Raw genomic sequence first — 132,066 nt, 5'->3', positions numbered from 1 at the left:
CTCTTTTGGGTATAGCGGGGACGCGTCCCCCTGTCCCCCCTGGGATTTCAGCCCATGAAAACAATTTAGGTTTAGAAGATATTGCGCTAAAATATTACTTATTCGGTGCTCGAGTGGTGTCAGATGGCCCCCTCCCTCTTTCGACAAGGGCTAGTCAACTCGAATAATTCAAATTAATTCAGGTTTTTAAGTAAACCGAGTTTGCGTGATACCGCAGCGTGCACTCATTTCTGCCGAACTTCTCGTCGGGGAGAGTTCGCTGTCCGCGCCTGACTTCGAACTCTATTCCCGGTCGATTTGTATGCAAATGAGCAGTGTTACTACAAACCGTGATGTTTCCATATCATCCTCACTCTCGTGTTACACATTCTGAGACTTAATCATGACAAATTCTACTTCTCTATCACTTGCAGATTACTTACCGTTTTTTTTCATCCTATCCCCATTTTTTCACTCCAGTGAGTGCTAGAGGACGGCCTGACTTTCTATGCACTTATATGACATAACAGATAACTATATCAGTTTAAATATGAAATAATTTTGATAATAGTGATATTCTACATGTGCATGAATTATTATTCAAAGGCAATTTTGGGTATCAAAAAGAAGAAGAAAAAACTTTTAAGAAGGGGGGGGGGGGCTGGTGCGTGCAACAGTGTGCATTGGTGGTGGAAAAGACGATATTTCTTCCTTATTAATCCTAATTTTACGGGTAATTAAAAAAAATCTGTCAAAACATGTTAAATCTTCAAAAGAAAGAATAAATGCAGATTGTTTCAAATTCCAAATGTTCGGACCGCGCTGTATAACGATTTAAGATGTTGCGTTTTACTTCCTCTAATGGCAAGCAATGATTCCCCAACATATTAAAACAATGGAAACTATAGTTTATTGATTTTACTTATTTTCTAGTCGGCCTGACGAAAATCATTTCCATTCTTCTTTGAAGCTTGTCACCCTTTCAATTAAAGTGCCCTTTAGATTTGCCAGGAGTATTCTTAAATTTTTACACTGTTAAAAATAATTTAAACAACGCTGTTTACTATGTGAATCGCACAGTAGTTTAAACAATTCAAACAATTGTTTAAAATCTAAACAACCATGTTTAAATTATTGATAATTAAATATTTGAATTTAAACTTTGTTGTTTAAGATTTTAAACACTTGTTTATAATGTTTAAACAACTACTGTGCGATTCACATCGTAAACAGTGTATAATTCACGTGCCGTGCGTCGTCGACACAGAATGTCTCATTAATGCAAATAGAATAGAACATTTTTAAAATAGGCGTTTATGAGGAAATACAATAAGAATGGCTGACAACAAAACTTATGTAACATAGGGGTGGTCTCACATACATAACTTACATTGAACGGATATAGTGTACCAGGAAATACGATTAACATAAAAGGAAAGTAATTCGAATATAGTTACATGGGACTATATAAACGTTACTTAACTTTAGTCTTTGGTCGATGAACTAAGAACATTTACATAATTTGATCCAAGATGAATATGTATAGGGTTTATTCCCATGAATAATATATAATAATCACATGCAGATTTTCGGTTAGATGAAAGATTTTTCTTATAATTTCGAATTTCACTTGCATAATCAAATGAGACTGCAGTGTAGTTATTTCAGTATTCTTGCGTTATACAGGAAAGTGGTGTCATCAGATACGTGAGTATGATTGTGCGTGCGTGTGGGTTTGTGTGATGTGAAGGCGGGGGTGGACATTTAATTTAGAAACCAAGCTAACATTAAATAAATATCATATAATTTAGATCATAAAGGTTTAAGCATTCTTCTTATCAGGATCCAGGGTTTAAGCAAATTTCTAAAATCGATCCAAAAAAGTAAAATGAAGAAAAAGTATCCGAAAAGGGTAAAATAAGTGAAAATGTAGTAGGCGTGCGTTCCTTCATTTTTGTCTACAGTCTCAGTTTTCGAATTCTAATTGCAACCAAATGTGTATTTTCATTCCGTCTAAAGTCCTATAATCTTGCTCCCCAAGGTAATAAAAGTAATTTGACGATTTAAAGCAATGGCTTAAGCCACCTTTATAGCCCAGTCACTCAAAACGAAACCGACTCCAAACCGACCGATGATATGTCAGTGAAAATAAAGCGGCTTTGCTCGGTCTTGAGTCGGTTTCGTTGGTGTGACTGTAACCGAAACCGACTCCAAACCGACCGATGATATGTCAGTGAAAATAGGCGACACGACATTTGGTCCGGTCAGACGGCATGGGGTTAGAGTCAGGATTGTAATTAAGTTTTTGGGTTCAGAATAATGTAAAGATACGGATTAGGGTTTATTTAGCTTTTGGCCTTCAGATTTTTATGTTGGCTTAACGTACAGACTTTCCATCGGGGCATTTTTCGAGGAGCAAATGTCATTGGAAATAATGTAATAGATTTGATGGGGGTGGGGCCTGATGCAGAAAGATTTTTAATCAAACGCAACTCTAAAAACCATACGCAACTTGGTTTTCAACCAATCAAAATGGTGCATGGCCGTACCATAATCATACCCTATCATCATTATTCTTTATCACGTTTTATTCTGGAAGGAAAGAAGGTAGGATCAAACAGCTAATAAAATAATCTCGCATAGCCATGTGATTATCCTTGGAAATTAGCCATTATGAGATTTTGGAATATTCAGAGGGGTATTTAAAAGTAAATTATGTCTGTGACGCCCCGGCAACAAGCGCTGAACGTCGGGTTGGATCGAACTTCCAAGGTAGTTCTTTCTTTCTTTCTTCCTTCCTTCCATCCTTCTTTCTTTCTTTCTTCCTTCCTTCCATCCTTCTTTCTTTCTTTCTTCCTTCCTTCCATCATTCTTTCTTTCTTTCTTTCTTTATTTCTTTCTTTCTTTCTTTCTTTCTTTCTTCCTTCCTTCCTTCCTTCCTTCCTTCCTTCCATCCTTCTTTCTTTCTTCGTTTCTTTCTTTCCTGTTTCCTTTGTTTGTCTTCCAATCTCCTCTTGTTCTCTGTCTCTACCGCTCTCTCTTTTGACGAGCTGGAGCTGCTAGACACTACTCCATATTTACCTTTATTAGCACATTCGGTCCAGGGTATCAACAAAAATGCAACCAATTATACAATTAAGTGTCTAGTGGCAAACCAAAGTGTAAAGTGTTACAATAACATGTACAATAAACTGTGAATATCAATTGTATCTTATTATGTTACACCCGAGGGTGGTATCGGTTATATTAAATAAGATAGGAACGTGCCTTGAAATACATACAGTAGAGTAGAACGTACAATATTTTCTTACACTGGAATTATACTTTTCAAGACTTTTGGGCGCTATTTAGTCGTGTCAATTTCACACACGTGACATGCGTGAGCACCATTCTAAAGCGCCGTATACGCAGACCTAACGTTTTGTGAAATTAATGGAAATATCACGATTTTATTTTACATCCAATTAAGATGCATTTTTTCTCCATTTTATTCGGATTCTTTTTTATTCGCAATTGTCCTCCAAAAAGTATATTTTAACGAAGAATTTCCTCTCCTTTTTTACCTTCCCTTGTTTTGATATTTCTCGTTCTGTTTTGTTGTTCGTTGTCAGTATTTTACAGGTGCTTCCATTTTTAACTTCCTTTGTTTATTCTTGTTTGTGTATTGGTTCATGTACCACTGTAACAGATCAGATGTTGTTATTTGCTTGGGACTTAACTTGTTGTTCTTGTTGATATTCTTGCTCCTTTTTTATCATTCTTCAAATTATTTTTCTTCTCGTTGTTGTAATTGTCACAATGTTCTAGTTCCTCTTCTGTTTGTTCTTGTTCCTCTTCTGTTTGTTCTTGCTCTTATTATACAAGTGTTACTCTTCTTCATTTCTTTTTAAATTATAGTTCTTTTCTTATCTTTTGGTCTTGTTATTAGTTTCCAATTGTTGTTTCTTGTCGTCCTCAATCCTAGCTCCTACCTCACAGTCTCATATCATTTTCGACCTCCTAATTCTAATTTCAAATCCTGCCCCATCTGACCAGCAGTCTAAAAAGAACATAACACATAATAAAATAAACAAACCCCACGTGAACAAAGGAATAAACAAAATGTAAACATAGCAACAAAAAGCATCGCCGAATAGAAACACCTTTGCGAGTACAAAACACCATAATGGACATATGCTTTGGGGGATTTATCCGTGAATTTTCTCTTTTCTTCTCACCAACCCAAGGTTAGTGTACTCGATAATTATTGTGTTCGATTCCAACCCATCTATACCACCTCGATTTTAAATACTCTTTAATAGTTTCATGATCCTGCTTAGAAAAACAAATATTTTCTTGAGTATATAGTAACACTATTTCACCTTCTGAAATAATCTTTCCACAGTTCGTTCCCCTTCATAATTATCCTAGATTACGATTGTAATTATCAGGATTATTATCCATCATTATCATCATTATCATTGGTAATATTGCTTTTCATTATGACTATTTTAATCACTATTGCAATTACTAATACTGCTACTATGTTTTTGTTGCTTTGTTGCTGAACAAAGATGTCGTTGCATTGTTCAATGGGAGTTTTTTTTTTCTCATTTAATGTGCCTCTCAATGTATTTCTCCCTTTTCTTTCCTATCCTGTTTCTTCTTATATCCTTCTTCTTCTTCTTCTTCACCATCATCATATTTCCTTCTTCTCCAGCTTCCCCTCCTCTTTCTTCTCTTCCTTTTTTCTTCTTCTTCTCTTTTTTCCTCTCCTCCCCCTCATTGGTCCAATTCTCTTTCTCTTCATTTTCTTCTCTTTCTTCTTCTTTTCCTCATTCTTCATCTCTCTTACAATGTCTTAGGAAGACTTTTTACACACTGCCATTGTGGTCTTGCCTATAAACAGACGTTTGAGGGTATATTCTACATTTTATCCTTCTTTTATTTTTTCTTCTCCTCATTGTCCTCTCTTTCTTCAGTTCCCTTAAGTCATTTCATAGAACTGGCCAATTCAGCATTAAACAAAACAAAACACAATAAACCTAACGTACCAACGTACAAAAAGGAGAATTAAATAATATCAGGAAAAACGAAATCAATCAAAATTGAAATAGTACAGTCTGGAACACCATATACACAATATATTTGAGAGAATTACAGGTGGAAATATATTCCATTGTTCAAATGTGCTTAATAAAAAAAATGGAGCTCTTATTCACTAAAATAGTCTTTATGTTATTCGTACATAGCACCCGGCGGTCAACGCCCTCTCTTAGAGCAACATGAGAAAATTTCTCGTCTTTTTTTCGCGCCTTTTGAGCACTAAACCCACCCCGAGGATAAGGGGAGCCAATTTGTAGCAATTTGACATACCTACAAATGACTTGTGAAAAAAAACCCGTCTTTTCTAAGCTGTAATCCCTTCTATTCATGCTTCTTTTCATCGCAAAGTCTTGATATCGTTTTATGCTCTGGGAAATATTCAGGGAACTGCAACTACATTGCAGAGTAGACGTTCACTCTAATATTATTCACGCTCTTGCTCTCTTTACCCCCCCCCCCGTTTTATATTCTTTTCTTACGTATATCACGGAGCTCCATGCGTGTATATATATATAGCCTATATACCAAGGCAGGGGCTGCGGAACGGTTTTCAAAGTGGGGGGGGGGGGGGGGCTGAGCCAAAAGTGGGGGGGGGGCTGACCATGCAAAAAATCACAATCTTATATGGTAATTTTTACGTTTTTGTACACGGTTTTGGAAAAAAGTAGGGGGGGGGGGCTGAAGCCCCCAGCCCCCCCCCCCCACTTCCGCGGCCCCTGCAAGGGGCATCAGAATGTATATCCTTTTCGTTCACAGTACGCTGCAAAAACGCCAGTGTTAATTTAACACCAGCCTGGTATCTATATCGGAAATCACCAGAAAGGTGTTGAAACAAATGACTGGTTTGGCGTAAGGCTAACACCAGATATTAAAGCAACACCAATTAGTGTTAAAACAATATCGATAAGATTCTAACCTGGTGTTGTTTCAACACTGTCTTCTCTGGTGTTTTCCGATAAAGATACCGGGCAGGTGTTAAATAAAAAAAAACGGTGTTTTTTGCAGTGCACTCTCTCTTTGGTCGCATCTCATTTGTCAGACTTGTGCTCCACAACTTGCGGGACACGTTCTTAAAGGTCAAGTCCACCCCAGAAAAATGTTGCTTTGAATAAATAGAGAAGATCAAACTAGCATAACGCTGAAAATTTCATCAAAAACGGATGTAAAATAAGAAAGTTATGACATTTTAAAGTTTCGCCTAATTTTCACAAAACAGTGAGATACACAAATCAGTGACATGCAAATGAGACGCTCGATGATGTCCCTTAATCACTATTTCTTTTGTTTTTTATTGTTTGAATTATACAATATTTCATTTTTTTTACAGATTTGACAATAAGGACCAACTTGACTGAACTATATACTATCAAACAATGCTAATGCCACATGTTCAGGAGAATTAGAATATTTCATATAATAAAATACAGAAGAAACAGTGAGTGGATGATGTCATCAGTCTCCTCATTTGCATAATGACAAGGATGTGCATTATTATAACTGTTTTGTGAAATTAAGCGAAACTTCAAAATGTCATTACTTTCTTATTTTACATCCGAATTTGATGAAATCTTCAGTGCTATGCTTGTTGGATTGTTCTCTTTTTATTCAAATCAACTTTTTGTTTGGGTGAACTTGTCCTTTAAGGAGGTAAAGAGAGAGGAGAGAGAGAGAGGGGGGGGGGGGGTCTGTGAGATAGTAGAGGGGGAGGCTGTGATGAACGGGGGAGGGGTGCAATTCATTGAAACGAGAAATATAAGTTCGAGTGCATGAAATCTTTATGACAACAGAGTGGGCAGATATACAACACAGCTGTGAAATGTGGCATATTCACTTGTCGCGATGGATACAATTTCAGCTGGAACATTAAACTGTTTAATTTTTAAAGCGATTTCGTTGGCTCCTCCATGTCCATACGATGCAACCAAATGCGCCGAACAACATCGAAATTGAGAAAAAGATCCCGTCTTACTCAACATCGGATACTGCGTTGCCATGGAAACGGGATAGAAAATCCAAACGCTACTTGTAACAGTGTACGGTTGACATTGAACATAGATTGAAGTCACTTGTCCCGCGGAAACTGTTCGGAAAATAATAATATTGAAAGAGAGTTGGGGATTGCGCTGTCCGCCAACACATGCACGGAAGGATTTACGTGAGAGGATATAGGCGAGGAGAATCAGGGGAGCGTTTCATCAATATTTTCATCCGACAAGTTGTCAGATCTGACATCTTTCCATGATTTTGATTGGCTGAGAGGCACTGTTCCTATGGTAACTGTCGGATAAAATGGGACTTGTCGGATAAAACGTCCGACAATTCCTTTCATGAAATGCCCCCCAGGTGTCACGCGCGTAAAACATTCCCCATAGACTTGTGTGTTAAAATGGCACTTAAGAAAAATTCATAAAAAATAAATGTGAAATTAGAGGGTCGAATGTTTACTACCTTTGGATAGGATATATATCTGACATTCCTTATCTGACCAGAGAATGGTATCGTAGCCAGCTCATTTTAAAAATAAATCGCCATTTATGAAGATAACTATGATGGGATCAAATTCATCAACTGAAACAGTAAACTAGCCCCAATTCTTCCGCCAGTCAAAAAATAGTTCCAAATCATTGATATATCTTCCCAATTTGGGAAAAGGAAGTTCAGTAGTTACCATTTCTAGAATCAGTGTTAGATTTTGAATCATATTCATACACTTTTGTCAATCAGCAATATCAAATTGAAAAAAATCGAATGGGTTGGGTCGAACGAATATCTTTAGCCCTCCTGATGTAATTCATGGCACCATCATGTCTACTTCTGGAAGTGAGGAAGGTAAGGCAGGTCCCATGACATTTGATCCGGCGACAATATTATTGGTACTGTAATAATCGAAAATGAATTCAGAAGTGAATTTTCTGGATGGAGAATATAAGCAAGCTATGCATGGGATAACAAGTTCCCTTTCGTGCGCCAATGAACAGAAAACACAAACTGCAACAAAACAGAACACAGTACCATAACCACACAGTCAATAATAGACAACACACACTGTTGGTCAGGTCGCTCTGCCTTAAAAAAAGACCATACCGTATAAGTGTATGTTCCACGAATATACATAATTGACACAATTTTACAACAAAGATATGAAATAACTGCTTCCTTATGTTTTCTTTTCCTTTTATTTTTAATAAAGGGATACCATAGGAGGCGTCTATCTAACTCCTCGATTTTCTATCATCTATTGACAAAAATAAAGATGTAATTTCGGGTGCTTCATCATTTTATTCAGAGCAGATGCAAAGACTCGCCGCCTCCAACATGCCTGGAAGCTTTTGAATTGCGATACAGTTATGATTTTAATAAAAGGCCCCTGATGGGGGAAACATGTCGTAAAATAAATGGCCCGGATCGCTGAGTTCTTTTCAAATTGGGGGTGTTATCAAGATACTAGACGCTTAGCTTGGGACGCCTATTGAATGTGCAAATCGCGGAGCTAAAGACCATCATTGTCATTGGAATTGATGGAATAACATCGCTTAATTCTCATAATGTTCGGAAAGCACATGGTATTATTCTTCTTTAGACTTTATGGTGTTTATGCATAAATTGTAATTATAATGCTTTGGCAACAGTTTATGTAGTTCTACAATCTTTGATGCTATGTACACAGGGTTGCCTATAATGTCTCGCAGTTTTCTGTTCTTTCATGAAATATTATAGAAAAATAAATAAATAAATAAATAAATAGATACATAAATAAATAAATAATCGCAACAGAATGGTCTAAAATACTATTACAAATTTTACATTGTATGTCTTTACTTCGATTCCAACAGAATTATGACCACTGATCTGCATACAAATATTTGATTATGACCTATACGAGCTGGATCATGGGAAATAGTTACGACATGAATCATAAAGCGAGCGACATTCGTAGTTTTTTTGGGGAAATGGAAGAGTTACGTATTAGTGACTGTTTGGCGAAAAAAAAAATCATCGACCCCTCCCCCAAAATAAAGAATAAAATTGGTTAAGTCTCATGCTTTGAGTAACAGAGGATGATGGGTACTTTCTCCTATCGATCATTTTACATTTTCTTTTTCATTTCAAGTGATGGACACATACACGGACAGGGAAGCAGATGTCGAAAAGAGAGGAAGAAGAAATAAAGAACTTAAACCAATAACTGGTAAACTCTTACCCCCCCCCCCAACCAATATCATACTCCGACGTCGTCTCTTATAACATGGATAACAGATGTGCAGTTTAACCATTGTCATGATTGTGATGTGCGGTTGTAAAAACGAGAAATTTGCTTTTGTTTAACTTGTCAAAATCAATGCAGTCTACAAGAATAACCTTGATGTGCGTTGAAAGTGTCAGTCTAGATTTCTGTTAGTGCGAAAGAACAACTTCACATAGCTGTAGCCATTTGAGTCAGATGACAAAATGAGAAGGTTCATGTTGATTTTATCGATGGAGAAATATTCATGTAGGCGACCAGTCATGCCAGTAGAAGATGCATAACCCGGATACACTCTTAATAAAATATTGGGTAAAAGTGCTCTATTATGGTAATTATGTGTCCAACCGACATTGGGCATTTCTTTTGGGCATATTTATTTATCCAGTGTGATGAAAATCTTGCCTATTCTAAAGGAAAATTGCTGCTTACTTTTTAACCTTATTGGACAATATACTTCCCGCATTGGGTAAAATGCTGCTCAAAATTGGTTGGACCATGTAATAGGTCCATGGTTGGACACATAATTAAAGGCCTCATGGTGGTAAAAATTGTATCCAATATTTTTTTTACAGTGTACTTCTCTATATGACAATCATGAGCTTTTCAATCAACATCAACATCAACAGAACAATAAAAACACGGGTCAGATACACTGTCGGGGCGATTAGAACATTCTCTCGACATGAACATTGTTTCATCATTGCACTAAATATGTTTTCATACTGATTACTATCATGAATGTGTTCGGTTGTCATTGCCGTACTGCTGCAGGGGCAATTTGAAAATGTGTTCGTTGATTTAAAAAAAACACACACACCGAATGCTGTTTGTGTTTACATTTTGTGTTAAATTTCTACCTCGGCTTTTAGGTAAAATTTTATCCTATACCATGAAAAGTTTCCCATTTTCAAAACTAAATATTGGCTAAATTTTTACTCGACTTTTAACTATAGACGGCATTGGACCCTAAATTTCCTCTTTCAATCCCTAGTATTTTTATATTATTATTATTATTATCGTTGTTGTTGTTGTTATTTATTTATTCATTATTGATTATTATTATCATCATCGTCGTCGTTATTATTACCATTATCATTACTATTATTATCATCATCATCATTACTACCATTACTATTTTTATTACTATCTCTAACAGCAACAGAGTAGAAGATGTAATTGTAATTTCATAGATCCCAATATCAGCAGAAAGAATACACGTGCAATATTTAACATAATACTATACAATAGCAGTATTTTCTATGCGACCTCATTAAACTTAATAATGCTGTCGTTCTCGTATTGTATCGGTAGAATATTCTGTCTTTATTATGAACCATAAAGATATCATAGTTGCAATATGCACCCATAAACGATCCTATCAATTTTTTCATCCTACAGTTCGTACCTTACCTTATACACAATCATGTTAACACTTGAAAACAAATTTGTTCGATTGTGATAGCTCATAAGAGCATCGTTTATGTCATTGATTTGTAATAAGGACAATTGCGGTTGTGGTTCAGACTCGCGTGCAACTGTTAAAACCCCAGTTTATTATCTCTTCATGTTGTGTCCTTTCTGCGCTTTACTTTCTTAAAAAGACACAATTTTATGGATTTTATTGAGCATATCCAGTAATAGTTTTTAATTCCTGGTGGAGCCATATAGACTCTGCAGTCTACTGCACACGCCATCGTGAGAAGGGGAATAGCGCAGTGAAAAAAATAATTGATTTCGATTCCCAGTTGACTTGAAATATCAACATTGATATGTTTTTTTTTTTATTATAATACTAATAATCCGCTTTATATAGCGCTTAATACATCGGAACGACGTTTCTAAATGGTCATGCAAATATTTGAATTTTTTGACGACGCTATAGGCCTACAGGTACTGGATTTTTTTCTTTTCAGGCACGAACCACTATTTTTTAGAATGTGAATATTGCAATGAAAATATATGTTCCGATTCCTAATCAACACAAGTCACTTGAAATATCAGCATAAATATATGTTATTGGTGGATTCAAAATGATCAAGCTAACACTTGATTTGTTTTCAACGCTGTACATCTTTCCATATTTATGCACAAACCATTTTTATGAGGAGAGCATCGCAGTGAAAATTATATTTTTGAATTCCCAGATGAAGCGTACAGGTTTAATAACGCAAATATTTACATCTTCCGATGCCATAATTATGTAGACATGTGTATTAGGCCAATATTTTATGAGAAGTGGAATATTGTAATAAAGAATTAAAGACGAAACTAGTTAAAGTGGAATATTTGAGCATTCTTTGACTATTCTTCATTTAGTTTGATTATTATACACACACACATATATATATATATATATATATATATATATATATATATATATATATATACACATAAAGATGCAAAGGGGTAATGCTTGTTATAGTTCCAACAAAATTTATTTCCAAGTCCAAATTTTTGACGTAAACCCACGTCTTCTTCAGGGATATGCAGGAAGGACCAATGGATAATAATTGATATTTTTCTTTTAGATTACAGACATAATTCAAGCACTTGAAATGTCCAACGGTGTACAGGCAGACAGGGTTTTGCCGTTTTCATACACAGACCATTATTTAACAAAAGAAGGGGAATATCGCATAAACACATATTTCATTCCCAGTTGACTTATAAAGTAACAGCATCGATATTTTTCTTGTAATTTTTAAAAGGTAAAGCAACGCTTGAATTTTCGACTTATGTTTCCAATAATCCACATACCCTTATCAGAATGGGAATATTTCATTGAAATATATATTCCTTGTGAACTGTATAAATATATAAACTCGATATCTTTATCTTGCAGATTATGGGTTTTACCGACATTATTTACAGGGTGTTTTTTTCTTTAAAGGCTACACCTTTTTGCAACACCCCTAGTGTTTTTTATTAAAAGTTTTTATATCTTTTAACCATTTTCAAATTTTATTCATGTGTATTTCGGACTTTATATTTGCGTAGCCATTTACGCGTTATCATCGACCCGCCTGAGTATGTGTAAGACCAATTATTTATTTCAGCCACTTCTTGGCGCATTTGAATATTGACTTGACACGTTTGCGATCCATGCTTTTTTTTCAGAAATGTAAATTTGGCCTCTTCAGTATTTCATACTCTATCAACAAATCAACAGGATATCTTTGAAGACGGAAAGAAAATGATGAGAGTGAAGAGGAGCTAGAAGGATGAAGAAGAAGAAAAATAGGAGGAGGAAGAGAAGGAGGAGGAGAAGAAGAAGAATAAGACGAAGAAGAAGAAGAACACTCTAAAAAACATAGGGTAAAAATGCTCCATGAGGGTAATTATGTGTCCAACCAACATTGGGCGTTTCTTTTTGCCATTTTTATTTATCCAGTGTGATGAAAATTTTGCCCATTCTAAAGTAATTGCTGCTTATTCTTTTAATCTTACCGGACAATATGCTTCACGCATTGGGTAAAATACTGCCCCAAATTGGTTGGACCCATAATTACCCTCGTGCTGGTTGAAATTATACCAAATATTTTTTACAGTGAAGAAGAAGAAGAAGAAAGAGAAGAGGAAGGAGAAGAAGAAGAATTAGAAAAAGAAGAAAGGGGAGAAGAAGAAGAAGAGGAAGAAGGAGAAGAAGAAGAGGAAGAAGGAGAAGAAGAAGAGAAAGAAGGAGAAGAAGAAGAAGAGACGGAGGAAAAGAACAACAAAAACAAGAAGAAAAAGAAGAAAAGAAGCATAATACAAAAAAGTCACAAATAACAAACGAATCCAGCATCACCTGATTTTACAAAATTGTTTATACTCTCAGAAGTCAAGGAAACTATGTCTTTTGATCCACTTCATATTTCTTTGATAAAAAGTCCAGAATTTCACCTTGATTTTTTAAAACAAAAATGTATATAGGCTGTTGTCATTATGCTGTTCTTTTATGGCTAAAGATTTATGGAAAATTTGCCTCAGATTTTTCACATCGAAAATCCAGGCACGGAACCAGGGAGGGTCGAGCACACCTTGCACCCCACCCTTATATTCTGTTGCTTATCAAAATTCGTTAACAGGAAAGTGCTCTTCTTGGGAGGTGATAGCCTCTTCCAGGCTGAAAATAATATGGATGGAGCAGATAAAAAAAAAAAAAAACAGACAAACACAAAACTGAAAATTTGATCAAAATCGGACAAGGAATAAGGAAGTTAAAGAAATTTCAAAGATTTGAATTATTTCGGTGAAACAGTGTATGCATGTCTTTATGAAAATTCAACGAGCAAACTAATGATGCCATATCCCTACTTGTTCTTTTAATAGGATTTTATTACATAATTTTTTTTTTCTTCAAATTTTGTCCTCCAATGTCCAAGATCTAAACAAATTGGATTGAAAAAGAATTAAATGCATGAGATATTCATTGCTGCAACTTATTTTATCATACACGTACTGGGGACATGTCATAATTATACACAATTACGAAAATATGAAATATGATTTCATCTAATAACATAAGAATAAGGGCAGTGGGGATGTGACATCATCGGCCCGCCTAAATAATATTCATGACGATGTGCATAAAACCGTTTTCATAAAATTTTGCTGAACTTTAACGTTCAATAACTTTATTTGTTATCAGATTTTGATGAAACTTTTCAGCATTTTGCTCGGTGAACTCCTTGTGGATTGTCAATACGTAGCAAACATGTTTTATATATATATGATTTATATATATATATATATATATATATATATATATATATATATATAAACAAAAGAAGACTAAATTTATTTTGATTTATATATATATATATATATATATATATGCATGTATTTACATCTATAAAGTTTCACGTATTGGCTTCCGTAAGGTAACAAAATAATGCTGAAGATAATGCTTTGATTGCAAATAAATTATCAATAAAACATTTATAAAACAATACAAACAAACAATAAAACATTTATTGGCAATCAAAGCATTATCTTCAGTATTATATGTATTTACAAATATATATGTATATATATATATATAAAGGCCACATATAAATTTATAACTAGTTCATTGTTACGTTAACATGAAAATCATGCAGCCGAGAATACCCGCAAATATTTATTTTTTTGAAAAAAATATTTCAAAAATTGCAAGGGTTGATATTATGAATCGTATACAATTCAACGCTCTTATTTGATTATACTCCATCCACTGGATACACGCGAATTTCCAGACAAAACCAGCTAAAATTATGCGAGTGAAAATGTAACATTGAATTTGTGAGAAAAAAAACTATTTTGTTGTAAACCTTTTCCTCTTCAGTCTAGAGCCTAAATCTAATTCTATATCAATTTTTATTTTGGTTGTATATCGCAGTTGATATCGTATTCATTTTTAGAATGATTTCTACTGAACAGGCCATCGGTATCCCATAGTTGCCTCCCATTGAACTGGACATAGCCATGCTAAAAAATGTAAGTAATTACATTTTGCATGTAGGCCGAACAGAACCATTCATTTTCGTCGCCATAATTACCCCGATAGACACTCGACAAAAGCAAAATGATGGCGTTACGCGTAAAGGCATGGGAAACGAGTAGGCCTATATATATAATTATGTAGGCAGACATGAGATATGCGTTTCTATCTGTTTAAATGATCTTATCTCGTTAAGATTTAAAATAAGAGGTTGAAATATTCAAGGTGTTCAAAGTAAAGGTAATATAATTGGAAATAAAAATTTCAATTTTTCCCCGTTTTTCACTCTAAAAACACTGAGTAAAATTTTACCCAATATTGGGTAGAAAGGGAACGTGTATGTTTGCTTGTATTTTTGTTACCCCATATTGCGCTATTTCAACGCAGCATTGCATAAAATTTACAAAATATTGGTTATCTTTTTACCTAACCAACATGCATGTTCCCATCTTGCCCAGTATTGTGTAAACCATTTTAGGGTGTAAGTTTCAATGTTACAGATGAAAAATATGATAGTCATAATGATGAGGGAAATAAAATATACAATACCAACATGACCAATGAAATAAATGAAACTTAATATGTCAGTTATATTTTTTTGTTTACTCTTCAAGGGGTGGCGTGACTTTGTTGATATACTGCAATTTCGATGATACAGCCTATATAATAAAAGTAAAGATTAAAATGACAACTTTCACTGTTTCTTTTCTATTATGTTTGTATCTTTGTTGCAAATTCAGTTATATTTGATATCTTTTTATGTTCTTAGTTATTATGTTATTCATGTACAGAGATTCAATAAACTATCTTGTATCTTGTATAAGCTTTCTTAAATTGTCACGTTATATGCATCTAATAAGAACATAATTATGAAGATATAAACATTTATATTTTTTTCAAATCGTTGGAGCCAAAGTCAAATCTCATTATATATTTTCAAGATTTTTTCATCACATTTCTTTGCATTGGCAGTCTTTACGGCAAGTGAATAAAACATGGCGCATAACATAATAGGATAATAATAAACACCTGCGAAAAAGGCCGCCTATATGGAGGCTAATATAGGTCTATGGGCCCGAGGAGATATATCAAATAGAAAATACATGTTTCATTTAATTATATAGTGAGAGGCCATTTGGAAATCTTTAAAAAAAAAAACAAGAACAAAAGGAGATGAACTGTAAATACGTCACAACTTACCAAATATGTAAAGGCAGCGAATGTTCTGTCCAAACAAGTCAATCTGGGAGAAATTTCAGCTCTTTCCTTCGTGAAAATAAAAGGAAATTAAAAAAGAATAGAGCAAACTTCAATCCAGTATATCCTTCATTATGTTTTAATGTTACAATGATGATACGAAGAACGATAAATTAAAGAAATATCTTGTAATATCAAATCCGCTCAAATCAAACTCAACATAATTATAACTGGTCCTCACACTGAGTGTAGGTCTTTGGATTTACAGACAGCCCCGGCGTGGCGTAATTCGTCCACTGCCGAAGAGCGATCGCCGTAAACTGATCCCTTTCGAGAGTTGCTCGCAGCCGCACTCAGCCTTTCGTCTGCGCTCTCAACACAAGCCCCACGCCTAGACTTTTGCGTCTGGTAAATACTAAGCTCGGAAACTCGGGATGCTTGAGGAAAAGTGAGGTTAAGTAAATCGGAGCGTATTGATTGGATTGGCGGATTTAGGGTGGGGAAAAACAAGACCGGACGAAACCGTCAATAGCCACGGTTATCGATCCAAATCTGGAATATGGTAAACAACTTTCCATAACTATTTGCTTGAAGACCAGTGGTGATATTTATTTCCTCTACTATCTAGAGACTACTTGGAAAAGTACAGACTAAACACTGGATCACCTAAATTTTATCCGGGTCCTTTTTAGTGTTTCTAACTCTTGTTTAAACCTTTCTCGTACACTTCTGATGTTTTCTTTTAATTTAAAAGAACCATCCGTGTTTAGGCCTTTACTGTTCATTTTTGCATTGCAATGATTTGAACAATACCTATCGTACATATTAGTATGCAAACAGGCTCTTGTTAGTACATGAATCTTGTAAATTAATTAATTTTACGAAGATAAAAGATGCTATAATAATTGTAGTCCTAATCCATAGTCCCATTGCAAATCGTTCCTAAATGTTGGGAAATAAAAATGGATGGTCAAAGTGATACTGAGAAGGAGAATGGCACGGCTGGTCCAGAGGAGTAGGGCATACTGGGAGGGACCCTATACATTGCCGTTGAAACAACAAGCGTGTATGAAACAAAAAGGGGAAAATAGGTATTTTTTGTCATTATGGATGCAGTAGAATATTCTTCAAAAATATATAGAGCAAACAAAAAACTACGTCGATGACATTTGCGAGTTTCACTTATTTAAAGTTTATATTAAGTGAAAATAAATATCTTGTTCCACTCAATATGAAGGCGTTATCGAGTAATCACATATGAAATTGACATGACTCTGCATATAATGGTAACAAAACAGTAAAACTGACGAGTTGCCTAATGCGGGCACACTGTCAATTTTGATAGTAAAAGGCCTTGAAAATGGGCGTATTTACCTTTATTTGAAAGAAGACTCGAAATAAATAGGCCTACAAAAAAACCCATCTGACATGGCTTTGATCACTTCACGAGTCCCTTCATTAGATCGGGATTTCTCGTTTAAAATGTCATTTTTCCCCCATGATATTATGTAGACTTGTCAATCAGCAGGGATTACGAAACGCTTTAATTTTATTAATCCGTCTTAATCTGAAGAGATTAACTAAGTCAAAAGAGAGTAATCATTAGACCATGTACACGTCTCATCCATCATTCAATCAGGATAACCATGACACCCATGACATGACACTATACAAAGTACAAATGTTTTGAATGCGTATATCGATTTTTAAAGTCGCCATGAATTTCTAATGCTATGATAAAAATGTAAAAAATCGGAGACTTGGTCTAATTGATTCTTCTGGTGCTATACGAATAGACCACCCCCTAAAGATGAATCCTGATGAAAACACCCTGTTTGATTTGGTGTTAAGTTTTACTCAAGATTGCAAGAAGCTTGAGAAATATGCAATATAATTATGATCCCAATACCAAATCGATGACGATTTTCTGTAAATTATTCAGCTTTTGGAAGAATTCATTTCACCTACACCAAGAAATTCAGATTTTCGGAAATTTAAGTTTTTGTGTAATATAAACTACTATATATGATGAATGGCTGAAAGTATGTTCAACTCTTTATGTCGATAAATATTGACTGAAAATCATTCTGATGATATCTACTGTAATCTTATTTGTGTAAAATATTTGTTTAGAGACGCTGTTCCAATGTGGTTATTGCTCTATAAAAGCAGAATTTTATTATTGTTATTGACATGAAAGTCCCTTGTGTAACTCTTCAAATCGTTCCTCAAAACTGACTCATTTCAGCAGATGTGTAGTAATTAGCTTAATTTGATGAGACTGCGCATTAAGTATGAATGTTTTTATAACAGAAATATGGCGCAATATAAATGTTGTGGATCATTCTCCTCCTCCTCCTCCCAGGGTCCTGAGAACGATTTTTTAACTGGGGGGGGGGGGGTGCTGAAGTAAATTTGAAAATTTGCTTAAGAAAAAAAAAAGGTTTTCGGTGTTCACTACAAAATAGAGCCTATTTCTGTCTGAAGAAATCTGACAAGCACAAAGAAGAAAATGAAAAAAAAGTTTTGCTTTCATTTATCAATTTTTTAACACCTAGCACCCCGCTTCCTAGGACCATGCATCCTCCTCATCATCATCATCACAATGCTGTATACCTTTCTGTCAACAGGGTTAAAGTGACCCCTTTTGGGGGTATATCTGAAAATGATTCATTTTCAAGGTTTGAATACCATAAGGTATAACACTGCCGCGGGGGTGGGGGGGGGGGGGCTTACGGGACAAGGCCTCCAAAAGATCCACGACCAAGAAATAAAAAGGTGTGATATTATTTTTACGTCAAAATCTGTTACAAAAAAAGATTTCCATTTTGTAAAGGTTATTTTTTTTTCCTTGATAGTCCACTATGTCTAATTTTCATTACTGATCATTTCCTGAATCCTTTTAGACGAGTTTAAACTCCTTTTTACCCCGAATAGTTAAAAAAAATTAGTTACGAATCTACAGAGTAAGCGCGCTTTATACAACCAGGCCTATAGACATGGAAAATCAAATCAAATTGTAAACATTAAAGGTTTTGTAATTTAAACATCCACTTTCAGTTTGTAATATTCATGGTTTTATAAGTTGCTTCGATTAAAAAAAAAATATATGTAATATCTATTTAATTCTTAATAATAATAATACGCTTTTATATATCGCTTAATACATCGGAACGACGTGTCCAAGCGCTTTACAGATATATTATCATGATTATTATTATTAATGAACCAGCGTAATGTTCATAATTATTATTAACCAGGTTGTATAGGTTTTAAACAATGGTTGTTTTATTTGTCTTATACTGTGTATTCTTTCAGAGAGTTTGCTTTTCTGTCAGGTATGTGAAACGGTGGTACGTACATTTAACTTCATCTGCTCATAACAACCAAAATTTGAGTTTAGAAAGACCAGGGTCCAAATCAAAATAAAGAACAAATTAAAGATGGTGCGAGCTTGTGATTCCACATTGAGTGTTGGTGCATGATCTACTCGTGTTTATTCAGCCATTAATATAATAATAGTCAGTTCTTGTATAGCGCACAATACCTTGGTCACATTTGCTCTACGGCGGCCGTACGGCGAGTCGAAAACAGCCGTTTTATTAATTTTAATTCAAACCACCTATATGTAGTTGGTACATTATAAATAACGTCTCTATGCGCTTCCAAAGGACTTGGATATTATTACCCTGGCTTTAGCCCCGCAGCCTTTTACAGCGCTGTCGCATTTCAAGGAATAAATTCCTGCCAGGTACCCATTCACCTCACCTGGGTTGAGTGCAGCACAATGTGGATAAATTTATTGCTGAAGGAAACTACGCCATGGCTGGGATTTGAACCCACGACCCCTCTGTTTCAAAGTCCGGAGACTAATCCACTGGGCCACAACGCTCCACGTTGGCCATTGCGTTGGGGAACATAATGTTCCTCAGTCCTCTATTTTCTTCCTACTACTATACCTCGTCTTTTCGTGGATGTGTGGGCCTGTAATCTTGGTCCTTTCAGTTCCTGGGCCAGGAAACCATAAGTTTACAATAAGAAAGATCAATAGCCCATCATCGGCTTTCCATTGACAGGTCTCGTTGACAAAAGGTCTCGGGCGAGAGCTCATCCCATTGTGAGCATTGTCCGGTATCTTGTAATCAGTCTGCTAAACAAATCGCCTTACAACGTGGACAGGATTGCTATCAAAAGCGGTAACAAAAACCGCTGGCGCGTCAATGGGAGGTATTCATTGCTGTGAAGAGGGTTGCAATTATAATGTTAGGATGCATAGGGCCTTGAGGCGGATCAGGAGGTGAGGGAGGGGGAGGCGAAGGGGCCAAACCCATCCACCCCCCTTAGCGGAAAATGGGAAAAGAATAACAAAACAGGGGCCGCGGAACGGGGGGGGGGGGGGGGCTCTGCTTCAAATTTTTTAGAAGAAAAGGTATAAAAACATAATGATTATGATTTTGCATAGTCACCTCCCTAAACACACTGTCGGTTCAGCCCCTCCCCCTTCAAAACCTGGAGAAGGAAACAGGAAGGAGAGGAGCAAAAGTAAAACAAAACAGAAGAAAACAATAATGGGGAGGGGAAAAGATGAAAATATAAAAAAGCAAGACCTTTATTGCCTGTTTGATTATGCAATCCTGTTCATGAGGACTATGCTTCGAATATGTATACCACGTTTTCAAGTAATTGATATACCATCATAATTACAAACATTACAAATGTACCTCTTAGTCGAAATATCTTACAAATTTTTAGTTCAAATTTCTTGGTGGAATTATTTGATTATAGTGAGAAGTGTGTCCTTTTTATGAATTCCTAAAGACAGTCCTTAAAATTTCAACAATAGTTAAGCCTGCGCTTCGCGTTCGTATATTGTTTAGAAAAATATGTATCTTTTAAGGATAACAGAAATTGATGCATTTTGGGGTATAAATTTGACAAACATGTGCGTTTCGTGCTCATATCATTTATTTAATAAGATACTTCATAATTTCCTACTTGCTAAAGTAGTAGTTGGATATGGTGGCACTCTTCAGCTAAAAAGTGTTTGACCGCAAGAGGGCGGGGTCCAAGGCATGTAAGATGTTCCTTAAAAATGTTGACGGTATATTACTTTATCAATTCCATCAAGAAAAAAAATAGTTTTCTTCAAATCCACTACTGGTTTGCCAATTTGCAATTGATGTAATGAAATACAGCTTGGAAAAATCATTGGGAAAACCCGTACCTTCAATTAAAAGCCACTTATTGATAAAATTCAAAATGATAAATCGGGAAAGCAGTTTGGTGTTGAACAGCAGAGGGAGATCCAGGGTTCAATCAGTGGGGGGAGGGGGAGGGGGGGGGGTGGCAACGTTGTACGACAAATTTCTGCCAGGCAAAAAAATATATATAAATAAATAAAGGCCTGTTGTCCCCTACAAAATAACGGCCAACTAAAAAGAAACAAATGGATCTAGGGGCGGGATGTAAGTTCATGCTTCGATTACACTGAACTCATCACTGAGCAAGCTGAGTACAACGTAAACACCTGAACAACCTCATAACTCGTGTATAAACTTATCCGGTAAACAAAATGTGAACCTTTCAAACACCAGTGTGTAATTTCAAATATTTGTTGCATATCAGTTGAATATGTATTTTTTGTCTTCAATTTTAACACATTTTATTTAACTCTCAAACACCGTGCTAAGTTCATGAAATAAACAAGATTGGATTTTACTTTGTAATATTCCTGTATTTGTATATATTTGCAATATATGTCTTGTGTACCACTGTACATACTTCTTTTTTTTATTGTTTAGAACCTCAGTGAAAACTTAAGAGGTTTAGATAGAATAATTGTAAATGAATGCATATTATAATAATACACATAGATAATTTCATCATGATAGCATGTTGATTTACATCAAAGCGGAACATTGTGAATACAAACATGATGACAATTTGAAGAATATTAAGCAAAGAAAGTTAGAGTTATGATTAAAAGTTTTCAATTTGTGACGTCATATGCGAGGAACTGCCCCATATTGCATTCAATTTGATTTCCATAAAATAATTTGGAATGGTTCTGAAACTGGGGGCGGGGGCTGACCATGCAAAAAAAAAAAATAACGTTTTTGTACACGGTTTTGGAAAAAAAGTGTGGGGGTATATATATATATATATATACCATCAAAGCATGATTGAAATTGGGTAAAAATTATATAGAACGCAGTAATTACATTTCATTGAGAAAAATTGCTTTTTGTAGAATATGTTTCTCTCATACTTTTGCTTTTATCTTTTATCACATTTAATCTCTGCATTCAGTAATTTATTCAAGTTTAACATAAGTGGATAATAATAATCATATTTACAATGATTGTAACAATAATAATGATAACGATAATGATGATGTTGATGATGATAATAATAATGATAATAGTAATAACACTAATAATAATAGTGAAAATAATGATAATGATAGTAATAAGGATAATAATAATTATAGTAATAAAACTGGTGTTGCACACAATCAATTAAAACTTCTCTACAAAAATATATACGTCTCCATGGTTCTCCATGTGCTTGCAATTAATCCACAATTTGGGACCACGAAAATCAAAGGTAGCGGTTCACCTTTACAAGATGTACGGCTATCGACCAGTGAGCGTAGGTTGCGCGAAAGTGAACGGTGATGGGGTGTTCATGATTATTGAACCAAACACATTAATGGAAAGTCTCTGAAAATATGATCGAGGGCTCGAGGCCCAATGCACTGGTCACAAATACAAACGTAACATGCGTAATGCAAAGCAGCTCAACGATATTTACTGGATTCCTCGCAGATGGGTGCTGATTTATAGTAAAAAGTCAGGAATAAAATGAAGTAATTTTTTACAGTTTGCAACAAGGGTTTAAATATAATGATTCAACAGACTACAGTCCATTTAAACTGGGTCCCGTTTCATAAAGACATGTTATAAATACAAATGCACAATTTCTATAGCAAGTCTACTATCAGCCAATCAGATTGAAGGATTTCAGTAGCTTTAAACTATTATTGTAAATTTGTTATCATGACAAGTTTTATGATCCCTGGACCCTGGTCTGTGCACACGAGGTAAGGGCTCCTAAAGCTGTCATGAAGAGGTTTACGGCTTATGGATGATAGGGCAAACCTTTTTGAATATGGTTCAAGGATTAGAGAAATGCTTTCATTAGCCTGCGATGTGGCTAAGGGACACTTGGAAGTGTCTTAGGGAAAAATGACAACTCAAGAAGACGAAAATGCAAAAGAGCAAAACTTGAAGCCTGGATACAAAATGTTAGTTGTGCATGCCTTTGATAAGAGCCACTGAAGTGTATCATTGATTCCACAATCTCACCCTAATATTGTGTTGTAGTTCATTTAACAAAATCATGCGAAGTGTTCAGTTGTTTTATTGATACAGCTCACCGTTGCTGGTGCCCGACACGTAATGCGCTGAAATTTCCACTTGCTTCACCAAAGTTCGTTGCCTCCAGGAAGACACAACGGCGCGCCGTTGTGTCTTTATTTTTAAGGCGCCGCGGCGCCTTAAAAATACCAAGCTTGGGTAATGCGCCATTGAGTGCGAAATAAGTAAGGCGCAAATGGTTCTTCATAATTGTTCTTTTCGAATGAAACAATAGTTACAAGACATTAATCCCTTTACACAACAAAGACATGAAATAAAAACTATATATTGTTTCTTTCCAAAAATTCTTCATTTGATAGAAGTCTAGAAGGATTGTATCATTGCTTCTTTTACTGAACTTGCAGCTAAACAATGTTTTTTTTTTTTCAAGTGTATTAGTCTGGTAGGGAGGTAGGGTTCCCATGCACCCGAATGATATATTTTTTAACCTACATTTTTGTAATCCTTAAGATGTTTATTAAATGAATTTTGATGTTCCCAAAACGAAATATTGTCCCATGGGATTCAAATTCAAGATGGCGTCCAAAATGGCCGCCATATTCATGGGATTTGGATTTTCGTACATAGATTCCGACACAAACATTCATTTGCCACAAAATTAGTGTCATATGAAATGATAAATAAATTTTCTACAAGTTGATACTATTCAGGGGTGATGAAATGGTAATTCGGCTGAGATTTTAATGAGAAAAGTACAATTTTGATAATTTTTTCCCCAAAATTGAAAATTTGTGAAATACATGACTTACCATAAATCTGAAGGAAAATAAAGGAATCGCCTCGAAAATTTCTAGAAAACTTTCCTAATATACAAATATTAAGTGGACGAAATTCCAAATTGATATCAATATTGGTCACAAACTTATTATGTCTCAAACTTGAAAATTCAATTTTCAGAAATTTAGCTTTTTTTACTGCATATCGGAGATTTGGATATATTAATGTATATTGTCACATTTTCAACCCAGAAAATGTAAAAAGGCCTTCATGAAATGCGAAATTATCTATTATTTTGTTGGTAGAATTTACTACAATCCCTTTATTTATTCTATTTCAAGTCGGTTGATATAGTTTTTAAAAGAATTAAGACTTTTGGCCAAAATATGTATGTTTTTGGTAAAAAATTGCACATGCACTGTTATTGATCAGATTTATTATGAATATCAGTAATAAATGCACAATCTCAACATTCGATATGAAAGAAGATGTATCAACGAGAATATTGGCAGGCTTCATGCCACCATTTCATTTCATCTTCATTTGCTTCAGATGGTAGGAAAATATGCTGAATGTATTAAGCGATTTTGCGCTAAAGTGAGGCCAAAAAGCAACCTCGGTGTGGCAGTCACACCTATGAAAACGATTGCAAAGTGATGAATGGTATGCCATTCAAATAATACAATAGCTCTGATCAGCCTTTTGCATCGATTGTGTTGGTATGACTAACACACCGTAATGTACAGTATAGAATGTGCATGGTAATAGAAATGTATCTGATTCAACAGGATGTAAAGGGAAAAAAGGTGTTTCTGTTACATCATAAAGAAATTTATTTATTGAAGTCTTTTGGAAACATTTATAAGATACACTAGCACTGCAGGTAATAGAGATGAAGTTCTGACATATCAATACATAACTGAAAGGAACATGTCATAGCTACCCCCACCTTATTTGTATTTTGAATCTATGGCCTGTATTCCAAAATCAGGTTTATTTTCCAACACGTTCTAACTCTTTTCTAAATTTATGAAGAGCCAATATTCTGTTTATTGTATATCTCTTATGTTTACAACTCTGTTCCGTTTGCTTTCATAATGAAGGAAAAAAACCTCAATTTCATTCTCAGACAACTATGAACCATTTGGGGGTCAATATTAATGGAATTTGCTCTCCACAGTAAAAATCATTTGGGGTAATTCTGTCGTCAGTCAAAAAGTGATCATAGTTGAAAACCATAACGTAGTTCAGATGACCGAAGATCTGACATGGTATGTGATGGTCGTTTACCAAAACAAAAGAAATCACGATCAAAATCAAAACGTCGAAAGAACTAACCAATCAGCGAAATGGACACAGCACATGATACTATCACAGATCCTGATCATTATCGGTCTAAAGGCAGTCTATCCAACTTTGCATAATTTGACATAATACATACCAATGGACCACACACAATCGTAAATTCAGAAGGCACAGTAGCATTTGCTAACATTTACATATGCACACAGAGCCGGTCAACATAAGCTCTACCTAAGAGTTGACTCAAGTGCAAGTACTAACACTATCATAGTCCGTACGCCAAGGAAATATAAAGTTCAAAGTGGGAATCATTAGTGAAACAAACACCAGTAAAACTTGGAGCTTATGGTGAGATTCCAATTAAATGTAAAGGTACACTAATTTGACATAAAATGGTACAGTCCAAAATGGTCAACATAGACATTCTATGTACCAGATGTCAAGGTTTCAGCTATCCTTGGGTTGTTAGGTTGCACTGACCTTGGAATTATCACAATTTACTCAATGTACAATTATGACACACCAACACCTAACCCTAAACCTAAACAAATACTTATCACAAGTGATGAGGATCTCGTACAAGCATTTCCAGAGCAGTTCGATGCTATTGGTAGTTTCAAAGGAAAAAACTATGCTTCATGTCAAGGACTTCGCTAAACCTACCATAGACGCACCACGCAAGTGCAGCACATTAATTGAAGGACAAGATCAACGTGGAGGAACACGACAAGAATCGGTACTTGTTCATTAAGACGGCAAAGCAAGAAGGGTCAGTGTTCAACAGCTCCAAGTGCACAATCAAGAAAGAAGCTATCAACTTATTTGGCTCCAAGTGCACTAGATCCGATATCTACTCAGATCCTAGCAAGGTAGAAGCCAACACATTACCGAAGTACTATTACCCAAGGACGAAGAGGATGATATTCAGAAATGCCTAATATTGTTCAAATACCTAGCAGCATATATTCCTAATTTGTGGGAAAAGTCAGCACCACTTCGATAACTTCTCCACAAGGAAGTACCGTTCACTTGGGACGATGATCATGAACATTCCTTGAACAGCCTGAAATGTGCAGTATCATCAGGTGCATGCCTACAGTTCTATGACCCAGAGAGAGAGGCCTGTCGAGATGGATACATCAATGAAAGATCTAGGAGCATGCCTTGCTTCAGGATGGTAACCTGCTGCGTTTGCATCCAAAGACTTTCCACTGCACAGTCCAACTACTCAAACATAGAGGGAAATCTTAGTCCTAATGTTTGGTATCAAACGCTTCTATAATATCAGTTCGAGAAGGAATTCACAGTCATAATCAATCACAGACCACTGGAAATTATATGGAAAAAACTCTTACAAGTGCACTGCCGCATCTACAGCGATCGCTTATAATCAAAGTCCAAGGAAACAGGTTTCAAGTCAATTACCGACCTGGAAACAACATGATTCTTTCCAATTCATTGAGTTGACTTTGTAATCCCAAGGAAGCATGCGATGTACCGTTAGGAAAAAAGATTCGCATATGCGATCGACTTATTACTCTTCGGAAAACACAAGAGGACAGAACTTCAGAGAGAAACAGCTAATGATCCAATACCTAGATCATTATGGCAGATAGTTACTAAGAGTTGGCCTGAAACAATCCAAGAGTTATTGAAATCCCTTATGCAGTATTGGTCGTATAGAGATAACATCGGATTATCACATGGAATACTCTTCACGGGAAGTCAAGTCATCGTACCGAAGTCACTGAGGAATGATATCCTTGGACAGCTTCACCTAGGACACATGGGAATCGAAAGTACCAGCTGACTTGCTCGTGAGACAGTGTTCTTGTCAAACATCAACGAGGACATCGACCAGTTGATAAAGCAGAGTGAAACATGCCAGAAACATCAAGCAAGGCAGCAGAAAAAAAAGAAGTGGAATATCAAGCACATTACTTCTTCTCCACACTATCCAAGATCAAACGGATTAGCTCAGAGGATGGTTCGTACAGTCAATAATCTGTTGACAAAATGTTCTCAGACTGGCCAAGACAGTCAACTAGCAATGATGAACCTGAGAGCAACACCAGTCGAAAGTTTTTTTTTTTTTTTTTTTTTTTTGTATGTTCTCATTTACATCGTCACTGTATATTGAACAAAAATAAAAAACAACAGCATGATATACATTAGAATTCAACATAAAAATTGACAACATTATACAAATATAGCAAGAAAAATGTTTAGATACATGTTCAATAGTAAGCAAACATAATGCCTAAATTGACTTTTCAATCTTTGTTTTACAATTTTTCCAAAAAATACTTTTTTTTATATTTGCTCTCCATTTTATTTCTTCTAAGAAAATTTCAAATATTTCTTTAAAATTTGATTTTCTTTTTTGTTGAAAAATTGTATAAGAAGCTAAATTGATTAATACATTAAAGAAAGATATAACGTTGTGTCCATTACCACCGTGTCTACCAATCACAATGTCTTTATAACTAATATCCACATTTTTAATATTCAGATTAATGGTAACACAAAAGTTACTGAATTTTAACCAAAAGAGTCTAGAATAATGGCAATCATAAAATAAGTGATAATAGTTTTCAATAGTTTTACATTTAAAACAGAGTGGAGATTCTGCCAATTTAAATCGAAACAAATATTCATTTGACATCAAAAGTTTATACAAAAATTTAAAGTTGAATTCAGCTAAACGAAATTCTTCAATGAAAGTAACTTTTTCTTTCCAGATATTGTTCCAAATCAAATTTTCTTTGAAATAAAGTGACCAATATTGTTCAACATTTGGGGTTATAAACTTTTTATCCACAAGAAAATTGTATAATCTTTTAGAAAGTTTAACAGATAAATGTTTACTTTGTTTTATATGTAAAACAGGATCATGGTCCTTCAATTGAAAGTAGCTAACAATTGAATGATTTGAGCAATGTTTATCATTAACCAAAATGTTTTTCCATTTTTCTGGTATACAACTCCAAATTAATTTCGATTCACATAAATAATTTCCTTTTTTCTTTAATTTTGCATGAATACACAGTATATCCGATAGTCCATCGTTGTTAACAATATCTCCAATAACAAGAATGTCTGAGCATACCCAATGCTTCCAAAACAAACACTTATTCTTATACAAAATGTTTTTATTACCCCATAATAACTGTTGCCTAATATCTTCACCTGTATTCTCAAAAGAGGGTTTGTTATTACACATTTTCCAAGCAATTATACATTGACGATAAAATAATGGAAGTTGTTTCATTTCAGGCATTTGACATTCTTTTTCAAAAGACATTTTAAGAACAAGTGAATTCGGTCCAAAGTAATTGAGGTGTAGTTCAGGAAGGAACTTCCATCTAAAATTGTGATCCTTGGTTTCAAATAGATTTTTTAGCCAAACTGTTTTTAGGGCATTACATTGTAAAACAAAATCAGACATGTTTATTCCTCCTTTTTCAGTTCTACCAATCATTGTTTTTCTTTTTATTTTATCACGCCCTTTCCATATAAATTTAAATATGATTTGTTCAACTTTTTTATTAATGTGATCAAGCATGGGAAATACAGTCATTAAATAAGTTATATTTGAAAGAATTAAAGATTTTAGTACAGTAACTTTTCCGAAAAATGTTAAATATCGGCATTTCCACAATAATACTTGGTTTTCAATTTTTGTTACTTTTTCTTTCCAAGTTTTTTCATAAGCATCAAACATATTTTTACTGAAATACACCCCTAGAGTTTTTATAAACACACTTTTCCAATCAACCTTTTGAAAAAGATTGCTGTTAAAATTTCCAAAGCTAAAACCCGAGCTTTTCGAAACATTTAACGATGGTCCAGCAACTTTGCAAAACCTTTGGACTCTTTCCATTACAGTTTTTAAAGACAGTTCATCCGCTACAAATACTGTGGTGTCATCAGCGAATTGACTTATCTTGATCTCAACTGAATTGTTTACATTATTCGTCAAAATAATACCTTTAATGTTATCATTCTTGTTCAAATCAACTGATAAAAATTCTACAACTACTAAAAATAACAGGGCAGACACTGGACAACCTTGTCTTACCCCTCTAGTTAGAGGGAAATAAACTGACTGCCAATTTAAATTCATTATACAACTCTCTGCATCAGCATATAAGGCTTTTATATAACTTATGAAATTATTACCAAAATTAAATTTCTCAAGGGCTCTATAAAGAAAATTCCTATTAACTTTATCAAAGGCCTTTTCTAGGTCCAAAAATAAAATAGCCCCTGATTTTTCATGTTTTGTCATATAATTTATCACATCATCAATAAGTCTTATATTGTTTCCAATAAAACGGCCTTTTAAGTAGGCATTTTGATCAAGCGAAATACATGAACTTAATACTAGTTTCAATCTATCTGCCAAAACTGATGCCAGTATTTTGTAATCAGTGTTTAAAAGACTGATAGGCCTCCAGTTGGATAGTATATCTTTTCGTCCCTTTTTATGCAAAAGTGTAATAACAGCTCTATTTTGGCTAACTGATAAATTCCCAACTGATAACGAATGGTTAAATAAATTTAATAATATAGTTTTTAAATGATCCCAAAAACATTTGAAAAATTCAAACGTTAAACCATCTGGACCTGGACTTTTACCAAGTTTTGAATTTTGGATAGCTTTATTACATTCATGAATTGTAAGTGTGCTATCACACATTAATTTCTGTTTTTCGTTTAATGAATTTTCTATGTGAATATTTTCAAAATAATCATTTATATCCTTACTTTCTATATTTTCCGATTTTGAAAAAAGTTCTGAGAAGTAATCCACCTCGGCAGTCAAGATATCGTTTTGACTTATACAAACTTTACCATTGTGTTCCACTTTAAACAAATTCTTCTGTTGATAATTTCTTTTTTCAAGACCTAGAAAAAATTTGTTATTACGTTCCCCCTCTTCGTACCACTTTATTTTGGATCTCACCAAAGCTCCATGAACTTTATAATCATAGAGATTATTTAGTTCCCTTCGTATTTCTTTAATTTCTTGATTCTGTTTAGTAGATATAAATTTCTGCTTGGTAAGATTTATCTATACAAAAATATATTGATTTTTGTTTAACCTCTTTTTTAAATAAATCCCAAAGTAATCTTATATCAGCTACTTGATTATTAATATTTTCCCCAAGGTCTTTTATTAGAGCAATAATGATTTTTTTGTATTCAGAGTCTTGTAACAAAGAGTTATTAAGTTTCCATAGACCTTTGCCCTTTCTGAATTTATTGAATTCAATTTTTATAAGAACTGGATTATGATCAGATAAAAATCTTCCTATTATATTGCAATTGATAATATTATTCTTAAGTCTATCAGAAACTAAGAAAAAATCTATTCTTGTCTCAATAGGAGACTGTCGTATTAGTTGATGAGTAAACACCAGTCGAAAGTTACTTTAGATCACCAGCAGAAATGTTATTTGGTAGACCCATCAGAACCACATTATCAAGTCACTATTTCTCGAGAGATTCTACTGCCACTGATTTTCTCTTGAATAGGCAAGGCAAGGTGAATAAAGTGCATTATCGACATGCAAGTTCTGATCTACCACTTCTGCATGGAGGACAGCCAGTGAGAGTTATACATCCAAGATAACACACTTGGATACCAGCTAAAGCATCCAAAGTCTGTGAGGAACCCAGGTCTTACGAAGTATCAAAAACCAAACGGAGGAATCTTAAAAGGAACAGATCACACGTGAGGGAAATTCCATCCACCATCCCCACTCCAAAGCAGGAATCGAAATTAGCGGTCGCCCGGGTGACGTTGGCAACCAAAACTGCCATCATGGTTGCCTGGATGGCAACCAAGAAAATTCCATGTTTTTTTTTATCAAAGAGAATAAAATTCTCTTGAATTTTGCAGCAAGCAAAATTGCTTTTCCAGTCCAAAGTTTACAACTTCTGGATCAGGAATATATCTTTCAAAATCACATTGGCAAAAAGTTTTAGCTAAAAAAGATCGCCCAAATGTAGCACATGAGCCTGCCAATGACTTCTAAGATTGACTGCCTGTTTGTCAAAGTCCTCCCTAAGAACCATAAAGCTTGCATTTTGACATGATATAAGTTAATTGTTGGAAGTTGTAAAATGCAATTTACAGGAGGCGTTTTCCGTGGTACTGATTCGTCACCACATTTTCTACTTTTGAAAATATTAAATAGATTAATAACACAGCCATACACATCTCAATGTTCCAAAAATGCCTTCCCCTTCTTTACATTGGTCAACAGAAAGAGGTTTTTGTCATTTTTGGCACTTTAATGTATCAGAATTGTTTGATTTAAATTGTAAAGAATAAAGATAACCCACTCAATTAATTTCTCATACTCAGAATACCCTCAAAATAGAGTTCTTTTGTCAGAATCCAAGATGGCCGTCAAAGTGGCGGCCAAGGGACAATATTCAAGTTTTCAGAACATCAAAATAAATTCATTCAGTGTACGACTCCAGGATTGAAAAGATGTAGGTTAGAAAAACTTATCAAAATGGTGAAAAAGGGTGGTAAGGATTATGACAATATAGTACATTTAAGTCTGTAAAATGCAGTAAAAAAAACTAAATTCCTTAATAATTTAATATGAGGAAAGTTTTCTAGAAAGTTTCAGGGCAATTCCTTTATTTTCCTTAGATATATGGTAAATCAAGTATTTTGCAAATTTTCATCTTTGGGGGAAACATTTTCAAAAATGCACTTTTCTTATTAAGATCTCAGCCGAAATACCTTTTCATCACCTATGAATAATATCAACTTGTAGAAAATTTATTCACCTTTCATATGACACTAATTTTGTGTTCGAAGATAAACCTGATTTAGGAATACAGGCCATAGATTAAAAATACAGATAAAGTGGGGGTAGCTTCGACATATTCCTTTGAGTTGTGTATTGATGTGTCAGAACTTCATCTCTATTACCTGCAGTGCAAGTGTATCTTATAACTGTTTCCAAGAGACTTCATTAAATAAATTTCTTTATAATATAACAGAAACACCTTGTTGTCTTTGCATCCTTCTGAATCAGATACATTTCTATTACCATGCACATTACATACTGTACATTAGGGTGTGTTAGTCATAACCAATACAATCGATGCGAGAGGCTGATCTAAGCTATTGTATTATTTGAATGACATACCATTCATCACTTTGCAATCGTTTTCATGGGCGTGACTGCCACACTGAGGTTGCTTTTTGGCCTCACTTTAACGCAAAATCGCTTAATACATTCAGCATATTTTCCTTCTATCTGAAGCAAATGAAGATACTTATGGTGGCATGAAGCCTGCCAATATTCTCGTTGATACATCTTCTTTCATATCAAATGTTGAGATTGTGCATTTATTACTGATATTCATAATAAATCTGATCAATAACAGTGCATGTGCAATTTTTTTACCAAAAACATTCTTTCAAAAACTATATCAACCGACTTTAAATCTAAGAATAAAGGGATTGTAGTAAATTTTACCAACAAAATAATAGATAATTTTGCATTTTATTAAGGCCTATTTCCATTTTCTGGGTTGAAAATGTGACAATATACTTTAGTATATCCAAGTCTCCGATATGAGTAAAAAAGCTAAATTTCTGAAAATTGAATTTTCAAGTTTGAGACATTATAAGTTTGTGACTAAAAACGACGTCGATTTGGAATTTCGTCCACTTAATATTTGTGTATGAGGAAAGTTTTCTAGAAATTTTTGAGGCGATTCCGCTATTTTCTTTAGATTTATGGTAAATCATGTATTTCGCAATTTTTCAATTTTTTTTTGGAAACAAATATCAAAATTGCACTTTTCTTATTAAAATCTCAGCCGAATTACCATTTCATCACCCCTGAAAAGTATCAACTTGTAGAAAATTTATTTATCTTTCATATGACACTAATTTTGTGGCAAATGAATGTTTGTGTCGGAATCTATGTACGAAAATCCAAATCCCATAAATATGGCGGCCATTTTGGACGCCATCTTGACTTTGAACCCCATGGGACAATATTTCGTTTTGGGAACATCAAAATTCATTCACTACACATCTTACGGATTACAAAAATGTAGGTTAAAAAAATATATCATTCGGGTGCATGGGAACCCTATCTCTCTCCCCTACTATATACATCGCTGTATTATTTACAATATGAAAATTATCATTCACCGATGGCAGTGTAGGATGAACATGTTAAATACATGAGATTCTTCAAAGAAAAGTGCCACATTTTCCATGTTTTCTGTTTTCCAAATATACTAGTGCTCATCAGACAACCAACACCCTTATGACTTGAGCAATAGCATGTGTAGCGTACACCTTTACACACCAAGACATATATACATACGTTGTGTCTTCTTACCAGTATCATCCTATTACCTTGATGGCAGCAGCTGTTATATTCACATACTGTAGGCTTATAAAAAAGTGTTACAAAAGGGTTCTTTTATGGCGCAGTCACATTTCCCCTACGGCGGCCGTGCGGCGAGTCGAAAACAGCCGTTTTAAAATGTTTGTACCGGCTGCATATAGGTGGTTTGAATAAAAATAAATGAAACGGCTGTTTTCGACTCGCCGTAAGGCCGCCCTAGGGGAAATGTGACTGCAGCAAGAAGAGGTAATGTCATTCCGAGTTCCTGTCATTGCTAGGCATGAAGCTTTCTTTACATTTTATGTTGCAAAATTTCACCATTTACTTTATAATGTGTTTGATGCATGAAATAATGAAATTCATGAATGCAATACGACCCACAAGAAAATTAATGATTTTCAGTTACCTAAAACTGAGGTTGTCATCTTTTAAAATCTCATCTGAAATCAAATTTCTTTGGATATCAAGCGGTTTCGTAACATGTTTTAAATCTAATAACTCGGTCACATTTGCTCTACGGCGGCCATACTGCGAGTCGAAAACAGCCGTTTTAACATTTTTTTTTGTATCAGCTACATATAGGTGGTTTGAATAAAATTTAATAAAATGGCTATTTGCGACTCGCCGTACGGCCGCCTTAGAGCAAATGTGACCGTGGTATTAAACATTTTTAGTACCAATTAAGTCCAGTCTGTACTTTGGTTCTGTTTTAGCTGGATTAGTGACTCAATATGTTGTGTATTTTATGGGTTTTATTATGAGTAAACTAATTTAAGTTGAAAATTGAAGTGCCAAACTATTATGGAGTTTACGACTATCTGTTTACCTGATTGCTAAGAAAGAATCAACGGAGGGGGGGGGGGGTACTTCCATTGACGAGCGGATACCATGCGCGACCATGGGATCTTGAAAATCACCCTAGACATGCTAAACAAGTATTTTCCATATTCTGAAAATGCACCCCTTAACAAGTATTGGCGTATGAAACCCTACCTTTAACAAGTATTGGAAACAAACGATACCCTTGGCAAGTATTCCCTGAATTGAACCCCTAAACAAGTACAGCGATATTTTAATTTTATACCATGGGATCTTGAAAAGCACCCTAAACATGCTAAACAATATTTTCCATATTCTGAAAATGCACCCCTTAACAAGTATTGGCGCGTGAAACCCTACCTTTAACAAGTATTGGAAACAAAACGATACCCTTGGCAAGTATTCCCTGAATTGAACCCCTAAACAAGTACAGCGATATTTTAATTTGTATATATCACGGACGTCGATTTTACCTTTACATACATCATGGACCCTACCTCATTGGGTTTCGTACGGCCCCACCTCCCAAACCTCGTGCAAATCGGACTCTGAACACGTAGTGTTGACCTTTGGGGCAAAAAGTTAATCCTTTATAAAACATTTAGTCTTTTGTTATACCCTCGCAAATCCGACCCTAAACACGTAGCTTTCCTAGTGAAATAGATATCCGGAATAGACCCCCTTTTTCATTATTTTAGAGTTTTTGACACACTTATTACGTTACGTATGTAACGTGCCCTGTCTTGAAAAAGACATCCTTTTTACGTGTTTTTTGGGGTCGCGCATGGTATCCACTCGTCAATGTAAGTGGCCCCCGGGGCTTGTAAGCTAGTAGCAAGAGGACCAACGGCCCAACACACGGCTTAGGGTCCTTTCTGAGTGACCCAGTAATGAGTATAAATACATGTACCATACCAAAGGGCAATACCACACCAAGTGGAATCGAGCCTCGGTGACCAGATTGCGAGACCACTATCATTTTCATTTGAAGTCGATGCACTGAAGCTACAATGCCATGTAATGGCGGCGGCATGGTCACGACGACGTCGATTTCTCCCCAAACGACGTGTTCTGCCGTGATAGTGGACAGGCCCTTTGCGCTTGCATGCATGTGCATAGTTGAGCTTCATAGAGCCACCACCTCCGCACCTCGTCGCTTCAATCATTTGACTTTGCATTACAGGAGCACAAAAACAGGCTATAATGACCTACAGTGCGTCCCAAAAAAAACTATACACTTTTGAAATGGCTGCCAATTAAAAAATATATCACTTTGGGGGAAAACACTTACATACATGGAAGCCAATAAAGTCAACTTTCAAATGACACCAAAAAGTTGGAAAACTATTCATGCTTGAGCGAGCACTGCCCACTAAAACAAAGGGTATGAAAATTAGGGTGGGCAGGAATTAGCCTTCCAATTTCTTTAAGTTTTTGAGATGCGAGTCCCTTGGAACTTGCAAAGTTGAGGATGTTTTGATAAATCAATGATCAAGCATTATCAATTTAGGTTTTTAGAGCAAATTTTAAGAATTATTAAATTGAAATTTAATGTATGAGTGAACATGAAATACAATTTTTCACTTTTTAAGTGGATCTCAGCAATGTGTTCATGGAAGTCAGAATAGGGATAGGACTTAGGTGGGGGAAGTAGGTTGACGGGATATGGGTCAACAGAGCACTTAACCCCCCCCCCTCTCTCTCTCTACCCCTTTCACCTCTCCTGAGAGACTAGCCTTTGCTAGGGTGAGCAGGAATTAGCCTTAATTCCATTTTTTTTTAGAGGTGAGTCCTTTGGAACTTGCAAAGTTAAGAGTGTTATGCTAAATTACTGATAAATGGAGATCAGTTTTGGTTTCTTAAGCAAATTTCACGAGTTGCTAAATTGAAATGTAATGCATGAGTAAACAGGAATTGTAATTTTAGTGTAGCATTTTTCGTTTATTATGTGGATCTTAGCAAGTGTGCTTGTGAGAGTCAGCGTAATGTGATGGTACCTGTTACATGCAAGGGGATGAGATAGGGTAAGACTGGGTTAAAGGGGCATTCTTCTTTGTGTTCTCTTACAAATTACATGTCATGTACTCACCCCCGCCCTCCACCCCTTTCTTTCTCTTGGTTGGTATTTAAAACTTAAAATGCCAAGTGACTGATGGTTGATGGGTCTTTATTTTCCATTGAATGATTTATTAAGAACTTGACTAATTATGATAATTTATGAAATCATTTATTGAAAAAGCTGAATGCTTGATTGATAATTTATTGAAAAAGGTGAATATTTGATTGATGACATTGATTGAGTTTATTTACTAACAGATTGTTGATTGAATGATTGATAGATAAAAGTTGATGATCTAATTTTCAGAATTTATTATCAAATTGACAGTCCGCTTTGCACTTAATGCGTACATGTAATAGCAATCAGTCTCAATCTCAACAGGAGGGGGGAGGGACGGACCTGTAGGAGGGAGGCTAAACGTTCTGTTGACCCCTGAAGCTTACTTCACCCACTGAAGTAATTTCTTACCCCTATTCTCCTGACTCCAATGAACACACTGCTGAGACCCACATTGTAAAGTTAAAATGCTTCACTAAATATTGCACTTCATGCTCACTCATGCACGGAATTTCAATTTGATAATTCATGAAATTTGCTCTAACAATTTAAATTGATAATGAATGACCATCAATTCATCAGAACACCCTCAAGTTTGCAAGTTCCAAGGGACTCGCCTCTCAAAAACTGAAAGAAACCGAAAGGCTAATTCCTGCCCACCCTAATTTTCATACCCTTTGTTTAAGCGGGTAGTGCTCACTCAAGCATGAATAGTTTTCCAACATTTTGGTGTCATTTGAAAGATGACTTTATCGGCTTTCCATATATATAAGTCTTTCCCCCCAAAGTGATATATTTTTTATTTGGCAGCCATTTCAAAAGTGTATAGTTTTTTTGGGACGCACTGTAGTGACGCAAATCGGAATGTTCCCTAAAATAGGCAGATTTCTCAATCTTTTGATGCAGACTTTGAACCCTCATTGAAAATAAATATTTTTGTGATTATTTGAAAAGGATAAGAGTAAGGCATGTCGTCATATAAAATCGATATGCTTTCAAAGATTCATAGTGAATCAAAATCTGTCGAAGCAATGTTCTGAAAGCGCAAGAAAGTGAATGTTAGTGGTATTATGTGATCGCTTTTTTCTTCAATATGGAAGGGATGCATCAAAAGCTACATGATGAGGTATCTGGTGGTAATTTAAAACGAGTAAAACAGTTGATCAAACAAGGTGCTGGAATAAACCAAACAGATCAAGACGGATACACAAGTTTACATGTCGCTGTGCAGAGCAACCAGGTTAACATCATTGAATACCTCATTAAACGCGGCGCTGACTTGGAAAAGGTGACCACGAATGGACAAACACCCTTACATCTTGCTGCATCGCTCGGACGTCTACAAGCAACACAAGTTATAATCAGTCGTGGAGCGAGCATTAACCAAAAAAATAAAGATGGAAAATCTGCATGTCACATTGCTGTAATTAAGGGTCACCTAGATGTTGCGCGATACTTAATCAGCCAGGGGGGAAAGGCCTACCATGAGGTCAATGTTGCAAAAAACTCACTCCTACACATTGCAGCAAAATACGGCTCAACGGATATAGTGGAATACCTAATTGGTCAAGGAATTCAGGTGAACCAGGAGAATGATGAAGGTTCGACTGCATTGCACATTGCTGCAAAAAATGGTCATATCGATGTCACCAAGTATCTGGTTAGTCAAGGAACGGAAGTGGAGAAAGAAGATAATAGAGGAAGAACATCTTTACATTGGGCGGTTAAGTTTGGCCATCTAAAAGTGGTAAAATATCTGATATCTCAAGGAGCTAATGTGAATAATGGTGATAAACAAAGTTGGGCCGCATTGCACCTTGCTGCTGGGGCGGGTCATCTTGAGGTTGCAAAGCATCTTATTCTTCATAGAGCTGATGTGAATAAAAGGAGTGAGAGCGGCATGACTGCTTTACTCAGTGCTGTTTATGGGGGTCACGTTGACGTCAGCAAATATCTGATTAGTCAAGGAGCTGAGATGAATGTAAAAACTAATGGAGGTTTCACAGCATTTCACATTGCGTTGGAAAGGGGTCAGTTTGGTGTCATTGAGTATCTGATAAGTCAAGGAGTTAGAGTAGATGAGTATGATGGTTCTGGTAACACACCATTGCACCATGCTTGTCGACGAGGTGATATTGGTCTTACAGAGCACCTAATCAGTCTTGGGGCTGATGTGAATACGCGTAAAAGCAATGGTTCGACAGCATTGCATTTTGCTGTTGAGATGGGTAACCTCGACATAACCAAATATCTAATTAGTCAAGGAGCTGAAGTCAATAACACAGACAGTAGAGGTTGGACGGTATTGCACAGCGCTGCTGATGGTGGTTATCTTCATTTTGCAGAATATCTGATCGCCCAAGGAGCGGATGTCCATAAGGGAAACAATGCTGGCGAGACTGCATTACACGTTGCTAGTAAGAATAGTCATTTCGATGTCATCAAATACATGATAGAGCAAGGAGCCGATGTGAATAAGGGAGATAATAACGGTCGCACTGTAATACACTTTACTGCTGAGAATGGTTTTCTTGGTTATATGAAAACTCTGATACGATATAGAGCTGACGTCAATATTAGCGACAATGAGGGTTGGACGGCATTACACATTGCTGCTGGATGTGGCTGGTCTTATGTTACAGAATGTCTGATCGTCAATGGAGCTGATGTGCATAAGAAAAACAATGCTGGTGAGAATGCATTACACATTGCTGCTAAGAATGGCAATCGAGCTGTCATCAAATACCTGATCGCCCAAGGAGCGGATGTCCATAAGGGAAACAATGCTGGCGAGACTGCATTACACGTTGCTAGTAAGAATAGTCATTTCGATGTCATCAAATACATGATAGAGCAAGGAGCCGATGTGAATAAGGGAGATAATAACGGTCGCACTGTAATACACTTTACTGCTGAGAATGGTTTTCTTGGTTATATGAAAACTCTGATACGATATAGAGCTGACGTCAATATTAGCGACAATGAGGGTTGGACGGCATTACACATTGCTGCTGGATGTGGCTGGTCTTATGTTACAGAATGTCTGATCGTCAATGGAGCTGATGTGCATAAGAAAAACAATGCTGGTGAGAATGCATTACACATTGCTGCTAAGAATGGCAATCGAGCTGTCATCAAATACCTGATAGGCCAAGGAGCCGATGTAAATCACAGAGATAACGACAATCACACTGCATTGCAGTCTGCTAAGATGAATGGTTTTCATGATATCGTTGAATATCTGATCACCAAAGGAACTGATGTGAATAAGGGAAATAATGACGGCCATACTGCATTGCAAAATACTGCCGCTAAGAATGGTCATCTTGATGTCACCAAAACTCTCACAAGTCACGAAGCTCAAGTAAATGGAGACAATAATGGCTGGAGTGCCTTACACGCTGCTGCTGAGAGTAGTCATCTAGATGTCACCGAACATGTCATAAGTGAAGGAGCTCAAGTCAACAAAAAAGACAATAAAGGTTCGACTGCATTACACGATGCTTCTCTTCAAGGTCATTTAGATGTCGTTCATTGTCTGATTTGGCAAGGAGCTGACGTAAATACGGGAGACATCGATGGCAATAGAGCTTTACACTTCGCTGCTTTCAGTGGCCATCTTGATGTCATCGTGTATCTTCTTAACCAAGGCGCTAAAGTAAATGAAGAAGCTGAGAATGGGAATACTGCATTACACTATGCTGCTTGGAGAGGTCATCTAGCTGTCACGAAATGTCTTATTAAATATGCTAATCAAGAGGTTGCTGTATATGAAAACATAAAACCTCACGACCTGCCTTCGTATCAAGAAAGTCATGCTGGCGTCACCGAGCATGTTTTGTGCAGTGCAGACGTGAATAAAGCAAACAATGAAGGCAGAACTGCCTTACACTTTGCCACAGAAAAAGGCCATACTGTTGTTGCGGAATACCTACTTTCTGAAGGAGCTATCGCGAATAAAGAAGATAATGGTGGCTGTACAGCATTACATTTTGCTGTTCAGAATAGGCAATTTGGTCAGGTTAAAGTTCTGTTAGAGGGAGGGGCACGTCCTGACGCCGAAGACATTCACGGACAGACACCTCTACAGCTGTCTCAGTTACTTGGGTACAAAGACATCACTGATCTTCTCACCAATGGTCGCAATTCAGAGGTAAACTGAAACCACTTTGTCTCCTTTCTATCTGCCTAACCCCTCTATCTACATTACCTCTCTTTCTATCTCTCTCACTCAGTTCAACATAGATGTTCATTTATGATAACCTTCATTCACCAGAGACCCTGGCCCTAACAAGTTTATTTCACTATAATGGTTAGTTTTGGTCATTTTCGCTCATTTGGTTTCCGCAGCAGACGATGCTAGACTGCTAATTTATACTATAAGTACGTAAGACCCTATTGCAAATCAAAATCGATGCCGGAATCGATAATACTAAATATTTGGTTTCTCAAACTGTAGCTATATTATAAATATCAGTAGGCAAAGCTTTATAGTACAAGAAAATTGTTACTTTCAACATTGAATGAGTTAATTAATTTTGTTTGGACTGTAGCCTAGCTTAGCCGGGTAATAATAGCAGAGCCCGCTGGGACAACAGTTTTCGGAACTGAAGTGGCTACCCTGGGAAAATATACCTTTATTATTATTATTATTATTATTATTATTAATTGTTTCATATGAAAAGGGTCTAGGAATAGAAACTATCATACGTAAGTCACGTGAGGTTGTACAACAAAATATGCCATGCTCTGCCTGCTCGATCTCAAAGTTCTGGAGAAAAATGAGATGTAACCATCATACCAGTCACATAGTATTACATCAGCATGTAGGTAATCTGTTTAGCATTGAGATGACGATCAATCTCGACCTAATTTATCCTTAAGGATATTTCAGTGGGAAAACAAATGAGCCAGTGTCTCGAAATATGGGTGGTTTCGGACCGTTTGCCATAGCAAGAGTTGTGAACATGGACAATATCAAATGAACGGCGAGACGTAAATAGTGAATCAATTGTAATAATATTTACATCAAATTGATGGAAAAGAATAAAATTTCCTTAATCCTATCAATCTGGTGTGATATTATTAATAATTATAAAGATATACCCGGATTTTGGCAATATCATGTTCGTGAAAACGACTGTTCCCTGTATTGAAACTGTGTGTGTGGACTTTCGGACACTCAAATGCACGCGACTAACCATTTTGAACCTCTTTTCAAACACAATTTGAAATTTTCCATTCATCCTCAACAGATGTTACACCCAAGTTAATTATGCAAATCTTCCACACAAATTTGGATTGCATGACTCACGTGCCATCTGACCAATCGACGCTATATATCCATGATATCTTCTACAACAATGAATGAATATTGCTTAAATGATTCTTGCATTGAACAATTACATGAGCAAAATCCTTTGGTTTATGATGTATCGGAATGTAATGGCATTTCACCTGTTACCTTTCTTCTTCCGTTGTAGGTGAGCCAGGTTGAAGTACTGGACATACAACATGCCATAGAACACGGTCACTCACCCTCCATTGAGAAGATAGTTTCAAGTGGAGCTGATCTCAATGCCCAGTCTACTGACGGTCAGACGTGTCTTCACAACGCCATCAAACTCTGTTACAAGACTGGGGTAACTGTGGAAGGAAGAGCCGCACTAAAAAGGGTGAGACACAACATATAATGTTACAGACCTTAGACGTGTGACGTCATAATCTTATAGCGCCCTCCCTGAGAGGATATAGGCACATCCGAAAACGGAGTTGTCAGAGATGCGCCAGCTGCAGATCACCAACGTACGCCAAGCAAGATAGCGGTACTAAGACGTCATTGCATAACGTCTATATTCCGAACCACCAACATAGGAAATATTGGTGTTTTTAGATCGCGAACATAGTTAAAAGATCAGCAAAAATTAAAGTGCATTCTTCCTCGGGCATGTTTAGTGGCGGATCCGGGGGCACATCTGGAATCCCCTTTTTTCAGAGCCATGACAAATATAAGTGAAGACCTCCTGTTTTGCTTGTGAGATTTTCCATGTCATAAATTGTCTTCATCCTGGAGTGAACATTGTTGATCTTTTCTTTTCCTTTTTGCTTGTCTGAACCCCCCCCCTTGAAAATCATAGACCCGCCCATGGGCATGCTGTATTGAAAAGGGGCTACTGTCCTCTTAGTTGGCATACATTATTAGCCACATAAACTTGTGTTTTTCAGATTTCGGACGAGTTTTACGATGGGAAACTATCTCCTGAGATGGCCCTCGTGTTTCATCTCCTGGAGAACGGAGCTAGGATAGATGTGGAGGATGCAGATGGCAACTTACCGATCCAGTATGCCAAGGATGAGGTGGTCAGACAGATGATTTTATCGAGGTGATTCTTAAAGCCACCGCACACCTTACGATTGGTCGGGGAACCGGTTTGGAATAAAACATATTAACATTTGATAGAATATTGAGACATGGAACATATCGCTTTTTAAAGTTTTAAGTCATCGTACGAATACTTCCGTTCAAATATGTGACTACGATACCATCCTTATTAGAATTTAAGCGAACTGAATATCTCGTCGTAATGATGTTATAGCAATTGTATGATTTGGTACGATTTGACCTGTACTCTTAAATAAAGGCTTGCAAACATCCCAAAATTGTTATATCAGTATTCTTACAGTTAATTTGAACCTCCATATCTTCAGAAAATTAGCAAATGTGCTCTATTACAAATCCGGATAGTTGACCAGTCGTAAGGTGTGTGAAAGCCTTTTGCGAGTATTACTGAAATTTCTTACTGAGCCATAGAAGTCCATGAACAGCTTTGGTGGAGGCTCGATATTGAGATTTAAATTTATGTATCACGTAATATTCCAATCTTGTAATCGTGTAGCGGATTTTTTGCTTCAGCACTTGAATAATTTTGAAAATTTGAAGAAAAAAAATTGTTTGTACCTTTCTCTTTCATACGCTGATATTTTCATTATAGTTCGCCTCGGTAGAATCGTAATATATATATATATATAAATATATAATTGTGATGAGCAAGGACCTAAACATTGCGTGGGTGCTTCAGTGAGTAATATATTGGCGAAGATGCTCAAAAAGCATTGAAGCTGGAGACGTAGCCTGGATTTCTTCAACTTTTATTAGTACAAGCTTTCGGTCATTAAGTTCGGCCTTCTTCAGGTATCTGAAGATGTAAAAGACTTAATGGCGTTACATGTAACCTGCATATATTTGGATTAATTTACTAAATATAGGTATATCTTAAAAGAATATGTTTTACATCGGTAATGTTTAATTAGGATTATCCAATAGCTATTAAAATCAATTAAGTTTACGCAGATTTTTATTACAAACATTTCTGAAAGTATGTAGACATATTGGGTTATGTATGCTGTATAATACATATATCTCAAAATGTTGGGGCAATGGATGCATTTCACGGTCCGGCGGTTCTTTGTTCCTTCTTTTGTGACGGCATGTACTGATTAGTTCGGACCTTCGGTTGAGTGACTTTTTCTTGTGATTTGCGATAATGAGTTTTTAGTCTAAGCATAGGTTGCAGATTCCACTTCCCCGCATTGCCAAGTTGGATTTTTCATTATTGCCCATTTTAAATTATATCGTTCCCCTTTCTTTTGTAGATCCCATATGTATTTAGATAGTTCTGTTTCGTTTTGATATTTCTCGTTTCGGAAAGATTTTGTGTGGTTTCTGAATCTTTCTTTAAAAGTTCCCCCTGCTAGGCCAAAATACACTTTGGTGATTGTATCTCTTTGGCCGTGTGTGACAGATGCTTTGTATATTATCGACTTGGCCAGGCAATTTCTCCGTAGAGGGCAGTCTTCCTTCACTCGGCAGTTGCATGTTTTTCCGGAGAGTTCTCTTTTTCTTTCGATTTTCTGAATCTCATCCCTATCTTCAAATGAAGAAAAATTTAAGATCGCAGCACCGATGTACAAGGAAGCCCTGAACAACAGCGGTTAATACCGTGGTGACATCGAATTCGCCAGAAACCAAAAGCCCAACAAAACCAGGAAAAAACGCCAAAGAAACGTCACGTGGTTCAACCCACCCTACAGCAGTAATGTCAAAACCAACATCGGAGGGAAATTCATCAACCTTGTCGAAAAACATTTCCCCAAGGGACACAAACTGCACAAGATTTTTAACAAAAATACTGTAAAAATTAGCTACAGCTGCATGAAAAACGTAAATGCGATCATCAAATCACACAACGAAAAAGTCATCAGAAAATCAAAAGAAAAAGAGAACTCTCCGGAAAAACATGCAACTGCCGAGTGAAGGAAGACTGCCCTCTACGGAGAAATTGCCTGGCCAAGTCGATAATATACAAAGCATCTGTCACACACGGCCAAAGAGATACACCAAAGTGTATTTTGGCCTAGCAGGGGGAACTTTAAAAAAAAGATTCAGAAACCACACAAAATCTTTCCGAAACGAGAAATATCAAAACGAAACAGAACTATCTAAATACACATGGGATCTACAAAAGAAAGGGGAACGATACAATTTAAAATGGGCAATAATGAAAAATCCAACTTGGCAATGCGGGGAAGTGGAATCTGCAACCTATGCTTAGACTAAAAACTCATTATCGCAACTCACAAGAAAAAGTCACTCAACCGAAGGTCCGAACTAATCAGTACATGCCGTCACAAAAAAAGGAACAAAGAACCGCCGGACCGTGAAATACACCCATTGCCCCAACCGAGGGCCCCCACCAAATCCAACTAGCTTCAGTGTCCTGATGAGCCGCCCGTGATCGAGGCGCAAAACCATTGGTAGACCAGAGGTGAGGAAAATTTCTACAACGCTCTGCTTCAGTTGAAACATCGAGCACTTTCCCTGAACTTGATACATTTCAATTTAATTTGTATATATATATATATATATATATATATATATATATATTTATATATATATATATACATAAATTTATATATATATTCATATATATATGTGTGTGTGTTGGTGCGTGTGAGGATGGGTGTGGGTATGTGTGTGTGAGGGTGTGTACAGCACTACAGACAATCCAACCATTTTTCGTTATTACTTTCAGATTGACTTCATTGGAGGACATCAAATCATACCGAGGTAAGGGGTCTATAACAAGTGTGCCCCACCCCCTCCACCGAGAAGACGCTAACATTAATTGTTGTATCAAAAATCACCTTTTCATTTTATTCGATTAAATTTTTTTTTCGATAATGCATGGAAGTCCGGATTGCTCACTCATGATAATAATACGAGAGTGCACAAAGATAAAAATTCAAATGGAATTTGTATATTGCATTTTTTTTTAAAGCAGGAGAAAATGCAGAACAACATGTATTTTGATGAAAAACAAATCATGTTATTTATTCTATTCTATTCATTCTCCACATATGGACCGGATAGCCCCCTTCAATCAAAACAGGGGCCCAGACGTTGAAGATATTTAGAGTAAAAAGGGATGTGAAAAAACGGAATATAAGACCGAAATAATTTCAGTATTATCAATATTGCACGTGAATTAAAACTTTATGGATATTCATGGAATGAATTGTATGATACATGAATAGTGATATGCATTCAAAACAGTGGGGCCCCGTGTCTCGCAACTAGTATTTAAAGCGTATACTGTAGACATTGATGCTTGAAAAGTGCGCATTTGACCGCCATTTTTAATGCAAATATCCTGGTCAAAACATGGAAAATCGTTTTAGGAACAGATATAATCAGCCGAATGATTTTAAATTTGACCTTTTCCTTATCATGGTTCTAGAATATAAACATAGGAAGGATTAATAACGAAGATACACAGCTGTCTCGACGTATATGATACGCTATTGTCCCTCGTCAGCTTCTGACGAAAAAAAGGAGGGGGAAACAAGGAAGAAAAGAAATAACTACATTGAAATCAGATGGCTTGCTTGTACAGGCCGCATACTAATATCGATTACCATCACACACACACACACACACACACCCACACACACACTCTCTCACACACCCACAACACCAACCCTCCCCCACACACACCCACACATCAAACACCATGAAGCCACCCTGGCTCTTCTCAAGATTGTTACAATGTGTATAATCAGTCAAACCTTTCTTGTCTATTCATTATCTTGCTTATATTTTACATCAGAAATTGGACCTGCACCGTCAGTAAAGTCCATTGAGTTCGGAGCTGATGACACTTTGGAAACAGCATTAGGCGATCATGGCGTATCAGTGATCATTCCGTCAGATGCCATTCGTCCGGATCACTCATGTCGGATCACCGTAACCCTTTTAGAACACCCTTCATGTCTAGATGTTCAGGAAGATGAATCATTGGCATGCCGTGGTATTAAGTGTGATCCTGGAGATATGATCTTCAATAAACCCGTGATGATCAGAATTCCACATTGTTTCTCCGTCACCAACCCAGATCAAGTACGACCAGATATCGTCAGCTATGAATGGGATTCAGTGAACGGTAAGTTTTTCTGATCAAAATAATGTTTTAAAAATCTATCTCATATACCAAGGTAGTAGGCCAACGCAAAAAGAAGCGTAGAGTATTGGGGAGAGTATCATAAGATGTGCCAAGAATCCGTTTAAGAGTAATCAATTGCCAAAAACGACGCTGCAGAACGGCTTTATCAAATCCATGCAACTGTCGCGTCGCTTTGGTGTACCAGACCCCGTTGTGAGGGATGCGGTCCTATTAGTCCTAACCTGCCTAAATTCGAGTCACTCAAAGTAATGTGGTGTACAGTTTGTTCGGTGTTCTTCCATACTCATTGTCTGACAGGCTGCTGATGGCTTAAGTCTTCAGCTTGAAACGACTGAAGCCTCTGCGACAAGGGAGTTCGACACCTGAATGAAACTTTGTACCAGGGGCGATGGTTATAGACTTATAGTTGAACAGGTTTAGCCATCTTTTACCAAACATGCTTCCAATTTTCCTTGAAGTTGGAGTGAGGAGTCTCTGTGACGGCTGAACGGTCGACGAGGATGCGTTAGTAGCCGGGGTTTCGTTGTGTTGCAACACAACAACACACCGGCTACCGAAGTTTTCACCCTCGTGGGATTCTTGACATTTTGTTGAGCCTTCTTAATTAGCCTGAATGTGTAATGTTCACTGCGGAAGGGGGAGGGGCAAGTATGCCCGAGAGGAATAGGATGCTTACTGGGATCGGTCTAAGACGTCCAAGAACTCTCCTCGTAGCGTCATTTAGGGAAACATCGGGCTTTTGGAATAAGTTTCTACACCAGACTTGATCAGCATATTCTGCATCACAGTTGACAAGAACAGGGGTATCTGTTCGAATCGCATGTCAACATGGGCTCCCAAATAAGAGCCAGGAAGATGATGCAGAAGGTTGTTCCTTGATGAAAGTTTAATTTGTCTGATGCCATTATGTCAACAGATCCCTAATACATGTAATATACAATGCAGTATGTATTCCCATGAAATTTTTCTATTCTTCTCGATAAATAATGCTTTTTTGGTTAAGAAGCATGCATAAAATACTTTATCTGATGGTGAATTGAATGTACTTGAAACATCCTGTCTCACTTAATGTTTATGGATATCTCGATAAGAAGTCAAACATAACTGGTAAGATTGTAAAAATCATTCTTAACCGATTCTTTTTAATGATCAGATCTACCAATTACGTCAAGGAGGAGATCATCCACCTCACCAGACAAACCACCATACTGTAGAGTGTACGGTAGACATCTTGAGCTTTACATTGACTACTGTGCCGAGTGGTGGGTTCTTATTCCCCTTGAACAACAGCTGGTCCGACAGAAGCTTATTTGTACGCCATACATCCCGGACAAGATAGATAAAGGCAAGAAGATCGATTTTCATCTCCATCTTCATGCGAATCTTCCAGGAATGGATGCGGTAAGTCGAGGCTTCGATCACCTTTATCAGATCTTTATCAATCTTTGGAGGTGAAAATTGCTGCCTTTAGGTTTCATGTGTCATAGGACATTTGCACCACTTCAACCTTTACCAGAAAAACGTAATAAAAATTTATACAATTAGTAGGGTCACATTGATGTCTCATGATCAGTTACATGCATGCACACTACGTTACATACACTGTATCTTACTATTCATGAGATACGAATCACTGATGTTGAGCATTGCTAGTAGGTCTATGATAGCACACATGGTATTGCAGTTACGCATCATTCTAGATCACACTTAACAATTTCGTGTCGTTAAAGGAACCCAGATTTACTGTTCATCTGTTAAGAACCACACAAAAACAACTTGCGTTGAATGCAATGGGTCTATGAGGGTTCATCTCCAACCCCCTCCCCCATGAACCGATTCCCACAAAATTTGTAAGATATATGTACTCGAATGATAGCTAGTACAGTGTTTCTAAACAATATGGGCCCAGGGCAGAATCTTGTGGGCGGAAATACCATATTGAGGGTCGAGGTACCACAATAACAGAATAAGGAACAATATCCTGGTGGAAAATTTACTGCACCTGTTTATATTTTATTTTTATTATTATCGTCGTTACTTTATTCTAGGATGCAGAAGAGGAGGAAAGGAAGCAATCATATCACAAGGCCCATCCATCTGTCCCTATCAACGTAGCAACCAAGTCTGGAGACCTTGATGTCGTTTGCCACCGTGAGGGCCATCGTCCCCATCGTGATGTAAAGGAGGTAAATTCCTGTCCAGACTTTGTGATGTAAACGTTTCTACAGGAGATCAGTCTTGTAAATTGTCTTACATTCATCACAAAGTATGACATCCTGCCAATATTTGACCCGCAATAATTTTAATGTTAGACATTATGCAGTCAAGATGCCATCAGAGAGCGAAGTTGGGTCAGTCGGTAAAGTGTCTGCCCGTCGAACCAAAGATCTAGGGTACGAGTCCACCCCGGGCGGGTGACTGCAGCCATTGCGTTGTGTGTAAACTTGTCTCCTCTGTTCCATAGATGCAGGCTGTGTTACATTGGAAAACGCTCCGTCCCTCGGATAGGACGTTAAATGGAGGCCCCTTGTAGAGGAGAGTCACCACCTTTACTCGTTAAGAACCCAGTTCACTAAAGGGGGAAACCCCGGGGTACTGGTCCACCTGCACTCTCCCAATTGGTTATATCGGGAGGAGAGCCCTGCGGGTCAGTGATTTCAGTTTGCTTTTCACCTGCCAGGCACAGGTGACGCCAAACAAATAGTAAGAGTATAAATTAAAGTCAAAGGACGAGGACATCTTCGTACTTTCAATTGGAGCCTGAACAAGTACCCTCCTTCCATTTCAAAAACGTCCAGTGTACCCAAAGCAGGTGTTGTTTTTTTCTATCATAAATAATGCACCAACTATTCTATTTGCTTGATAGGGTGAAATATATGCCCTTTTCACGTATCCAGAATTGAAAAGTATAGCCCTTTTCTTCTTTTTTTTTACTAAACGGAATAATATTTCGATAATGTATTGTGGATTATGTTCAAAGTTATTCAACGCGTTGAATTGGATGCAAGTTTAGCATCTGGTACGATTGGAGTTTTGGTGAATACAGTATGGTAGGGGGTCCTAAAGCTGCGCGGGTCCTAAAGCTACGCGCCACTCATCGCGCATGCAGTTATTATGGCAAATGCGCACTCTGTGACTGCAGAGTGACGAACGATTCCTATTCAATTTTTTCTACAGAGGCTGCAGTAAATCTCTAAATGCAGAGAAAACCAACAACTGTTTGGAATTTTGGAGTTATATTCGCTTTAATTTCATTTTATCCTATAATGATTTGAATATATTTTAGAAATTGAGGCACAGGAAATACTATTTTTTGCATGATAAATTGAGTGCGTAGCTTTAGGACCCCTTCTACATCGGGCGGCGAAATTAAGAGGTGTTCGGAAAACACGGCGGGATTTTCGTATTAGTGAGTTTTGTGATATTTTCTTCTTGGTTAAGGATATTTAGAATATTTATTACAAATTAGTGAAAAATAATTGTTCAAATATTACAATTGGCATAGTTTTTATCATTTGGAAACAAAGTGCGTAGCTTTAGGTCCCCCCATCATACACACTCCTCTTTGTCATGTTTGTACTAAACCCTTTTATTAGCGAGAAATCACTCGAAGTAAACATGGTTAAAGCCCATAACTATAAAACAATAAACAAGTCTAGCTCTAAAAAATCGTATCATGTGGAATATATTTACTTTGCTTTTTTGTATTATGATCTTAGGTTCTTCCTCTAAAAGATGTTCATAGCAATATGAGAAACCGTATTCTACTACCAGTGACTGTGCATGAAGAGGACGTTGACTTTCCAGTTACTATCACAATTGCACAGACGGGAAAGCTTGACGTTGCAATATACTTCGCCTTTGTCTTCAATAGTTCAGCAGGTAATTTCCCTAGGAATAATATTCATATTCTTATGGAGATTGCGTAATATGCATTGAATTTAATGAAACACTTCGTGAACTTGATACAGGTGATATTCGATTGAAAAGGGGGATTTAACTACCTTTATATAAGACGGGATTTTTTTACATGTTGATATGACTACGTCTTGACATTTATTTATTTTTTGTACCACTAGCCCTATAAGATTTAGCCATATTATTTCATTCTTACCGTCTTGGTTTATCAATGCATGAGAACCCTTGGGGCCCTCTAAGCATGCTAACCCCCTCCCCCAAACAATGATTTAAGAGTCATACCAAACGTTAGAAATCACTGAGTCAGTGATTCACTATACATACCATAGTTTATATCGACCGATTTCTTTACATTTCTTACCATATTTGCAATCCAGATGATGAAGAACAAGACACTTCTGTAGAAATCGCTTCTTCTGTACGGTAAGCGTTCACCAACGAACGTAGAGGGCAGCAACACACGACAGTGTTGCTTTTAGGAAGGTCCACTCCGCTCAGATTTTGTGACCACTTAAGCCCCGCCCCTCACTCAGCGCACTTTTTTGGTAGATTGTAGAGTTGATTTTTTTTCGTTTGTTCAATTTTACTATTTTTTATGGATACTGAAAACTCCACGAAATAATGTAAATATTCTTTAATAACTGTTCATTTATTTTTTGAAAAAAGTAAGACAAAACGTAATCATGATTCTTGTAGTTTGCACATCAATAAACATACATAGTCTGATGACATTGAATTACCTCTTTTCTGCTTAATTTCGCTGCCCCTACAAAGCTACACCAGCCAACACGAGAGCCAATACCTTGATCTTCTGGCAAAGCCGCGCCGAAACTTCCGGGACACATCGGTGCGCGTACTGCGCAAATGCAATGCTGGCCGCACTAGCAGGACTGGCAGGATATCTAGACACTACTCGACTTAGCCAGATATGGACTTGAAGGATACGGACTTAATCTGTCATTGATGTGGCACTAACTGCCAGTTGCGACGATAAATGTTCAAGGTTAGGATCCGAATTTCCCCTACAGTGAAGATCGGAGTCTGAAAGTATAAAAGAAATAATCGATATCCACGAATCCGACCCAACTTTTTTGCAAGACATCAGGCAGAGCTAGAATACGGCCACCAGTCAAGCTCAAGCCCAGGTAAGTCCTAGTCTAAAGTTAGACCTAATTAACAGACCAAGATTATCTGGTCCAGTATCGAGCCATATATGTTTTGACGGGCCTTGACTTGTGAACTATCAAGAGACGAAGATATATGTCACAGCTACTTTTTTCATTCCATAATTTCATCCTAATTTGTGCAATTAGCATGCACAAATACCAGCCAACCGTATCCTACCTCCGCATCGACCGGCCGGCCGGGGCGCTGGCGTGGTCAGCCATGGCGCATGAACTCAAGCGATGGCACTGTTGCTGGCAAATTGCTGGATTGTGTAGGCGCATTAATGTGGTGCAGCGAAACATAGATGAAGAATGTTCAACCTCACGTATATTTGTTATCATGTTGATATGCGAAAGTCATGAAATTGTTTTCACCACCACGTAATATTTTAGGAAAAATACAGAAATAAATATTGAATATTTTTATGCATGATATTTGCTGTAAAAGTCTATCAAGTAAAAATGTTGAAAATGAGGAAATAAAAAAAAATCAACTCTACAATTTACTAAAAAAGTGCGCTGAGTGAGGGGCGGAGCTTAATAGCGGTCACAAAATGAGCTTGACTAAATCGGGGTGAAATTAGCAGATTGGTTTATTTGATGGCATAATCAATCCTGTTTACTGAAGAATTAAAAAAACAAAAGACAATAATCTGGTAATATTTTAAATTTTGAAATGTGGTACATTTTTTTTCAATTGTTTTTATATTTTTCTATTTCTATTTTTGGGATTTAGTCTTGTCATAATCTGTTATTTTACCTCTTTTTTGTTATTAATCTCTGAATGTATCGCGTCGGTTCATGGTTTCGTTGGCATGCCTACCAAATTGTGCGCGCACTTCATTTTTATGCGCGTATCGAGTGGACCTTCCTAAAAGCAACACTGTCGTGTGTTGCTGCCCTCTACGTTCGTTGGCGTTCACTTTTAATTTTGTAATATATTTAGTATGATACTAATTTGAAAAGATGCACCTACAACAGTATACAAATAGCGAATAGGCATGAGTGCGATGGTGCGAGATTTCGCATGAGGTGAAAGAAAGATGCTCTATTCAACGAGGCGTTAGCCGAGTTGAATAGAGTGTTTCTTTCTTTCACCGAATGCGAAATTTCGCACCATTGCACGAATAAGAATATTCGCTATTTGTGTTGTACAACGCCTCGGAAGTTAGCGAAAATATGTTTTTAAAAAAAGAGTTTTTCCTGCAGTAATCTATGAAAAGGGAGCAAAAATATGGAAAGTGAAAAGCAAAATCCCACAAGCGAACACCTCGGGCAGCATTGCGCATTTAGCCAGCAGGCTATACGCGTATTGCACCTGCATTTTTACTGAGCGCAATGAATTGAATCGTATTGTGACGTCACCTCCTAAGCCGTGCAACGGTACATTTTGGATGGTATGGTAAGACCACCACATATCGACCACCTCTTTTGAAATCGACCACCTTGCGCGCGTTAAAATTATTGCGTATTACAAACGATACGCGCGGGAGAGTAGGCGCAGTGTCCATAGAAACGGTAAGAATCGATTTTACGAGAAAAAAAGAAGCAACAAAAAGTAAAAATTTAGTAGAATTAATCAAAATTGTATTGACCAAACCCTAAACCCGCTGAAAAACCAAGAAATCCGATAGGAAACGGCTTTAGAACAAATATCCGTCGTCGATCGTCGAATCATGCGTCGGAGCTCGCAGTGGAAGTAGTGAGGCGATCATTTAGCATGTTGACGTCATAGAACTGATTTGAAAGAGTAAAAATATTTCACCACCGCGACAAGAATCGGCCGTAAACTTAGTGTTCCGCGGGTGGTCGGTTTCAACGGGTGCAAATGAGCAAATGGAAAATCGTCGCATTCGTTGATCGTCGATATATACGCAGATTGAATCGGAGTCGCCGAGCGAAACACGAGAATCTGATCAGCTCAATTTTCTGCACAAATGAGACGAAAACTGGGTAAAATTGATGAATATTTTCGCAGATATGATGCTTAGAAGATTAGGTGGTCGATAAGGGGTAGTTCCGACCATACGTCTTTTGTGCAACGGTACGAATGTTTGACATTCAGCCTCCCATTTGCTCGCGTACAACAAGCTAAGTAGGCGTTGTACAATATTTTTTAAAGTTAAAACTACTAGATCAATAGAATCTTCTGTAAGCAATGCCCTGAATATGCTTTCCAAGTTTGACGAAAGGGTGTTCCTACAGCATGGCTAACTCATTAAACTAATAAATTAATTTTATGATTATATAGCGCTTTATCAATCTACGACTGCTCAACGTGCTTCACAATTATTATTACCCAGTTTGGCGTTTACCATGCAAAAGACCAGCTGTGGGCGGGGGGGGGGGGGGGGCTGACAATGTATTTATTTTAGATATATTTACCATTTCTTACCAGCGTGGTTAGAGGCATTTCAGGAACTGACATCCAGGATGTCGAGCTGCACAGCATTGCTGAGAAGATGTCAGTGAACCATTTCTATGATTTGGGGATCGCACTTGGCTTTCGAATCCCCAAGTTGGATGCCATAGAATACATGCAATTAGGAGACAGGCAGCAGGCTATGTACCAATTGCTGGTGAAATGGAAGCAGGCACAGCCATCTGGTCTTGCAGCGAAGGATGCGCTGCTGTCAGTGATGGAGTCGTTAGATCTGCCAAGCATACCAAGTGAGGACATGCAAATAACAGGTTAGTTGATGACTTGATTTTTTTTGTAATCTGAAAATCTGATGCTTCTTTCAATAGCGGTGTTTCTAATCATCTTCTTCCTAATCATTTTAGGCAATTTGTATGTGTGTGAATGTAGAAAATGCAACATTTCGTAGATGATACGCATGCCTTTTGATTAATTGCAAATAATGATGATTATCGTTGACAACCATTGCAAGACCCTGACGGAATGGAACTACGGGAAGATTCCGGCAACGTATCAGAGATAGTATCCATGATGAAGGTACAATATATTCAAACTGAATCAATTGATGAAAAAAAAAATCGTTTAAAAAAATTTTAAGTGTGAAGTCAAAGTGATGGGTGACCCAACCCAAATTCTACACAACATTGAAGCATTTGTATAACAAGAAAACAGTAATGGATATACAAGTTAATAGCATTACAAACCTAATCGTAATAAATCACTTCTTTCGTTAGTACACAGTTATTTTGGATTCGACTATTTTCTTTATTATAGTTCCAACAGCTTTTGAATTTGATGTAACACATTTTTATGGGGAAAAATTAAAGAACGAGATGAGATAACGAGGGTGATGGAGTATGATGAAGCACGAATGAAAAGTGGAGATAATTATGAAGAAACACAAAGCAAACTAGATTTTAATTCGTCATGCGGACGAATTAGGTGGTCTGTCATGATTTTTCATTCATTGTCGGCTAATGTTGTATAAAATGAATCCCGGGAATGAATCATTCAGATATGATTGATAATCTTGATCATAGACATCAAAGGAATAAATTTTGACCATTGCTAAATGTGATTATAAATGTAGTGATGACAATCGTGATGATTATAATGATGGTGGTGATAATGCAATATGTTAAATACGAAATAAAGTTAGGAGCACGTAAAATGCCGGCTTAAAAACTCTCCAAAAATCTCAGACGATTTTACCGAAATTGGCTTTCCAAAATTGCGCAATGAAAGGCGCCTTAATTTTCACAGCAGCTAATTTTTAATCGACAGTTTGATGTTTTTTATGCAAATTCTTGTTAAAAATTCTTTGTACTTTGAGCATTTTTTTTTTAATTTCACCCACTGACATTTCACAATGTCAGTGGGTATTAATTTCACAGAATACTTGAAAATTCATAGGTGATACTTTTTAAAAGCTAAAATATCTTAAATATTTTTGTTCAAATTTTCTGCTACATTTCAATAGATTTTAATGAGAAGTTTCATAATGCTATAATTTCACAGCATTCACCTCAAAACTCATGAGTGATGTATTTGATAAAAGAACCAGATTTTTTTGTAAATGTTTGCCAAATTTCTGAAAATTTTTAAACATTTCAAATAATATTTTCCGTCAAAAATTTTCAATATCCATTTATTAATTGTGTATGACTTTGACATTTACTTGAAAATTCTTTCTTGATGATTTTTACTGAAAAAAAGTCAGGTAAAAGATTCAAATACTGGCAATTTTCCCGCAAAATTTCGGGAACATGTGTAATTAACTAAATTGCACAATTTTTTCATTTCACAGAAGGTACCTGAAAATTTGTTATATGTTATATTAAGTAAAAATGAACAAACAGAAAAAAATCCAGGAATTTCCGCAAAATGTCCGGAATGAAAATTTTCAACCCAATAGCGTTTAAATATTGCAGCGTTTACTAAAAAATACATAAATGATGTTTTACAATGTTAAAATTGCCCCTTAAAAAGTTCCGGCAAAATTACAAAAATTGTCCTACATAAAAAAATGCAAGGCAAGTGGGCTTGAAATTTTCAGGAAGACTGTACAATTGGTTAATAAAACATTTCTCTAAAGAATTTCTCAAAAATTACGTCCAGAAAAAATTTGCAAAAATTTAAACACATCATAACACATTGATGCTGTGGTCAAAAGTCAAAATTATTCACACGTTATTTGTAGAGAATTGTCTTCACTATACGATATCAAAATTTGGAAGAAAACTGACCAGTAAAAACGAAGATACGGTCAAGTCATTGACGTTTGTTGCGGAAATATGTAATTTTCACTAATAACTTAAAATTGACGTAATTACAAAATCTCCAAATGAAATATTGAATATATAAAAGAGTGAGAAAAAATTTGGGGTCAACGGACTCCCTGAAGAGCTACAGTGAATTTTATATAGGCATATTTTAGCCCATTTACGCGCGCGTAATGCAAATTTGAATGGACGCGCATTCCCGTATTATTGGTCGTAAGAGGCTGAATGAGGTATCAAATTAATCAGAAGATAATGAACAATGGAAAGACATGAAAGAAATGATGACTCGAAGATGCATAACGATGGTAGGTGCAAGAACGCGCACGCATACCTGTGCGCGCGCAAATTCTTGACATGCTCAAAATGACCAGAAACGTACCCAAACTTGACCACGGTCGATTTGGGGAAATTTAAAATTTTGACGCGCGCGTACATGCGCGTCGTGACCTTTGCATGACCTCTGATGATATGTCCTGATGACCTGTCACCTGAACTTGATATGATGCAAATATGGATGATTTTTGATGATTAGTTGCGATGATATGATCAATCATTTAATTTTACAAAATGGCGCCTAGATGACGTCATCATGATTTGATAACCTTGAAAAGTTTCCATTCCCATGTCCATAATGATGCCCATACATGACATGAAAATCAAGGAAATTGACATGCCCGATTTTGAGATAGAGGTGGACAAAGATTTGGCAATAAAAATAAATAAAGTAAATTCTGACGAATATAATAGGTGATCTGTCATCTTAATGACAAACCACCTAAAAAGGACCAAAAAAAAAAAAAAAAAAAAAAGGGGGTCCAGCGAGGTTTGAACCACCGAACCCTGGTATACCAGTCAGGTGTGTTATCCAGTCGGCCACAGTGTGTTCGACAAGCACAGAGAGCAAAATAGGAAACATATTGTCAACTTGACATTGAATGTACATTCTTGCAATTCCAAATTGGCATGATGACAAAACTCTACAAATTCTAGTTTTGAGAATAGTACAAGCTTTAAAATGAAACAGTGGAGATATTGTCTAAAGGATACATTCTAAGCTAAAACATATTGAAAATTTGGCGAGAACAGACCAAGATTTACGGAATTAAAATCAATTTAAATGACTGTGGTGACATCATGAAACAGAAAACACTTGTTCTTAGTTCCGACGCCATTTTGATGACGTCACGATGTAATTAAGAGTCAAATGTGGCATGAAATCATATCTCCTATTCATACTCTATTCGAATATGAAAAGAAAAATTGGGGTCAACGGACTCCCTGAAGAGCTACAGTGAATTTTATATAGGCATATTTTAGCCCATTTACGCGCGCGTAATGCAAATTTGAATGGACGCGCATTCCCGTATTATTGGTCGTAAGAGGCTGAATGAGGTATCAAATTAATCAGAAGATAATGAACAATGGAAAGACATGAAAGAAATGATGACTCGAAGATGCATAACGATGGTAGGTGCAAGAACGCGCACGCATACCTGTGCGCGCGCAAATTCTTGACATGCTCAAAATGACCAGAAACGTACCCAAACTTGACCACGGTCGATTTGGGGAAATTTAAAATTTTGACGCGCGCGTACATGCGCGTCGTGACCTTTGCATGACCTCTGATGATATGTCCTGATGACCTGTCACCTGAACTTGATATGATGCAAATATGGATGATTTTTGATGATTAGTTGCGATGATATGATCAATCATTTAATTTTACAAAATGGCGCCTAGATGACGTCATCATGATTTGATAACCTTGAAAAGTTTCCATTCCCATGTCCATAATGATGCCCATACATGACATGAAAATCAAGGAAATTGACATGCCCGATTTTGAGATAGAGGTGGACAAAGATTTGGCAATAAAAATAAATAAAGTAAATTCTGACGAATATAATAGGTGATCTGTCATCTTAATGACAGACCACCTAAAAAGGACCAAAAAAAAAAAAAAAAAAAAAAGGGGGTCCAGCGAGGTTTGAACCACCGAACCCTGGTATACCAGTCAGGTGTGTTATCCAGTCGGCCACAGTGTGTTCGACAAGCACAGAGAGCAAAATAGGAAACATATTGTCAACTTGACATTGAATGTACATTCTTGCAATTCCAAATTGGCATGATGACAAAACTCTACAAATTCTAGTTTTGAGAATAGTACAAGCTTTAAAATGAAACAGTGGAGATATTGTCTAAAGGATACATTCTAAGCTAAAACATATTGAAAATTTGGCGAGAACAGACCAAGATTTACGGAATTAAAATCAATTTAAATGACTGTGGTGACATCATGAAACAGAAAACACTTGTTCTTAGTTCCGACGCCATTTTGATGACGTCACGATGTAATTAAGAGTCAAATGTGGCATGAAATCATATCTCCTATTCATACTCTATTCGAATATGAAAAGAAAAATTGGGGTCAACGGACTCCCTGAAGAGCTACAGTGAATTTTATATAGGCATATTTTAGCCCATTTACGCGCGCGTAATGCAAATTTGAATGGACGCGCATTCCCGTATTATTGGTCGTAAGAGGCTGAATGAGGTATCAAATTAATCAGAAGATAATGAACAATGGAAAGACATGAAAGAAATGATGACTCGAAGATGCATAACGATGGTAGGTGCAAGAACGCGCACGCATACCTGTGCGCGCGCAAATTCTTGACATGCTCAAAATGACCAGAAACGTACCCAAACTTGACCACGGTCGATTTGGGGAAATTTAAAATTTTGACGCGCGCGTACATGCGCGTCGTGACCTTTGCATGACCTCTGATGATATGTCCTGATGACCTGTCACCTGAACTTGATATGATGCAAATATGGATGATTTTTGATGATTAGTTGCGATGATATGATCAATCATTTAATTTTACAAAATGGCGCCTAGATGACGTCATCATGATTTGATAACCTTGAAAAGTTTCCATTCCCATGTCCATAATGATGCCCATACATGACATGAAAATCAAGGAAATTGACATGCCCGATTTTGAGATAGAGGTGGACAAAGATTTGGCAATAAAAATAAATAAAGTAAATTCTGACGAATATAATAGGTGATCTGTCATCTTAATGACAGACCACCTAAAAAGGACCAAAAAAAAAAAAAAAAAAAAAAGGGGGTCCAGCGAGGTTTGAACCACCGAACCCTGGTATACCAGTCAGGTGTGTTATCCAGTCGGCCACAGTGTGTTCGACAAGCACAGAGAGCAAAATAGGAAACATATTGTCAACTTGACATTGAATGTACATTCTTGCAATTCCAAATTGGCATGATGACAAAACTCTACAAATTCTAGTTTTGAGAATAGTACAAGCTTTAAAATGAAACAGTGGAGATATTGTCTAAAGGATACATTCTAAGCTAAAACATATTGAAAATTTGGCGAGAACAGACCAAGATTTACGGAATTAAAATCAATTTAAATGACTGTGGTGACATCATGAAACAGAAAACACTTGTTCTTAGTTCCGACGCCATTTTGATGACGTCACGATGTAATTAAGAGTCAAATGTGGCATGAAATCATATCTCCTATTCATACTCTATTCGAATATGAAAAGAAAAATTGGGGTCAACGGACTCCCTGAAGAGCTACAGTGAATTTTATATAGGCATATTTTAGCCCATTTACGCGCGCGTAATGCAAATTTGAATGGACGCGCATTCCCGTATTATTGGTCGTAAGAGGCTGAATGAGGTATCAAATTAATCAGAAGATAATGAACAATGGAAAGACATGAAAGAAATGATGACTCGAAGATGCATAACGATGGTAGGTGCAAGAACGCGCACGCATACCTGTGCGCGCGCAAATTCTTGACATGCTCAAAATGACCAGAAACGTACCCAAACTTGACCACGGTCGATTTGGGGAAATTTAAAATTTTGACGCGCGCGTACATGCGCGTCGTGACCTTTGCATGACCTCTGATGATATGTCCTGATGACCTGTCACCTGAACTTGATATGATGCAAATATGGATGATTTTTGATGATTAGTTGCGATGATATGATCAATCATTTAATTTTACAAAATGGCGCCTAGATGACGTCATCATGATTTGATAACCTTGAAAAGTTTCCATTCCCATGTCCATAATGATGCCCATACATGACATGAAAATCAAGGAAATTGACATGCCCGATTTTGAGATAGAGGTGGACAAAGATTTGGCAATAAAAATAAATAAAGTAAATTCTGACGAATATAATAGGTGATCTGTCATCTTAATGACAGACCACCTAATAAATGACAGTGAAGTGAGATAGGGTGATAGAGGGAGACAAAATTGTACTTTAATACACCAATATGCTTTTCACACTGCACTTTTTTCCTTAACCCCGGCAAATTGGTGGGGCTAAGGGGGGGGGGGGGGTCTTAGCCCCACCAATTTCCCGGGGTTAAGCTTAGCCCACTTCGTTTTCACACTACGTTTTAGCAAAGTGGGCTAGCACGGTAAATAGTACGGTACTATCTGGCCCTGCAAAAAAGCAGGGTTAGCCGGCTTATTGTGGTGCTAGCACCACAATTGCTATGCTAAGAGATGCAGTGTGAAAACGAAACAGGGCTAAGGAAAGTGGGGCTAAGCATTAGCCAATCACAGAAGTTGAATTGCACGTTAATCACGCTCTGTATGGTAAAATCATCAATATTCATGAGCTGAGGGATAGTCTGGGGTTAAGGCATTAACCACAGCTGAGCAGATAGTATGGGGTTAAGAAATACAGTGTGAATCGAAAAAAAGATAGTATGGGGTTAAGGATAGTCCGGGATTAAGGATAGTACAGGGTTAAGGAAATGCAGTTTGAAAAGCATACAAGTTGAAATAAAATTTTCCTCATTTCTTTCGTTCCTCATATCGCCTTACTTCAATTGACCTGCGTATATCAGACCTCGGTTCTGTCAGGTAAGTCCCTATCCAGTCTGTCCTTTGACCCCCTAAATACAATGTTTGTTTTTGTAATTGATATGCATATATTTGTGTGTTTTTATATACAAACTTTGCGTCTTCAAAGGAAATTTATGGGTTCTTTACCCCCCCCCCCCCAAAAAAAAAAGATAATAAGAAAGGTAACGCCTCCATCTTGAACAAAAAGATTGAACGAAGATTGTAGATGTACACACGATAGCATTAACCGTCATAGACATGTGAGATGGGCATTGGCTCTTTGACAATACTGTCAGCCAAACTTCAGCAGAAATTATCACTAGTTAAATTACGACCTTAATGATTCACAAATTCCTGTGTATTAATCACTTTATTAGGCGAGGATTAGTCCAGGAACATCAGAAATAAGTAGCAGACTTTCATCAGTATAGAGACACAATTTTCTATCATTTACACAAATGCACATATCATTCATGTCATTGATATAACACATGAAGGGGGTTTGGGCAAACATGCTTTCCTGTGGAGCTCCGTATTTTACAGGCATATGATCTGAAATACATTTTGCATGTAGAATAATAAATGAAGATTAGTCAGGTATGATCTTAACCATTTAAAGCAAGGTCAAACAAGACCCATGACTTGTAATCCTATAAAAATTAATTTCACGATTTACACTCCCTATATCGAATTAATTTTGTAAGGAGATAAGAACCATTTCGGCAAAAAGCCGACAGATAGTTCATTCTGTACATAACCCAACAAACAAATCCGACGTGCTCTACATGTCGAATGGTCAATTACGAGATTGAAATCCTTATATACTGTTCAGTTTTGTTTAACAGAGTCTACCATGTTTTTTTTTTTATTTATGATTTTTTAAATAAAAGTAGTGAAATCCAAGACAGTACTTTGCTTACCCTCTCGAAGACGATCAAAGCAAATCAATTCTACGAGGTAGGACAATTGCTTGGTCTAACAAAGATGGATCTTCAACACATAAAGCACCGGACATTCTGCAACCAGAAAGATGCTAACCTCCAAATGCTTTATAAGTGGAAGTCATCCCAAATATCGGCAGAGAAAGGCATGCAGACTCTGAAACTTGTTTGGGAATCAATACAAGCAGTAGGAAAAACAGAAAGCTGCGAAGGTATGTTTCGCCTCATGTTATGAAAAACGGCAAACTACATTTTCTGTCACGGTTGTTTCATGAACAGAGGTCGATTTCTAAGCCATAGAAAACAATTGGATACTTGTTTTATACTCCACTACAAATCAATTAGTGTCCCATTTAGTTTTGTGTTCAGGGATGTTTATTTCTAAACCAGTTGGATAATTAGAGAGAATGGAGATTCCAAAATTTGAATTAATTAAATGTCGAGTAACCCTTTACGCGATTTCAAAGAATACACGCATAGACCCAGTGGATCGCGGATTCTTAGCGCGTAACATTTATGACGACGTCTTCTTTTTTCAGATTTCATGGATAAAGGAGATTCCGCTCGTCTGGACCAAGTTCCTGCAGAGGACACTATACCATGTGGACCTACCTACGAATCAGAGGATATGGACTCATACACTGAAGTGGGTGAGTTACATTATGGACTAGTAGGTCCATGTAGGTCCATGGTTACATCACAACAGATGTCTATGTAGGTGTATGTGAGTGTGCGTATATGCATAAATGGCCAATAGGCATATTCTTGTTCCACGCCCCATTTTGATGAAATTTCGGCTTTGTGCCTGATCCCCCTATTTTCTCATTCCTTGGAAAAGGGATGGGCTTATGAATGATATAGATATACCATTCTATCATTTGAATCCTAGTGGATTGGCAATGTTACTATTTTATTATCTGCAAATTCGACCCGTGGCAATAAGAAGTCTTCACCAGAACAACCTACGTTAAAGGTTCCCACAATACTTTCTTACAGCTTGGTAACCTATACGCCAATCCGAATGACGTATCTTGAACAGACACTGTGAACGGTGGTATTTCATTTAGTCTTTGATTGAATGAATGATGATCTGTTATTCCGCAACAAATCCTTTTTTTATTTCGAAGATGCTCGCGGTGGATCCGGGGGTGGAACTCCGGTGAAATATGAGAATTCTCACGAAGATCCCGACTTACATGGCGGAATGTCAAACACAGAAGAGCTTTGCAGCGTTGCCCGTCCGGTAAAAAGTCTCTCACAAGTATGTCTACTTGGGAAATCACTTTGTCTGGGTGATGACGTCATTCTTGAGATCATAGATCTACAAAGACTGTCAGTGCTTCATAGCATCGCACGGCAGATTCTAGACATTTGGTGGCATGGTTTGAAAGAGGACGAAAGGAAAGATCAGAGTTCAAAGCTGCTTCTCGAATACAACATTACAAAAATCAAAGAAGGTAAGTATCTGACATTCATTTTCATATAACCTGCAAACGGAGCTGCTGTGACCCCACAATATTTTTGCGAAAATTATATTGTAGGTGTTCTTTTAACATATCTTTTTTCTCCTACCAGCAAAATTTGTTCATACTTGTCGATATGGCTCTTATACATTTTTGTTCTCACATTTCTTACAAAAACGCGTGTTATCCGTTTTTGCTCAGTTGCGTCACTCCCTGGAAGACAATCCAAAAGGGGCGCCGTCTCTAAAACTAAGCCCCTTACGTTTATTGCGTCAACCATATTATTTCACCAATCACAGCTATTTGCTAATCCTTTCCTGAAAAGTTCAATTTACATGATTAATTTAGCATATAGTTTGAAGTGTATTATTTAATACTCTTGAAACACCTAAAAGAATCTCTCATTTTGTCACGTTTGTGTTCCTTTCTTTCCCTCTGTGATATATCTTGTTCGTGACTCATACCCCCCCCCCTCAAGTGTATTTTACATGTAGATCTAGAAACTACTTCTTGAAAGTGAAACAAATTGTAACCATTCCAAAACAATCAATGCCCTCAGGTCGTGAAGATGTCCTGGGCGCTATTCGGTCCACCGCAGACCTACTGACCTTGTGTCATCGAGTAACGGTGAATTCTTCGAGAGTTCTGCAGATCATGAACGCATCTGTAACTTCTCTACCGTCTTACGTCATCGGTCGTGTGGTTATGAAGATGCTGAACCAATGGTTGCAGAAATGTGGAACCAGAGATAGACTTCTGGCAATTGCTCAGGCGTTTCGTTTCAATGACGCAGCCAAAATGATAGCAGAAGGTAAATGCCGTTCAAATTTTTACCTCAAAGCGACGGGGGGGGGGGGGGCTGCAATCCTAACCACACGTTTGTAATTATTTACCTAATCATAAACTTTGAAGCATTGGTAAGAGTTGATTAACATCAACCTTATTACAATGGAGTATCGTGTTTGTAGCTTTTCAATCTTATGAAACTGTGATATTTGAATCACCTCTTTTCTCAGATGTCAGGATAGTTTTTAAGCCTCTTTCTGTTAGTTATTTTCATTTGAAAAGGTAATTTTACGTGTGACAACTTTAAATCCTGCCAACTAGAAAGCTGAAATTTACAAAGCATTTAAATGTATTTTTTTAACATACACACATAAAAACACCCCCACACACAGTCTTGTAATTTGACGATTGGGGGCTGACTTATAATTAATCGACATAGTGGGGACTCAGTAGTGGTCTCATACACTCCTAATTCAAATGTATTCCACAAACCAGGCTCAGTTTTAGACATACGTGAGCGTGGTTCGCTAACCAAGTAGATTTGACCGAACGGAAATTCTTTTTTTTTGTCCAAATACTGGATGGAACGGTTTAAATGAGATGAGGAATCGACTGGCATGGTTGTCTGGAACGTGGACGTCCACGGTTGATAGGTAAAATGTAAAAAAAAAAATGTCCCCAGAACTAGGCCATTGAAAACTTGCATGCTAACATACACACCAAACCCACACCAACAAACCCTCACACCCACCCAAAACTACACACACTCACACACACGCACACACACACACACACACACCCTCACCTATATGGATGGGTATACACATCCAAATACACACAAACACACACGCGCACACCCTCACACACATACATGTATACACGTGAATGAATTACGTCTCTTCAGGAATAGGCCTACCTATGATTCGTGGCCTATCCTCCCGAGGTCGGTTCGCAAAGCTTGACCTTTGAAGGCGTGATTTTATTTGAGTATATCTTATCCTCATCCATGTCTTCAGCACTCGGATCGCAACCAAGCTACCCAAACTTCATCTCGCACTGCAACGTTGACCACAGAGGAGGAACCCTGGCCCTCGATCAACTTGGTGTCACTCTATCTATTCCCGAAGGAGCTATACCAAAAGGAATGAGATCGGTTGTGACCCTTCAGGTATCAACTCATGATGCTCCTAGGATTCCCCTCAGAGACGGTGAGGTCCTGGTTACCCCAGTCATAGAGACTTCCCTCACACAAGAACTACTCAAACCTTGCAAAGTCGTACTACCACACTGTATCAGTCTCCGGGGGAGAAGTGATGACTGTTCTACCATTCTCCACACCAAAACAAAACCAAGTAAGAAGTAACATTACTATTCAGGTATATTGTCTTAAAGGTAAAAACTGTGTATGATTTATTGCTGATTTAATAACAATAATGGACACCCCCTATTCTTAATTATACGGTGCTGGAATTTATTGGAATTCTACAGTTGGTAATATATCACCCTTATTAGGTTTGTTCATCACTTCATAATTATAATACCGAAAAGTATACTTTGTTTTTGGAAAGCCCTTTTTTACAAATTGAAAATAAAATGAACAAACAAATAAGTCATTTATGATATAAGTTTTAACTTTTAAGATTCTAAGCAATGATTAATTGTATAATATGTATAATATGTCTTTTAAAAACGACATTTTATTTTTTAAACAATATATCAAACTTTTTTAAAACTTGAATATCAAATCAAGTAGTAAAACAATGATTATGTTAATGCTAGATTTTCTATACTTATTCCATTTTCTTTTGGTCCCTATTCTTAACAAAGAATAAAGTTCAAAAAAATGATAAAGATAATACCACTAATGCCTGTCTAAAATTTTTGTTAGGGGTCAGTAATGTTATTTATACTATATCATCGAATTGGTCAATCTTACAGAAGTGAAGAGGCCGCTGAACCTTTTTCCAACCGTCAATCCTTTGCGAAAATTTGGATATCAGAATATCTTGCACGCCCTTTCTTGGCGAAAAATTCTGCAAGTCCCTCAATGTACTTTTTTATCTTGCAAATGATAGTGACTGGATATTATGAAGCTAATCAGACTATACTGAATGTATCAGCCCTTTCGAACTTGGGAAGAGGTTTTAATACGCTTTTTTGACCGGGTGCTCAATATTAATGATCCACAGGCTTAGTGTATTCAAGCTTTTAGTTTTTGCACACAACTGTTTTTATAAAATTGCCCCATCCTATTTACTCGATTTAGTATCCTATTACCAGCCATCCCGAAATCTTAGATCAAGCTCAAAAGCATTATTCATTGTTCCCTCTGTCTCTACAAAGTCATATGGTGAGTGTGCTTTTACTCATGTCTCTGCTGTCCTCTGGAATGCTTTACCTAATTCAATGAGATATCAGAGTGATTTATGCAGGTTCAGAGAGTCCCTTAAAACATATCTATTCAATGCATAAAATACCAACTTTGAACTAATGGTCCAATATCAATATCTTGATTACTTTATTCTTACCTTACACTATTCCTTCTTTAAGCGCATAGGGACATGCTATGCTATGTGTGATGCGCTATACAAGAATTGAGCATTATTATTATTATTATTAGTGTTATTTGCCAGATTGCCTTTTTGGTGTTAGATTGACATGCGCTTTCTCCGAAGGTGATCATAAGGTTGATTTGTATTCATTCTCCAATTATTGTAATTTTCAAATTACCACAGGGACTTTCGGTCGGAGGAGCCTTACTAGGGGTACATCACATACCGCAAAATCTGAGATCGTGTTTCATACACGTCATCTTCAAGTCTTGGCTCTGTCTTCTAGCGATAGTCCAGGAGTTCAGTTAAGATGTGTCGTCTTCCAGCCAATCATCTTGACTCCAGAAGAGGAACCACGTTTACGCGTCTACATAGTTCATCCCTATAGGATATATATGAAGGTTTTATGTCCGATATGATACAAAGATTACTTTGACCTTACTTTTTTTCTTTAATACATGATTTTTACACCGCGTGTGTGTTTAATAAATATTATTGACATGGTCATATGCCTACCTTATACATATCTGTGTGATATCATGGTACAATGCTATTTAACAGGTGAATTATGAGGGTTGGATCTCCTATGTCACTGTGAAATAATATTACCGTTGCATTTTCGAATGTGCGATGTGATGGACAGGCAAATATACAACTTTTGTCATTTTAGTGAATTTGACGAGATGATATGATGAGAATACCGAAATTGGGCCAGATTCTATTTACTTATATTTAGTTGGTAGAAATTGTATTACTTGACCGAAGAATCAAGTCATGCCGTGATATTTTTACTGTGCTTTTTAATCGAAAATTATTTCGTATATGATTTTTTTTTACAGCATATAAGCCGAAATGAAAGGAATTCATCTGTTCCCTACTGTCAAGTCCAGAAGGAATTCCAGTTCTCAATACAGCCAACGTCAAAGCACCTGAAGATTATACTCCAGGATGGAGGAAAAGTACAGAAAAGAATGGTAATGTTTCATTTTTATGGAAGGGGGGGGGGGGTTAACAGGAAATGTGGGGGTACCTAAGAGGGGCCATTTTGTAGGCAAATGTGGTGTATAAGAATGCATATTGCCCCCAACTCTAACCTTAGATGCTTAGATTACCGGATATGCACCACATTACGATTTCCGTTGGTCACGTGAATGCAGAAGATGTTGAAAGAAATGGAACCAACTTCGGATTCACCATGCACACTCAAAGTATTTTTTTTATTAATTCAAACAATGGCCCAAACTTAATGGGATTCAATATTCTAAATAACATAGTGCACAGTCGTTTACCATGTTTACACGACAACAACGTTAACAACAAAGGGCTGACTGGTAAAGCGCCCGCCTCATGAACCGGAAGTTGTGTGCTCGATCCTCGGCCGAGTCATACCAAAGACTTACAAAAAGGGACCGTCTGCCTTCTTTCTTGCTGGGCGTTCAACAATCTAGATTGGAGAAGGTTAAGAGTATAACTTTGTGGAGGGCCCGCTGTAATGGCTACCCTGGGTAAGTAAAACATTATTATTAATATTATTCTATCATGATCATTGACGTACCATATCATGGTATTTTTGCAGATGCAGATTAAAGGTATACTGAGTGGAGAATGCGATCCTCTGATCTTCAAGCTGCAGTTCTCTGCTGAAGAGAAAGGCAACAAGGACTTGAACATTACCATCCAAGAAGATCTCAAACGAACAGCAGAAAAACAAGTTTCCATCTCTATAGAAGGTAAATAATTATTTCAAAGTAGATAGTTAGGTTGTGGGTGTCCTTATACAGTATTCCTCAAAAGTCTTCAATGGCGGTTCGATATATATATTTGTCACTTTCGTTTACTGTAGTGGTTTCTTTCCTTTTCAATTTTTTTCTTTTATCCTATGGGAATATCATTAATCTCTAAAGGAAGATTCTTACTTTCATGACATGAAGTAATTTATTATAAACTGCCAATAGCACATGGTGTAAAATAACCGAATTATATTGTATTTCTGTATTCAGATGAACCAGATTATGCTGTCGACAACATCACGGATACGTAAGTTTTTCCAGGGCCCTGGGAACGATTTTTTTTTAAGTGGGGGTGCTGAAGTAAATTTGACAAGCCAAATAAAAAAGTTTCCCTCCGAATTGAAAGACATTTTGGTCCCAGGAAATTTGACAAGCAAAAAAAAAAGGTTTCATTACAAGATGAAGGTCATTTTGTCCCAAGCAAAAAGAAAGGTTTTTAACACAAAATGTTGGTAATTTTCCATACTTTTCCCCAATTTTACACACCTTCCAGAATGCCTATGGAAAAAGAATACACGCAGCACCCCCTTGGAAATTTTTTTGGTGCTTCAGCACTTCCGCTTCCCAGGGCCATGAGTTCCCCCCTAATATATCAATATAACGTTTTAAATACATGACATGCATTAGGTGGCATTTGCACATGTAATGTCATCTCTTGCGTATTTTGATAAGTTCTATAGGTTTTTTTTTTAATCTGCAACAATTTATTCCCAATGGTTAATTTTGTAATGTAAACATGTCACATTACATTAAAATTAATTTTAGTCCTTCCGTTTTGGCATAGAAAAAAAACACAAAATGGGATGTGGAAAATATGATTCCGTGGCCCGTATTCTGAAGTCCGGTTTAACTTAAACTCAGGTTTAAAGTTGAAGTTTAAGTATGGGAAGCCAAATGTATCAATTTTTTTTAAGTTGTACTTTTCTTATGTTTACTGTGCTCTTTCCTGATTCATCTATGGTGAAGACAATAATCTATACTTCTTAGACAATTATGAACGATTTGAGAGCCAAATGAGCTGAAATATGATATCTCTATCGTTAGTGATTTATGTATCAATTTGCTTCCCATACTTAAACCACAACTTTAAACTTGAGTTTAAGTTAAACCCGACTTCAGAATACGGGCCCGTGAATTCCTGAAAGATTGTACATTGCATTAATCTTATATGTTGGCATGCCGAGGCGGTTCTGGGTAAAACAATTTTCAAGTCATTTACAACGCCGGATTATTCCATTTTGGTAGGTGTGTGTTATGTGGGTGGGTGTGTGTGAGAGAGATGTTTTGCGAGTGCGCGCGCATGTGGTGGGCTGCCCAAATATATATATATATGTATATATAATAATTATTATTATTATCTTGTACGCCTATCGGTCTGTATTCTATAGAGCTTGACTTTTTTTTTTATTTGGCACTATCAAATACGAAAACTTGAGCATGTCTGTAAGAATCTTATCAATACAAGTGTAAGGATGATATGGCTTTACATTTTTCTGCTTCTACTTGTAATTATTTAACATTGCAGGCATCAACATTTTGCATCTAATAATTTGCTTGAGGTACTTGCCGATGTGATCCATAAACCGAAAGACTTGACATCTCTTGGCTACCAACTTGGCTTCTCGCACCAAAGTATGAGGAAATATAATGATCCAGCTGACGTTTCCTTTGATAAAATCTCAAGATCAGGCTTGATTGAGATGCTACGTGAGTGGAGACGGAGGGTCCGACCAAGTGAGCAGGTAGAGGAACTTCATCTGGCCTTGCAGAACGCTGGTCTAGAATATGTAACAGACGTGATCCTTCGAGAAAGTAAGCATATTCTACTCCCTGTAATAAATGAAATAAGTAACGATGATGATGATGGTGAGGATAATGATAACGATGATGATAGCACTTGCTGAATTTAGATAGCGCTCTTGCAATAGGGTATACATGATACACAGCGCAACTATAGATACTCCGGCTCGAGCAACCACGAATCACAAGGGCTTGCTGCATTTAATAGTTTAAGGATTTGATCCTACCAGGGACGTGGGAGGGAGAACGTCCCTGATCCTACTACCCATTCACCTCACCTGAATGGCACAGTGTGGATAAATTTCTTTCTGAAGGAAAACATGTCATGCCTGCGATTCGAATCCACGACCCTCTGATTGAAAACCGAGAAGTTCCCATTTTTCATTTCGATATATATTTTTTTTATAGAATAAAACTGTTTATCATCGAACGCACTTATATCATAAACCTTTGAGAAAGCCTTTAAACTATTTGTTGGTTTTTTCCCTCTTTTTTTAATACTTCTTTTTGAACTATTAGTGGGCGGTGCCTCTAAGAAGAAGTTTGAACAACTCAAACAAGAATGGGAGACAAGAAGTAAGAAGATTAGTAACTAAACTGTCGATGATCTTCCAACAACCAGGAAGGACTTCGCATGAATTATATATTGAGTACTACAATGGAGCGGAATAAAATCGCCTGCATATTCTTCATTCATGTTCGACATCCTGGTAGACAAGTTGATCTTGGACTCTTTGCTGCTCCAATCCTAAAGCTTAGCACAATATGGAGATGATGTATGGTTCGGGATGTTCGGCACTCTCTCTTCTGAATCAGTATATCCCTACCTTATGATTGGTCTGCGACCCGATTTTAAAATAAAACAGTACAATATGATGCTAATATTGAAACATGGAATGTCTGAATGTGTGATGTTCTAAATGATCATATTAATAGTTATGTACAAATATGTGACTATGCTATTATCCTTATTAGAACAAAAGCGAATTTAATATCTAGTCGTAATGACGTCATAGCAATCGTACGATTGGCTACGAATTATAACTCATTTAGCCTTTACTCCAGACTAAACGCTTCCAATCATTCAAATTTGTTATATTAGTATTCTTTCAGTTAATTTGAACCTCAAATAAAAATATACTTTTCATTCACAATTTCAGAAAATGAGCAAAGGACAATTTATTCCAAAATCGGTTTGTGGAGCAGTCGTCAGTTGTGCGGTGGCCTTTATAGGGCTATGGAGATGTTGTATGGTTTGGGATGTTCGGCACTCTTTCTTTATCATGTTTATGTTATGTTATATCGAGGTTTTTTACCTGACTGCTAAGAAAGCACGAATGCCTGTGAGCAAGCAACCAGGGGACCGACAGCTTAAGGTCCTCTCCGAGGGACCTGGTATTGAGGATAAATGCCATACCAAAGGGCACTAGCGCACCACTTGGGAATCGAACCCGGGTCACTGGAATCCGAAACCCCCGCTCTGATCTACCGACTGAGCTATCGCGCCTCCACTATGATGCCATCGTCAGTATATCCCCACTTTCACATGTCTCTATGTAAATGTTGTACTTTGAAATGTGTAGATATTATTTACCAAATGTAATTAATGTATGTTTGTATACTTTTCTGTCAGTGATCTTAGTTTTACCATTTGAAATGATTTAATATGAGTTTTTATTTTAATTTTGTCCAGTTGTAAATAAGTATGTAAATAAAAACTTTAATTTCAATTAATCTTCCATCAGCTTTATTTTTTTACATGTCATCCGGTATTGATAATGTCCTATGGATATATAATGTTATGACGATGATTATGCTGCGTACATTTATCTCATTTCGTTGTCCCTATCTAGTCTGCAGGCACAGCCCCTGATTGAAACTTCGATCAGCAAGTGTGTCTCCACGCAAAAGATAGCACATGCAAAACTTACTGTTTCAATTCAGGGGCCTTCAGTACACAAGGCATGAATAGGCTGCACATTCAGACCCTTAACTCGAGTGAAGGGTTTGAACAGCAGACTTGTCCCTATCCGGCTAAGGCAATTTGTACTCATATTTACATTCATATACTTGTTTACTATGTAATTAATTGAATTATTATTTTGTTTATTGATGGAATGTACTTGTTTTGTACTGTGTATATGAGAAGTAAAATGTATCAATCAATCGATCAATCAGTCAATATAAATCAAATGTACATTATAGGGATCCGTGTCTGAAATAATTTTGATCAGCGATTTTGCTAATGGATTTTGTATTGTTTTTTGTTCATATTTTTTTCTTGTCATATTCTTCAATTTTGAATATAACTTTTGTACATGGATACTGGAAATGTGTTTTGTTATTTGTATGTCAAAATGTACAAAACAAAATGTAATGATTTAAAATGGAAATAAACGAAATGAAATGAAATGCATGCTAACTTGCATGGACATATATTATGGAATATGATTTTATATTGAATGTTAACAATCTTTTTAACACTGCGATTAAATGATGTGTGTCTACTGAATGTATCATGTCGACAATCATCAGGTATTGTGTTGAGAGTGTGAAAATGTCCAAAATGTCTTTCATAGGTTGTGGAAAGGCCGAGACTGAAAGCTTGCGGCGAGAGAGCGTCGTGAGCGAGCGTTGGAAAGGTTGCTTCACTAAGGCGTTAGAAAACAATGTGCATATATTACAGGGGAAGTACGGTTCACTTGTTAATAAAATGATAAATAACTGAAACTTGCAAATATAGAGGAAAATATTTTAACAATATTTCAAATTATATACAAAGATGATGCAACATTTGAATTCTGAACAAAATTTTATTCACATTTGAAATATTCACTAGATTGTTATGTCAATCATACTGCGATTTAAAATGGATACAAGAATATATATATATCTTCTTTACTTCTTTATATTCTTCTTGTATATATCATCTCTATATCCTATTCATTGCTAAGAGTTAATTCAGATTTTTTGTTTCTTTGTGTAAATAGTATAATTTTACCTTTTATTATCGTAATTCTATACATGTCGAGGAACCACACTGGAAATAAGCTTTCGTGGGTCATCCTGTGCAAACCTGTTTTTTAACGCTTCTGTATATGTTGTGGTGACTTGCCAAATAAAATCAATCAATCAATACAGTACATACATAATAGTAATCCTGGACTATAGGTTTATCTTATTAACGGTATATGTGTTCAATGTCATCATTAAGTCATTCATGCCATATTATTTCCCCCTTTTGCACAAAGAATATGACAGAATATGCCCCTCGTGTTGGTATATGAGTAGAGTAATAACCATATTCAAAACTAATTGGAGTCATACCATTCATAAATGAATCATACTCTTGTAATACAGCGGATATAATCGTTGCAATAGATCTAAAGTATGTTCAAGCGGAGCAACCACGCGAGAAGCATTGCGATTTAGAGCATTTTGGCGGGATTTAAAGGGGAATCCAACCCAAATGAAAACGTGTTTTTAGAAGGAAAAGAAAAATTAGACAAGTTGATAGGTGAAAGTTTGAACAATATTGGACAAACAACAAGAAAGTTATGAATTTTCAAAAGTTGTAAATATTGGTAATCACTATACCCATGGACACTTCAAATTGGTCGCATATGGGATGTCATAGTGATGTAAGGCAAGGACTACTCTTCTATGTACTCCAATACATATTATGGCTAAAATGTCATTTTTCCCAAAAGTTTTATTTCAAATTATAATTTTCTTTCATGAGGACATAAAACAATATACTACCTGGGTTATATTTATATTACTGCCCCAGGGGAATGGGTACTTAGGAGAAAACCACAAATCCCTGATAATAAAGTACATGGCCTATGGGGAAGTTGTCCTTGCCCCTTGTCATAATTTACTTACCCAGTTGCCAATTTGAAATCTACATAGTATTAGTGATCTCAATTTTAAAGCAGCTATAACTTTCTTATTGCTTGTCCGATTTCTTTCAAACTTTCACCATTCTGTTTAATTTATTTTTCTCCTTCACAACACAAAATTGTATGGCCAAGGCTGGATTCCCCTTTAAAAATAAATCCATGCATAAACACGAATATCAATCATTGGTCGATTAAAACAATTATCGTTTTAGTGTCTTGAAAAATACGTAGGGGTGATTGTACGGGCAACCCCCTACGAAAGTTGAGGGGGTGTAACCCCTATCACCCAGGGTTTACGCCAGTGTATAAGCATATTTAGATGATGATTTTTTTTTTTTTATTCTGACGAAAATGTTATAAAACTATTGTATAATGATTTGTTGTAGTGTTACATACCTGTCAATTGGATCAGTTCTCTTTATTTATGAAATCAGTTAATTCCATCGACTTCTAACTCATCTGCCGGGGGGGGGGGGGGGTCTAGAGAATTTCTATGATTTCTCTTCGCACTGCGGTTTTATGTAGTTTTACTTATTGTTTTTCATTTTAATTATGTTTTGTTTTATTTTATGTGTTACTGTAATATTTTTAAATATTTTCGTATTGTCTCACTTTTACATGTTTTTTAAATGTTCACGGACTTGCTGAAAAGCAGTCTGTTATGACTGAATGTAAGTTTTACCGTGATTAAATAAATACAATACAATACATTATACCTGACAGTATCCTCTTTCGATGCTATGATTTTGGTGCCATCATGTTGATGGGGGTGTACTCTATATTTCGTATATAAAATCTGTATCAAATAACTACATTGGTTAATATTGAAGGAACAAAAGTATGCCGAGTCTTCTACATTTGCTCATACAGTTTATCAATGTTATAATTATAACATACATGTATATAAGCATGCAGACATTATTTTCTTTTGCCCCCCGACTATTATTCAACAAAAGATAAGTGTATTTTAGTGCACTGTAGTAGAGTTTTGTCGTCACTTTCCTGTCGAGGCCTCCATCAAATTCAAGCTCCTAAACTGGTAAAGATGGGGGTCTCCGACATTTATACTGATGATTTGTATAATTATTGTTTAGTTCGCGATCGTATGAATGTTTCAACAATTAATATGAAAGAGGTAACAAATGCAAAACATAATTCATATTTGAATGAGAATAAATATGCATTCTCATTTTTATGATGTAAACTATTCGCTTACTATTTTTGTTAAAGGTCCTATATACTGGTACATACCTTTCTCAATGAAAATGGATGTGGAAATGACTAAAAAATCGTATGAAATCAAATTGATTTTTAATTGCAGGAATAGTGAAGTTTTCATCCGTGGAAGTTCTCTTTGTAATATTTTTGTATTTTACATGATTTATTGACTGCTCTGTTTATATACTAAAGTTTGCATATTCATGATAAAAGATGGTATAATTATGTTTATTCTTATATACAAAATGGTAATAGTATGCATACATAGTTCCCAATTTACAAGTTTTATCTGTCCTACAGGTGATAAAATCAATTTGCTATATTTTTGGTTGCAGGCAGTATCTTATTATTTCTTTACAGTTCTCTCTTTCGATGTTCCATTTTGATACTATCATGTGGGTAAAGGTGTAAAATGTATTGTTTTGTGTATAATATCTGTTTGTTTCAAATGTATAATACATTTGACCTTTCTGTACATTTCCCATATTTTATAGTCTATGAAAATAAACAGATAAATTGTAATTTTTTGGAACAACTGCTACCCAAAGTAACATTTATTTTCAAGCCTAGGTAAACAAAGTTTTAGGGTAATTTTACCAGCTGGCGATGAGGACATAAAATTAAACAAATCGATGAAGACAAAAGTTCATTTCAGAGATCTCCAGCATTTTTCTTTATCATATTTTGTCATGTAAAGGGGTTTAGGCCTATACATTTAAGCTAAGATGTTTCGAGAGGAAGGTAATTGTTTTGCTACTTTGTAACATAATGGGGTATAAATTATATTGTGTGTTGAGTGGTGAATTAGTGCGTTATCATTCAAGAAGGCTAATATTACAAGACTATACAGCTCAGAATATTGCATTATGCTGGCCAGATTTGAGAAGTTCAGGGGAGCGTTTCATGAAAGGACTTGTCGGACGTTTTATTCGACAGTTACTATAGTAACAGTGCTTCTCAACCAATCAGAATCCAGGAAAGTTGTCAGATCTGACAACTTGTCTTGTCGGACGAAAATATTGATGAAACGCCCCCCAGTACTTGAAGTAGCGTTATTAAAGGGATGGTCCGGGCTGAAAATATAAATAGCTAAATAAATAGAGTAAAATTGACAGAGCGAAATGCTAAAAATTTCATTAAAACCGTTATCAAATAACGAGGTTATTGAATTTTAAAGTTTATCAATATTTCGTGAAAACAGTATTTACGCACATCGTCATTAATATTCATTAGGTGCGCTAATGATGTTATAATCTCCACTTTCCCTTTTCTTATGTTATTACATGAAATCATAATTGTTTCATTTTCTATACATGTGTATAACTGATGTGTCTCCATTATGATGAAATAAGTTGCGGCAATAAATAACTCACTCAATTAGTTGTCAATCCAATTGTTTTAGTTCCTGGTAGAAATTTTGTGAATAAACCAAATTGCATATAATAAAATACAAAAGAAGAAGTGGGGATATGACATCATCAGCCCACCTAATGAATATTCATGAAGACATGCCTAGAACCGTTTCACTGGAATAATGCAAATCTTTAAAATTAAATAACTTGGTTGTTATTTCTATCCGATTTTTTTCAGCATTTCGCTTTGTGAATTTTACTCTACTTACTGCAATATATATATATCCAGCCTGGACCATCGATATAAGCACTAGCGTACCTACGGGGGGCGGGAGGGGGGGGGGGGCAGGGGGCAGTCTGCCCCCCTGACGAGTCACAACCTATGTGCAAAAAACGTATACCTGCCCCCCCCCCCCCGACGAAACCTTTTTTTGTCCCCCCTGACGAGCTTGAAGACCTTTTTTGCCTCCCCTGACGAGCTTGAAGACCTTTTTTCCCCTTTATATGTGATTGAAGAACTTTTTTTTTGCTTCTCAAATTTTTCGCCGGACGGTTTTGCCCCCCCCCCCCCTTGTGGAAAATCCTAGGTATGCCACTGGATATAAGGCTGCTGTTTCGTTGCTGCTTTTAGCAGATATCATCACAATGATGAATACATGATTCACGTCTACTTTTATCCATACAACTATTTCCATTTATTTTTTTGGCAAATAGTTTTTCACGAACTTATCACGACGTAAATGGCGCTCACTCAAGCGGAAATATTTGTCGTAAGTCATATCGCCATTCGCTCAATGAGACCTATAAATGTAATAAAAGCTCCAGGATAATATATATATATACTTCCTTTATAGGATTTTTTTTTAAGTGTTACCTTTTTTGACACGCACTGTACTGCACGACTTCATGCTTTGTTGCAAGGTATTCATTATTATATAGTTACTTTTCGCTGCTCTGGTCGGATATTATGAACAGACACATCGCTGATTTTTTTTAGGGGGATAGCAGAAATAAATGTTGCAATATCAAATTGAAATAATATTTGAAATTACTCAAGTGGCCGCAATAATTGTTACGCATATTCCCTCAAACTGATCTTTCTTTTGTGTAGGCCCTTATGAAAGTGTATGGAAAATTTGTTAAACGTCGATTAACAAATTGTCAAATTCTGAGGGTTTTTTTTTACATTTTGAAAATATTATCATGCGACATTTCGCCAAATTTCAGGACACAATAAGGCTTTTAGGTGTATTTTATTGATGTTTAATATCCACATCAAATAAAATTTGAAACATTCCCAAATATCTATTTTTTCAACACAAATCACTTTTCAGTTTTGCCATTATACTTGAGGCATCACGATTCGCCACAAAAAGCTACGGTGCACTTGTGTATACCTTTGTACTTGTTTAGAAATTGGAAACTACATGAATGAATGTGCATTTCATTCTCACATCAACCCTTTTCGCGTACATTCGTAATTCCAAAGCTTCGTTATTCCGAAGGTTCGGATATTCCGAAGGTTCGTATTTCCGAAGGTTCGTATTTCCGAAGGTTCGTAATTCCGAAGGATCGTTAGTCCGAAAACGAAATGAGGTTCGTAATTCCGAAGGTTCGTTAGTCCGAAAACTAAATGATTAACGAACCTTATTTCGTTTTCGGACTTACGAACCTTCGGAACAAGGAACCTTATTTCGTTTTCGGATTAACGAACCTTCGGAACAACGAACCTTATTTTGTTTTCGGATTATCGAACCTTCGGAATAACGAACCTTCGGAATAACGCCACAAATGTTCGGATTAACGAACCCTTTTACGTTTTCGGATTAACGAACATCGAAGTATATGCAATTTACATGTTTCGGAATTACGAACCTTCGGAATAAAGAACCTTCGGAATTACGAAGTGTAACCTATTCTTTTTACCTCACATCATAGAGAGCAGTGGCATTTTTAAGGGGGCTCGATCTGGCATATCGCATAAATTATCTTAAAAAGTTGCGACCGAGCGAAAAGAAATTTTTTATTCAAAAACATGTTTATTATATTATTTTCATTTAATAACGTTTTTATTACAAAAATCAAAGTTTGTGATAGATTTTGACATAATATTCAGAAAACAGTTTTCCCTTATCCCTTTCCTTTTCTCGATAATTCTCCCTTATCCCTTTTCTTTTCTTTACTTTTCTCTTTTTTTTCTTGGTCGTGAAAACAAAACTGGGAGGGGGATCTGTACGCCAGTCATAGAGAGGATCCTTTCATATAAATAAATGTCTCGGTGTATTAGGACAGTATAATAGAGAATGGGTGTCTGAATTACTCGCGTGCCCTAAATGGCACTGTGCTAATAGAATGAACAGCGCCCTCATGTCAATTCACAAGTGAAGGGATCCACAAAAACAACACAAACAACATTAAAAGTTCTATGACGTAGGCCTATATGCCCAAAGAACGATGAGCTGTCAAGCTTTCTGCGTGTACAAACATGATTCTCCGTATAAAAAATACTCAAGGTCAGATGATCGTGAGTTTTTTTTTATAATTGGAACCGATTGGAACCCGAACGGAACCCGAATAAAGAAGTGTATAGAGGTGAAGAAAATTTGATAAAAGTAGCGCTATCTGTATTGCAAAGAGAGAGGGAGAGAAATAATATATTAAATACTGAATGAAAAGTCTGATTATGAATAAATACATAAACGAATAAATAAATTAAAGAGTAAAGCTAAGAAAGATCAAGAGAAAAGAGGGAATGATCAGAACACTGAAGAGAAAGAAAGTATGAAGATAAGAAATTTAAAAAATAGGAACAAATAAGAAAATAATAGATTTTAAAATGACAAAAAAATGGATCAGATCAATGGAATGAGAAATATTTTAAGCAGTGGTGGATCCAAGGGGGGGGGCGTACATGCGGCTCGTGCCCCCTTTGAGAGCCATATTCGAAATGTTTAATGTAAATATGCCGTTGTTAACAAACTGTCCCCCCCCCCCCTTGAAAGTGAAGACTTTTTTCCGCGGCAAAAATGACGTTAAATTTCAGGTAAGTTTTTTCTTTCTTTTTTTTCTTCCAAATGTTTATGGGAAAATCTATCCCCTCCCTCTGGAAAATCCTGGATACGCCCCTGAATGGAAGGTTGATAAATAGAGAGACTGGGATCCACTCGATCGAGTGACAACAGCTCATCATACCCCCCCCCCCGAAACAAATTGAATCCCTTTTTAGGAGATTCTACGAATTGGGCCAAAACCAAGGCATGCATGCAATTAATACGAGAAGTACTCGGCCCCGAGCGCTCGCCTACATTCGGACGCCTTTATAATACAAAGTTCCGCAGATGATTTGATAGGGCCTACGATTTTATTAATCCTCATGACCACCCCCCCCCCCCTTAGTCCTTCTTCATTGGAGGGGGGGGGGGCGGTGTCATAACTTGAATAATTTATTTTACTAGCCCTATTGCTATAGCTAATAATATGACACCCCTCACCGTATTAGCTCTATTAGGGGGGGGGGGGGGATCGGTTCACGAGTTGAAACCACTGAATCTATTATGAAATGAGCTATAAATAGGATGCTGTGCCTTATATACTGCCCAGTTATTTTTTTTCTGGGGCTAGAATATGCCTAAATTTATGGTCAGCCGGGGCTAAATATTGGACATAACAACTATAGCTGTAGGCCCTATTCCTATTTTACCCAAAGTAGAAATGACACATACTGAAATAGGCCAATTTATTGTGAAAGACATATTGTAGCCTACAAAACAGATTTTAAAACACAACAGAGAAAACAACTTATATTGAATATAATGCATAGGCGGATCCAGGGGGCTCGAGGGGCCCGGGCCGGGCCCCCCCCCTCTATTGGCGGAGCAAAAAAAAAAAAAAAGGGGGGGAAGAAAAAAAAAAGGAAAAGGAGGGAAAAGAGAGGAGATGAGGGGAAAAATCTTTCATGTCACTATATAAAATTTTCGTTCGCGCTTTGCGCTCGCATTGCCTTTTAGTTGATCTACATATCTTGCTCAATATGGAACTTCAAATATCAAATTTCTAAGTCAATATACAATACATATTTCAGCTCGGAAATCGAACTTTCATTATTTTGTTTGATTTACAAATTGATTTTTTTTTAAGTGCTCTGTAAAAATTTATGTTTTAAGGTCTGAAAATTAACATTTTCTGCTCGCGCTGTGCGCTCGCAAAATTTGATTTATCAGTTACCTATTATTTTCTTGTATTTCATAAAGTTCTCAAAATATCCCTATTTAGGTCAGATTGTCAAAGCGTATCAGCTAGAGATGCACGCTCGCATTTTGATTGGTGAGTTATGTATATCTCAATATTAATTCTAAAACAAACCACTTAAGATCCCCATTTCATGTCGGTTCATCAAAAATTTCGGCTCGCGATTTGCGCTCGCATTGATTGTTAATAATTACAAAAATGCTTTAGATGTCCAGTTTTCAGGCCATAATATTAACAGATTTCGCGCTCTCATTAGGCTTATTGGATTAATAAAGAAGATATTAATTTAACAATCAAATTGTCCATTTTTCTGAAGGGGATATCGACAAGTTTAATCTCGCGTTTAGGAAGAGAAATAGGAAGATCGATAGTCATCATTTTCATATGATGACATAATGTCCTTATAGAATGTCCCGGTCCTATGTCAAAACTCAAAGTAATAATAATGCAACATTATCTTCTCTTTTTTTTAACTGTAAATTTGTAATCCATATCCACCTCACAATTTTCCTACAAAGTACTTGAAATACAGAGCTTAAATCGACTCTTTTTCAGATCGGAATATCAAATATTTTAAGCCGCGCTTCGCGCTCGCTTGATTGATTTTCATGATAAAAAAATTCTAGGTCGAAATCAGATAGCTACGCAGCTTGTTCTCTATTCAAATCATTATCCAGTTTCAGATCACAAACTATCAAATATTTTTTGCTCGCGCTTTGCGCTCGCATTACACATTTTTAGGTGTAAATTTTAAAATTTTCTGCTCGCGCTTCGCGCTCGCATCAATTGTTTAGTTATATACTTACCCTTTTCACGATTACAAAACGTGCTTAGAATTTCCATTCTTCAGGTAAAAAAGGTCAAAATTTTCAGTTCGCGCTCGCATTATTAGATAGTTGAAATATGTAAAGTCTTCATGGCTAACAAGCAGCCGTTAACAGATCATTTTTTGATCAGATCAAAACGTATATTAAAAATAAAAAAATTTCGCTCGCATTATCAATGTTGAAAGATTTCCAAATACTAATCCTTTTCATAATTTAGAAAACATGAATAGAGTGTCCCATTTTTAGGTGTAAATCTCGATTTTTTTCCCGCTCGCGCTTCGCGCTCGCATCAATTATTTAGTGATATACTTATCCTTTTCACGGTTACAAAAAGTGCTTAGAATTTCCATTCTTCAGGTAGAAATGTCAAAATTTTCAGCTCGCGCTTCGCGCTCGCATACTTATTTGGTAGTTGAAATATGTAACGTCTTCATGGCTAACAAGCAGCCGTTACTAGATCCTTTTTTGATCAGATCAAAACGTGTATAAAAATTTCTGCTCGCTCTTCGCGCTCGCAGTAATTATTTAGTTGGATACACATATTGTTTAGGATCACAAACATTGCTCGGAATGTTTAAATTTTAGGACAAATTGATTAAAAAAGAAGCTCGCGCTTCTCGCTGGCACTATTTAAATAAGGTTTATGAGATTAGTATTATATTTTGTTGATTTATAAGAATAAAGAATAGTGACTAACTGACTATTAGGACTACCCCTTCAAAGAAACAAAAAAAAATCAACTTCGAGCGGCCGATCGGGGAAAATGTGGCTTAAATTTGTTTTTCGGGCCACGTACCCTATTGGCGAAGGCTGGATCCGCCCCTGTAGCCTAATGGTAGGCCCTACCAAGGCAAGTTAGTACAAGAGCACATTCATATCAATTTGAAAAAAAAAACACCTCGATCTGTATCTTCTTTCTATATTTCCTTTACTTCAACTGTTAAGGGCGACGAGTTTTTCATTCATGGGCAATGCACGTACGACACGCGAGATAAGGGACGAACTCAAATATCCTACTCTGCTGTAAAAATGTGAATTTGGAATTATTTCCTGATGAAGCTGAACCCAACTAATGGAATAAGGGGTGGGGAGCTGAGCCCCGGAGGGTGGGGTGTGTTGATTAAAACGGCTTTCTTTTCTCATTCTTGATTTTCTTTGGGGACAAGTCAGAGAGGAATTTCAGTCTGTTATATGTCAAATGTCTAGTTGGAAAATAGTCACTCAAAATCTTGAGCAATATCGAGTTTCAAGTTTGTACAAGCTAGTATGTGATAATTTACGTGTATCTAGGACTGCGTTTTAGACTACTAATCTTCCCCCTGTAAACCGAGTCTACATTCACAGACTCATTTTTAGAATTCATCGACTTATCGTCCATACCCTTCTTGATAATGCTTTTGAAACAGGATCGTTTATTTATATTAGTGTAATAAAATTTGAAATATATTTAAAAAAATGAAAATTTTCCTACTTAAGGCCTCTCAGTAAGATATGATACCATAAATATGTTTTCAGTTTTGTTCATAGTCTCTGAAAAATTTAGTCGCGATATAACAGTAGTCTACATGTGCAGCATAGCACCATGCATAGCTTGCGCGTGTTGTGTAAATGGCCGGTCAACCTTGTTGGGGAAAGCGTGTTTGAACATGTCCAGCTCTGACTCGACAAGGGGGAAAAGTGCATCGGAAAAGGAGGATAAGTCAGAGACAAGTGCATGCATGCCTGTTTACGAACGATGCTGTTGTTCAAACTCTACACAAGATAAGGTAATATCAAATACTACCCCACCAAATTTGTCTCATATTAGCGAGTGACGTGAGTAGGTTGTAGTGAGTGATCATTAACATTTCTCGAGCAGCAGCTGGAACGGGCGTGTGAGAGGTCCCTATCGCCGAACTTCCGGGGGGATTGACGGCGTAGGGCCGTGTGGAGTTGGTCGCCGCTAATTCTTTATTTCGGAAAAAAGTGATTTATTCAAATGTCTGACTTTATCAGTGGATTTTTGCTTATTTGGTAATGGGAAGGATGGTCGTGCCCATGGCTGTGGAACATATGGTGGTAAATAATCATTCCTTAATCTTAAATCGTGACGTGTGTGGGTAAGCATGGCCATGCCCATGGCCATGGGCAATTTTTTTTTTTTTTTTTTTTTGGGGGGGGGGGGGGGTGTAGCCAGGAGGCTCTTACTTCTTAGAGAGTAAAAGTCATTTACTAACGTAGATCTATGCTTACTCTCAACGGAGCCAGGGATTCCATTGCATTCATCTGCGTGTACTGCCAAAAAACCTGAAACTGGACTTTCGCCCCCGGCCCCCGAGATTTCTACTCCTTCTCGGGGGCGAAAGTTTCAGGTTTTTTGGCGGTACACGCAGATGAATGGGATGGAATCCCTGGCTTCGTAGAGAGTAAGCATACGTTAGTAAATGATTTTTACTCACTAGGAGCCTCCTGGCTGGGGGACAATGGCAATGGCAATGCATCAACTGCTTGGCCAGTAGATCTAATCTAGACTCTAGATCTCTCGAGTCTAGATTTAAAGGGGAATCCAGTCTTGACCATAAAATGTTGTGTTGGGAAGGAGACTAAATAAATTAAACAGAATGGTGAAAGTTTGAAAGAAATCGGACAAGCAATAAGAAAGTTATTGCTGCTTTAAAATTGAGATCACTAATAGTATGTAGATTTCAAATCGGCAACTAAGATGATTTTTCACAACAAAATTTTAATTTTTAAATAAAAAAAAGCCCCCCCTAATGTTATATCAAGTTGTGTACAGAATCTAATCTAACGTAGATCTAATGCCCTAGCTTTTTTAGATCTAATGTTAGATCATACTGTAGGCTAAGATCTAGATCTACTTATGCCTGCCTCACTGCTGTATTTAAGGCAGTGAATGAGGTCATTCAAGTGCAGTTGTAAATGCAGTTGGAAAGGAAAGGATGCAAATATTGGTCCTGTGTGTTTGAGAATCCTGACCTGGGGGCCGTTTCATAAAGTTGTTCGTAAGTTAAGAGCGACTTTAAGAACGACTGGTGATCCTTTCTTAGGCGCTTAACCATCGCCAATGAATATATCATTTACCACACAAAAGGATCACCAGTCGTTCTTAAAGTCGCTCTTAACTTACGAACAGCTATAAGAAACGGACCCCAGATGGCTTACAATTAGAATCCAATGCATTGGATTGCTCGTGTGTGTGATGCCTCGTTCTAACACTGTCTACACTAACGTTACAGTTTAGTATCCATGCGCTCATACATGTAATCGATTATGACATTGGATTGTAAAGTTACCCTGACCTGACTTTAGAGTCTTATGTTAAAACTAAACCAATTCATCAAAGAGGAACGTTGGGTTGTTCAACTTGTGTACATTGTAGGTCTAGATCTACCGAGAATCCAACAGTATGCCACAAGGTAGTCTGTACTGAGAATGGAAGAAGGTCAATGGTTGAAATAAAAGAGGAACATGGCAAAATATTAATTTTTTCTGGAGAAATTTGCATCTGCCTGTTATATTTTTTTTTAATTAGGCACCAAGTTACAGTATAGGCCTACTGCTTTAAAAACATTTATAAACAAAGAATATGGGTTTCCCCCAAGTGGAGTCTGTCCCTAAAATTGGATACCAAAATTTTAAACAAAAATTTCTTGTTTCAGAGACATCTACTTCAAGTCTCAAATGTCGGCCCTTAAAGGGAAAGCTCACCCTGATGATCAGATAAGTTAGTTTTGATAGTTGCAGGAAAATTCATGAAATTAGAGAAAATATTGGTGAAGGTCTAATGAAAATCCATCAAAGAGCAAGTTATCAAAGAATGAAAAGATATATGGATTTGTTAAAGTTTTGAATTTGTGTTATCATATTTTAGTTAGCTTCCCCATTTTACCATGGAGGCCTGGCTGTAGGCATAATATTAATTTCATAAGTTCCAATTTTTTAGTAGAATATGAGTATTCTTTTAAAGAGGGAACCTTAGGGTTATCGCACAAATAAAATGATCATCGCACAAATAAAATCACTTTCAAATTTTTGAGAAAATAGCACTTTTGGATCACATGACATATCAGGACCGTTTGTGATGTCACAATATATTTACTTTTAATTTTAAATCAAATCTTTACAAATATCATTTTCTTATATTTTTAACTTATTGTCATTGTGAACTTCCCCTTTGAAATCCTATGTTACAATAATCCCAAATCCTGGTATTTTTTAAATAAGATATTGTACACATTGATACATTTTTTATTGCATACCTTCCTACATAGATGCCCAAGTCGCGAAAGCGAAAGAGAAGCAGAGGACGACACCATTCGTCAAGCTCGCAGAGCTCTTCAGAGCGACTTGGTCGGGGTAGCAGGAGGGCGTTCATCGCCATAACACACAAGAAACAATCATCAGCACAAGAAATGGCAACTGTTCTTGCGAGTGAGCTCAAACCAGAACACAAGCTTCCAAAGAAAGAGATCTGGGTAAGTCGGATTTTGATAATTTTGAAAATGTACTGGGAATTGAAAATGATATGATGTATAGTACTCCTGAAAATAGCCTCACCCTTTTTCTCACAGTGGTTTCTTAACCCGGGCCCGTACTTGATCAGGCTACGTGTAAATTTTCTGCCAAACTCAGGCTAAGGAAATAATTCAGTAATTGCACTCTTAAGCTCGCGGGAGTTATTCATAAGTGCTTTACATGTCTATGATTAGACCAATGGCGGATCCAGGGGGGGGGGGGGGGCACAGCAGGCCCATGCTCCCCCTTTTGATAAGCAAAATAAAAATTTGTAATGTAAAAATGCCATTAAAACAGAGGTGTGCCCCATCTTTGGAAATTGAAGACTTTTTTTTTTTTGCTCGTCAAATTTTTCCTCTGAAAAAATGTGCCCCCCCTTTTGGAAAATCCTGGATCCACCTCTGGAGTAGTAACGTTGCGGCCTTGTAGGAAAACCCAGCTTGAACCTTGACTGGAAAATTTTGAAAAAAACTTTCCGAGTCCGGGATCGGCCCGGAACTCGGAGCACTGCAGCGCCGAGAAGTTCGGTGCACACTAGCGCTAGATCTAGGCCCTTGTGCACTTTCACATCCCGGGATGTCAGCAAACTACAATGTATTTTAACCTAAATTTCTGTCTGAATTAATTCCCAAATATTGATCTTACAGTGTAACCTGATTTTCAACCCCATCGAGCATCAGGAACCTCTTTATTTTGGCCTCGATCTCGATTTCATCGTTTGAATTCTCAGATTTAGGGTCTCAGTCCGCCGTATATTCTTTTTGATATGTGCTGAAAATTAGCGATTAAATACGGCAAACACAAAGACAACAAACGTTTGGCGAAATCTGACTGAGAATTCAAACGAGGACATCAAGATCAACGCCGAAATAATGCCGTTTCCGATGCTTGGTGTGGCTGAATTTCATGTTAAGGATCAATTAACTTCAAATGATCATTTGGGAAAATATATACTAAGTTCATGCATGGAGGTAAATGGTCACATTATCTCGCTTTTTATTTGGTAATTTTTCTGAGATATTTCATCACAAAAAGATTATATGGCGGACTAAGAATTATAACGATGAAATGAGATCAAGGCCAAAATATAGTGGTTCCTGATACTCAATGGGGTTGAAAATCAAGTTAAGATCAATATTTGGGAATTAAATCAGACTGAAATTTAAGTCAAAATACATGTAGTTTGCTGACATCCCGGGATGTGAAAGTGACAGCTTCCGGTCTTTGCTGTTTTCGCTCTCAACCCGGACTGGGAAATCCCCCCCCCCCCAACTTGCTGGTCTCAGAGTTCCAACCCAGCCCAGCTCCCAGCATTTATTGGACAACTAAATCAAATCAAAATCAACTTTTGGTTGGGGTGGACATCTTGAGCAGTTAACTTCCCAAGAGCATGAAGAGCCCTAAGCCTTCAGTCTAGACCAAATGACATTTGCCATTCATGAAAAATTGCAAGCATTCTTGTCATGTAGGTTTCTTTGTGTGCTTGTTATATCCCATCCACCCACAACAAAAGCATTGGTGACTCAATCTCCTCAGTCAGGAGTGGGGGAACCCCCATTCAGAGTAAAGCACCTGGGCTGTATCCAAGTGTGATACAACAATGTACAGTATGCATTACATGTAGCTATAGACCTATAAGAAATCAGAAATTCACAATACAGTATATTCAATTCAAAATTGCTTTCCCCCCCTTTTTAGGGGGGGGGGGGGCAAGGAAGGCTTACACTGTATGATGTCCAATTGTCTTAAGCCAGAAAAAAAAGAAAAAGTCTAAATTGTAATTGATGCTTTCTTTGCCTTTAAAACTCTTTTAGATCATGGGTATATAAAAATCAGAATTACTGCTATCCAAAAACCTACACTGTATATAGGCCTACCCACCCATCAAGGGAAGTTCTTCCTGATTGTCAAGTTGATTTTGGTTCAATTTTAGAAGCAGACAAACTAAAAAAATATTTAATGGCCTACATATAAATTTACAAAATGTTTCATCAAACTACAAAGAATAATACTGTTTAATGGATTTCTACCGTTTTGATAAAAGTGATTGATGCCGTATGTGAGTGAGGAACTCTCCCGGACTTCTTGTATTATGAATTGAATAAAGTGTGATTTATTCAGAAAATTGAACATGATTTTTTAAATGTTCATTGATGAATCATCTGACACAATCTTTGAGAAAAATATTTTTAATCGCCATGAAATATGAAGAAGTTGGAATTGATGGATTTAATTTTGCAGTGAGAGAGAGATAGAAAGAGAATATGATGAGCAATTGAGAAGAGTCATTTCGTATAAAAAAGAGAAAAAGAAAAAAAAAAATCAGTCATTGTGGCTGATCAAATTTTCAGCATTTTGCTTTGTGAATTTTACTCTATGTATTGAGATATAAATATCTCTAGCCTGGACCATCCTTTTAACAGAATTGTGTGGTGAAAATAAGAAAGAAAGATACAGTACATGTCTGACAGAGACAGAGAGAGAGAGAGAGAGAGAAAGAAAGAAAGAACTGAAGACGAAGGAAAGATGAGATTGAGATCTAAGCAACTACATGTACAGACTTGTACTTGATAGTTATGGATTTCAATTTTCTTTGGCTTGTGATATTAAAGGGTAGATAGAGAATGTAGTCTTTAATCCCAAGCCCTCTCCTCCTCAATGTACAGTACATGAAGTTTTTCAATTTGAATATAAAGTTGGAAACTGATATCATTAAAAAGTCACTGGATTTTGTATTAAAACATGTTATTGCACTCTACAGTGTAGTTTTGGTTTTACAAATTGGACGCTTTAATATGAGAAAATCCTTCCAAAAGTGGAATAAGAGATGTAGAGCAGCTAGATTTATATTTAATGAAATAATGACATTTTGATTGAAATCCAAAGTTCTACTACCTTCTCCTTTACCCTTTCAAAGTACCCCTGTTTGGAAGTAATTTTGTGCATTGCAATTGTGAGAGTCTGGAATGAAAAAAAAAATCACACAATTCTAGTATGTATATTAAAGCTGAGTCACTGATGACATTTCAAATGCCCTTTACAAAAGTGCAAAACCACATGACTCAGCATTGGCTATAATTTCTCAAGATGCCCATTCTTTATTCACTCTGCAACTTCTGATTGTAGACTGAGGGTCTGCAAACCAGACTACACACAAGCCAATGGGGTGGAATGGTAAAGTCAGGTGACATGGTCATGTGATCTGATTGTACAATGCACCCAACAAGCAGAGACTTGCTAGTCTCTCATTAGCAGGATCATCACTGTATTAAAATGCCAGGAATGAATTCCATAGGCACGGGGAGAAGAAACAGCTTTGGCATTAGATTTTCAGAACGTAGCCTCAAGGAAAGTTCATGTTTTGTCTTGTCTGCGTTATTAATATGCCAAATTACATTTATTTTAATGAGGATATGAATTATAGTTGTGTCTTTTTCATTGGAAATTTGTTTCCTCTCACTGTGTAAAGGTGTGCAGTGTGCCAGTGTCCTACATAGAATATGCAAGAAATATTGCCAGATTAAAAACAATTTAGTTCTTACGAGAAAAACTGTCTCTATGTGAGGTAACTATTATAACGTGCAATACTTTTCCTTGAAAGTTTCCAGTCTATCTCAAGAAAATAAGCACTGTTCTCTGTATATTGTACGTACAATAAAGGCTACTCCAACAAAACCTTTTTTCCTTTGAGAAAAAACAAGGGAAAGTAAATCAAGAATACAATTTCACAAAAATTTGATAGGAAATAAAGTTATGGTATTTCAAAGTTTTGCTTATTGTTTTTCATGACAATTACATTTATGCAAACCACCTTGATTTTATATGAAAATGAGAGAGATGATGGTGTCACACACCCACTATTTTTGAAAATATATATATTTTTTTCTTCAGATTTTGCAGGGGAACTTATCCAATCACAATAGGTTTGAAATACATGTAGTATTTCCACATTTTCAGGAAGGAATTAACATTGTTTCACATCAAGGAGGAAAGAAATAAAGTATTGCATATTTCTTAAAAAAATAAAATACAATTCAAAGTTGGGATGGACATCCCTCTATTGAAAACCAAGCCAGGTTCATCATTATATCCCTGCAGTCTATACTCAACATGTCTCTGTGCTATCAACATTTCCCAAGATTAACTTTTTCTTTAAACAGTAGGCCTACAATTAATCCCTTTCTATTTCTTCTTGAAGTAGGCCCAGGAATAAGTTTTTGCCAAATTTATTTCCAATGTAAATGCAACTACATGTACATGTATTTATTTGATAACTGGGCACATAAATACACACTTGACTTGAGATTGATAACATTGGATGACAATTATTAGTTTCAAAAAGTAAATATCAGCTTTATATACAATACCTGTATTGTCAATATGAGGAGGCCCTGTCAACAAACAGACTGTATACATGTATTTACCAAATTTCTAGCAAGTAAAAACTTGTCTTCAGAATTTGAAATTAGAAATTTCACAAGCCCACTTTTTTTTTCATCAACACTGATCGATGAATAACCTGGTATGTTTTTATATGATGAATCAAGATTTATGGACCATTTACTATGGTAGCCATAAAGATTTTAACATTTCAGCGAATAACCCTTTTTCTATTTTTTTTTACTGGAATTCTTACTTTTGATTAGTCAAGGAACTTAAACTCATACAGTACATAGATTTTTTCTGATAGTACCAAAAAACTTTTCTTAAATGTTTACTGGGCAAGTCCAAGAAAATGTCCTCTTATAAGACAAAATTTCATCTTTATTTCATGAAGTTTAATTATTTTTGGAGAAAAAATCATGAGCCCAAAAAGTGATTTACCTGGTATTCACATTTTATGGGATTTATAAAGATTGCATAGCTATTATTCAGTGGAAATAATTAAAGCAAAACAAATGGGGAATATGAAAAAATAAGAGTAATAGATATTCATAAAACCGAGCAAAACATGAACAAACAATTAAAATGGCTAAATCTTTTCTGTCCTATCAAATATGATTCAATATAAAACATTAATAAGTATTATTTTATATAGAAATTGTTTGAATTTTTTTAAATCTATGGGAGACAAAATTTCCTATAAATGTACGTACAGTATTGACCTCTCGTCTTCACATCAAGGGCTTGCAATGAAGTAACAAACATTATGACACAAAACTTTACAGAAGAATATTAGAGACTTGGAGTAATGACAATTTTAATTAAAAAAAACATAATGACTTGGGGGCTCCATTATCTGTCATTTCCACCTGATGAAAAGGACTACAGTATCTATCACAGTAAAGTTGAACGGTTTACGGGCGGTTGGTCTAATATCACTTGGTCTAATCATCAGATGGGCTATCAACATTTGGACTAAATGGTTTTAGCCCAACTGCTCATTAGACGAATTGGATATTAGACCAAGTGGGAATTAGACGAATTGAATATTAGTCCAAGTGAGAATTAGCCCAACTGGTTATTAGCCCTAATGGAAATTAGACGAATTGGATAGTAGACCAAGTGGGAATTAGACGAATTGGATATTAGACGAACTGGTTGTAGACGAAATCAGTTTAGACTAAGTGAAGTTGGACAAACTGATAAGTAGACCAAGTGGTATTAGACCATCCGATAATTCACCAGTTCAACATACACTGGCAAGTAGATAGTCAATGTTGACAGTATTACGTGGTCGCATTTTTGTGGTTCCACTTTCTGCATAAAATCAGATTTTCAATTTCTGTTGAAATGCTTTTTCATGACTTTTGAAACTGCAATTGTCACTCTTCTTGTGTGACATATTGGATCAAGTATCTAGAGTCAATGTCATGATTGTGTTTACAGTCATAGCCCAGGCAAGATCCGGCAAGTCTCTCATTCTTGCCCAATTGACTTTTGGGCATGTTTACAATAACCACTGTATTGTGCTTTATTGTATAAGATTGTTCATTGTTGTGTTCTTTAAATGCCCCTTTCCGATTGCTGAACTGATCAACTAGAACAGCCTCATAAAGTCGATAAGTTTCACTTGGTTAGTTCCGACATGTATAAACATGTACATGTACTTGTAGCTCGGCAAAGTAAAAGTAGTCAATTTTGATCGACTTATACCCCTTTCATAAACCCAATAAAACACAATTATGCGGCTAATAGCAGCATAATTTGGTCGTAAAATCAGAGGAGGACAAGAGTTATCCGCATAATTCTGATGCTGCTATTATCCGCATAATAGCGGCATCGGGACAAGATTTTGAGTTTATGAATGTATTTCCAAATAATGCGGATAATTGCCATGGTGCGGTCACAAGGTCACCCTTTTCCAACACAACCGCATTGGAGGGGGCGTGTCCAGTTGTCATGATGATTATCCGCCTTCTTCAGGACGGGCGCTCGTAAAAATAATTTATGGAGTTTGTGAACGCAATTTTTATTGAATTATCCGCATTACTCTTAGGCGGCTAATTGGAGGATATGTTTTATTGGGTTTATGAAAGGGGTATTAGACCATAAAAAAATAATCTCTTTATAAAGTTATTTGATCTTTCAGCATTTCATCACTTTCATGTTTGCTCTTTCACAAACCTATAGGCCTCCATTTACTGGATCTGCAATGTTAAGCATAACTTTATTAAAGGAGAATGAAACCCTTGAAACCAGCTGAATCCATATCAAAGAGAAAAATCAAAGAAACAAATTGTTGAAAGTTTGAGGAAGATTGAATGAATAATAAGAAAGTTATGAGCATTTGAATGTCGAGATCACTAATGCCATGTAGATCCTCCCATTGGCAATGCGACCAAGATCTGTGATGTCACACACGTACAACTCCCTTATTACTTAAGTACTTATTTCACTTATATTCTCACTTTTATAGAGTCTATCACAAGGGAGGTGTTCTCTTTATGAGAGGACAAGTACAGAGGTTTCACAACATTATATCATTGATGAATCGTTTTTCATATGATTAGAATGAGCAAAGAGAGATGTTTTGGGGTATATTTTCAGTGTCCAAAAGGGGAGAGTTGTTCATCTGTGACATCATAGATCTTGGTCGCATTGCCAATGTGAGGATCTCCATAGCATTAGTGATCTTGACATTCAAATGCTCATAACTCTTCTATTGCTAGTCCTATTTTACTTAAACTTTTGTTGATCTTATTCTTTGATTTTTCTGCTTTCACAAAAGCTAACTTGCTCCAAGAGTTTCATTCTCCTTTAAAGGAATGCCTGGGAAGAATTCTACTTTTAATGACGATCCTTAGATCATATGTGAATCAATTGATTAGTTTAATCTCTCTCTTTTCCCCTAATATTTGAAATCCTTGAAAATCCCATTGTATAGCTAAAGGACCCATGGAATGAAATGGCAGCGTGCTACATGTACACTGGCGCGGGTTCGACAGTCCCAGACCAGTAAAAATTGCTGCCGGGCCAGTAACTTTTCAGAAATAGCCAGATTTACTGGTCTGACATGACCAGTAAAAAATATACTTTTATCAAACTGATGCAAATGACATTGTCTCCTCTTTTATAGAATATTAAAAAAGGCTCTCAATGTGTGAGTGTATACGTGCACTGTTTGTTTATATTTTTGGTGTTTTAAGGGGGGGGGGGGGCAAAAAAAGCAATAAAAGACAGCAAATAAACTCAAGTCTCAGTACCCTGTATGTTTTCATTATTTGTAAGGACCAGTAAATTTTAGGTTCGGGCCAGTCAAACATGGAAAAACTGGGTATCCACTGGTTCGACATGAACTGGTTGGACCAGTAAAAAAAAAATGGTCAGTGTAGAGCCCTGGATATGGACTTTTAGAGTTCTCAGGTCTGAATTTAATCTGAGACCACTCCCCCCTACTATTCAGTATACATTAGGTTGGACATTCACATTTCACACCAAGTCAGACACTGAAAGGATCATTTGTTCCACGATTTAACATGATAGTCAGCTCAAGGTTTGCTCCTACTGCATCATGTCTGTGCATGTTCAGTTTATTACAATGTTCTCATCCATCAATACATGTGTTATTCCTGCATTATAAAGGTAATCATGTAGTCTCTCAATACAGTCTGTTTTCAGGTCATTGATAAGGGGTTGCTGCACTTTGTATTTTAAGAAAACTATATTACAATGATATTCAGCATCCACAGCATATAGAAGATTGCTTCAAAGTTTAAAAATTGATGAATATGCAACATTTTAAGTGTGAAAATACAATAAATGGTGCAGTCACGTTTCCCCTACGGCGGCCATACGCGAGTAGAAAACGCCCGTTTTAACAATTTTTGTACCAGCTACAAATAGGTGGTTTCAATAAAAATGAATCAAACAGCCGTTTTCTACTCGCCGTACGGCCGCTGTAGGGGAAATGTGATTGCGCTATTAGAAACACTGTATTAAGCACTGAAAATGTTGCATATTATTAAAGTTTTGAAACTTTGAAGCAATCTTCTACGGAGTGTACGTACAAAAGCCTGTCCATGGAGTGTCCATTTTTTTTTATCATAAAGATTTTTTTTTTTTAGTATATTTCATTTTAAAGAAAGAACATTATTAACTTGTATTTTTTTTAATCTCAGGGTGAGGTCCAACAATTTAATTTGAATAGAAAAAAAGCATGGAAAGAGTTCATGTTTGTGATTACATATCTCGATTTAAGAATATTGTTTGAAGGTACTGGTAATTTGTTACATGTTTGCCTACATGGCATCCATATTAATAATGCTTCCTGTAAACCACTGGACATGTTTCTGCTTGCCTGGCTGGCTGGATGGCGCAGAGTGCAATCTGTCCTTTCCATCCTTCCCAGTTCAATTATTGTTCATCCGCTGTGACAACTGTTTGCAAGGAACAATAGGGTTCCCGCCCCTCTTGCATTGTGTGACAAAGCTCTCACTGTATTGCTCCAACTTCGATAATGCTTTTGTGAAAACATGAATATTACATTCATGTTCGTGTATAGTATCAGGAGTTCAAAAAAAGGAGGAGGGGGGGGGGTGGGGGGTAAGAAACAAAAATAGATATGCATGGCAGGTATGGAGGCCTATTCATGCACCAGTAGTTTTTCACTATTTCTCCAGCCAGGGAGGAATCCCAAACCCTGATGATGTGAGAGAGAGAGAGAGAGAGAGAGAGAAAAGAGAGGTATAGATGTAGAGGGATGGAGAGAGAGAGTGAGGGAGGGATTGTGTGGTTGAGAGGGAGAGAAGGAGGAAGGAAGGAGGGGAGGAGGGAGGGAAAGAAGGATTGGAGAGGGACAGAGGGGGGTGGGGGGCAGAAAGGGAGGGGGAGATTCCGAGAGTGCACTTGATCGCAAAAAATTTGTGAAACTATGTAGGCCTACAAGTACACACTGAGAAAAAGATGTATTCCCCTTTTATCTTATCTTAACCCTTCATTTTTTTCCAAGGTGGAATAGCTAGAAAATATAATGGAATTAGGCCGACGTGGTAGGTATACGACCACAGCCTACCTGTACATGTATCTATTACTCCTACAGTGTACCTGCAAATGCTGAATTTGTATTGATCTTTAATGTGCACAATCATGTTACTCATGGCGTTGTTGCCCCAGGATAGATACTAGTACTAATTGGATACTGAAGAAGATACATGTACAGTATTATACTTTTCTCTCTTCCAGGTATCCCCAATACCACAGTTTCTCAAGCTTCTGCGAACAGTTGGAGCTCAGGGCAACACTTTCACAGCCAAAGAAGTAAGTTGATTGTTTTTGCATCAAGGTGCCTTTTACACTGGCTGTTTGGTGGATGCAGTTTGCTATTTACAAGAATTTAACATTCCAAATCTGTAATCTGTACTTTAAAAATCCCAATTTTATGCGGAGGGACAGAAAAAAAAGACTTAACAGTTCTGCTCCGAATCGTAGGAAATTAGTTTTGATCGTTAAGAAACTTAAGGTACTAATTTATGGGTCCCAGGCTCCTAGCTTTTGATGTATACATATCTATCTAACAATTACTGTATAACTGACCAATTAAAAAAAAATATATAAAATGCCCCCAAAAACAAATCTTGAAATTTTAATCATTTTTGCAGATACATGTAGCTCCCAAAACTCAATGGGATGACTTATTTCCCCCCCCCCAATTTTTTGTATTTTTAGTTTTGACATACAGATGTAATATAGATTTTTGAAATTCTGTCCTGTTGCACTATTACAGAGGCGCTTTTCCGCTTTCAAAGGTTATTTTCTTATTAAATGGACATGATTATAACTGGAAACTCATGTTTCATAAGCTGTAAATTCTGAGCTCTTAGGGATATGAAAGGCTCGTTCAGGTGTTGGTTTCCCACTTTTGGCTTAGACCCAAATGCCCTTATTCTGAAGTCAGGTTTAACTTAAATAGACCATGGTCTATAAACTCAATGCCAAAATTAGGGAAAGCCAATAATGTCAAAACTTTACATTTTATGTTTATGTTCACTGGGGGCTGTTTCTTAAAGCTGTTCGTAAGTTAATAGCGACTTATGAACGACTGGTGAACGTTTCTTACGCGCTTAACCATCACCAGTGAACTTTTTGGTGTATACAATACCACAAGAAAGGATCACCAGTCGTTCTTAACGTCGCTCTTATACGAACAGCTTTACGAAACACCCACCCTGGTTCTTTCCTAACTCATCATGAATGCTGAAAAAAAAACAATCTTATCCTTCCGAAAGAGTTCAGAATGATTTGAGAGAAAAATGAGTTGATACATTGAAATTTCACTCTTAGGGAGGTTTTTTGCTACTATTGGCTATCCATAGTTAAACCACAACTTAAACCTATCTATTGCATCACCCGGGTACATGGTTCCGAAATTACGCAACATTATGTAAGTGCATGTCAGACCAAAAATTGCTCAAAAACATAATTTTGGGTACAAAGTCAATGCAAATTGTGTTTTCAACCAAAAATCATAAATGTATGATTATTTTTAGTTTTGCTGGTCTAAATGTATTTATTTTATGCTTTTTATGATCTCAGAAGAGTCCCCAACAAATTTCATTGAAAAAACAATGAAAAACAAAAGGTAAAAAACCAAAAAAATACATATGAAATTGCAAAGAAACAATATAGTACATAAGAAAATGGTTTGATATCGCAATTTTGTTCATGTACTCTTGCTAAGAACACCACAAAGAGTTTCTATACCAAAAATTAGAACATTTGGAGCTTTATTTAGGGAGTTAGAGGAAAAAGTATGATTTTGCATACTAATTACGCATGAATTAGCATAATCACTTAATAGCAATTTGCATGAAATAAATTACTATACAATGTGTAGATTATGTCCCAGACAACCCGCGTGCAATTTCACCCCCCCCCCCCCCCCCCGGCCATATGAACTCCCAAAATAAAAACATCCTGGTCGGTATGCAAATGAGGAGACTGATGACATCACTCACTCACTATTTCTTTTGTATTTTTTATATGAAATGTGAAATATTCAAATTTTCCACCTGTTGTTCTGTGAAACAACAATTAATTCCTCCCTGAACATGTGGAATTAGCATTGTTTAATACTATATGGTTCAATCAAGTTGGTCCTTAGTGTAAAATCTGTAAAAAATGAAATATTGTATAAATATAATTCAAACATTAAAAAACAAAAGAAATAGTGAGTGAGGGACATCATCGACTGTGTCATTTGCATGTCACTGAGTTGTGCATAGCACTGTTTTGTGGAAAATAAGCGAAACTTAAATTGTCATAATTTTCTTACTTTACATCTGATTTTGATGAAATTTTCAGTGTTGTGCTAGTTTAATTTTTCTCTATTTATTCAAATCAACAATTTTCTGGGGTGGACTTGACCTTTGACTCTGGTTTAAAACTAAAACCATGGCTATCAGAACACCACCCAGTGTCAGTAGAGGTACTCTTGACAGGGAATCCACCTGTTAGAATAAGATGAATTAAATTTTGATGATTAATCCGTAAAGTCCCTGGATAAAAAAAAATACATCCTGGTTCTCACATCCTGGTTTCAAGTTTCGATTGCTGTTTTATCAAGGCCCGTTGATTAATCATTTCCAGTGTAAACTATAAAATCAATAGATGCTTTCAAACTGACTCCATCTCCAAAATATCTCTAAATTATCCCAAGATTGTTCAGGCTTCTAAATTCCCGATAATAATTTTCCATTCATACCCACCCGTACCAGACAGATGGTTTCAGACCGCCTCGATCCCAAGAATCTGGAGGTTCTGGAAGTTGTTAGCAGGCACCGTATAAGCTAGCAATCCAGACAACCACTCGCTGGGATGGAAATGAATTCGTAATTTGCTTTCACATCGTGAGAATACCGCCGACCTTTAAAAATATCCGTTTGAAAGTTCTCATTATATGACAAGGAGCTACTATTTAGGGGGTGTTTTCTTTTGGGAATATTGCCAGAAATTTTCTTTCCACAAAATTACCTGGTATTTTCTTAATGTGAGGGTAGTACTGTATAAAATCAGTCTATTTTTTTGATCAGAGGTTACCTGGTATTCTCGGTTTTCAGGTCAGTCTAAAAGCACCTCGTGTTTCTTTTATGTGCATTATGTTCATAGGTTTCCTTTTGTATGTTTTGTAATATGATTATGATGAGCTCTTGTCAGAAATTTAATGATGCAATTTAATTGCAGCTAATTATTTAATATTTTAAGCCTCTTGAAATGACATTTGAAAGTATGATGGTATTCCTGTGAGGATGTCTGTCACAAATAATGAGAAATACTTGTAAGAAACTGAGGGATACAAAAAGCGTAATTGCTTATGATGATACACATGTACACTGTAGTAAATGACAGTCAGAGTACATTATTCAACATGATGGGAAAAAAAATGAAAGGAAAAAAAAATCATGTTTTGTGGTGTGGTCATACTTGTACACCATCAGCGAAATGTGCTGATGATGAGGGCGATTTATAGTTAGAAAAGAAAGAAAAGCTGTAGATTAGCCCCAATAATTGAGGCGCGATAGCTCAGCCGGTAGAGCGGGGGACTCGTATTCCGGTGACCCGGATTCGATTCCCACTTGGTGCGCTAGTGCCCTTTGGTAAGGCATATAATCCTCAGTACCAGGTCCTTCGGAACGGACCTTAAGCCGTCGGTCCTCTGGTTGCTTGCTTACAAGCATTCACCTTTCTTAGCAATCGGGTATAAAATCACCACCAATACCACAAAAAGTTTTGAAAATGCTCCTTTAGAGAGAATTTGGAGGGAATATTTGTGCTAGTGTGGTGTCAAGACCCACTTGTCAATCAAAGTTTCAAGCAGGGTCTGTGCCTGCAGACTAGACTGAAGTCGCTGACACTATTCTTTTTGTCACGCCCATCCTTGGTACTCTCTTCTGTGGCAGTATTTGTGATACTTGTAGTCTGGTGTGAAGACCCACTTGTGCAAAGTTTAATAAAATCAGGGTCTGTGCCTGCAGACTAGATTCAAATTGCTTCTTTTTGTCATTCTCATCCTACATGTAGGTTCTCTCTTATCTAATCAAATACATCAGCTCAAGGCAGCTTTATGATCCCAACGACCCGAAGAATGTATTCTGCAAATCAGACCCACTCGGCCAAGTCTTCAAAGTCCATTCATTCACGATAAAAGATGCAAAGTAAGTGCATACAAGGTTGCTGGACAGAACGCAGGTAAATTGCATGGAGTGTTTGGGGTCAAAGGTCAATAGTGTTTGGGTCAAAGGTCGAGTGTTAAAGGTGTAACTGCACTATACATTTGTAGGTTTCTATTTAATGTGATAGGAGGAATACAAATGAAAATTTAGGATGAGTAAAAATTTCATTTGAGCAAAATGATTTTATGTCCCCCACAATGGCCTTCAAAGTACGGTATTCAAAATTATAAAAGTATTGTATGTATGTCAATATATTGAAGTGAAAAGTAGATAACTCCTATATAGCCCATTTAGATTATCCCATCTGAAATGTGCAGAATGTTTTTGAGCGTCCATGTTTGCATGTTGGAAGCTGTTTCTTTTGTGACCGACAAAAACTTGACCAAAGGAAGCTGTGGTTGGAACGAAACGTCAAATTCTTGTACCTGAAATCCTGAATCCAGGGTAAAAGAGTTTATAATAAACACAACCAATACACATCCTGCTATCTACATGTAGATACTGAATGCAACCATATTTTGTACTCCAGGCAGGTGTTTCTCGAAGATTAAAATGGGGTGTTGCAAGAAACTTGCGATCAATTGCAAGTCTATTTTCGGTCCCTAAATCAATCACACGTCTTGCAATTAATTGCAAATATGTAATTGATTGTTAATCTGCTTCTCAAAACAAGGAGTTTAATCTGTTTGCTACAGCTAACGTTTTTCTATCACTTGTAAAATTGCAACAGAATATTTGCAGTTGATTGCAAATATTTTCTTGCAACACCGCTCAGTCGCACTGAAATGCGGACGCGCACACGATATGTAACATGCAATCTGATTGATAGATACGCGATAGCGCGCGTCCCGTGCGCATGATCTGCCCAATGGGGTGATGTCTTCTATACCGTACGCAGCCAGGAATTAAAGTGCGATTCTATAAAGTCACACTTAATCTTTGTGAAACACCCCCTGACCCGCCAACTGTCCAGATTTCATCTTGATATGTGCAGATTTTCAACTTTTCAAAATGGCCCAAAATCTGGTGATTCTGAACGTCATGTTAGAAAAAAAAGAGCGTGGGAAAACTAAATGTAAATGAACGAGCTCACTTTCATTACACTGCAGTATATATCAAAAGATTTTGAAACCTTCAATACATTAATTTTAGGTGTGAAAATTGTGTTTCTATGGCCTTTAAAGCTGCTATGAAAAAATCCAGGAACTTTAGGGGATGCTGCCCCCTGGCCTCTTAACCTTTGTTTGTCCAAGTGGCCCATAACACAAAGCTTAGCCATGATTGTACAACATTTTCCTGCAATTGATTGCATTGACTACAATGTACATCAATCGTGGAAATTAAGCGTGCGATTAATCGCTAACCTTTGGTAGGGGACCCAGATTATGCATTTCAAATGATGGCAGGTATGTTTCAATTAAAATGTCTTTGAAAACCATGACCTTAGGGTCAAAGAAGTTTACGCATCTTGATACCGTACATGTATATTTCCTCTTTCCCACATAATATTTTGTCTCCAAAAGCTCAGTATTTTCTCTCAACTCTCTTGACTCGTAGGAGGTTACTTTTTGAGAACATGAAGGTTCTTGATAAACCACCTGAAATGCCAACCATTCCAAGAAGACAGTCCCTACCTGAAACAAGGAAAGACTACTACATCACCTTCCGCAATAATCAAGAGGTAAGGCTTCAGGGCCCCGTTGTACAAAGAGTTACGATTGATCCGATCAATCGCAACTATGGAAAGCCAGCAAAGTCAACAAATGAAATGCATGTTTGTTAAAAAAAAATTCTAGATATGAATGCATATCCATAAATTCATTGACTTCTTGACAATTTGGGGTGTTCTCCTTTGATTACAAAGGACATTTTGCAAATTTCCTGTTGAAAAAATTATGACACTGATGGATTTCCATAGAGTTACGATTGATCGGATCATTTGTAACTCTTTGTACAGAGGGGCACAGATTTGATTATGAATTCTCCATTTATGGGATGGATAGACATAAATTGTAATTGGTAACAGGGACAGGGGTGTTTCTAAAAGAGTTCAGTGTGACTGCAATATACCCTGTTCGCATGATAGTCCTAAAGCTCGTTCAGTGGAAGCTACAGGGAGTTTAACATGTAATGGGAACGCTCGAAGCGGTCTTGGAAGTGATCTTCCAAACCAATTTGGAACACCACTTCGTGTTGTGGTTTTCAAGTCCACTTTGCCTAGTTTAAGCGTAGATGAGGACACAACTGTTCCTCGGGAAGCGATCTTCGCATATTTTTAGAATTTTATTGGAAAAAAACCCACCCGATCTCGGCCGCTACCATCCATGCATCAACATCAAATTTTGGCAGGAATATTCCCTCCCACGTGAAGTACAAAGACTGCATGAAAAATGTCAAAATATTGACATTTCTAGTACATATGAATCAATTATACAAATATATGTGCAAAAACATATCAAACACCCACTTTTCTTGTGAGATTTAAGTTTAGTTAGTCATCTGTTTTCATGATGAAAGCCAACTTTTGCCTGATGTATTTTGTTATTTAAGAATATCTAAAGTTCTTTCTTTTTTATTGAATGTAATAAGATTTATCATCAGTCCTTTATCGCTTCTTTTCCTTTTTACTTTGTACTTTACAGCACACCCATGAAATGGCACCAGCACCTCCGTACCCCCTCCCCCATCTGTACACCCACCCCGCCCCTAGGTCAGCCTACCAATCGGGAGTCAAGGTGATATCGTCGGGGGTCGACGTCGCAGACGGGATCGACAAGGATTTCTTTGACCAGCAGGTGATGGAGAAGATGCTTGATACAGTATCTGAAGGAAGAGAAGGTAGAGGTGATACTCGGTCTTTTTCAGTTTATTTGGAACACTTCAATGGTGCTAAAAGTTAGTGAACTCCACCAGAAAACATATTTTAAGTGCTCAAGCCCTGCTATGTATTAGATATTTATTTGTGAAGTCAGGTGATATAATATTACATTCATTTAAGTTTGTTTGTTTCTCTGGGCTCGCCGAACATTGTAATGTTATTGTTTCCATTGAATACTCAGTGTCAAGGAGTGCATTTTCTGGTGGGTTTCACCACTGTATATCTATTGATTTCGAGATTAAGAAAACCTTGTAGAAATTTCAAGGCGTAATCATGCAATAACATACGCAACGTTTATGTAGCACGTAATACAATGTTTTTAAGCGCTTTGCCTTAGCACCGGAGCCCTTATCATGTGCTCAAGCATTCGAGGAATTACTTCCTTCCGGGCACTTAGGGTATGTTAACCCTTAGCGTGCTACGGACACGTTTTCTTGCAATTGTATCTTTACGATCGTAATAATTCTTTTTCTCTTTAATGATGACAGTACAGTACAGGCATTGGAAAACAACAATGCTTCTCGTATTGTGTCTGTGGATTAATTTCCAGTCATCAATATGAAGCATGATTTTTCCATATTTTCTTAGGGATTAAAAAGAAATTATCTGAATTTTCAATACAAATTAATGTGGCATGTCGGTATCCAAATTTAAATGCAACATGAATCATAATTGAAAAAGTGACTACAAAACGCGGATGTAATGAGCACAAACAGTGTGTTCAATGTTCCCCATTTCCTGTCGTAAAAGTAAACCTCTTTATAATCATGATTCAGAGGAAAATTCAAACGTCGAAAAAGATTTTTTTTAAATGCGATCAGCTCAGATTTTAACATCCTTCAGCATCGTGAATGCAATATTGAAAAGTTTTGAAACGCCTTTAAATTTGCTCTTGCAGTGGAAGCCTACACAAGCAGGTTCAAGAATTGACTTTTCTTGTGGTGGGTCAAACTGTGCATTAAAGCTGCGCTAAAGGAAGCGGGAAATTTAAAGACAATCAACAAATAATCAGCTTTATATTTTTGACACTGGAAAGTGCACTGCTGATCGTGTTCTGTTCTGTTCTGTGTTTGTAATTGAATTTTCAGTCATGATTCATGTTGCTGTTTAATTTGAAAATCGACATTGAACACACCCATGGTTACTACGCCTGGGTGAAAAGTGGCAAATTTAGATGAACGTGTTGTCAAAGGACGCAAGTGCTGGGTGGGATCTGATCCCCCCTGGACCTTTTGGTTTAAAGTCCGGAGTCTTATCCATTAACAATATGACTTTCAACCCATTTTATTATTATTTTCCAGGAGGTACTGACGAGCCCGATGTTGGGATCTCTGTGACTCCGCCCCCTCAGACATGTCTTTCATCTAGTGAGTACTACCATGGTGTTGTTCTTGTTTTGCATGGTGCATAAAGCTAATTGTAATGTATTCACAACTTTAATAAATTGTTCCACTCTGTTCAGGGAACCTATACCCAAACATTCATTAATAATAATAATAGCTGGATTTATAAAGCGCCTTTTGCCTGAGGATACAAAGCGCTGCTATTATTACCCCGGCTTTAGCTCGAGCTGCCATCACCGGAGCTCCTACCGGGTACCCATTCACCTCACCTGGGTCGAATGCAGCACAGTGTGGATAAATTTCTTGCTGAAGGAAAACATGCCATGGCTAGGATTCGAACCCACGACCCTCTGTTTAAACATGTTGAAAGGCGAGAGTCAGAACCACTAGACCACGACGCGCCCACATTATTGATTTTATGTTAAATACAGCATTTTTCCTCAAAATATATGTCCTTGAATTATTGAAGTTAAATGAAAATAAGCAAGGATCTTACATTTGACACCACCTCGGTGTACTTTTAAAGTAATACCCCGTTTAGATCTGCCAAAAATCTGGAGTGCCTCCGGAGGTTACCGCAGGTCGTTATAGACAAGTCGTTGGATCTAAACGGTCTCGGCACAAAAGCTAAAGCACGAATCTGAGGTAATCACGAGGGAAAATACACCCTAGACAGTGAAGCACCATTGCGAGATCACACGGCGTGATCCACTGTTGGACTGTAGATCTAAACGGTCTCGGCGTAAACGCAGCATAGAAAACGGAAGTCCTTTATCTGAGGCTGAGGGCATAGCCTCGATTGTTGTGCAGTGCACGCTTTCTCCCTTGATTGACATTTTGCCATGACAACGCAATTCGCGAGTCCAAAGGGAGACGATGTACCTCGCAATTACCGCAGATGATCTAAATGGCCCTTCGTGTTTTGATAAGTAATTTCATGCTGTGTTCGCTCCAGACAATATTCTAGTGTGACACGAGAGAGAGATAGATCTAAACGGGGTATAAGTAATCAATCAAAATCAGAACCCCACAATGAGGGGAATAATGCATTGCGCCTGTTGGACGTAGGTCCTTATTTGTGTGCAATATGGCTAGTCGTCTAGGAGAAACTAAAAAAGTAAAAGAGTTTAAAAAAAGTTTCAAAACTCCTCCGAAAAGACTTAGTTCGGCTGTCTAATGTGCACCTTGAGGAGGGCTGTGCTCACATTGTTTATTAATTATTAATTTTCCAGGAGAAACTAAAAAGAAATGTTTAAAACTCCTCCAAACAGACTTATTTCAGCTGTCTTATGTCCACCTTGAGGAGGGCTGTGCTCACATTGTTTATTAATTTTCCAGGAGAAATTTAAAAGAAATGTTTAAAACTCCTCTAAACAGACTGATTTCAGCTGTTTATTGTGCATCTTGAAGATGGCTACAATTTACATGTATGCTCACAATGTTTATTAATGTGACAATAATCGTAAAAGGAGATAAGATATCATGTTTTCAACTACTTGGTAAACATTAAACTTAATATGAATCAGTCCTGGCTTTCAAATTATAGATTAATACAGGAAACAATTTGCCCCTGCTATATTGAACTTATATAGCCACAAAAACATCTTTAAGTAGATCATAATCATATCATTGTCAATATTTGTTCCGAAGCGCGGGAAAATCATGTGCATTGCATATAGGGGAAGAAGACAATGAATTGCTCTTATCAGAATGAAAATATATTTCAACACCCATTTGTGATAAACAAGGTCTTTTCTAGGGCTGTGGAACGGGAACATTGATTTTTTTTAGACCCTTGTAGATTTAAATGTCTGAATAACTGTTTGTTAACCCTATCTTAACTGGGCTATTTTGGACCAACATACTGGGGGTGGGGGGGGGGGGGTCGAATTGACCCCCCAGTTTGATAAGGGTTAAGCTAGAACTCCATAGGAATACAGCTTTATACCAATTATTTTTTTATCCAGCGTTTCTTTTATGGAGCGTTGTGGCCCAGGGGATTAGTCTTCTTACTTTCAAACAGAGGGTCGTGGGTTCGAATCCCAGCCATGGCATAATTTCCTTCAGCAAGGAATTCATCCACGTTGTGCTGCACTCAACCCAGGTGAGATGATGGGTACCTGGCAGGAATTTATTCCTTGAAATGCCACCGCGCTGTAAAAGGCTGCGGGGCTAAAGCCAGGGTAATAATACCCAAGTCATTTGGAAGCGCATAGGGACGTTATGACATACATGTAATGTGATATGCTCTGTACAAGAACTGCGTTATTATTATTATTATTATCCATGTGAGCAGGACCCGACTCAGAGTCTCTGAAGAAAAAAGCAGTTCAAGCAGTTCAATGGCTTTATTTATGAATTGGGTGATCCATTCCCGAGATCTTAGGGGGCCATGATGCCGTAATCTGATCAGGGTCCGTAACACAACAGTTTAATAGCAATTAATCATACACTTGATTTTCAGGATCGATTGTACCGTGAAGTCGATGAAATCAATCATAGAAAAATGTTCTAAGATCATTGCTAAGTTTTATGTTACAGCCCCCAGATCTATGTGTGAATACCAGAAATCTTTTCTCTGAACCCTTGATTTTTTTTTGCAAGAGCCTACGTAAAAAGAAATTGATGCAGGATTACTATTTCAGGGAAAATTTGTGATAGGGTGGATAACGTCCTCCAAGAATTGTGTCCAAAGTCTGAATTTGAATCTTACGTTAGGTCAGTTTAGTGTCAATATTGGCATAGGGATGTGGCATTCATTTAAAAAAAAAATGTTTTCCTTATTTCTGGGGAGGTTGAGTAAATTGATAACAAAATTATCAGGTTTTTATGATTCATTCTCTAATGAGGAATATACATTCAAAGGTCATCTTCCATTCAAAGAAGATCTTGATAACCTGGTAAATTTCCCATTGGGCTATGTGTGGTTGTCTTCTTTCCATTTGGGCTCATTTCACATGGTCTAGTTCATCTACAACCTGGATGTGTTTCACAAAGATTGAAGTATGACTAAGACACCGTTCTCACTACCTTCCTAAAACCAGATTAGTGGAAACTAGTTTAATGTGTAGTGAGAACGGTCGAAGCGATCTTCCAAACCGGTTCAGAAACCAACTCGTGAGGTAGTTCTCAAGATCGCTTTGCCTTGTTGAATTGGTTTTAGCGTAAGTGAGGACACAACCGTTCTCGGGAAGCGATATTCGCACATTTTGAGCGCGCCACTCCACACGACAGGTGTAGCATGCCTACGCTGCAGTTTCGAATTTTGCGCGAAACGTTTCGCCCCACTGAAGAGCGTTTCCATAGCAATAAGATTGCTTTCCGTGAAGTGATTTTGAAAACCGCTTTCATGTGATCAAGTGGGAACGCTGGCAATGCGATCTTCCAAACTGGTTTCCTGAATCGGTTTCCAGGAAACTAGTTTTAGAAAGCGTAACGAGAGTTGCACTTAAATGCCTAGCTGGGTGCATTATTAAAGGCATGACCGCATTGGTCAGATCTTGCCAACAGGACATGCAGTGCCGCGTATCAATCAAGAAGATTGCGCGTTGCATATCATGTATGCGTCAACATTTAAGCGCAATTCTATACTTCTTTGTGAAACACCCCCAGGTAAACATTTGGTCCAATTGCCATGTAGCCCATTGATCATTTAATCTAAATTCTAGTTCAGTAGGCTGTGCTCATTTCATTTGATATCCAAAAGGTTAACACCACTAAGCCTCCATGATGAAATGAACTATTTATATTCAAATAATTTAGCCGAAAAGTGCAAAATAAAGAATCTGATAAAGGGGAAATTAGACCATGTTTGCATTAGACTAAATAGGTCTTACACCAAGTGTATTGTAATGTAGACCAAATAGCGATTGGACCAAAATTGATGATAGACCAAATGGATGTGTTAATAGACTACATCTTAGAGTTAGACCAATTGCCTCAAGACCAAATGAATTGGTCATTTATAGAGACATACAGCTGCCATTTTGGTGATGAAGAATCAAAGCCTATTGTTTTCTGGAGTCCATTATTAGGCTACCAGGGAGATATACTTTGATGTCATTTACATGTAGCTAGATGTAGTAATAGAGAATGACTTTGTATCATAAACCAGAATCATTATATGTTTCATGTCAACAATCATGTTTATAATAGATATGATTGCACAGAGTATCAATTTAACAGATAAGATCCAAACTCCCGTCTTGTTTGCGATCTAATCAACTTAGGAAGTCATTTGATTTTATTGTCGATAATTCAAAAGTTTAAAGATACATGGACTTTTTACCTCATTGTGCCAAGTATAACTGCACTTCAGATGGGGTCTTATCTCTAAGCGCGGGGAAAACTTGTTTGTTGACTTTACAGTGTTACTCAGTGTTTTTTGCTGCTTGAAATATTGAGAGATTGAGTCTCTGCTTAAAGAGTTGAGGGATTAAATTTCTACTATAGAAATAAGAGCAGAAAACTGGTGGGTGTTTCATAAAGCTGTTTGTAAGTTAAGAGCGACTTTACGATTGACTGGAGATCCTTTCCTATGTGCTGAACCATCTCCAATGAACATTTGGGTGTATGAAGTCATACTGAATTAAGAAACAGCTTTATCAAACACCCACCAGGCCTTAAATTTTGATATTTTGGGGCAAAGTCACTTTTCTAGTGGGCTCACAAATGGGAAGATTCAAAAGGACACAAAACTGAACTAAAATCAGGGCCCCTTAAGATGAAGGTTATTAAACGCTAATTTGAACGATTCCGATGGGTTCCCAGTGAGTCAACTGAACAAACTGCGCATACAACGATGATCGTGATAACTCATTTTATTTATTAATCACTAACCTTTGTGTTATGGGGCCAGGTTGAAGTTAGACCAAGGTTTAACTCAGAAGAAAATTATGAGATGCCAGAAATATCAGGATTTTGTTGACATTTTACACGTTTTATTTATCTTTATTGTTATTTCTCCATGCACTAATGGTATTGAACACAGATTTAGTTTCTCACACAGTTGTGAATGATAGGGGTGCCAAATTTTTTTCTTTGGAGTCTTGCACAACTTTTGAGAATGAATTCGCTACAATACAGGTTAACAGTACTTAGCATCTCGACACCACATGACTTTTCACGAGACAATTTCATGCTGACAATGACTCATTTTAATACTTTGTGTACAAAGTCAATGGCAACCAAATGCAAACCAGAAACAGGTGTTGACCGACTGATTCTGCTTCTAAAAGATATGAGAAATATATTTTCTTCTACTAAACTAATACAGAAGTGGACTTTGTTATAGTACTTAGTGATGATAATGATGACTTGATATATATATATCCCCAAAAGGCCAAAAGACAAAATGGGTGTACATGCAGACAATGTGGCAGTTTTAGCATGCAGAGCAGTGTCTTATGGCCATTCCCTTACAATGTTTAATGAAATAAACTTTTTTACATTATGACGCCATAACCAGATTGATATGAAACTTTAATCACATTTTAGAAAAACTCCTTCCATTTTGTAAAAGTTGAGAATCTCATATAACCGCTTTTCATGAGTCCTGTCTAGTCCGGGGCGGTTCTGTGAATGAAAGCCTGATAAAAGATGGTTACATCATCAGTCATTATCAGGTATCAGTATGTATTGCAACATAGAGAATGATACAAGCATTCAGGTAGTTCTGGAGTATTCATTTTTAGTCCCCACTATCCAAATATTTGCACGGACCACAGTCACCCCACAGAGTCATGTCAAATTTAATTGTTTTGTTGCAACTGCACGAAGCAAAAACATCCGGAGTTGAGTGTTTGTTTTATGTGCATGACTTCTGGGACTTTTATCTTGAATGCTCTTGAATGCGTTGGCACCAATATCCCCAGGGCAAGGCGATGATATTGTCTTTGCTTTGGGGGAATATGTCTCAGAGGTATCTTTACAGTTAAGAATGAAAGCCATGACAGTCGGAAATTAACCTTGACCTTTATTTTTAGGAAACTAGCATGAGTGAATTTCCATTTTGATAATTTGCAATGTTGATTAGTTTGAATACCCATATGATGATTCAGTAACTTCAGTTTAATTGTTCCAGAACTGTTTTTACCCCAAATCAGGTGGCTGGGCGGGGCTACTTCTTACAAAAAGTTGCAATAGATTCAAATCAAACTCAATCTGAGATAATTGTTGTTGTTATGAAATAGGAATTCAGATCAATCTCAACTTGAGTTTTATTTGAATCTATCAAAACTCTCTGTAAGGCGGGGACCTGCATCTGAAGCACATCTGAATTCAATAAATTGACACAATCTTGCTCTTTTGTAACACCGGGCGGAATGGATTTCTTTTGGTTGAATGAGATGAGAGTGAGCACTATTAAACAGCGTTTCTCATGGGATATTGAGTCCAAAATAGGTGTGTCTTTACAAAATGATGATAAAATGGTTCTAAAAAAATACCAATTCAGAGAGATTTTAAGGGTACTTTATCTCACTGATTTTAACAGAGATTTAAAAAAAATATCTGAGATAAAATGGATGTCAGATTACCACACCTGGAATTTATGCAAGAGGCTTAAGAGTTATACAATACATTAAAGTTCAATAACTGAACAAGTTTACAGCTTAAATTGTCATATTTTTGGTCAATATTTGCATTCATTGATGCAGATCTGTGTTTCTAAATGTGATTGTTCTTATCAGTAAGCAAGGAAGAGGAAACATCCGGACCTGACAGTCAGACCGCAGGTCCCTATGCTAATGAGCAAAAAGGCCAGATTCATCCAAATCATCTCGCGGCTGAATCCTCCTCCTTGCAAAATCTCATGATTCGTGAGATTTTCTTTCTCTAAGAATTTACCTGTTTTAACCTCAAGTTAAATGAAATATTATTGCACCATCAGGTAGAGTAAAAGTTACTCTTTCATATTGGTCATTTATTTTGTATACAACGTTTTGTTAAATAAGTAAATTTCTGGCCTGAAAATGTGCCTCAAAACTGAATTTTCTTCCTCTGTTTTCTTTTGCAAATTGTGCAAAACTTTTTATTTTGAGCCTCAATGATATCTATATCATCATAAAGCTGAACTTCTGTACTTTCTCACAATGCCACTCTTGATATGCGGCACCTTTTAATCGGGTCAAGATCACACTTTTCCCACCAAGGTACAAGACGAGATTTCTGAAATTTTGTACTTGCAAGAAATCCAGAGTTCTGATTGGCTGGATAAGGTTCACAGAACAACAGGCGCGGGGTATTTGAGGAGATTACCACATGGGAAGTGTGATCTTCCCACGAACCCAGGCACTGGGACCGTTGGAATTTGCCATTGTGTGGTCTCTTTGACCAATCAGAGTGCAGTATTCTTGTTTTCAAACTGTTTTATGTACTTGGCAAATGAAAAGTGTGATCTTGACCCGATTAAACCAATTCTTATTTTGAAACCTATATCATTTCAAAGCATATATATTCAGCTTTATCATGATATAAAAATCATTTGGGCTCAAACAAAAATAAAGTGTGAAAATAGCAGCTTTTGTCAGGTGAAAATATTTATTTTGTAGCATATTTTAGATCAAAATTTTAACCTATATTACAAAATTTTTGAATAAATCCAAACACATGACCTGAAAGAATGATTCTTCTTCTTTACAATGGTACCAAATTCATGAAATTCGATGCACAATTAGAGCAGCAATGACCGAATGAAAAGAGGTGTTTTGGTCCGCATCAAGCTCATTAAATATGCAAAACATCTCAAGTCATGAATATCACTTGGATGAAAGAAGCCACTTTCTTGGGACCTGCAGTCTGACTGCTGAGAGAAGTGAAGTGTTTGAGCTTGTAATTTGTAGAATCATCTTTGATCTTAAAGATAAACACAAGTTTGGGTTGCAACATTTCATTGTGCAAGAATGATCTCCAAATGTTGGGGGAAACGTCAGTCATTGAGCACCTTGAGACTAATTGATATGCTGAAAGATTTTTGAATCACCATAATTATCAAAGGTCAATTCCACCCCAGAAAAATGTTTATTTGAATAAATGGAGAGAAATCAAACTAGCATAATGCTGAAAAGTTCATCAAAATCGAATGTAAAATAAGAAAGTTATGACATTTTAAAGTTTCGCTTATTTTTCACAAAACAGTGATATGCACACTTCAGTGACATGCAAATGAGATTGTCGATGATGTCCTTCACTCACTAATTATTTATTTTTTTTATTTTTGAATTATACAATATTTCATTTCTTACATACTATATTTGACAATACGGACCGACTTGACTGAACTGTATGGTATTAAATAATGCCAATTTCACATGTTCAGGGAGGTATTAAGCATTGTTTCGCTTGACAATGGGGAGAAAGAAGGAATATTTCATATAATAAAATACAACAAAGTAGTGAGGGGATGACGTCATCAGTCTCCTCATTTGCATACGGACCAAGATGTGCATATATGCAAGTAATCTGATGCAAGACAGTTTTTGTTTGAATTGCTTTCACAGGAAGGAAATCACGCTCAAGATCTGAGTCATCCAGCCTAACTCTAGCCTCGAGAGCAAGTCACAGGTCATCTCAAAGGTCATCACATAGGTCATCCCAAAGGTCATCACACAGGTCATCACATCGATCATCGCAAAGATCATCACATCGGTCATCGCAAAGGTCATCGTCAAAGAGGTCATCTCTGAAGTCCGCAACGAAGAGGTCAACGGTGAAGAGGTCGAGAGGGGACGTGGCCGATGGGCGTGGTCGAGAAGGTCGGCCGTGGTACTGCGTCTTCTACAACGCAGAGGAAGATGTGAAGTCACAGAGCAGCGAGATATACAGTGTGCAGGTGGGTAGGATGAAGGCAGAAGTGTGTTATGACCATTGAGAACTTCATTAGTATCCAATATTACATAGACAGTCAACAATTTAGACGAAGGATGCAACTATTTTAATTGATCGTACGAGTCTTATGTGTGCATTTAAAGGAAGCTAAAACCCAAGAAGAGAAGCAATTTTATTGGAAAGAGTTAAATGAGGGGATTTTTTTTTTTAATTCATCAAAATCGGTTATGAAATAACCAAGTTATGGACATCTAAAAAGTCTTGTTGTACTTTCTATGGGGATCCTCAAATTGGCAAACGTGCTTCAAAATGGCTGATTATGTGGACAACTCTCCATTTGTTTTGTGCACAAATTTTCAGATTGTCCTCAGTGTCTTTCAAATTGCATCTTGCCTCCTTCTGAGCACAACATATGTCATGGGAAAATATAATTCACACCACATGTGTCAAGGTCAGGAGGAGATAAACTGAAATATGTAAAGTAAAGGGGAAAATCTGAATATTTGTGTACATGAAACTTTTTTTAAATTGTTCCTCTCATTTTACTCTTTCCAATAAAATTGATTCTCTCCTTGGGTTTTGGTTTCCTTTAAATGGCTGAAAGTGTAGTTGCTTTTGATGATCGCAACTTTTTCTGCCCAAGATGGAGCGTCTATTTCTTAATTGGGAATCATTATCTCAGCATTTGGTTGGCATTTCCACACACATGTTCATTCATACTGCCTCTGATATTCTGTTATTGCAAGGCATGGTATCTGCTGTTGTAACAAACATGTGTGAGCGTTGTTTTTTTTTTTATGAAGGGTCATTTTCAGAAACATATTTTCACACGTTTATTCATATTTTCTCTGATACATGTACTTTGTTACTGAAAGGCAAGGAATTTGATGTTATGTATGAATGATGCTGGTTTTAAGATGAAGGGTAATTTTCACAAACACATTTTCACATGTTTATTCATATGTCCTATGATACTTGTTTCATTATGAATATGATGACATAACAAACATGTATGAACGTTATTGTTTTGAATGAAGGGGTCATTTTTCACAAACACATTTTCACACATGTTCATTCTTGCTTTTCTCCATTGTTCTCTCTTTCCAGGGTAAGGAAACTGCTGTCGTTACTGACACTTCTGACGATCTTTGGTTTATGGACGATGATCGATTCTCTGTAGAGTATGAGGTAGAAGATTCTGAGTCGGAGCCTGAAAGCAATGATGCAAGGTCAGACTCGACAACGACCGAGGCCGAGGTAGGCATTTGAATTTATTCAAGTCCTATTTAGGTGTATTTTCTGAATGTTTTCATGGCAAAGAGGCTTCATGGTACAAAATTTATTCTTTTCGTGGGAATGTGTGTTGGTCCTAAAAAAGACTGCCCAAACTCGATGTTTTGGTAAGAACATGCTTGCCATCTTCTAGAAGACTTGCAAGATATCGTTCCCACCATGAATGATTGCACCTAACAGTCGATAGAGACTGTTTATGCAGCGTGACTCAGCAAGAAGGCACCGAAAAAGAGGAAGAGAAGAAGAGGGTAAGGGAGCGAGGAAATGAAGTAGATTTATTCCCTCTTATATGAATCAACTTGTTTCAAAGGCTTCATTTTCCTTTACTGAACCTTTCTGGTATATTTCATTGATAGATCTTTGTAGAGGTTGATGACCTTGGCAGTTCCAGTGATTCGAGGTTTGCCGATGAGGACACCACAGACTCGGAAATACCTGAAGAGGTGGGTACTAATCCCTTGACTACTGAATTCCATATCCCTATAGGCTTTGTATAGGGTCCTTCTGGTTTCAGTAGGTAATGGATTAAAACAGTGTTTGTAGAGGTCACCGCACACCTCATAACATCACAGGGTTGGCCGTACTGGGAAATACAGATGGGAAATACTGGTAAATTTCCCTTCAATAATTCTTCAGAAAAATGGGAAATAATTGGAAATGCAGGGAAATCCTGCAAAAATATACTTGTTGAATTTGTTTCAAGTATTGCCCAGGTGTTTCCCAAACTAGCATTTCCCTGTAACTCCCAGTATATCCAAAGTACTTCTCAGCATTTGCCCTTTTTTTCCAAGTATTTCCTTGCTGGGCGGGAAGTACATGAATTTGCTAGGAAAATGCCCACTTTGTTTATTGGGTTGCACTCAACCCAGATGCAATATATGGGTACCTGGCAGGAATTTATTCCTTGAAATGCTTTTGCATTGTAAAGGGCTTTACACTTTGTATAGACTGTTTATATTCCTGATAGTGATTTGAATGCTGTTCTACATAAACAAATTTCCTGACTGATTTAGGAACATTTATTTTGCTTATTTTCTGGGAATCTTGTGTAATTATTGCAAGCCTTTACTTTGGAGTAAAACAGGTGTGATTAATGGGTACCTGACAGGAATTTATTCCTTGAAATGCTTGTGCATTGTAAAAGGCTTGACACTTCATATAGACTGTCTATATTCCTGATAGTGCTTTGAATTCTGTTCTACATAAACAAATTTCCTAACTGATTTAGGAACATTTATTTTGCTTATTTTCTGGGAATCTTGTTTAATTATTGCAAGCCTTTACTTTGGAGTAAAACAGGGCCCATATGGGTCAGGGATTTCTGGAATGTCAGGGAAGTTAAAAATTCTGCAACTTCTGAAGGTTTCCATGGCAAAGAAGAATAGTGTAGTAGGTTTCACGGTACACCATGTGTCTTTCTTGGTTAAGTGTAATCCCAAGAATATTGATCCTGAAAAGGACCACCAATCTCAAGAGATTGGGTGGTCCTTTTCTGGACTAACACTTGCCAAAGAAAGATACATGGTGTACCGTGAAACCTACTACACTGTTAAAAATACTTTTTTTCCAAAAGCAACATGTCAGGTGAAGTCGGGGAAAAGCATTGTTGTCAAGATATTTGTTGAGCGTAAAAATGTACTTTACTGGATAAATGCAGGATAAATGGAAGTGCTCCGAATGCAGCCAGGTCAACAACCCTGTGCACGGCTACTGTTCCTTCTGCTGGGCTAGGAGATCTGGTTGGCTTGCCGATGAAGACAGGAAGAACCCTACAGAAAGATTAGGTGACAAGCATGTACTCCGTAGAGCCTTTTCTGCACCTGGTAAGACTTCAGCATGGCTTGAATCCTTGTCCCATATGTAGACATTTTATATTAGCAATTCTAATGAGACATCAATTCAAAACAATAGTTTGGAGTCAACAAAGAACAGAATAATCTTCATTGTCTTGATAGTTCCAACTTCATGAAAAATTAGAGCAAATTATGGAAAATAGATGGCAATTCCCAGGATTTAAAGATGCAAAATGTGAAATTTCAGCAACTTTTTTTCCCCCCTGCGATAACGTTCAAATGTTTTTTTTTTTAGTAATGGCCCAGGGCTAATCCAGATACCTAGTAGAAAGAGCCCTTGAAATGGCTAGACTTGATGTGCTCTTGGTGTATATATATATATATATATATATATAACCGATCATGGGCAGCTATTTGGTTGGTGCCATGAGTCTTGGTTGTTAGAATCTAGGTTCCATTACTTTGAATATTTACATGTAAATGGGTCTTGGTTGAGGACTTGTGTGGAGGAAAATTGTGCATTTCTCGGATAAAATAATGATTTACTGGGTTTTCTTTCAGCTGGATGCCATCAAGATGAGATTCGTCAATCCAGCGTCCCAGCGAGGGTCTTATCACAAGCAGATAATGCTCCTTGTGGAAGTGATGAAGCAGGTACCGGACACCGAACAGCCAGTCCACTTCGTTTCCAGTCCATTCCCAGGGATTTTGCAGATGGGAAGAGTGGTGATGAGGGTGAAGAACATAGCCGGAGTCATGTCCAGGAGGAAAGGCATGTCTTCTGCCAGATATCCTCACCAGGGTTGGCACCGCCCCTGAGACCGCTCCAAGGGTTCCACGGCCAGGATGGGAAAGCACCCCTGACTCACCTGACAACAGTTCACGAGGCATCGGAAGAAGCGATCCCTTTGGATATCAACAGACGAGCTCCTGCTTCCTGCACTCTAACCCCTCATAGTAGTGCGACTCATGGGAATGAAGATCAGGGTGTCGGGAGTGACGTATCTCAGAACACTCAAGGAGTTGCTGATACCGTGTCTCACCACTCCAGCGATAGCTCCGGGGATGCTGCTGGATGTACGCCCAGGAAGCGAAGGGCATTACTGGTCAGTAGGGAAGACTCTGGCGTATGCCTCAAAAGACAATCTTCTGGCCATTCTGGTGCAGATAGTATTCGACCAGTCGTCAAAAGTACCCTTCCAGTAACAACTAATCTGATTCAGGCAACACCAATAATAACAACAGGTCAGTAGTATTAGGAGTTAATTTGAGGTTTCGTCAGCATATAGTGTCATTCCTTCATCACTTGTAAGATAGATTTAATTCGAAAGTGTACTAATTTTGTTCTGAATGATTCCGATATATCTGGTAATAGATTAATATTTTTTAGCAGAAGTAAAACAAAGACACAATTTTTATGGTAACAACTTCATAGTTTACCACAATTTTTCTCGGTCACATTATCCACAGCCAAAATCTTAAAGGGCCCAGCCATTGACAAACCATGGGGAAATTGAATCAATACGATATTTGCAAAAGGCCAATTGACTTGCATAATATAATCCGTCCGTCATGAGCGCCCGTTGGACTAATGCGATAAAAGATCGGACAGCACGAATTCGACCGAACTCGTGATGGTTATTTACTTGGGATCATCACAGCTCCAGTTTCCAACAATCCCAACTCCTAGACTCATAGCAGGTCTCTTGATTGCTAAACCAAAATAAATAATTTCTGTGAAGTTACGTTTCAAAGTGAAAACACGCAGTTTACTTCTGGTTGGTTAGTCTACTAACTTTGCTCTCCTATAGACCTCCCAGACATGCCGGCGTCTATTACATAACACCCCAGGCATGCAGCCGAGTGAAAGACTTGAATCCCTTCTCTGTTCTGAGATTAGCCTCGATTTCCCCATGATTTGTCAATGAAAGGTCGCTTTAAAGGAGCCACTATTTTCCTCCCACCCCTCCGATAAAAGTGTGACCAATGATGATAGTTCTCTCAAATCTTTTCTTCTAATTGTAGGCTGTAGCCATGAGAAGATGATCACCAAGGTAGGAGGTCAAACAAGTGGCAGTTCACCTTTGGCAGGGCCATCAATTGCAACCCATCCTATGCATCATATCCCAGTCATGACCTCACTCGCAGAGAAGACACCAGTCGGCCTCCACCAAGCCATGACTCTCCAGTCGCCCCGACTTGAATCCCCTGGTCTTATTTCCAGCACAACCCTTCCCCTTCCAATCGTGGGCAGCTCCACGGTGGGCAGTGGGGCAGTTGCCAGCCACGCCCAGGAGCTGTGCCGATTCTGCTGCGTGCGACCCAAGACGGCTTGCATCATCCATGGCCGCACTGGCCACCAGGTCTGCTGTTACAAGTGCGCCAAGAAACTGAGGCGACGAGGTAAACCCTGTCCGGTGTGTCGACGCCCCATTCAACACATCGTCAAGAATTTCTATGCCTGACGATGCCCATTCCGTAGTCCATGAGTTAGGTAGCTATTGTGTCATATCTGAAAAATACACACCTAATATAATATGTCAAACTTCATCTCTATTTGTGTATTCGAGTGGTCTGTTTCGAAAGCAAATCAATGTAATTAACACCTAATACATAGTGTACTGCACTCTCGAATTCTAGTGCATAGAAATCAAAATACACATTTACTCACAAATCTTGATTAAATACAGAGTGCAAATATTATTTCTATTAGAAAATACTAATGTTAACCCTCAATCTCCCGGGGTATTTTGATTCTTGTCATTCCCGGGGGGGGGGGGGGGGGGGGGGCCATTATGGCCCCCCCTTAAGATCTCAGCCGTGGATTGCGCGATCACAACGAAAATTTGCATGATGGTAGAGAATGACGTAATCTATGCAGTTGCATAGGTAAATTTCACTGAATTCATATATTTTTATTTTATATGAATTAATTATGCTAATTTATTAATGAAATCATACTTTTTGCTCTGATTCACTAAATAAAGCTCCTAGAATGCTATTTTTTTGTAAAAATATTCTTTACAGCGTTCCTAACAATTGTGAATGAAAAAAATTCTGGTACCAAGAGCGATTTCTTATGTATTTTATTGTTTTTTTAATTTCTTATGTATTTCCTTGTTTTTTTACTTTTTGTTTTTTATTGTTTTTTCGATGGAAATCGTTCCAGACTTAATTCTGATCATAAACAAGGCAAAATTGATTAAGTTTAATCAGTAAAAGTAGAAATAATGATACATTTATGAATTTTGGCCAAATACACAATTTGCATTGGATTTGTACATGAAATCACGTTTATGAGCAATTTTGGGTCTGACATGCACTTACATAATGTTGCGTAATGTTGTAACCGCATACCTGGGCGTCACAAATTTGGTCTCAAAATTTGCGCGAGACTTGAAAGTAAAAAGTCAGTGAGCGGCGAGGTCAAAAAATTTTGCGCAGCAAATATATCGCGAAAATTGTCGAGGGGGGGCCATAATGGCCCCCCCCCCCGGGAGAATTAGGGTTAAATGGATTGTTTAACCTCATTAAATATCTGAGAACTGACAATTTATGCTGCAATCAGAATTGGAAACCTTTTAATAGGTTAGACAGGATTCTCGTGAGATATTTTAGGCTAATCGGTTACTTAATTGCCGCGATTATGATGACTACAGTCATTGTGTCAACTTGAATGCCTCCAGTGAACACTGGAGGCTATGGAGGGAATAAATAAACTTTGCTTATTGTGAGGCATGTAATGTTGCTTATGAAATAAAATTTTCAAGGTTTCCTCTCGAAACTTCACAATTCTAATCGATCCCTTAGGTTGATAACGGCCTATTCAGTGGAAACTGGATGGCACTTGCATTTGGCAATTCAAGTTAAGTGTATTTACCAGGGTTGGTGTTGGGCGAACAGTCCAGAGATTGCCTTCCTTGAGTTTAATTGATCAAAACAAGTATGAACACCAAATGTGATGCATCCAAGAACCCGCTTCGTTTTATGTTTAGTGCTGTGCTGATACATATAAATTGTTTCCAATGCCAACACCAAAAGGTCAACTCTGCACCACTGATCGAGTATTTATGAATGAGAGAATGTAGTAACCATTAAATTTAAATCTACATTATTTCAATCTGCTTCAAAGGTTGGTAATAGAAGTGCTTTGCATGTGGCAATAGCTCTGATAAACCAGTTTACAAGATTGCCTTGGATTGCTTGGGGCATGGTATTGTGAAACATAAATCAGTAAGGAACGCATTTGTGAATGTACAGGGGTCATAACTCTCGCTTCTGCTACTAGGCCTTGTAGGGCTTTCATCAAGACCCATCGTGATGATGGTAATTGCTTTGGATGCCCACCTGAACTGCCATGCTATCCAGGGCCCCATCTTACAAAGAGTTATGATTGATCTGACCAACCTCGAGTATTATGGAAATCCATCAATGTCATAAGTTTTTTCTTTAGGAATTTTTTTTTTCTTTAGAAAATTGTTTACCTTGACAGTTAATCACATCTCGCCGTTTAGCATCCATTGTCTTTTTCAGTTCTATTATATATTATTTCGCTCTAGCATTCTAGCTAGTCATTCATGCGATTTTACTCCGATGAGTGCATGTCGAAAAGCTTCAGTATGTCAGTTTTTAGGCTGTATTACGGTTTTGCGGTACCAAACACTTATTTATTTAGGAATTTCCCACAATGTCCTTTGAAAACAGAGAAGCACACTGAATTGTCAAGAAAACAGCCAATGTCTGATATACATGTACATCATATTTAGGTAATATTTTGAAAAACATGTTTTTTAGATGTTGATGTTGCCAGCTTTCCATAGATGATTGATAGAGCTGCGACCTGATTTCGGAACAAACCGGCATAACATTTCATGTGAAGATTGAGACATGGAATGTCTTGAAGACGATATGATCAAATTCAAGACTACGCTACATCGAATCGCAATGACGTCGTAACAATCATGCGATCGGCTAAGATTTGAAACCAATCTATACTTTATTTCAAAATAACGGCTTGCACTTGCCCAAATTGTAATATCTGTATTTCTTACTGTTAATTAGACTCAATGAGAAGAATCTATTGATTTATATGTCAGAAAAGAAGCGATTTCTTCCTAAATCAGGTCGAAGGCCTGTCGTGATATGTGCGGTGGCCTTTAGGCAATTGAAAAAATACTCTCACCCCTAAGGTCTTATTGCTAGGGTCTAGTGATATCAGCTAATTTGCCAGATCAAACCATACGCCCTCATTGATGCACTAGAAATGCTTTTACTAATTCAGTTTTACAACAGGTGGTAGATTATCCTGTGCCAAGTTCTACTTGAAATGCTCAGAATGAAATAGATATTATGATGATTTCTATGAGTAGGTTGTATTCAGGTGCTAGAAATTTTGTAAATATCTTTCATTATTCTGAACAGGTTGAAAGTTGTGTTTGGTGTTTTCAAGTTGAGAGACCAGTCTAGCTAGTCTTTGGAATTGAATATTTGAATTTGGATTGAATTGAATATGTGTGTGATGTAGGCTTATCAATGTGCAAGTCCTTGAGTAAGAAATGTCTCAGAACGAAATGGATGTTGAAATGTTTTTGAATTGCCAATCATCAGGAGTCTGTGTGCACAGTAGGTTCTAAAATGGGAAATAATTTATATGCTTGAATTTGCTTGTTTATATTTAATACCAATTGATATTTATTTCAATTATGTTTAATAATTATTGTTTGGCTTGAGAGGTTATTCCAAATTCTGCATTTAATAGTAAGTACTGAGCCTATTTTCTAGAAATTTCAGAGTTCTGGAATGTTTTTTTTCTTCTAAATTTACACATATCCGAAGATTGAAGAATTTGATGTGTAGAACACAACACCAGATTTGCATTTTAGAAAACGGGAAACTGGGGAGTCTAGTTTTTGAGCTTGTTCATTATAATGACATAAAATGCCCAAGTATGTTTTTTTTTACCCCTTGGCTTCGTGCATCTAAGTTGTATCTTCATTTGTGTATAGCATTAATCTCATATAAGATCCCTACCAGGTATTTTATTACATGCATTCAATATTCCTAGTATTTGCAGTATTATATAATTCATTACTTTCATAATAATATCAGAAATCTTGATCTTACTTGTTTTTCCCTTTTGTAAATTCATGCCATCCGTGTTTCATATGTACTGAATTATAAATATATTTCAGATTTTTGTTGTATTGTTTCTTTGCATCTATCGGTTTACCCTATCAATAATTGAATACCCTTTATCAGGTCTGTATAAGAAAATAGGTTTGCAACAAAACATTGGAATCATTGCAAGAGTGTTAAGCACTCATGAATTGCAAATGCATGATTTTTAAATATCTATTTTGGGGCACCTTTTCTTCATCTCTTCTTTTCAGTAGGATACTCCAAGGAAACTGCCAAGGTTTCTGGTGTCGCGTGTGAATAGACCTCTGTATGCTTTCTCCCACATGTGATTTTAAGTTTGGTGTTGGTGCTAGTGTTAGTGCCGGTGTTTATAGAGTTCAACCCACCCACACCAAATGTGGGTTTCTGGAAGCAATATCAATCACATGGATAGCTTAACACCAAGCGACTGAAGTCTAACCACTGATCTTTTTCAAATTTGAGTGTTTTGGCTGGTGTAAATGAACCCAACACCTACACCAGCTGCCAACACCAAACTTGGAACCACCTTATGTATATATACACTGCTTGCACATATGTAAAGTGAGATTAATATATTTGAGAGTGTACTATATAAAAGCTTTTAGAATATTATATTGTGATTAACATTATAATTATACATATTATAAAGGAGATTGCGTGGGATTTAAAAGTGAAAAAAATCAAAGAAAATGAGTGATTTTTCAAAATATGCAAAATGATGAGCATTCTGCAGAAGCAAAGGCTGTGTAGACTGAATTTCCCCTGTGTACATTTACATGGTAATTTATTTTAGAGATTTTGGATGGGCGAACATATCATTCACAGTCAATAGAAAAATGCGAGGATATTCTATGAAAAATTACCAAAGAGATAATATTGATCGTTTGAAAATTGAAGTCATACAGGTGGAAGAAAATGTCTGTAATACTACTGTAAGTGCTTTAGAAGTGTAGATTTTAGTGCAATTGATAAGTTTCGTAATGGTATAAAAGTAATAACACATATCAAAATTTACAGTGGTGCTAACAAGTTTAGTGAAACCAGAAAATGAACATATTTAAAGGGTTCGAGTTCTGCCATGCTTTAGATGTTGAATTGTGAAGTCACGTTATGAAATATTACATTCAATAAAGTTTGTTTCTCTGGGCTCGCTGAACCATGTAGGGCTATTGTCTCAATTCAACACTCAGCACGAAAGTGTGCATTTTCTGGTGGGGTTCACTAACTTCTAGTACCACTATAAGTAAAAACAAAAGTAGTGCTTGTTCCAGATGTGTGGCAAGATGATTAATTGGTTCTGCACAATCGGTTGTTGCATATATGGTTAAAAATAACATGGCTATTTTTGTCTAATATTAAACTTTAAACGAAAAGCAGATTTATGTCAGCAGATTTTACGTAAGTGCAGTGAAAACTAGAGTGTTACATTCCAAATAAAACGATAAATAAAAAAGAAAAAGAACATGAAAAACAGGAAAATATGTAGAATTTATCTATTTATGAAATGTCAATTACAACATTGGTAGTTGAGAATGTTATCATACCCAATGAAAAAAGTGATCTTTGTTTATTAGCACTTATCATAAAAGAATGGTTTGACTCTCTCTCTATATATTGAATTATACTGGTAATGTTGGCTGTTAGTTGTCTACATGTATGAAGCCATATCATGTGAAAGTGTAACAACTCACTTTGTTCTAAATATTTATGCTTTGTAGTGCATGATTTGTGTTTGAATAATATATTTTTTGCAGTAAACATTTAAATAAGTGTATCATTTCCTGAAGTATTCCTGTATGTGATGGCACAATGAATAGATACATGTATATATGTAGTCTGAATTTCATCTCCTAGCAACCAGTAAAATAACTTGGGAAAGGTATTATAGATGTTTTATACCTCAGTCACATTTCCCCTACGTCCGCCGTACAGCGAGTCGAAAAAACCCATTTTATCTGATTTTATTCAAACCACCCGTTATGGAGCTGGTACCCTCTTTCCAGTAAACTTTACAATATTTGGAATGATGTCTGTAACTTGGCATACCTTCGTAGTTGTCTGTGGCAAGTTTTCAAGAAACTTCTTTATACCTTGGTCACATTTGCTCTACGGCGGACGTACGGTCGAAAACTGCCGTTTTAACACTTTTCGGTGTCCAACTACATATACATGATATAGGTGGTTTGAATTGAAATTAATAAAACGGCTGTTTTCGACTCGCCGTACGGCCGCCGTAGAGCAAATGTGACCAAGGTATTAAAGCATAGTGTCAATTTCATCTTGTGACGCATGGCCGTATGCATGCAAGACGCATGTTCCATTTTGAAAAAAAAATCTATCAAAAGCGGGAAAGCGAAGCGTCCATGCTTGTCTTTGTTGCATTTTCTTGCATTTTTAAAGGGAAATTGAAGTTTTCCTCCTCACCTTAGGTTAATTTCTGAAAATGTTTTAAAGTTTCGGGGAGGGGGGGGGGGCTGCTCCTATGCTGCGTATGACCATGTTGTGAGCTCAAGATGGTATAAATTAGTAATATTTGATGTGTTTCAAACTACATGCACGCAAGTTGCGCCCTTATTGCAACGTCTTTCCTTCATGTTAATCTTGAAACATTAATGATTAACCTATCTACAGGTTAAACCAGGGGGTTTTGACTAACAATTCAATTGCTAAACTGATCATGCCATATCCTGCTTTATATGTCGTTTGTCCCAAAGCCATGGACAACTGTTAAAAGGCCTTAAATATGTACCGGTATATTACATATTATAGCAGCGAATGCTTTGCAGAGCAAATTTTGAATGGCAAATACAAAAGCTTTCAAGTTTGTAGTATATTATTACCTATCAAAACAATATTCACGTATGGTAAGATGAGTCACTTCTGGAAAGGGAAAAGGGTATTTCAGAATAGCCCAAAAGACTATTTTACCGAGTTACTACAATAGTTTATAGTCTTGTCTTATTGTTTCAGTATAGGTTTTTCCAGTGCTTGTTCCTCGTTAGTTAATTCTAATACCATGGATCAAGTCTGCATACATTGTGTCATGCTATGCCAGACAAATTTTTAGCAAGCCTTGTGTGTGTTGTGAACAAACATTTGTTTAAGAACTTTGCATTGAAATTGGTTAATGGGGAGAATTTCTTGAAACAAATAGTCTATTTTTCTCTGAGCAAATCAGATGTAAGGTTTGTAGTAACTTATTACAAATGATGAAAACCACCGATTATTTGTTGCATGAAGTAGCTTATAACATATGATGAAAACCACTGATTATTTGTTGCATGAAGTAGCTTATAACATATGATGAAAACCACTTATTGTTTGTCGCATGAAACATATCCCTGATATGTGGCATTGATTATTTAAATGAAACTAAAATTTTGATGGTTTTGGGAGTATGCTATACTGACTCCCCTCATCTTAAAAGAAAATATTTATTCCACCCCCCCCCCTTGACACCATAAGATATTGAAATTCAATAGCGAAGATATTGATTCATTGCAAAGTTGGGTATAAGTGGGCAAGTTTTGTTTTTGCTATAATAATTTTCATTGGATTTTGTAAACAGTTGTCAAACATGATGATGAACACATTTACAAAGTAATGAAGTTGTTAAAATATGCTAAATATTCAGGTTTCTGACATTGATGCGTTATCCTATGTTAGAATTAACATATTCGTCTTTCTGTAGTTCTTGGAAATCATATTGTCATGACTGTATTGTGAGTTGAACTGGAAGTGGTAGAATGATTGAAAAAAAGGGGAAGAAAATAAAAGTTAACAGATTTATTTATTTCAAAGAGAACTTGCATAGCATTATATGGTCCTTTGTTGGTTGGTACAGTTATATTGGGGAGGGGAGGACGGATCTGGGTAACTTCAGGGCCCCGTCTTACAAAGAGTTACGATTGATCCAATCAGTCGTAACTTTATGGAAATCCATCAGTGTCATAATTTTTCTACAGGAAATGTGCACAATGTTTTTTTGTAAACAAAGAGAAGCACAGCAAATTTTCAAGAAAACAATAAATGCATGATTATACATAATAGAACATATTTTGAATAAACATGCATAATAGATGTTAATGCTGCTGGCTTTCCATAGTTGCGATTGATCGGATCAATCGTAACTCTTTGTAAGACGGGGCCCTGGACCAGTAGGAGAGAAGGAGGATGAAAAAAGGAAGAGAGAGAAAGGGGTGGGAGAAAGAGGTTGGTTTCAAACTGCTGGACAAATAGGAGCGAAGGGAGGGGGACTGTTTAACATAAGATTGAGGAGAAAGAAAGAGCATGAGGGGGAAGCGATTAGAGAGAGAGAAGAAACAGGAAAAGAAAGGGGTGGGAGAGAGGAGGGGGGCGGATATGAAATGAATTAAATATCTGAGAAGAGACAGAATATTCTTTGTGTGTGGAGAGTGCGGGGGTGGGGGGGAAGGAAAGGTAAAGATCTGCAAAGGAATTCATCGCGAGGAATGTCTGACCAAAATGATTTTAGGCAGCTTGATGGTGGTCATTTTATAAGTAAATTTATGAGGGGGTGGGCGTTGATTAACCTGACAATTTGTTTATTTGTTGCTTGTCAACTATTTTGCAGAGGAAAATGCTCCATGCAGTAGTCACTTTTGAGTATTTATTTTTCTTTGTTAGTCATTACATTTGATCTTGAAAGAAAAAAGTGGGCCCCATGTTGGCCCCCACCCCCAACAAAGTCAATTTTGAAGAAGATCCGATCGACGCACAGTGGGCCAGAATGAGCTCGAAGTGCGCCAAAATTATATTTCGTGCTATATTTTTTTCTAAAACATTAAATTAAAAATTTGCACGCTGAATTGTTATTATTATTATTATTATTTTTTTTTTTTTTTGGGGGGGACAATAATGACAACTGTTTCCATGTAATTTCCTTTAATTAAAGTCTTCCATTTTGCACCATTTATACTTATTATTATTATCATAAAGATGTTATTAAGAACTAATGCCTTTTATTAGCTTATTCAATTTGAGAGTAGTGGAGAAAAGTAATTATTACGATTGTTGAATTTAGTTGTCCAAATGTGCAAGATTGCAACATCAGCGCGCGAGAGGTAATTATGGGCGTAGAATGCATGGACTGGACATAATTCCAAACCCATATTACCTCATCTCGATACTTTGATTAGTTATTAAAAACTTATATCTGTGAAGTGACGAATTACGCAAAAACACTTTGAACTATATAATTTTTAATTTGGGAGTTATTTTAAGATTAACCTAGAAAACCTTTGTTTGTGCTTCCACGACCACGTGTCTAAAAAGTGTGTATGAAACCGTTATTATATGACATCATCATTAAATACAAACAATTAATTCTATTATATTAAGCGGCTTGTATATGAAGCTCTGAAGACTGCATGGAGTCGAAACGCCTTATGAAATTACGCGCTATCAATCTTAATTTTGTTCACATAATACCCGGGACTCATATGAAATAACTTGTTTTCAACTAGGTTGTCATAATTCCTATACTGTATAGCGGCAAATCACAAAATGTCAAATTTTACGATTTGACGTAGGAAATTAGTAACACATCCCTGAATGAAATTTTACAGAAGTATTCTTCAAAGTGTTGACTTTCAGCTGGGTGCTTTTACCAATTGTATACTTGAAAGTTTTGTATTTACTCCACAACTCATTATCGGTAACGGATTCCATTAAAATGCTTTGAACACTTTACATGCATACCAGCATTTGAATACAGTAATCAATTTTAAGAGCGAACATGTATAAAGACATGTATGGCAAGTTCCCCCAAGTCTGCGCAGTGCCCCTTGTCTGCACACTCGCGTATATGCGCGATTCTATTAAAAGATGATACGCAACGAACACAGACTTTACACATGCAATATACATAGACAGGTATTGATAAAAAAAAATTGACTCAAAATAGTGGGAAAATAATGAATTAAGGGTATTTCATGTGACGGCCTAAAAAATGCAGCCTTTCTCATCAAAATCCCTGAATCGTGTGCAAAGTGAATGAGTGCGCAGACATGGGGTACCATTTTTTTTTTCAATCTGAAAATGACTGCCCGAGGTTTTTTCAAGAAAATCCTATATTTTCTTTAATTTTTCAATGAAAAATTTGGTACACTTTAATACTCATAATAATTACTATAAAGAACATTATTAACCGAAAGATTTTGTGAAATAAGAAGAAATTCATGTTAAATTGTTAGGTGCGCAGACTTGGGGCCCACCATTAATTATATATAATTGTACGTCACGCAGTGAGATTTGTGTGTAAAATTCGTGCGTCACAATCCAGGGGCGCGGCGGATCCAGCCTTCGCCAATAAAGGGAAGGGGGGGGGGGGGGGTTTCAGCCACATTTTCCCCGATCGGCCGCTCGAAATTGATTATTGTTTGTTTCTTTGAAGGGGTAGTCGTAGTCCTAATAGTCACTATATAGCTTTAGTTTTATTAATCCACATAAATATACTATAATCTCATAAGCCTTATTTAAATAGTGCGAGTCAAAGCGCGAGCTATTTTTTTATTTCATGTATTTTGTCCTAAAATTTACATATTCCGGGCAACGTTTGTGATCCTAAACGAAATGTATATCCAACTACTGCGAGCGCGAAGCGCGAGCAGAAATTTCAATATACGTTTGAACTTATCAAAAAAGGATAACGACTGCTTGCCAGTTAGCCATGAAGACGTTACATATTTCAACAATAATATAATGCGAGCGCGAAGCGCGAGCTGAAAATTTTGATTTTTTTTTACCTCAAGAATGGAAATTCTAAGCCTTTTTGTAATCGTGAAAAGGAAGGAAATAACTAAACAATTTATTGATGCGAGCGCGAGCGGGAAAATTCGAGATTTACAGTGACCTATAAATGGGACACTCTATTCATGTTTTGTCAATCATAATAAAAATAGTAATTTGAAATCTTTCTACGTGAATAATGCGAGCGCAAAGCGCGAACCGTTGAAAATGTTTGATATTGTTATCTGAAACTGGATATTGATTGAAATAGAGAACAAGCTGCGTATCTGAATAAACATGCGCTGGCGTATTTCAGTTTTCGACTTAGAATCTCGGGATTCTAAATACCTTTTTTATCAATAAAGCGAGCGCGAAGGGCAAGCTTAAAATAGGTCTATGTGATATAAAAAAGGGGTCAAGCTCTGTATTTCAAATTATTTATAGGGAAATTGTGAGGTGGATATATATGGATCACAGTTAAGAAAATGAGCTAATGTGTTTCATTACTATTACTTTGAGGTTTGACATATAGGACCGGGACATTATTATGTCATCATATAATGATGATTATCTTCCTATGATGACTATCTTCCTATTTCTCATTCTAAGCGCGAGATGAAACTTGTCGATATTCCATTCTGATAAAAGGGACAATTTGATTACTCAATTAATATCGTATTTATTAATTTAATAAGCCTATGAGAGCGCGAAATCTGTTAATATTATATGGCCTGAAACTGGACATTTAAAGCACTTTTGTAATCATGAATAAGATGCATATATATGAGTTATCTTTTCAACAATCAATGCGATCGCAAATCGTCAGCCGAAATTTTAATATAAACTGTAATGAAATGGGGATTCTAAAAAGTTTATTACATAATTAGTATTAAAAAATGCGAGCGTGCAGCGCTAGCTGATACGTTTTGACAATCTGACCTGAATATAGGGATATTTTGAGGACTTTATGGAATACAGGAAAACTAGGTACCTGACAAATCAAATTTTGCGAGCACGCAGTGCGAGCAGAAAATGTAAATATTCAGACCATAAAAACAGGAATTTTTACAGAGCACTTTATTTTATATATGACATGAAAGATTTTTTAAAATAATTTTTCAAGTCTTCCCCTCATTTTATTCACTCGTCTTCCTACTCTTATATTTCTTCTTCTTTTTTCGCTTTTTTTTTTCTTTCCCCATTATTTTCTTTTTTTCTCTCCGCCAATAGAGGCCGGGGGGAGGGAGAGGGCCCGTGACCCTGCCCTCCTGGATCCACCTATGATTTTGATTGGGCTAGATCTACGTCACAAAACCTGCGTGATCGATCCGTGCACGCACGGAAGCCAGTGCGCTTTGCTTTGCTTTGCGTCTGCTGCGCTTGATTTCATCAAGGCCCTGGCGCGGCATGTACGCAATACGTGTGTGCGTACGCGCGCGTATACGTATGCGCGTGTTTTCAAATGCGCGCAACAAAACAGAGATCGATATATAGTATTATTAACCGTATCAGACATCTGAGCAGGGCAACTTTAAAACATTGTTGCCTGCTTAAGACTGGGATCAAATGGCCGGTCAATAAAATTCCAATTGTTTATCCACGGGCCCATTTTATTGCCCGCTCAGGAAAGTCAATGAGAAAATGCGTGGAAATGTAGCGGGCAATAAAAGGCAGCGCTAATATCCGGGTATTCTACGCGTTTTTGCACGCGTCCTTGAACCGCGCAGTGCTATACGTCATAATGGTAATCAAGTTAAGACAACGCTGGATACTGCATCCCTAGGCCAGGGACGCGTCATTTCAATTACGTCACAATGGTAAAGTTCAGAGGCCCAGTCTGCTCAACATGATAAACTAGATTCTCATTCTAAAAATTTAAAATATCTAAATTTTAACGATTTTTGCTCTAGATGTCTGATTTGGTTAATAATAGCAATATTGACTGACCTGGGGGCGAAAGGACATATATCGCCCTCACTAAATTGATATCACCCTCGTCTACGACTCGGGCGATATAAATCTAGTTCGGGCGATATATGTCGTATCG

At 36.9% G+C, this 132,066-nt stretch overlaps 4 protein-coding genes across 6 annotated transcripts; all 4 read left to right on the top strand.

Moving 5' to 3' along the window:
• Positions 1–37,853: 37,853 nt before the first annotated feature.
• On the top strand, positions 37,854–43,147 carry LOC135157978 (serine/threonine-protein phosphatase 6 regulatory ankyrin repeat subunit B-like). The gene is made up of 3 exons (XM_064115191.1): positions 37,854–40,913; positions 42,244–42,435; positions 42,986–43,147. Exons 1-3 carry the CDS (start codon positions 37,854–37,856, stop codon positions 43,145–43,147), a joined length of 3,414 nt encoding a protein of 1,137 aa, XP_063971261.1.
• Positions 43,148–43,803: 656 nt separating this feature from the next.
• On the top strand, positions 43,804–55,060 carry LOC135157977 (uncharacterized). The gene is made up of 8 exons (XM_064115190.1): positions 43,804–43,838; positions 45,853–45,887; positions 46,927–47,259; positions 48,434–48,681; positions 49,329–49,466; positions 51,000–51,162; positions 51,576–51,621; positions 54,763–55,060. The coding sequence occupies exons 1-8, from the start codon at positions 43,804–43,806 to the stop codon at positions 55,058–55,060; spliced, it is 1,296 nt and encodes a 431-aa protein (XP_063971260.1).
• A 7,850-nt stretch (positions 55,061–62,910) lies between these two features.
• On the top strand, positions 62,911–72,027 carry LOC135157893 (uncharacterized). The gene is made up of 11 exons (XM_064115038.1): positions 62,911–63,126; positions 63,454–63,564; positions 64,042–64,371; positions 64,937–65,188; positions 66,180–66,515; positions 67,899–68,116; positions 68,555–68,689; positions 69,292–69,445; positions 69,716–69,752; positions 71,031–71,317; positions 71,825–72,027. The coding sequence occupies exons 1-11, from the start codon at positions 62,958–62,960 to the stop codon at positions 71,899–71,901; spliced, it is 2,106 nt and encodes a 701-aa protein (XP_063971108.1). The 5' UTR covers positions 62,911–62,957; the 3' UTR covers positions 71,902–72,027.
• Positions 72,028–84,390: 12,363 nt separating this feature from the next.
• LOC129282858 (uncharacterized) lies at positions 84,391–127,074 on the top strand. 3 transcript variants are annotated; one of them, XM_064114887.1, is made up of 13 exons: positions 84,391–84,618; positions 87,124–87,327; positions 96,992–97,066; positions 100,826–100,959; positions 102,535–102,658; positions 103,620–103,821; positions 105,157–105,222; positions 113,697–114,028; positions 115,132–115,281; positions 115,674–115,760; positions 116,975–117,140; positions 117,672–118,355; positions 119,136–127,074. In XM_064114887.1, exons 1-13 carry the CDS (start codon positions 84,418–84,420, stop codon positions 119,573–119,575), a joined length of 2,865 nt encoding a protein of 954 aa, XP_063970957.1. In that variant the 5' UTR covers positions 84,391–84,417; the 3' UTR covers positions 119,576–127,074. The 3 variants fall into 3 exon arrangements, with proteins under 3 accessions (XP_063970957.1, XP_063970958.1, XP_063970959.1); XM_064114888.1 differs by having other exon boundaries at positions 84,392–84,618; positions 103,620–103,815; XM_064114889.1 differs by lacking the exon at positions 84,391–84,618 and adding an exon at positions 84,657–84,910.
• The last annotated feature ends 4,992 nt before the right edge of the window (positions 127,075–132,066 follow it).

The sequence above is a fragment of the Lytechinus pictus genome, unplaced genomic scaffold (assembly GCF_037042905.1).
Source record: "Lytechinus pictus isolate F3 Inbred unplaced genomic scaffold, Lp3.0 scaffold_20, whole genome shotgun sequence".
NCBI lineage: Eukaryota > Metazoa > Echinodermata > Echinoidea > Temnopleuroida > Toxopneustidae > Lytechinus > Lytechinus pictus.
This window is presented reverse-complemented; position numbering and strand designations above follow the sequence as displayed.

Coding starts and splice junctions, on each gene's coding strand:
- LOC135157978 (XM_064115191.1), top strand. CDS start 37,854: ATGGAAGGGATGCATCAAAAGCTACATGATGAGGTATCTGGTGGTAAT. Junction 40,914..42,243: donor CCAATGGTCGCAATTCAGAG/GTAAACTGAAAC, acceptor CTTCCGTTGTAG/GTGAGCCAGGTTGAAGTACT. Junction 42,436..42,985: donor GAAGAGCCGCACTAAAAAGG/GTGAGACACAAC, acceptor TGTGTTTTTCAG/ATTTCGGACGAGTTTTACGA.
- LOC135157977 (XM_064115190.1), top strand. CDS start 43,804: ATGAGCAAGGACCTAAACATTGCGTGGGTGCTTCA. Junction 45,888..46,926: donor GGACATCAAATCATACCGAG/GTAAGGGGTCTA, acceptor ATTTTACATCAG/AAATTGGACCTGCACCGTCA. Junction 47,260..48,433: donor TGAATGGGATTCAGTGAACG/GTAAGTTTTTCT, acceptor TTTAATGATCAG/ATCTACCAATTACGTCAAGG.
- LOC135157893 (XM_064115038.1), top strand. CDS start 62,958: ATGGATCTTCAACACATAAAGCACCGGACATTCTGCAACCAGAAAGAT. Junction 65,189..66,179: donor AGCCAAAATGATAGCAGAAG/GTAAATGCCGTT, acceptor CCATGTCTTCAG/CACTCGGATCGCAACCAAGC. Junction 69,753..71,030: donor GTCGACAACATCACGGATAC/GTAAGTTTTTCC, acceptor TTAACATTGCAG/GCATCAACATTTTGCATCTA.
- LOC129282858 (XM_064114887.1), top strand. CDS start 84,418: ATGTGCAGCATAGCACCATGCATAGCTTGCGCGTGTTGTGTAAATGGC. Junction 102,659..103,619: donor CCTTCCGCAATAATCAAGAG/GTAAGGCTTCAG, acceptor TGTACTTTACAG/CACACCCATGAAATGGCACC. Junction 105,223..113,696: donor TCAGACATGTCTTTCATCTA/GTGAGTACTACC, acceptor TTGCTTTCACAG/GAAGGAAATCACGCTCAAGA.